Source organism: Glycine max, chromosome 18 (assembly GCF_000004515.6).
Source record: "Glycine max cultivar Williams 82 chromosome 18, Glycine_max_v4.0, whole genome shotgun sequence".
Classification (NCBI taxonomy): Eukaryota; Viridiplantae; Streptophyta; class Magnoliopsida; order Fabales; family Fabaceae; genus Glycine; species Glycine max.
Window position 1 is genome coordinate 20184187 of NC_038254.2, and position 144179 is coordinate 20328365.

General features: G+C 34.8%; 6 protein-coding genes across 7 annotated transcripts; 2 read left to right on the forward strand and 4 right to left on the reverse strand.

Annotated features, from left to right (window-relative positions):
• Positions 1 to 14360: 14360 nt before the first annotated feature.
• LOC100790181 (probable LRR receptor-like serine/threonine-protein kinase At2g28960) lies at positions 14361 to 18014 on the reverse strand. 2 transcript variants are annotated; one of them, XM_026126804.2, is made up of 8 exons: positions 17286 to 18014; positions 17004 to 17054; positions 16783 to 16887; positions 16600 to 16695; positions 15880 to 16098; positions 15670 to 15785; positions 15062 to 15322; positions 14361 to 14720 (listed from the first exon to the last, which is right to left on the reverse strand). In XM_026126804.2, exons 1-8 carry the CDS (start codon positions 17977 to 17979, stop codon positions 14532 to 14534), a joined length of 1731 nt encoding a protein of 576 aa, XP_025982589.2. In that variant the 5' UTR covers positions 17980 to 18014; the 3' UTR covers positions 14361 to 14531. The 2 variants fall into 2 exon arrangements, with proteins under 2 accessions (XP_025982589.2, XP_014626251.2); XM_014770765.2 differs by having other exon boundaries at positions 16783 to 16890.
• Positions 18015 to 39865: 21851 nt separating this feature from the next.
• LOC102664862 (uncharacterized) lies at positions 39866 to 40777 on the reverse strand. Its single transcript, XM_006603250.1, has one exon. It carries the CDS (start codon positions 40775 to 40777, stop codon positions 39866 to 39868), a length of 912 nt encoding a protein of 303 aa, XP_006603313.1.
• An 8940-nt stretch (positions 40778 to 49717) lies between these two features.
• LOC100790705 (ubiquitin-like-specific protease 1D) lies at positions 49718 to 61564 on the forward strand. Its single transcript, XM_003551150.4, has 14 exons — positions 49718 to 50230; positions 50385 to 50448; positions 51210 to 51304; positions 51398 to 51651; positions 52511 to 52559; positions 52753 to 52835; positions 52941 to 52973; positions 53069 to 53164; positions 55800 to 55902; positions 57342 to 57439; positions 59155 to 59277; positions 60205 to 60319; positions 60833 to 60940; positions 61021 to 61564. The coding sequence occupies exons 1-14, from the start codon at positions 49916 to 49918 to the stop codon at positions 61243 to 61245; spliced, it is 1761 nt and encodes a 586-aa protein (XP_003551198.1). The 5' UTR covers positions 49718 to 49915; the 3' UTR covers positions 61246 to 61564.
• A 14464-nt stretch (positions 61565 to 76028) lies between these two features.
• On the forward strand, positions 76029 to 81187 carry LOC100791235 (dual-specificity RNA methyltransferase RlmN 2). Its single transcript, XM_026126666.2, has 2 exons — positions 76029 to 76351; positions 80766 to 81187. Exons 1-2 carry the CDS (start codon positions 76347 to 76349, stop codon positions 81052 to 81054), a joined length of 294 nt encoding a protein of 97 aa, XP_025982451.1. The 5' UTR covers positions 76029 to 76346; the 3' UTR covers positions 81055 to 81187.
• A 740-nt stretch (positions 81188 to 81927) lies between these two features.
• Positions 81928 to 84340, reverse strand: LOC100779518 (polygalacturonase 1 beta-like protein 3). Its single transcript, XM_003551970.5, has 2 exons — positions 84109 to 84340; positions 81928 to 83984 (listed from the first exon to the last, which is right to left on the reverse strand). The coding sequence occupies exons 1-2, from the start codon at positions 84160 to 84162 to the stop codon at positions 82170 to 82172; spliced, it is 1869 nt and encodes a 622-aa protein (XP_003552018.1). The 5' UTR covers positions 84163 to 84340; the 3' UTR covers positions 81928 to 82169.
• A 33400-nt stretch (positions 84341 to 117740) lies between these two features.
• Positions 117741 to 118148, reverse strand: LOC113000175 (uncharacterized). The gene has a single exon (XM_026126851.1). The coding sequence runs from the start codon at positions 118146 to 118148 to the stop codon at positions 117741 to 117743; it is 408 nt and encodes a 135-aa protein (XP_025982636.1).
• Positions 118149 to 144179: the final 26031 nt, after the last annotated feature.

Below are 144179 nucleotides of genomic sequence, written 5' to 3' on the forward strand. Positions count from 1 at the left end.
TAGATGATTGCATCTAACATGGACCAGTTTTGGAAATGGTTTAGTGTGGACAAGTTTTTATAAGTTGTTGGATATAACCTTAAAATATTGGAAGGTTAAGATTATTTCATTAATATATTGTGGATTGATTTTAATAGGGTAAATACTCATTTCAATTCTTGAAAGTATCAAATGTTGACACTTTAGTCTCTCAAAGATGGAAAATTAATTTTTAGTCCCCCAATGTTGAAAAAGTGCAACAAGATAGTCTTACCATTAACTCTCACGGTTTGGTATGTGTTGCGCTTTTGAACCAAATTATCATGATGAATGTACATATGTGTTGCTTAGCTAGCAAAATGACTAAGATGGACTTATTTGTTAGCCAAAGGTTGATGGACTATTTTTTTCATCCTTGAAGGTTTCTTCTATTTTTTCCTTCTCCCATTTTTTTTAATGTTGCAATCATAGCTTCCCTCCCACCATCTTTTTTCTCTTCTTCCATATATCTTTTTCTCCCTCCCACAGGCTTATTGCAATTAAGTTTGTAACAGGTTAAAAATTGGATCCCAACAGCTTACTCCTAACATATAAGGTTAACAAAGATTTTTTTTTCCCCTTTTGCGTTTGATTTTCCTCCATTGAATTCTTTTTTGTGAAAATGATTGAGTCCTCTTGTAGATCAATCAATTTTGAGCAAAACTCATGCTTAAACTTGAGTAATTGCAGGAAAAAAAATCATTCGTGAAATTGTTACGCAAATCAAGCGTGTTCCTCTTTCGTTTTCTCCGGATTTCTTGCTCATTGCTCAACGATTTTTTAAATCAATTGAGGCATTTTGTAGATAAACCAATTTCAAGCAAGTCCTATGCTAGAACTTGATTTTTCGTTCAAAAATGAAAGAGAATTTGCCAAAAAAAAAAAGTGATCCAATGTACTATCATGCAAACATAGTTTGTTCTTTGTGTGTGTTTTTTTCTTTTTTTTATCAAACCTTTCACGAAATTGGTTAAGGGTTTTTCCCCCTTCATAGGATGATTAAACTGCATCCCTTCACACTCCATTTGGTCACCAAAAATGGTTGTAGGGTGCGGGTCAATTCATAGGTCAACTAGACCTATTTTCTAGCATCTGGGCAAAGAAGAACTATGTGGGAAGACAAATTGGGAGGGAAGCTGGGATTGTAACAGTAAAACAATCGGGGAAAGGAAAAAATAGAAATCTCCCAGGGAAACAAAATAGTTCATTGACTTTTGGCTGACAAATATGTCAATCTTACACATTTCATTGACTATGCAATGTACATTTCTTTATGACAATTTAGTCCAAAAGTGTCACGTAGGCAAAATCATGAGAGTTAACAGTGAGACCATTTTGTTGCATTTTTTAAACATTCAGGAATTAAAAATTAGGCTTAAATGTAATTATGGTTAAAAAAATTCATAATTTTTGGTCCTCCTATTTTAAAAAAGAGACATCTAATCCTCTTATTTTTAAAAAAAATATAATGTGGGTTAAATTATCTATTTTGCCAATTTTTTTTTATTTTGATCCAATTGATCCTAAACCAAACATATTCATTTAAGATATCATCAAGAAATGATTTGATTAATTAAAAATTAAGAAATAAAAAAATAAAACATAGGAAAAATTAAATATTAAACCAAAATTCTTGATTATTTAAAATATATGGACCAAAATTATGGATTTTTCAAAATATGGAACCAAATGTTTGTATTTTGAAATAAAAGATTAAAATTATAGATTTTTTTAAAATAAAAGGACCAATGTTTCAATTTTAAAATAAAATGATTAAAATTATAAATTGAGTAAAAATAAAAAGACAAAAATTACATGCAAGTCTAAAAATTAATGTTTCATTTTTAGGGATTGTTTACGTTATTCGAGGACTATTCAAGGACTGTAATGGTTGGGTTATTTACAATTCAGAGATGTTTACGTTATTGCCCCTTTTGTAAAACATTTAAATTTTTATTATCACGACATTTTGGCACTGACGTGAACCTCGACTCCTTGGACAACGACTCTTTCAACCAGAAGCTCATTGAAGAGACCAACTAAATCCACGCCAAAATCCGATCCGACCCCGACGAAATTTGGCTTCACCAAAATCCCCGAATACCCTAATTTCATCAGAGGCAAACCTCGCATCTTGCTCCTTGCCGGTTCCCCTCCCAAGTCATGTGATAACTGCATTTAGAAGTCAATGTGATGTGGAACTTGCTGGGTATTGGAGATCATTACCAAAATTGATTACTGCAGATTACACGGGATTGAAATTGAGTATAATTTGGCTATTTTGGATGTGATGTGGAACTTGCTAGGTATTGTGCAAGATTGCAATGATGAACAATGGTTGCTCTGAATGTTTTGTGCAAGATTTCAGTGATGAACAATGGCTGCTGTAAATGTGTATGGGTTTGTGCTATTTACACTTCCCCAATTTTTTAAATACATCCCCTTTACACACCACCTAATCCTCTGTTCTTACCCAAAGCATGAACTTCAAAATGCATAAAGTCGATAACCATACTACTATTGGGACATTCTTCATTGAACTGAAGTGGAGTGCGATAATAACAAGAATGAACATATTGAAAAGGTTTTGCCGTATGTTCCTCTCCGCACATGAACAAACAATGCAGGCTTTGGGTGTGGTAACGACGCGTAATCCGTATGAGTCATACAAATTAATTTATACTGATTACATATTATGTATGAGTCATACGGATTACATGATCTATAACTATTTTTTTTTAAATTTTTTTCAAAAATATATTTTTTTTAGTGTTATGTATTTTTTTAATTTATTAAAAAATATACGGATTAAATAACTTATATGAGTTATATCAAAATTAATTGTCACAAAATTTATTATTTAAATTTACATGCACATTACATATACATCATAAATTTTTGATGTTATGTATAATAACATTATTTATTTTAAAATATAATTGGCCTATTAGCTTAGTAGGTTAAAGTGTTGTGCTAATAGCCTAAAAGTTACAGGTTTGATCTTTGATTGAAGCATTCATAACACATATTTTTGAAAAAAATTAAAAAAAAATAATTTCGGATTGGGCCTCATACAGATAAGCTAATCCGTATGAGGCTTACGGATTAGTTTATCCATATCCTTTCATGGAAAGGCAAAATGGGAAAATTGTTGGGTGTACCAGCAATCGTTGGTGCACATGGCCCACTTGTGAAATGTTATTCGCAAATGGTATTACTATTTACATCCCCTTTTTCTAAGTACACTTTTGCTTTCTAAAAATGTATTTCCAGAATTACATACACGTATTCTGGAAATGTATCTCTAGAACTACGATTCATAGTTCCAGATATATACTTTCAAAATAGGTATATATTTTTCAATAAAATATTGCTTAAGAATTGAAATGGTTGATGAGAAATAAAAAAAGATGATAAACATTTATCTTATCTCATGTTTATTAGTCTTATTTTCATTTTATCATTAGTGTTCTTTAAATCTTATCTAGAATTTTATTTTCATCTTATCTTTATTATCCTTTAAACCCTAATTTTAAACTATTTTCATCATATATTCATAATATAATACTCCATTTTCATCATTATTATATAATATTTTGTTTTCCTTCATGTGACACTGCGTTTCAAGGAACGTTCATCAACAAGTTCATACATTATACACCTTAATTACAAAATAAAGTTTTTGACAATAATTTCTTTCTTTTAAGTCCATTCATTCATCTTCTAATCCAAGTCTACGCCAACAATTCAATGCCACCTGAAGTTAGTGATGAATATACCTTGAAACACATTGTCACATGAAGAAAAACGAAGTATTATATAATAAATATATGGTGAAGATAATTCAAAATTAGTGTTTAAAGAATAATAAAGATAAGATAAAAATAAAATTTTAGATAGGATTTAAATAACACTAATGATAGAATGAAAATAAGATTAACAACATGAGTATTAGATAAACATTTATCATTTTTTTTATTTCTCATCAACCATCTTAGTTTTTAAGTAATATTTTATTGAAAAATATATATTGATTCCATAAATATACCTCCAAAACTATGAATCATAGTTTTGGAGATACATTTCCACCAGAATATGTATATGTCATTCCAAAAATACATTTTTGGAAAGCAAAAGGGTATACTTCTTTAAGAAAAAAGGATACAATGGATAATTGAGAGGTAGAAAGGGGAATATGAGAGTGTGCTTAGAAAATAGGGTGTAAATAGCAAGAGCCATGGCCTATGTGCTGAGCTTTAAAGATGCCGTAAGTGTTAGTTGGTTAAATGGCCCAAAGACAGACCAATCAGTATTATTTAAAATTTTAAAATTAATAATACGATTTAAGAAAAGAAAACTATAATTTATAATGAATAAAAAGTTGTAATAGTAATGATATTATTATTAACTTTATTTTATTAAGTAATATACTATTATTTTGTAATAAGATATTTTTTTATTGTACATTTTTCATAAATAATTTTAGTTGTCATATTTTTCTAAATATAAGTATTTAAATTTATTTAAAACATAAATCATAAATATAACAACTACATTGTATGAAAGTGAACATAAATGATATTGACAATTTTTTTATCGGAAATGTTACTTATTAGTTTGTTATTTTTTTATTAGCGAGAGGAATTAGAACTCACGATATCTACTTCTCCGTTCTTCCTTTAACCATGAAAAGTTGATAGTCAATTAAGTGAAAAATGAATAAACATGTGTAGTTAGGGTTGAGAGCTACGGTAAAGAACATTTAGTCATTTAAAATTTTTAAATAGTAATAAATAGTTAAGCAATAACAATAATAATAATCATTGTATGTTGTTAACAGTAAACATGAGTTTAGGTTCATAATGATCAATATATAAGATTTAATAAGGTTGACTAATAAGGTCAGACAATTACCAGTGTCATGGGATAATTACCAATGTCATGATTAACAATAGAAGCTTTAAAGTTACCCAAAACAAACATCCTAACTCTTAAGGTCATTAGTATGAAGTGTGTCAGGGTTAGATAGGGTAGGGTTATGACACGAATGAGCTAAGGTTATGGCTACTATAAGCTATAAGATAGGTCAAGGTTCTTGTCTATGACTAGGGTTAGGGTTAGCATCAGGGTAAAGAACGTGTAGTGATTTCAAAATTTAAAATAAAAACAAATACTTAGCATAAATAATAATAGTAATAATAATAAACATCATTATATGTTCTTAACCGTATACATGAGTTTAATTATGATTTGAGGTTTGAGCAACATATAAGGTTTAACTAGGTTGAGTGATAAGGTCAGACAAGTACCGATGTCATGGTCGAACGCCAAAGTTTTGAAGCTACCTAAAACAAACATCCATTGATGGATTAGATCGATTTTTTTTATTAAATGGATCATATCCATTAAATATTTTTTAATGGATCAAAATGGATTAATGAATTATTTTGATCTGATTTATTATGATATGGATTAAAATTTATTTGATCCATCCATTTGCCACCCTTACTCTCAAGTATATCATTTTTTTTTCAACAAGTCCTTCCCAAAGGTCATAGCTAACCCTTCTAACACATATGAATAGTTACGAGGCAAGATTATCATCAACTTATCAATATCAACCCATTCACCATACTGAACAATATTCATATCATAGTCAAGAACTCAACCAAGATAACTTAAGACATTCATCAATTAACATAATTATCTCATCATCAATATAATAATAACACATCAACAATAATCATAGACCAATCAGCTACATTATAATTATGCATCACTCTATCATTATAACAACTTTCCAATCAACTCATTTCATTACTAATACATTCATCTCATCAAAACATAATTATTGTAACAACAATGTAACCACCTCAACATAATAAAAACACCTCAAGAATTACATAATCGCATAAATAAGAATACTACATTTGCATAAACATTTATAAGATGGTCATATCTTAAACAATCACATAACATCCATCACATCATTAATTCACTTACTCTTGCTCCTCAAATTCATGGACCTATCCTAGTCTCCTAAGCAAAATAAAGCCTTCCACACCTTGAACTCTTATAACCACCTCATCAAAACTGCATATTAATATGAGTTCCATGATCTCAACTTATAATCAACTTTAACATAACAAGAAAACTCATAAAATCATTTTATATGCACTTGGAATTGGTTTAGGAACACTCAAGAAAGTTTTAAGGATAAATGTGTAAATTTACCTTAAGCCTCAAAATTTAGCTCAACAACAAATTTAGCTTAGCCAAAAATTTCAACTTGAACTAAATTCGTGCAGATCCAATTCCATTGAGTTTTAGCTTCAACTAAAAGTCATAACTTCAGCTAAATTTGCGTAAACCTCATTCTATCGAATTTTAACTTAGCTAAAAGTCGTAGCTATGCTAAATTCTCGCATACCCAATTCTATCAAAATTTAGTTTCGACTACAAATTTTAGCTTGGCTGAATATGAAAATTTTGCAATGAAAGTTCTTCAAAATCCGAGCTTTTAACCCCATTAATGGCTACTCAAGCATCCAAACTCAAATAAACATATCAATAATTAACCCTTGAGCATCTATAAAAAAAGAACACAAGATTCAAACCAAACAACCCAAAACCGTCATAAACACAAGGAAAAAGGGCGAGCTTCCCTTGCCTGTGGGTCTTTAAGCTTAGGTTCTTAAGAAGGAAAGAAAGGGGAAAACCTCAAATTCAGCAATACTGCCTCACCATACCCATGAAAACATAGTCAAAACCAACACAAATGAGGATTTGCACATATATCCATTATGGGTCAACACAAGGAAAAGAAAAAAAGGAGAGATAGAGAGCTCACCATCTAACAATGGAGTCAAAAGCTCAAGGAAGAGGGAATAACACTTGTCTTGAAGGAAGGCTGTGACACCCTCTACCCCTCACATATATACTAACAAAGGAATAAAAATTCAAATATAAATTAAAAGTATATTTTAAAACATTTTTTTTCGAAACAAGTCTTCCAAAGGGGAAAAGGCTCACATTCACTTTCTTCTACATCATATTCAAACTTGTCCAAATAAATAATAAAGTCATCTGAACTCAAATAAGGTCGTCTAAGACTTCATACAATTAATATAAAACCCTATACCCCAATGCCACATCCTATCAGAGCGTTGTGTCTCGACGTCCTTCAGCACAAAGTTCCTTAAAGAAATTCACCTAGTCATCGGCTCCCCCGAACACAAAGTTCAAGATCATCACAGGATCCAAACACAAACAACACACGGGGAGTGAGTTATCACATGAGAAGCAAGACAACTAGATATACATATCATATAAACCAAATAAAACTTACTTACACGTAACTCACGTAATTCCGCCACTTTGTCATTCAAAGTTCACTTTTCATCCATCAACCACACTTTTCAATCATCAATCACATTACACAAGAATCACACGCTCTAATCAAGACATAATAACACATCAATTTCATAATAAATAATTAGCAAGCGCATGAGACAATTATGCTAAGACTCAAGCCTATATGCAATGTGGTACCATGTCAGTGAAAACCATCCTGGGGCACTTAGGAGTACATAACAAGACACACCACACAATGGGTTTGTCAGGTCACTCTCACTAAGTAAGATCATAGGGAGACCAGTCAGGGTCACGATGTTTTGCGAGAATGCTCCAACCATATGGGATCAGCATAGGTTTAAAGGAGCACTCAAACCCAGTGACCCCTAAGGCCTACACTCCGAAGAGTCTGTCAGGGCCTCTCCCTCCTGATTCAGGTCCAACCCCTAAAATCATTTTAGCACACAGACACTGCTCGTGAATCATACAATACCCACGATCTCACACTTGTGTTTTAAACACGTATAACATATTGCGCTACAATTTAACACTGGTTCCTAAATAGGAAACCTACACTTTCTCTTTAACACTGGTTCCTAAATAGGAACCCTACACTTCCTCTTTAACATTGTGCATCAACGCTTTTCTCAAGATAACACTGGTTGGGTTATTGTACAATTCACATCTTACAACACACATAATGTCACATCAAGTGTTAACTACACACTTATCCACAACCAAAACTCATTCACAATTTCACATCTCATAGTGTCACAATCCACCATCACATGTTTACACATATCTCACAAATTAACATATGTTCAACTTTACACTTATACTCAATCTCAATAACAATATTATAATCTCAAAGCAACATGTTATTTCACAATTCATCACATATTTCATTTATAAACACTGCTCGTGAATTACACAATACCACAACCTCACACTCATGTTTCAAACACGTTTAACACATTGCGCTACAATTTAACACTGGTTCCTAACTAGGAACCTACACTTTCTCTTTAACACTGCACATAAACACTGGTCGGGTTATTGTATAATTCACAGCTCACAATACCATTATTGTAACATCAAGTGTTAAACACATCCACTTATTCACAACCAAATATCACACCCACAATTTAACATCTCATAACATTCTTAATGATATTCATAAGGTACAACATACACATGTTCATCAAATCTAACCATAATATTCTCAAACTCCAACACTTACTAATTTTTGGAATCATACTATAACAACTCTACAATATTATTTACATAAAATATTAATATAAATAAATATATAACTAATTATATATATATAAACTAGCATGCATCATATTGGATCACGAATTTTAAAGTAAGCTTTCAATGCACAAATTCTAAATAATTATATGAACACTTTGGTCAATTTCAATTATGATATTAATTTTAAAATATATAAAAAAAACCCTAAAAAACATGAAAAAAGAGAAAATACAAAACCAATATCTCACTCTAAATTTCTCCTTACTTTATTTTATCAATTCATACTAATTAGAAAAATGCTCGATTTATAGGATTCACACTCAACACAATAGCATATCAATTTCACAACAATTGGTTTGTCAAACATATATAATTCGTAATTATAATTATAAAGATATAATAAAAAAAAATGACGAAAACACCCCAAAACTCATTCCAATTGATACTCTAAGGATCTCTGCACATGTTCTCACTAATCCCTAATTGTGAATAGCTCATCCCTTACCTCTAAGCAGACTCACGTGTCTTCCGAAAGCGATAGCGGCATATCTAGCAAGTTCCTAAGATTCCTTAATTTCTTCCTCTGGTTGCTCTGATAGGGTTCCCAAACGTTAGAGAGAATGAGAAGAGATTGAAGCCTCCATTTATATTGTCTTTGTGCGATTCCTTTTTCTCCCTCCACAAATATTATTTCACAAATCCCAACGGTGAAGGTGTGAGCAATTGGGTTTCTCAGAAAATATCAAAATTTCACGACAATCCAACGGTTAACGAAACTGGGATCATAGTTTTACCGAGATAGCTCTGGGTTTCTGCGGGAAAGGAAAAAGCTACAATGCGAGGGGTATTTCTCTCAGCTCAGACATAATATCGAAATTCCCAACGGTGAGAATGCTTGGAATTTGGTTTCTAATATTCTGTTTAAATTTCATGACGATCCAACGGTGAATGAGTCCAAGATCCTCATTTTTCTGAGACAGATTTGATGGTCTGCGGAAAAAAGAGAGGGTTTTGGGAGGAGGAGAGAGAAAAAACGAAATTAAGAGGTAGAAGAGGCTGACAGTCTCAAAACTGACCTAGCATGTTGCTATTTATAGCTAGGGGTATTCACAACCTATTATTTACTCTATTTATTTATTTTTTATTTTATAAAAAAAAGAAACTCTATTATATTCTCCATCAAATGAATAATAAAATATCCTTTTTATTTTTTCTCAGATCATTATTTTATTATATCTATTTTTATTTATTTATTTAATTATAAAACATCATTATTCTCTAAAATTTTATTTACAAAAAAAATGGGATGGGATGTTACAAAGGCGAAGTCGCATTCTTGAGAGAGTTCCTTGTAAGTGGAGGAGAACATGAGATAATTGAGGGTTTTGAAAGAAAAAGAGAAAGATGGTTCTAGGTTTCATGAGAGAAAAGATGAGAATGACTCTATTAGTATAGGGGATGCTCATAAAAGGGAAAGGAAAAGGAAAAGGAAATGGGCTCTCTTCACCAAAGCCCAACCCAAACCAAAGCCCCATGTAACTACACTCATCTCTCATAATAACATAAAACATCACCCACTTAATTTATATTTTCAACAACATAAAAAAAAACTTCGTACCCCATTTTCAACAACATAAAGTAACTTAATTATTCTTGCAATTTAATTAAAAACACTTAATCACATAATTAAAAAAATCACAGTCTTACAACACCCTATGCCGGAACAGGAATAAGTAATTTCGAAACCTATCCTGGAATACCTATTCCAAAATATAATTTTAATATTTTGAAATAGGTATTCCATAATAAGATATTCTTCTGGAGTGTCCATTCCAAAATAGGGCTAGAGGGTGTTCACAATGACTAGATGGGAGCACTTGGACTCAATGGAAGCTAAGTGATCTAACAACATAAAAAATAATTGTGATGAGGAGCATTTGTTGATGGCGTGGACAACAACAATGATGTCGGAGGGCAGGGGGTTAGTGGTTGTGTAGGGGTGTTGGTGAGGGATATTTGTGTCCATTTGAGCCTTTTGGAGAGGTGCAAGAAACAAAAAAGAGATGCAATAAGTAAAAACCTAAAATAAGCCTATTAGGCCTTATAAACAGGCTTGCTTGTATAATATTTTATTGGGTAAATATCCACTTTCGTGCTTCAATTTTTTAGGTGATGACAATTAGATCCCTAAAAGATGGAAATTTAAAATTGTTCCCAAATGTGAAAAAAGTACAACAAATTCTTCCTATCATTAAGTTTTAAAACTTAATAAATAAATTTATTTGTTAACTCAAACGGTTATGTCTACGTGGCATCTCTGGTAATGATGTGGCAACTAACATTTGCCATGTGTCATCTACATGGCTACCACGTGTCAAACATTGACTTTTCAATTTGGTCCATGGACTTAATAACTCGTTGATGTTTCGGCCCCTAAAATTAGTCACTTACTGACATTTTGATTCCTGAACTTAACACATACTGCCATTTTGGTCCCTAAAAGTACGTTTTCAAATTTTCAATTAAGCCCCATGTTGCATGAAATTATTAGCATAGACTTTATCATACTCTTTCACTTCTATTTATGCAATTCTTCCATTTAAGTTATACTAAATTTATGAAACTAATTTATGAGTGATTACATCGCAATAGTAAGTGCTAAATCTGGGATATTCCTAATAAGATTTATTAAGTTTCCAAACTAGATTTTCTGTCCAAATAAAGTTATTATCTTATATGTGATTAATTTATGTTGAATGTTAGATTAATTAATTAATCTATTTTATGGAGTAATGTTAATGACGAAAAAACAGTTTAAAAAAACTTGACAATCACAATAGGAAGAAAAATAAAACAATCAGAACCATTTTCTTACATACCTTTTCGATGGGACAAATGTAATACATCTCGTCCCTATTTTTTTTTTCAATCTTTGTAATTTTGACATCGTTGTTCAATACTTGAGTATTCGAGGACAAGACCCATTATAAGTTAAAAATGTAGTTTACCCATTATATTCTCAATGGAGAAGATAGTTGTTATCTGCCATGTTGAAGTATACAATATATATGACTTACAAAATTGAGTATAAAATATAGTTTACTCATTATATTAACCATGTTGGAGTATACAAAATAAAAGAAAATAAAATATAAGGTGAAAAACAAAAAATATCTAATTTTGTCTTAAATTTTGATTGAATAAAATTATCCATTTGTATCTCTTTGCTTTTAATTCCCTCTTTACAGTACTAGAAAATCGTGTTTCCATGATGGTTATTTAGTGCCTTCAACGATGGTTGGCAAACCATCTTCGAAGCTACCATCGTATAAAGTGTTCAATTTTCACGACAGTTCTTGAATCGTCTTAGTCTGTTTAGTATTCGATGATGACTTTCATCCAAAAACTGTCTTAGAATCATAATATTCTAAGACATTTTTTTATCCCAAAATCATCTTAGAATGTCACAATTCTAAGAAAATTTTAATTGATAATCGATGTTGATTTTTTAGGTTTTATTTGAATAACTTTTTCTATAAATACAATTTTTAAGGAAAAAAATCAGAGTCCAGTTTCAGCAAATTAAATCTTGAATTTCATTTGTATTAAAAATCCACAATTAACAAAAACAACATATACACAAGAAAATATCTCAAATACTAAGTGACCTTAGATTATAGAGGTGAAACTCCAATTTATATTAGAGAACTATACTAAAAGTATAGTAAGCAAAACTACATCTAAATTTTGTATATGTTAAAATGTTGAGTTGAACTTGAAGAAGTTAGGAAAAATAAGCCTTACCATGCAGAGAAAACAATAGACTTCCTCATCCCTACATCTCTTGAACATTCATTTCTCTAGTCCTTTTCTCCACCACTACAACTCCATTAGCCATCACGACCTTGTAAAAAGATCCAAAGCTTCCATTTCCAAGCACTTTCGTGGTCTCTCTCATCAAATCAGACAACCCAAACATGCCCTTCTCATCATTCACCATCACACCTCCTCCTTCTTTCTCCTTGATCTCACAATTAAAAACACAACTAGTGAGACAAGAAACACACTTGCTACTATATATGCAGAATATCAATTGCCAAATAAATTCAACTAGCAAATAACATTTGAAAACTCACAACTAAAGAGTTAAGGAAGCCCAAAATGATGGTGAGGAAACCTTGAACGTCGTACGAGTTCACCAGTTCATTTTCAACGGTGGCATCGACGTTGGTGAGAACAATGTCGTTAGGCTTGAGCTCGGTGGATGCGGCGACATGCTTCGGTGCCTTGAATGATGATATCCTTGTCGTCCACCTCGGGCTCCTTGAACGCCTCCTCCGACGAGTAGTCGAAGTTGTTGAAGTCATCGTTGAACTGATTGGGATTTGGAAAATGAGTGTGGTGAGAAGTGGCAGCGATGTCATCGAGTTCCTTGAGGAAGTTGAAATCTTCGACGTGGAGGGATGAGAAGAGAAGGAGAATGGCGAGAGGGAGAGAGAGAGAGAAATGAATAGCTTGGTCATGGAGGGGGCGAGGAAGGCAACAGTGCACGGGAAGGGGGAGAACCTTAATTCAAAGAAGGTGTGAGTGAGCGAGGTTAGATGACGTGACTGAAATATAAAAATTAAACCCTAATTCAATTTGAAATGTTGATAATAATTACAAAATTGCAACTGCATTCAAAATGACGATGGTTTTGGGACAAGTCATTGAAATGTTGGCAATAATTACAAAATTGCCCCCACATTCAAAATGATGACGATTTTGGGACAACTGTCATTGAGCGCTCGTCGTAAAAACATGTATCTTTAGTAGTGTTAATTAAATATACTGAGTTTTAAAAACAAATTATTTGTTAGTATCTATATATTTACATAATATAAACTTTTAATTTGATTCTTATGAAAAATAATTTAATTTTTATATGTTTATTTGTTTTCAATTCAGTTAAGTTGTTTGTCATTGTTATAATATCATCCGTTAGAATTTTTAACTTAATAAAATATAATAAATAAATTAATTGTGATTTCAAATATAAAATATAATATTTTTTATTTCTATACTTAACAATTATTTTTCTTTCAATTTTCATCACCATAAATAATTGTTATCTCTGTAAACAAATATAAGGACAAAAACGAGTATTTAACCTATTATATTTTATAAATTCATATTAATATATATATATATATAATTTATATTTAATTAATAATAAATAAATTACACCAACACTCCATGAATTTTTATCAAGTTACACAAAATACTCCTATTTTTTCTTTTTTACCCACACGCAAACCTCCCCTAATTAGTTGAAAAAATTACATTAACACTCATTTTACTATATACCGCCATCCCTTAAGATTTAAAGAACACTACACCGTGTGTCCTTTTAAGGGATTAGACGTTCCCAAATTAGAATGTGTATTATCAATATAGGAGATCTTTCAATTGAGAAGATCCATCAACCCGAAACGAAAAGAAAAAAACATCTATCTTTTTAGTTATTCGGTTAAACCAATAGTTCATTATTCAAGCAGATAGTGTCATTTTAAAGGTAAAAAAAAAAATAGGGATATTGTAATTCAACAAAATCTCAAGGGTATCAATATAATTTGCTCAAATGACAATAAGTTTTTAATAAAAATACTTTAATTTAAAATGTCTTGACGTAATATATATATATATATATATATATATATATATATATATATAAAATTTATATTTATTACATATAATTAATAATAATAAGTTTTTAATAAAAATGGAGTATTGTAATTCATCTATCTACATTCATCAAATAAGATTGCATCCGGTCTTGTACTACACAAAAATACTTGATCAGGTTACTCTTCTTTTTAACATTTTTTAACCCTTTTTTATACTCTTCAGGATCTAGAAGATTTTGCTTATAAAGAGATATCGAGTGCCTTTTCTAGGCTATACAACACTTGCTCTATAGATGGCCTTTGCTGCTTGAGCCCTATGCAAGACAAAGCTAGCTTTAATACGATGTCAAATGCTTCAACAGAGTACTCTCTTTTGAGTTTAGGATCAGCAAATTCTGACATATCACCGCCTCTAACAACATCTCTGGCCTAAAAAGCAAAGACATGGGAGGAATTGAGGAAGTGTTAGCTGGTAATCATGGACCAAGTCTATGAAGTATAAAGAAGACTTAAGGCTTCTCTTTTTTTATTTTTTTATTTTAGTGAAAATCAATTTTCATACTCAACGCGTGTTCTAATGTAAAATGTATTATTGAGATTAATTTGGATACATATCTAATTATGTTCAATAATTTAACATTGATTTTGATGATGCAAAATCTCTAATTGATTTTATTCAGTTTTAAAACAAGCATGCCTTTGGTATACGTTTGGATTTTCATTAAGTCACAAACCATGCACCCTTAGGCGCTTAGAATGTAATTTCTCACCATTTTACCCAGAGACATTGGTCTCTGGAAATCAATGTTAAGTACCCTTTGTCCTGATAGAAGTTGCAATAACACTATTCCAAAGCTGTAGACATCTCCTGAGGCTTTTACATGGTGATTTGTCCTATATTCAGGATCAATATAACCAAACGTTCCTCTTACTTCAGAGCTCACATAGGATTGACCAAGGTCCATAACCCTGGACAACCCAAAATCTGAAAGCTTTGCTTGGAAGTTGGCATCAATAAGAATGTTTGATGGCTGACAATACATGTATAACAAAAGATTAATGAATGGTACTGAATAGTAGAAAGATAGGGGTGGAAAAAGAAAGTTAATATAGGTTTGTTTGCTTAAACTTCTCCATAAGCACTTCAAGGAGAACAAAATTTTAAGGAAAAATGAAATAAACTTTTCCATAAGTTAAAATCAGTTTATCCATAAGCTATTTTGTACAAATTCTTTCATATTAGCTTCTTAAAAAGATGATTTTTAACTTATGCATAAGTTAATTTTAGTTTATAGAAAAACTTATTTCATTTTTCTTTTCTTCTTCTAGAAGTGCTTATAGATAAGTTTATCCAAAGAGATCATTTTGTCTACTATACCTTTATATCACGGTGAACAATGCAGCCATTTGGGTAGGTGTGGAGAAACTCAAGACCTCTTGCACTATCAATGACAATCTCTAGTCTTTGAATCCATGAAAGAACTTTACCATTGCCTGTTGTATTAATTTTGTGTTCAAGAACTATTACACTGAAGGAAGGTTTAGGAAATTTTGAATGAATTAATAAAGGAGAGGGGAAGAAAGATACCAAATAGCCACTCTGAAAGGTTTCCATTGTGGCATAGCTCATACACTAGGAAGCATTCAGCTTCACTTTCACAGTATCCCAGCAAAGCTACTAGGTTTTGATGTCTAACATGGGAAAGGCTTCTCACTTCTCTAACAAATGTCTCCATGTAACCTTCATTGGTGATATGCTTCACTGCAACAGACTGATTGTTGGAGAGCACACCTTTGTACACTTTTCCTGGAGTAACCAAAATAAATAATAAAAAGCAGAATAGAATTTCAGTTTATAGGGTTTTGTACTTCATGTTATCTCTCTAAATATTTTGATTCTGCAGATTCATTTGACTTCCATAACTACTAGTTTTCATGGTTATATAATTTTCCTTATTATTTATGTTGTCATTAGATGTGTGGTTTAGTGTATAATTTGTGTTTTCTCGCTGTCTAGGTGCTGAAATGAAACCATAAAGCCAATTTGTTTTGCTAACTTAATTTGATCATTGCAGTACAAAAAAATGAACATGACAACAACCTTATGAGAGAGGAAAACAACTCAGATGTACACATTTAGTTTCTAGCAGTTTTGTTATTGTATCAATTCAAATGTCACTGTCTACCTCTTTCCTACAAAGTCTTGTGTGATTTAGTTTGACCTTTCTTGGACACATTAGAGGTCACTCATCAATTGTAACTGTGAAGAATAAAAAGTACAATTGGTTAAGTTAAGGCGTATTCTTACCGGCTATGCCTTGGCCTATGAAATTTGAAGCGCTGAGATTGTTTGTTGCTACATAAACATCCTTCAATGTTATCTTCGGTGAAGTTGAATCAGACTCTGGATAATTAAATAGTGCCACTTAAGATAGAGAAATAAATGGTTCAGGACCATAAAAATGCTCAAAGGATTTTAGTATTTGAGTACCATCTTGTACGGTTGGAGCACTTTTAATTCTTGTGATAAATAATGCTAGTGCGGCAAGAAACACCACTGCTGTAACTCCTGTTATACCGAAGGCAATCCAGAGACCTGCTGCCATCATGTTTTTCAACAAAATTGTCACGACTCAGTAATTTCGTAAAGTTGTCATATTTTTTAACAAAATCATCATAAATCATATCTGGTAGTAACTAGAACATATGTACCTGAGTTGATATTAGCATTAGCACTAGCCTTAACCTTAACTTCTTGATTAACTGTAATAACAGAAATATAAATTAATAGATTAGATGAAGTTCATCAATATTCATTGAGGATGAAAATTGCAAAATCAATCAGATTACTTTCAAAAATTATTTTTCATGAATAAAAGTTGAAACCAACAAGCTCTAAGAAGTAAAATAGGTGAATTTTAAGATGAAAGGATTCCATCAACTTTTGTTGCTAATCAAAGTAAAAGTTAAATTAACTCTAGTTTTAGATCTCACCTGCAGAAAGGGTGTGTTCCCCAAGGTATTTATAGACTTCCTGAATTGATTCCCTATCATAAATTCTTGTGCTTGTTATTGAGACAAGCACAGCAAACCTACAAAGATAAACATTGATATTTGCTGATTCTGATCCCCTTGTAGAGTCTGATTTTGCACTGATATCCTCCCATGCTTTCAAACATTTGGTGCAAGTTTCATTTGGCCTGCCATTTCTTCTAAAAGGCATGCAATCTTCATTCAGTCTCCTAAAGTTGTCTCCATGATGATTAATAACATCTGTGATGGTGTAATCAGAGCAACCACCAACTCCACTTGTTAGCTTCTCTATCCCATAACAAGTGAAGTTTTTGTCAAAAGCTTGCATTGATGCTATGCAGTTTTCTTGCTCTGAGGAATTCAAGAATATTTTTCCAGTTTGGTTGGCCCTCAGCCCCAAGGCATATAGGTAATCATCAAAATATGGTCCACAACAGCCATGGGTAAACCCTCCCCAATTGTACAATTCACAATTTGAACTAATCAAGGATGGAGAAAATTGAATATCAAGGACACAATTATAAACAGAAGTTCGAGAAGATGCAAGATGAAGGGCTATGAGCACAAGGAGAAGCAATAACAAGGAGCTTTTCCCTTGAAATTTCATTACATTGGAACAAGTGAGATCCAACATGCTATTGGACATATTGCTCATAATGGTGGAGGTGGTTTTGACATAAACAATTAATATGAACATGTCATTGTATCGGCATTGTAGCACTTTTAGATTTCACTGTCATCAAGAGTAACATACAGAAAAAATAAATAAGTAAAGGATGGTGAATAATATAAGTATGACAAAAGATGCGGCAGATCCATATTTGAATATTATGCGTCATTTTAATATAAGAGGACACACATTATGAGTGTGTAAGCGTTTTTTAAACTTTCAGAGGCCAAGGATCCAACTCATCTAAACTTCACTCTACCAAAATAATCAGAGTAGGTATGAGTGCGACTCTTATGGAATTATTTTAACTTCATTGTATAAGCGTTAAGCAAATGGCTGAAAAGTATTCCTCAATTTATCTCAATTTTCTTTTCCTCTTTTAGAAAATAAATAAATAAAGTGCTTTCAATCCGGCCGCTTTCACTGAATGGCCATACCTTGGAATTGTATGCATGAAACATTTGACAATGGCCGGTTGATTCGTGCATCTGAATCCAAATAATAAAATAATAGTTATGAATATCCTTTGCATAAACCTTTGTAGAATGAGGCTTAATAGAAGACACTGGATACACACACCCACGTGGAAGCACTAGAAGAAACAGGGATGTCAAAATAGTCAACCCAGCCCAATTAACTTTTAAAAATCCCTTAAAAATTTGGTTGGATTAAATTGAACCTTCTACTTTAATTAATTATTTCAAATAAGTGGAATGCTTGACAAATGCTGAAATCAAATATATTAAGAATTATTTTTTTGACACAAAATATATTAAGAATTATGTTTCTTTGTATATTCATAGAAATTTCAAGACTTTAGCATATATTTAATTTGTCTATAAATTTATTATAAATTTATAATGATGAAATAAAGGTTTGAATTATCATTTTTTTAATGATATAATAGCGTATTTATTGTTTTGCATCTATAATGCTAAGATGCATCCTTTCGATTTAAATTTATGTTTTATTACCTTCTTTTAATTGGTTTCGTTGTACTTTTTTTTCTTCTAGATTTCATTTATGTTTTTCTACAATTTATGTTTTTCTACATTTCTTTATGACAATAGGTTAAACCCTAAGAGAATTAAAATAATTAACATAGAGAGTAAATAATTGAACATAGTTATCACAAGAGGGCTAATTTAATTATATACCTTAGGTTTAATTGCCTCAAATAGTAACTCACAAGAACACAAGGGTAACTGAATTAATTTGTTTATTACCAATGCATGAATCCAATCTTGGAAGTCTTTAAAATTGAATTTTAACCCTTTTTAATTACTTGCACAATTTCTAATTTAAATTCTAAATACTGAATTTCCTCAACTCAATTCTCATTTTAGTTTCATTTAACTAGCAAGAATTATGTAGTCAAATACACGGCCCCTGTAGAAAGAGATAGAACATAATAGTTTGCTCTTAGTTATTAAGTGTCCAAAGTGAAACACGGGACCTAATCATACATTTTCAAGAGAATAATTTAGCGTCCAATACTCTAAAAGGAACATGCATCCAAAAACATTTTAAAAACTAGAATCAATCATGTTTATCATTCAAATGGATTAATAAACTCACACTCTGATTTCTACTTACACTAAAGTTTCTTTAATTTCATTCAACAAAATGGATATATATATGTTATGGTTTAGCCGAATATGATTTTGCTTGAAAAATGTATGTTCTTTTTGTTCCCTTGCATTTTTGAATTATCTCATCATTTGGATTTCAAGTGTGTGTTTATAAGATTGGAATAAAAGCAAAGTCAACATATTCTTAACAAAATGATTTTCGTACAAGTAGTGGAGACAAGGTGAACGCTGCTTAGAAAAAAAACTATGCCTTATCTATTTCTCTCTCCACCACATGGCTGACACATAATATGGCTGATACATAATACAATAAAAGAAGCTTTGAGTAAATGAAAAAATTGGAAGGCTCCAATCCCCTCAATGGTGATATCTATTGAAGCCTGTAAAACAAAGACTGAAGCTTTGAAGAAGTTGATTTTTTTTTTTGCTACTAGCGAATACAAAGTGTTGAAAAACTATTCATTTAAAGCTCAAAATTTTTGGACAATCAATAGGTCAAAAAGTGTTATAGGTTGCTTAGCAAAGTTAAATCTAGTTTTTGCATTGTATTGCTTATTCTCTCTATGAAATTCAATTTCATTGTAAATCTGTCAAACCTATAGTTTGAGAAAGCCACGTGACTTAGTGATAAAAAATACTTAGAAGTTTATTAATGTCGGGATTGTAAGCCATGAGTGATAGTGGAAGAATACTTGTTGTAATCTGTTTGATTAGTGAAACCCTGATAATTATCATTTCTTCCTACATTTTGTTGTAGTTTAGGGACAATAATGTGATATCCCTTATCCTTTTGAGCTTATTTTGTGGGCATTTTTAGTTAAGTTTGAATAAAAGCTTGGTTTATTTAGGATTTTTAGTTTTTTCCTACTACGCTTGATCTTTAGGTTGTTTGCTTATGTATTTTAGGAACTTTGTTGAAACTTGGATCAAGCAAATGAGAGTCCACAAAAAGCTACATTAAGAGAATTTTGGAAGGCTTGAAGCTAAGAAGAAAAGAATTCATGATGGAGAAATAAAAAAATATCACAAGGAAGTGCGAACTTGATCATGCCTCTGATCAAAAGTTGAACAAATTAATTTCAACAATCAGAACAAATCACATGGGACGTGAACCTAGTCATGCCCATGACTATGACCTATGAGATTCTTTATTTCAATTTTTCATTATGTTGTCTTTTGAGTCCAAACTCTATTTGGCCCATATCTTTAAGTAATGATTTTTTTGTCCTAGTCTAGGGTTTCACACTATTGTGAGTTAAGAGAGAGAAACAAATTGGAGACGTTGTGACAACTTTAGATATGTTTGGATTCATCCTCCATTGTTCCTACATCAAAAACTTCTATCCCATGGCTATGAGTAGCTAACGGTTCTCTTTTGTTGGGATTTAATGTAATTGATTCAACTTTCGTGTAATTCCTACATTGTTTCTATTTAATAAAGCATCGTTATTGTTCTTCTTCCATTATTAATGCTTGTTTTTGGCCTGATCAACCTATTTACATGATTCTATGATTTCAATTGTAATTGAGAAAATCCTTTGGATTGCAAACTAAAGAAGACAACTAATTTTCTTTATGCCTAGGGAAAGGGTAAAGAGGATTAGTCATTAGTAAACCTTTTTTCTTAATGTAAATTGTTTGTTTATGTTAATTCAAGGGATTTAGGTCCTCTCGATTAATGAGTTAAGGTTGGAATAAAATTGTGGGTTGATGATAATATAAGCTTAATTGAATAAGAATATGTATTGATTGCATGTTAGGAAATTCAAATGAAGTTAAACTCCAAAGATTTCTCTCATTGAAATTACCCCAATTCACTATGCACGTCAAGTGTTTGATAAAATACTCAAATGCAAATTTCTTACTTATCTCATTTAATTTTTATGCAATTGCCTTTTATTTTGGTTACTTAAATTCTCTCAACATACGTAGTCTATAATTATACAATTAATACCTAATTGTTGCACAAGTTCATATGGAAACAACTTTACTTATCACTATTGTTACTTGAGCGACTTAGTACTCTTGCCAAAATCCCAACAAGTTTTTGGTGTCATTGTTGGGGACTTATGTCTTAGTGATAGAGCAAATTTTTAGTATTTTTGTTGAGTTTACACATTCTTTTATTCTTTTGTATTTTATTTTATTTTTTATTCCTTCACTCAATGCTAACTATCTTTTTAGGTGCCTAGTTGTTTGTGATTTTGTGCAAGCTAGGAACTAATCCTGAGGATCTCATATTCATTCTTGAAATTGAGAAGATCGCTCAACAAATTAGTTCCTAAACCAAGGAACTAGCTAAGCAATTGACACTAGAGGAAAACTCTTCCAACCCACCTAAGGAGTAATTTTCCAATCTACCTCTCGAACATTCGTCTAGTTCAGAGGAGGAAGAGATGGTAGAAGAAGAAACAACACCTGTCAAGAGGACTCTAGTAGACTATGTCACCAATAATGGTTTGCGAGTCTTTTCCAGCATTGACAGACCAAGGAACAACAATCGCACACTGGAGGCTTAGCCAACCTTAATTACTTTTCTTGGCCTACATGCATTTGCTAACTTAGAAAATGAAGACCCAAACAACCATCTGGCCATATTTTATGATTTATGTATTTTCCCCTTATAGGAAACGCCTTTAAGTGGCTTAATACTTGTCCCTCTCATATTCTTACTGCTTGGGGAGATGTTGAAAGCAAGTTCTTAGCTCAGTTCTTCTGAGAGGCAAAAAGGAGCCAAGCTAAAACTGATATATTGGACTTCTATAAAAAATCAATGAGCTACTATGTGAAACTTCGGAGAGATATAGGACATTTTTTATGAATTGCCTCATTCATGCACTACAAAGGGTATTTCTGATGGCTGAAATCCGTCGGTAATTCAAGATTTTCGATAGACCAAAATCTGATAGAAAAATGGTCGTAGAAAATTGTAACCGGCAAATTTTTGTTGTCCATTGAAAATTTCCAACGGAATTATTTGTTGGAAATTTTCGACGGAATCTTTCCTTGAGAAATTACCGATGGATATTTCCATTGGAAATTTCTGAGGTAATTCTATTTTATTTTTTTATTCATTTTTATTATTTAACATAGGAATTATTTTTTGCATTTATATTATTTAATGTCAAAATTTTCATTAACACATACACGTAATTGACGAAATACTCAAATTCATAAATCTAAAACAAATAGTAAAATAAATCATTCAGTTAAATTGAAAATAAATCTAAAAGAAAAAACACAATGTGTAATACGACAATAGTAATTTTTTGTTGCTAAGTCAATAATTAAAATATTCATTGAGAGAGTACCTCTATTGGTCATCGTCTTGTTGTTGGTTATCTAGTTGGTCATTGTCTTGTTGTTGCTGCTGCTGGTGAGATTGTTGATGTTGATGAATAATGTTTCGTGCTTCAGGAGGTAGAAACTTAAGGACAACTGACTAAAATACATGCATCTCTTTCTTTAATTGACGAAATTCCTCCCTTTGCACTAACCAGCTAGTGTGGGCACGATGGAGTGTGCGACAGCGGTGACTGCTCAATAGTGACATCGCGACGATGCGGGTGAGCGGTGTAACATCCCATTTTTCGTAAGTTAATTTTAAAAAAAAAAGAATTGTTATTTATAAACAAGTAGAGTTTTAGAAAAAATGATGAGGTTTTATAATTAAATAAATAAGGGAAATTAACTTTATTAATTAAACTAATGATTTGAGAGAAAATCAAAAGAGTATTTTATTATTCATTTGATGGAGAATAAAATAGAGTTTTTTTCATAAAATAATAAAAATAAGTAAATAGAGTAAATAATAGGTCGTGAATACCCCTAGCTATAAATAGAAAAATGTTAGGTCAGTTTTCAGACTGACTCCTCAGCCACCTCCTTCGCCTCTCAATTTCGTTTTCCCTTCTCAACCTCTCTTTTCCCGTAGACCACTAAACATGTCTCAGAAAAATGATGATCTCGGACTCATTCACCGTTGGATCGTCGTGAAATTTAAGCACCAGGTTCAAAACCCAATTCCGACCATTCTCACCGTTGGGAATTTCAAAATCATGTCTGAGCTTAGTATAAAACCCTTCGCATTGTAGCATTTTATTTTCTCGCAGAAACCCAAAACTGTCTTGGTAAAAATACGATCTTGGATTCGTTAACCATTGGATTGTAGTAAAATTTGGATATGTTGTTTGAAATTCAATTGAGCATCCCTTAACCGTTGGGATTTGTGAGATAATATTCGTGGAGGGAGAAAAAGGAATCGCATGAAGATAGTACAAATGGAAGCTTCAATCCCTTCTCATTTCTCTCAAACCATTAGTTTAATTAATAAAGTTAATTTCCCTTATTTATTTAATTATAAAACCTCATCATTTTTTCTAAAACTCTATTTGTTTATAAATAACAATTCTTAAGGTGCAAATGATCTTCCTCAACAACTTATCAAGGATTCTTCTCAATTGCACCACCATGTGTTGAGTTATGCTATATATGGGGGTGATCATACTATGGAGAAGTGTTTGTTATTTCTAGTTCACATGAGGAAGAGTTGAAGTACATAAGGAGTTAGGACAATTATCAACAAGTAGGAAAATTATTAACGGATAGACTAATAGGCCCCAACAAAAGCCTAACCTTTATGACCATATGACAAAGCTGGAAGAGACTCTTGAGAAGTTTATGGAAGTCTCTATTTCTAATCAAAATTGGACTAGTACTTCTTTAAAAAATTTAGAGACTCAAGTACAATAGTAGGATAACCAAGTTGTAACACACTAAGAGTGGTTTCTCAGTCAATACTCAAGTTAATCCTAAAGATAATTGTAGTGTAATCTTTACCTTAAGTGGTGAAGAGTATGATATGGTGAGTGGGGGTGAAGAAAAAGAAGCAATGGAGGAAGTCAAAGTAAAGAAGGTTAGAGTTCAAAGCACCAAAGAGGAAAAGTTTAGAGCCAAATCTTCTCTTGCTATAAAGCTTCATTATCTGAAGAATCCAACTAAGATTGACAAGAAGAGTAGTTTAAATGATTCTTGGATATTTTCAAACAACTTAATATCAACATTCATTCTCGGAAGCCTTGAAGCAAATACCAAGATATGCCATGTTTTTAAAGGAATGCTTGACAAAGGAAAAAAAAATTCATTGGGTTGGAAGCATGTTGTAGTGCAATAACCCAAAAGGAATTTCCTGTAAAGCATAAAGATCTTAGAAGCTTCATTATTCTTATTACTATTGAGATCCTTTGTGTTGACATGACATTGCTTGATTCAAGTGCATGCATCAACCTGATGCCTCTATCTACACTGATGAGAGTTGGAGATGTAGAGGTAAAGCCAACTCGCATGACATTACAATTGGTTGATCATTCCTTTAAATACCCTCATGGGCTGGTGGGAAACATTTTGATGAAGGTTGGGAAATTATCATTTCTCGTTGACTTTGTTGTCACGGACATGGCGGCGAATTCATGAATTCCCATAGTTTTGGGATGACCTTTCATGAAGACTGTTAACATTGTAATTGATGTTGGCAAGGGAGATTCAAACTCAAAGTGTAGGATGAGGATGTATCTTTCAATGAGTTTGACTCTATGAGCCCCCCAAGGGATTATGATTTATCACAACCATTCATCTGAGTGACCCTTGAGGTCACTCATTCCTCAAACTACTGATGCTAAGGAAACACTTACTGGGAGGCAACCCAAATCTTTATCCCTTTTCCCTCTAGAGTTCTTAAATATGGCTATAATTTCTTTATTTCTTATTCTATTTTATGTTTTTGATATTGGTCTTATGTTGTTTCAAGTTTCTATCAAAAGATGAAGATACTGCAGAAACATTTTTCTTAAAAATAAAAAGAATGAAAAGGTTTACATGGGTGGGGTGTGATTTTGCTCACAACCATGATGAATGTCTTTCCAAATTTCCTCTACACTTGCACAAATATCATAGGGGGTCATGATGTTCATCATTACATGACGAACATTGCTCCAAAATTTCTCTACATTTGCACAAAGATCATGTGGGTGAATGATTTTGCTCACAACCATGACTAACGTGGTTCTAGAAATGTTGATGCGTAAAATATGTAAGGTTGCACAAGGGCAAGTGTACCCTACCTAGTAGTAATAATGAACTCAAAAGTCTAGATATCGAACCTAAAGGACTAACTAAATTCCTAATTAGTCAAGTTTATTAAACTAACAATTGAGGTAATTAAAAAAATTGAAATATTTTTATGGTTTGGGTTTTTAGAAGAAAACAAATAAACTAATAGAAAGAGAGATTTGAGTGATGATAAGAGTGACCAAGGCTTATGATTCACTAGTACAATTTTCCCCCAATCCCAGTCCCAATGAAATTCCTTTCCCAGTTAATTACCGATTTCCAAAATCAACCAAAGCATATGATCAAGGTTAGAGGATGCTCTTTGCCTTAAATCAATACCCCAATGATCATGAGTCTATCAATTTAAGTCAAAGGATATAATCAATTCTAGGGTTGATCAATTAAAGATTAACTAATATATTGGAGATTACCCAAACAGTTTGATCGTACAATTTGGTGTAAAACATTATCTACATAGATCTACCAATTACATGTAGATAATCACTACTATGCAATTGATTAAGTATTAGAATGGTTGGTTCCAAATAAACAATAAAGATAAGGAAAAGAAATAATTAACATAAAACAATGAGGAATTCCATTAAGAATAGAGAGAATGGTACAATTGGATAGTTACATCATAACCCTTGGACAAGGGGGACTAGCCGCTCATGATCAAAGCAAAACTAGCAATTTAATACAAATTAGACAGACATACCAATAAGGTAGGAACAATGATCACAATCTGTCCTCACAATGTTGTCCACACTTTATAGCTCTCAAAAGTCCTCAAGGTTTTCTCAAATTTGTAAAAGATAAAAGTGAACAAAAGATTGATTTTACAAAGTCAAAAGACTTATATATAGCTTCGTAAAGGTATTAGTCCGAAAAGGTGCACTACGACTATGGTAAAATCTACCACAGTCATGGTCAAAAGTGAAGCTTAAGCTTTGGGGCGTTGTGGATTGACTACGACCCTCATGGTTGACCATGGCTATGGTGAATTTACCACGACTGTTATTGGATTGTTGATGCTATTTTGGAGGGTTGTTATCATTTTATTGTGGTCGTGCTACTTACCACAGCCGTGATTAAGTACAGAGCCTTGAAATCTTCATAAAATCATACAATTTTCAACACTTTCACACAATTGAGTGGTTCTACTTCTACAATACAAAACTAGTGTTCAAACGTGAGTTCTACTAAGAAAATGCATGCAAAATGACACAAAATATCACTAAAAAGGGTTTATCAAATGCCTTTTAAGTTCTAATAAAGATCATAGGGGGCGTGATTGAGCATCGATTCTAGCCCAATTCAAAGTTTTGAAAAAATAACCCCTTAGGTAATAGAGGAGTCATGACCATGAAAAAAGGCTAAAAGAGGGGAGTTGACAGTAAAAGTGGATACAAAAGGAACAAATAAAGAGGAAAATCAGAAACCCTTGATTTTTTTTCTCTTTCATCTTTTCTCCATCATCACAATCCCCTTCTCATCTTTTCCTTCTTGTTTCTTTTCAAACCCAACCCAACCACCATGAAAACACCACCACCTCCAGTCATGGACACCACTACACATCCCAACAACTCCACCATACCACCATAGCCTTTGCCCTTGTAAAGTCTGTGACCGACACTACCACACCACCTAAATCCATGCCACCCTTAACCACCACCACCTAACACCACAACCCAAAGCCACCATGCGCCACCACCATTGTTGATTATGGCTTATGTTGTTTGGCCAATAAGCAATGGGGACCAACACATTCTTGCCCAAGGGGATGACATAATGGGCATGTAGTGACAATTAGAAGAAGGAGGTTAGTCTTTCTTTACTTTCTTTTACTGCATTTTGTCGGTGTTTTTTATTCCTATAATGATTTTGAAATACTACCACTTTATTTTGTGCCTTGGTTTGTAATGGTTTCTTGATTGTTTTCATTAAAGCATGAATAAAAGTAGTTTGGTCTAATACAGAATTATGGTTGCAATTTTTTGTGCGTTTCTAATTGTGGTTAATGTGTGTGACGATCTTGCCTAGATGATGAAACCTAGCTTGGTGACAAATTATTGTTACCATTGATTCTGGCATATATGATTTTGCTTGATTTTCTTGAGTTTGGATTGCATGTATGCTTGCTTGCAAGTGATCAAGGCCTTGTTTCTTAATTTTAGCCAATGGCCAAAAAGCTTTTCCCTGAATAATAAAATCCTTTGCATCCTTCTTGAGCTAAACAACGAATTATTTTTTTGATGTATGTACCTTTACCTTGAATAGAATGACAATGTTTTCCCAATCCTAGGAATAGGAGATCAATTTAACAAGTAAGGGCTAACATTAAGTTTGGGGTGTCTTGTCAGACACCCAAAAGTGTTTCGAAGAAAGAAGGGTGTCCCAAGGAAATCATAATGTCACAATTGGTTACTAAAATATGATTAAAAAAAGTGTCTCACCTTTATCCCACAATGTGTAAAAAATTGAAAATGAAATAAATGAAAAAGTGGGACCTAGGTGGAAGTAAAAAAGTGATTTGAGTTAATGAGAAAATTTGGGATACAACTTGCTTTTACTTTTTGAGATTATATTGAGATTCCACTTTCTTTTTGCTCTCATATTCTTTAGGTACTTTGAATCCCAAGAAAAACCAATTTTATTTGTTAGCCTTGCCACATTACAAGTCAATAAAGCCCTAAGAATTCCTTGCATGTGTGTTGATTGTAAAATTTTAAGAAATGAAAAGCAAATCAATATGTGTGGTTTGAATGTGTTGCTTGACATATAGACTCACCTGTGTTGCCTAATTGAGTGATACACTTTTTGAGGAACAAGGAACAATGGTGGTTCTTTGCTTTCTCTATCATCTACATTAATCTCTTGTTGAATTGTCACTTGAATCTTTTGTGTGGGCACCACATTATATTTGGATTGGGTTGATCTAGAATTTGTTTTGATATCATTCTTGGTGATGATGAGTTGGGAATTTATTGCAAGTCGTATCTTTGTGTTTCTATTGTTTCTTAGGATTGCCATTGATTGTTGTTTGTTTTGTTGCTCGAGAACGAGCAAAGTTATAAGTTTGGGGTGTTGATAGTTGTCATTTCTTCCTACATTTTGTTTTAGTTTAGGGACAATTACGTGATATCTCTTATGCTTTTGAGCTTTGTTTTTGGACATTTTTATTTAAGTTTAAATAAAATCTTGGTTCATTTAGGATTTTTAGTTTATACCTTTTACGCTTGATCTTTGGGTTGTTTGCTTATGTTTTTTTAGGAATTTTGTTGAAGCTTTGGTCAAGCAAAGAAAGGTCCACAAGTAATTACGTTAGGAGAATTTTAGAAGCCTTGAAGCTAATAAGAAAAGAATGGTTCATGTTGGAGAAACAAAAAAAAAATATCACAAGGGGGTGTGAAGTTGGTCACGCCCATGATTAAAAGTTAAACAAATTAATTTTCAACAATTGAAACAAATCACAGGGTAGGGGAGGACTAAACCTGGTCATATCCATGACTACACCATGTAAGATTTTTTATTTCAATGTTTCATTATTTTGTGTTTTGGGCCTAAACTTTATTTAGCCCATTGCTTTAAGTAAGGATTTTTAGTCTTAGTTTAGGGTTCCATACTTTTGTGAGTTGATAGAGAAAAAGAAAACCAAAATGTGGTGACGACTTTGGATTCATCCTCCGTTGTTTCTACATCAAAAGCTTATCCCCGATGACTATGAGTAGTTAACTCTTATCTTTCGTTGGGGGTTTAATGTAATTAATCCAACTTTCATGTAATTCCTACATTGTTTCTATTTAATAAATCATCATTATTGTTCTTCTTTCATTCTTAATGCTTCTTTTTGGCCTGATCAACCTATTTACATGATTCTATGATTCCATTTGTAATTGGAAAATCCTTGCATTGCGAATGTAAGAATACAAATAATGTTCTTTATGCCTATGAATAGGGTAAAAATGATCAGTCATCAATAAACCCTTTTTATTAATGAAAATTGTTTGGCTATGCTAATTCAAGGAATTGATAGAATAATCAAGGGATTTAGGTTCCCTCACTTAAGGAATCAAGGTTGGGATAAAATTGTGGGTTAATGATAACAAAAACTTATTTAAATAGGAATACATAATGATTACATGTTAGGAAGTTTGTTGAAGATTGAAGTCTTTATCTCTTTTTAGTTTAGTTTTGATTTTGATAATTTTGCATGCCAAAACACATTTAATAGGTTTAGCATTCTATTGATTGTTTAACTTGGCATAAGTGTTGAGTTTATGTCAATCTTGCTTAGCTTTATCACCATTGTGCTTGGATTGGTTATCTTTGAAAGTTTAAAAGCTATTTGAATCAAAACCTTGGTAATGTGTATGTTATATCTTGTGAATATTTCTATGAAGATGACACACACACACATGTACATGAAGTGGATCATGCAATACCAAGGTAATATGTTGTGATGTCAAGTTTGTGGCCCAAGTCTATGTGGAACAGGTACCAACATGTTCTGATGAATGTGAAATGGTTGTCTTGTATGTCTCATGCATCATTTCATGTTGTGTTTTCAAGGCATGTTGTTGAGTTAACTGGGAAGGACATGAATGAATTGAAGTATGGCTCTATCCTTAGAGGTTATTCGGTTTGGAATCTTTGTGTGGCTCTTGTTCATCCCATGAGTTGAAGTATCATTGCAAAAGAGGGTAACCCTGATGTGCCACCATTAGTCTCATCTTGGTGAGAGTGTGTTGTCGGGTTTTTCATGGTGTGAAAATCTGACAATTGCATGTTCTCCGAGACTTCATTCAAAAGTGTTTTATTGGTACCACATGCATATATAGTCTTAAGTGGAATTTACATCATAATGCATATGTGTCTATGAGAATGTAAATGATTGTGTGACTATGGTACAAATGTTTGTCAGTATAATTATACGTTATTTTTAATTGTTTTAAATACTTACTTTGTTTTATGTGGTTAGATGTATCTCATTCCCCTATCTTTCTGAGTTGTTTGTGTTTGGGCTTATTGTCATTTGTAGGTTAGATTTAGTACTATGTTAAGGATAGTTCTTGAGGAAAGACTTAAACTTTAATTTAGAATCTATTTATTTCATGTTTTCTTGTGTATTGTAATACCTTGATAGGTTATGCATCAGGGCTAACTTATGTTTATTTTCTCTTTAGATTTATGTTTTTAATTATAATAATTTAGTTATGGATTTTAAATAACCTTTGGAGAGCTAATACGTTAAAAGTTTTAATATCTCTATATATGTGTTGACTTTGTAAAGATTAAAGTTTTGTGATACCTTTTATCATATAAGAAAGTTTTTTTAAATCTTAAATATTATACTCCAGTTGCATTATTTTTACAAATAGTTTATGTGGGGTAAAGGGTGTCACATTTTGGATGCATTTATCTTATAAAATTATTAAACGAAGGTCCAATTTAGCACTTTTGACACAAGCTCGTTTAAAATGATTTTAGAGTCTAAGGTAGGAACATATATACCTTTATAAGCTTTGGACACATGCATTTCCTACATAGCTCAACAGATCTCGTCAATTTATCAAATTTTAATATCCTTTGCTATCATCAAAGCTATGAGATTTTTAGGGGCTTAGACATTCTCTATGTCCTTGGTTCCGATGATCCTTAGAGAGAGAAAAATGTTCGATGAAGTATTCAATGTGACAATAAATGTCTTCAATAATTTGTCACTTTGATATGAAAAAACAAGCCACTAGTCTTGCTTTTCCTGTTTATAATCTTGTAGTAGGAGACAAATATGCTTTTCAATCAGAAAAATACTCTACTATGGTCAATGTGCACCTTTTGAAGAAGTACGCAACTTTGTACCATTGACTATTCCTTGAAGTTTTTCTAGTACGCTTTATGAACCATTAGGTGCATGTTTGGATTAAAGTTTGCAAACTTAAGTTTGGGTTAAACTTTGTAACATTCTAATTTTCGTACCATGGAAAATTTCTACTAAAAACAATTAATGTTTGAATGATAGTTAATGTTATAACATTTTAAAGAGTGAAATAAATATTTTGTATGTGATATCATTGAATGGATAAGTGCTCTAGAATCTTAACCCTAGGCTTGAAAAGATGTGTTTTAGACTTGGGAAGCCTTAGTCAACATCCGACCAATCATAGTCAACCAATCAAAGAAAAGTCAAAGTAAGAGAATCTCCTCATTAATAATATTTTTGTAATTATGCGATTTTTTAGAATAAAAATTATTTTGAACCTTGATAAAATTAGTTTAATTATAATTAATAATTTTCAAGTTTTTAATTCAAGGAAATATTTTATTATGCATTAATAATTAATTTATTATGCATAATTAGTATTTTAATCACAGAATATTCATTTTAAACTAGATTTGAGTGATTCCAAAGGCCTTGAACTCATAAAATTATTTTGTGAAAATATGGTTTATTTATTGGAGTCAAATTAATTAAAATAGAATGGTTAGAGATGTCCAAAAATGTTTTTTTAAATCATATTTTGGGAATGATTAAAGAGCCTCTAGACCTAATTTTGGAACCTCGATATTACTAAGAGAGACCCCTCACCCTAGGATTTGGTGGTTGGGTTTTAGGAGAGACAAAGGAGGCTTGGTGCTTGGTTTGTGAGAGGTAGGTCTCTCTCTCCCATTTCTCTTGAGATTTCCAACTTTTCACTTCTTCTTTCTCCTTATAATCTTCTCCTTTCCCTTGTATTTTTTTATATGTGGTAGAGTTTCTTAAGGGCTACAAGTGGGTGGTCCATTTTGAGCATGTAGAGGTTTGGAATCAAGGTAAGGGGGATTTTCCAAATCCTTTGGGTCTATTGGTAGTTGTGATGGGTAGAACTTTAATTTTTATGTTGTGTAATGTTGTACTATTTTTCGTATTTTCCTTTGTCCATGCGACTAGGACTTCTGTAATTTTTATTTGCTGTTTTGGATGCCAAAATTGAGTTCCTTGACCCACAAAACATAGGAAATCATATAAATTTTATTGAATTTGGATTTGTGTAGTGGAAGTTATGTCAAAATCAAGTTTTGAACCCCTTTAGGGTGATTTTTGCATTATTTCGGGAACAGTGAAATTGGGGCTGGAATTGGAACTTTTGGACTCCAAAAATAGTTTTAGCATGCTTGAAAACTTAGAGAAACATATAGAGTTTTTGAAAATTGGACTTCTATGTCAATGGAAAAAATTGCTTTTAAATTGTGCTTATGTTGTGAAATTGTGATTTTCTACACTAAGAATGCATGATAGAATTTTAATACTTCAATCATGAATGATATAAATAACAAGAAGAATTGTGGTTTATATGGAAGCATGACAAAGATACTAAAATATGATTTAGAGTCATTGAATATATATGATAATTGTTATTTTATTTGGTATTAAAATCGTGCACATATGTTGTTTGTGGAAATTCCTACTATGACATGTGTCATGAAATTGAATGTTGGGATTGATGAGACTTCGAATGCTAAAAGTAAAATTATATTATGGAAGTATACATTTGGGACATATGAATCCATATAAAATACATTTAATTTGAATGAGAAATGAATTTGCTATAACTTTTATAAAATGATCATTTTATAAAATGCTTCTTTTGTGAACTAGGAATGATATGGAAATGCTATGTGATTTTGATGAAAATATCTAAAAACTATACATAATAAGTTGTGAAAGTCACTCATATTTTAATTCACAGTTATGATTAGGAAGCTAATTATATTAGGAAGAAACATGTGCAAGGGATTCTTTTGTTGTTTAGTTTGAACCTATGTTAGTAAAATGATTAGTTCTATGTGTGTAGTGATCTTCTGATGATGAGTGATACCATTTTCATGTTGCCCTAGTACACACCTCATTGACTCATCTAACACTATCATGTATAGAATAAGAGGTCTTTCAGGCACTGGTGGTATGAGCACAGGAGGATTCATCAAACACTGTTTAATTCTCTCAAATGCTACCTAACAATCATCCTTCCACTTAACAGATTGATTCTTACGCAACAACTTAAAAAGAGGCTCACAAGTGGCAGTTAACTATGATATGAATCTAGAAATGTAATTCAACCTTCCCAAGAACCCACGAATTTGTTTCTATGTATGTGGCTTGGGTATCTCGAGGATTGCTTTCATCTTATCTGGATCCACCTATATTCCTCTCTGGCTAACAACAAAATCGAGCAACTTCCCAGATTTTACCCCAAACGTGCACTTCGCTGGATTCAATCTCAACTTGTACTTACGTAGTCGCTCGAACAACTTCTGCAAATTGACTAAGTGCTCCTCCTCCGTTCTTGATTTTGCAATCATGTCATCAACGTAGACCTTGATCTCCTTATGCATCATGTCATGGAACAATGCCACCATGGCCCGTTGATATGTTGTCCCAGCATTTTTCAGCCCAAACGACATCACCTAATAACAGAAGGTTCCCCACAGAGTAATGAAAGTCATCTTCTCCATGTCCTCGGGTGCCATCTTTATCTGATTATACCCTGAAAACCTGTCCATGAAAAAGAATAAGGCGAAACGTGCTATATTATCCATCGGAACGTCAATGTGCGGTAAAGGAAAATTATCCTTTGCATTGGCTCGATTTAGATCTCGATAGTCCATGCACATTCACATTTTTCCATCCTTTTTTCAGGATTGGCACGATGTTGGCAACCCACTCTAGATATCAGGCAACAACTAAAAAACCCACATCAAAGTGTTTCTTCACCTCTTCTTTTATCTTTAGGGACATCTCAAGCTTCATTCTCTTCAATTTTTGTTTCATCGGGGAGCATCCAGGATTCAACGGTAACCTATGTTGCACAATTTTTGAGTTCAAACCAGGCATATCCTATTAAGACCAAGCAAAAATGTCTTGGTAGTCTCACAACAAGGCCACCAACTCTTCTCGAACGTTAACTGACACACAAGTGCCAATCTTGACCTTTTTTTTCTCTTCACTAGTGCCCAAGTTAACAACCTCTGTTTCCTCTTGATGCAGTTTTATCTCCCTTTCTTCCCGCTCCACTATTCTCAACAAATCAGGAGGCAATCCCCAAACATCGTCTTCTTCCTCTTTGGTTTGATTAATTGGCTGCTCAAAATTGACATCCAGGGCCTCAGTATCACTTACTTCACAAGACTCATTATCAAATTTGCAGCAAATCATTTAATCGCAACGAAAATAAATATGCCGAGAGATGAAATAGACAAAGATGCAAAAGGGAATATATCTATACAAATGCAGTATATTAACGATCACTAGAATTTTAAAGAAAGGTACACCCGACAAAAAAAGGTAACTCCTAAAGCCTTAGGCACAACAATAGGATCTAAAACTATTCTATTACATCAAATCTAAAACAGAAATCCTCGATTGCTCAATGCGCTATCCATTTCCCAAGTTAAAGTCTGGAGGGCATGGCAGCACCCAGTTTGACAGATCATCATCGGCCTCCTCTTTCAGCATGGTAACCTGGCCAGCATACATCCATCCCGCACTCCTGAAGCTCTTGCTAATGTGACAGATAGGGACCCTCTCTACCCGCGATTCACACCTTTAAAGATGAGCCAAGCACTTTTCTTTTCTCTCTAGAGTAATTCTTCTCTTGTCAGTATTGGTGGGCTTGTAACCCAACTCAAACCTCCCATGATTTTTGGTAACTTCAAACAAAGTCATCATGCCATCACCATTTCGGCCCAAACCCATCATGGGCTCATATCCATCCCTCAACATAATCTGAGCCACCATCATGGAGGCCTTAGACACTCTTAGCTATATTGGGAAGGACTCCACATAGGAATTGTCCATGACCTCCAATGCTTGGAAAGCCATTTCAAGAGATTCCTCTACCGCCTCAACATAGGGAGTAGCAGACGGGAAGCTAACCAATATATCCTCTTCTCTCGAGACTATGATGAGCTGACCTCTTACCACAAACTTTAATTTTTGGTGTAGGGTCAATGGGACCACCCTAGCAGAATGGATCCAAGGTTGACTCAATAAGCAACTGTAGGCAGGGTTTATGTCCATGACTTGGGAAAGTTATCTGAAATGTGTATGGGTCAATCTGAACTGGGAGATCGATCTCCCCTCTCACCATGTCGGCTGCCATCGAAAGCTCTCACCACCATGGAGCTTGGCCTCATACATGATGCATTAAATGGCAACTTATCTAACGTTGTCGTGGGCATGACATTAAGAGAAGAGCCATTGTCAATGAGCACCTTGGCTACTATATGGTCCATGCACTTGACCGACACATGCAAAGCTTTGTTGTGTCCCCTACCCTCAACCGGCATCTCTTCGTCAGCAAAAGTCAAGTAATTGCTCGCAATGATGTTGTTGATTATTCCCCCAAACTTTTGCATCAAGATGTCATGTGCTACGTGTGCCTTATTTAGAATTTTCATCAACAGCTTCCTATGAGGCTCAAAATGCAGGAGCAGCCCCAATAACGAGATCCTGGCTAGCATTTTATTCAATTGTTCGATCACTTTGAATTCACTCTGCTTAATGATTTTTAGGAATTTTGTTGCTTCCTAAGCAGATGTTTCCTTCTTGCCAGAATTATCCTCTTTCTTTGTAGGCTTTTCAATAGGAGTCTTGTTCATTACAAGGCCCATTTTCTCCCTTTTAATCACATTCTCCTTCTTTTTTCCTTTGTCTTTCGACCTTGCTAGTGGCTCGAGAGGAGTAAAAACACATCCACTACAATTCATGCCACTCATTCCAGAAATATTTGTGACTTTAGCAGTCGGCATGCTAGACCCAACACGCATGACAGATACGTCCTGCCTTCCGTTGGATACCTGTATGTCATACCTCCATGGCATTGCCTTGTTACTCTCATAAGGGAATGGAGATGGTGTCTTCACCATAACAGGTTGGAAACCTTGAGGAATGTGAGTGGTAACATCTCTAGTAAAATGAATTACCAAAGGTCTAGGCTTATTTAGGTTGGTGTCACTCGATTGCAAAAACACCTCACCTTCCTCCCTCCTCATGTGGCCAATTTCAATTTGAACCTCATTTATCAACCCTTGCAACAACTCCTTGGACACTGGGCATATTTCTACATCATGAAACTCCCCTGGATGTACTGGGCATTGATCCTCCTTATTACCATCATATTCAACCATACCAGCCTTGCGTGATGCCCCAAAAATAAATCTCTTTGGGGTCGACACATCCTCTACTTTCTTCAACTCCCAAACCTCCCCTTCTTCAATAGTGTTCACAGAGGAGCTTCCATGATTCGTGAAGGGATTATTTCTCACGTTGGGACTATCATCTTGAAACATATGCCACCCCGTATTAATCAAGCTTTGTGCTTTATGCTCAAAGGCCACACATTGTTCAATGGAGTGCCCCAAGACACCACCATGATAGGCGCATGTAACATTGGGATTATACCATCGGGGAAAGAGAGGTTGGTAGATCTTCCCTGGGCTTACTACTGCCATTTAGTTATCGAGCAAGTATGGTAGTAGGTTAGTGTATGATATTGGAATCGGGGCGAATTGGACTGGTTTCTTTTCTTGGAAATCTCTTCTTGGGTTAGTGTTTAGGTTGGGATTAGTAGTAATGTTTGGTCTAGGTTGTATAGGGGGTGGATTGTGTGGGTGGTTTAGGGATGGTCTCTGTGGTTGGTTGGGTGCTCTTGGTCGAAGGGGTATTGGGTAAGGGGAGGGCTGATATTGGCCGAGCAGTGGTATTGGTGTGGGGGATACTGATACATAGGGTTATAAGGGGCTTGCGGGAAGTTCGACCACGTGGGATCCATAGCCATGGCATGGGCTTCTCCTTCTCTCTTCTTCACTCCATTCATCCCAGGTCTCCTACTACTAGAATTCGTTGAAGCACCATAATCAAACTTCCCCTTCTTCAAACCTACTTCAATCATTTCCCCTGCAAACACCAAATCCACAAAGCTCGCAGGCATATATCCCACCATCTTTTCATAATAGAACATTGGCAATGTGCCTACTATCATCATTATCATTTCTCTTTCTGCCATAGAGGGCCTACCAAAGCTGCCAGGTCTCGCCACCTTTGAGCATAATCTTTCAATGACTCATTGTCTCTTTTGGACAAGTTTTGCAGTTGTATTTTGTCTAGCACCATGTCAGAGTTGTATTGGTATTGCCTAATGAAAACATCCATCAGATCCCTCCAAGAGCGAATCCGAGAGGGTTCTAGGTCAGTGTAACAGATAATAGTCACCCCAACCAGGCATTCCTAAAAAAAATGCATTAGCAGCTTCTCGTCCTTCACATAAGCCCCCATCCTTTTGTAATACATCCTATGGTGGTTCTAAGGGCAAGTGGTCCCTTTGTATTTATCAAAATCTGGCACCTTGAACTTCAGGGGAATAGTCACATCGGGTACCAAACATAGGTCTGACATGTCGGCAAAACCATAACTTCCCTATCCTTCGATGGTGTGCAACCTCTCCTCTATATGCTCAATCTTTTCCTTCTCAAATACTAAGGGAGGTCCTTCCCCCCTTAGGAAATGCAAGGGTTGTGACAACGTGCAATATTGAGAGGCTCCAGGAGCGTTCAGCACAGGGATGCCAAAAAATGCCTTCCCTTTAGCGGTATATCCTGGATGGGGCCTAAAACTAGTTACAGTGTGGTCTATGGGAGCTTCTCGTGCCTCCTCCCTGGCATTAGAGTTATAGGCATGAGTATGATCGGGTTGAGTTTGATGATTCTCAGTACAAACAGGGATAGGATTAGTAACATTCTCGGCAGGCACCGGTACAACAAAGGGTGGTGTATAGTTGGGAGGCAAACCATATGGTGGAAAAATATATCTATTATGGCTCTAGGTGTATTGAGGCCCATATGCAGTTACCCCCGTCACACCTCCTTGACCTTTCACATCTAACACTAGGTGACTTTCTTGATTAACAATGGGCGAGTGAGTTGGGTCCCTCTCAGTAGCGGTATTGGCAGCAACAACTACAACAGCACTAACCTCCATTATCTTCCTCATATCCATCACCGCCTCCATCATTATTGTCATTTTCCCCTTCATGGTCTCCATGTCAGCCTTCATTTGTTCCTGCACTTGCTCTATTTCACTCATTATCTTGGTCTTGGCATGTGCCCGGTGAGGGTGTCGTAAAGCGCAATTTTTCTTGTTGGTTACAATGGTTACTTTTTTTATTTCAAGGAAAGAATGCAATGAGCAATGCATAAAGACGCAACAACCAATAAGCATGAATGCATGAAAATGATAGGTTTCTACAATATTGCAAATTTTACACAAGTTTCTCAAAAGAACATAGGGTCAAACCAAACCCACTTTTCATTAAAACAAAATTGGGTTCATTACATCGTGTTAGGGTACAACCAAAAATAAATAACAAGTTCATCGGCGGTTCTTAATTATGTGAGTCATCAGTTCGACCATGTGTTGGTAGTAATAAAAAAGACTATGAATTTCGTCAGGAGCAGAGTATATATCAGCCCTCGCCTTGGCTCTAGCAAGCAGTTTTGGGAGCTCTTGACTTTCATTTAGTGTGATCACAAACCTATTCATCCATTTCCTTCTTTCCTGATGTAGTAGCTCTATCACTTCCTCCCTTGCTTCTCTTTCACCCTATAAGGATAACACTTCCGCCTACTCGTTTCTCAAAGTTTGGCCATGTATAGTAGCCAGATCTTACCTCTCCCTCATCATATTTACCTCGTATTGATCAACAATTACTAGCATATTCTTTTCCATCATGCCTAGCCACTCCTTCAAGCTTTCCTTTGACTCCCAACAATCTTTCAACTTATCTCTCAGTGTCACTTTTTTTGTTATTGCTTGGTCCCTCTCTGCCCTTCTCAGTTTGAGTTCATTACTATTTCCTGACAAAGCTCCTTGGTACCTTTTTTTGTTCGTTTCTTCCCCTTTATCCCTTCTCATTTCTTGCTCCAATGCCTTGGTTGTTGACATCCTTTAGCCTATTGCATTCTTTCCTTACCTTGATAACTACTCCCTTCAACTTTTCTTTCGTCCCCGTGGATTTCTACAATTCTGCTTTCAATTCTCTAACCTCCTCCGTCTCAATAGGTACATCTATCTCGACCCTTTCATCATTTTTCTTCTTAGGCACCTTGACATCTCGCACCCTATTCTCCAACCACTATGGATAACTGCCTACAACACCTTCATCTTTCTTCCTTAACTCCTTGTCCCTCCTATTTGGTGAGTCCCACGCCTTCCTAATTTGTTGGTGCAGACCGAGATGTTCTTTGTTCAATCCTCGAGCAATGAATGGTTGGATAGCTCCATTCGAGGGTGGTCCGTTGATTGGGTATCCTAACTGCTTGATCCCTAGCATAGGGTTATAGTTGACACAACCCTTTGTTCCCATCAGAGGGATGTTAGGGAAAGCTCCACATCGACATAACACATTAGGCACCTCCTCCCACCTTAGGAACCAACAAATTGTTGAACCTATCATGCTAGCCAAAAGCTCCTCCCAATTAATCTTGCTCTTATCAGGTGCCATGCAAAAATCTTCTAATGGAGAAGTAGGCCTACCATTATGCATCACAAAATGAGATACCATCCATACATAGAGTGTGGGCAAACAACAGATGACTCTAGTGCTTTTCTTTTCCCAACTCAAGTCCAGAGTATAGTACACATCAGCAAGGATGGCAACCACAGGACTTTCACATCGATAATAATAGGCTAAGAATGTGTCAACTGTTGCCAGATCAATCCGGTCAATCATGCTAGGGAAAAGGACCACTCCATATATTAAGAGAGCTAGAATACTCATGAAATACCTCCACTCTCTTTTACTTGCACATTCTCGTGCCTTATGCTCCATGAATTTCTTTGGGAAGCTCCTAACTCCATTCCTATTCACCTCCTTCTCTCTGAGTTCAGTCACTGAAATTCCCATCACTTTGGATAATCTAGGCATGGACGGAGAGTGTCCCAAAGGGAAGAAAGGCTTAGTTCCTCTCAGAGGGCATTTAACAATCTTTTCAAACTCCTCAAGCATGAGTACTAGCTGGAAATCTCTAAAAGTGAAGCATCGCATCTGCTGATCATAATACTAGACCAAAGTGATAATGGCAGCTGTAGACACTTATATCATGGCTAAGTCCAGAATCTTCCCATAAGTATCGACAAAATCTCGATGTTGTTGCGGTGCCATCAACTGTTTTAGTGCTTTCAAACCAGATAAGTCAGGCATCAGAACCTTAACATGTGCGAACCTCTTGGTGAAAAAAGCTTGATTTGACCCTATACTTTAGAGCAGTGTTTCCAATTAGCAATTTTCAGTAACCTACTCAAACAAATCAGAATGCAATGAATGAGCCAGAGCTATGATTAATGAACATGAAGAGTGATGGGAACGAAGATCCCTCACTTGATCGTGCACATCATTTTTAATATCCAGAAAAAGCCTACCCCCCTTTTTTAAGAGCTGATGAGCTAACATTCGCTAACCCGATGTGCACCATCATGCAAAAGGATGCCTACGTTTCCGTCGCATGGATAAATGTTGCATGATCATGAGAATGCATAGACATACAAGGCATGAGCAATATGTGTGAGGAAGATGCATAAAATGCGTCAAATGATGCTATAAGATATGACATGAATGACTAATTAAGATATGCAAAATCTTAACTTATACGGCATGCACTCACTGTAAGCAGAGAAAGAAAACCTAATGTGCATGAGCAAGAAAAAATTAAGACAAAAGAACAAGAAAGCTCTGTGTCCCTAATTCGGCAGCCTAACGACATAGTTCTAAGGGTCCACTATTAATTACATTTTCTATGGGTAGTTCTAAACAAGTCTCACCGGCCTCTATAGCTAGCAACCCTTTTTCTAACAACATACGCGACAGTAGACGACCTTCCAGTGGCGATGCATCACTCGAGAGGGAAACTCTAAATAAGGGTTCACGATAGCCAAGCGAGTCCAAGACCCATCGTGACACTCGTTAGACCTCCACTCCTCATGGCTCACTCAGACCCGGGTATAGGGCCCATCATTTCAAAGTGTGTGATAAGGTGTAGGTGAAGTGTGTGAGTGAAGCAACCTAAATGACTACCCAACCCTACTTACAAAAGAACCAGAAAATTCCCAGACAGGTATAGCAGCTGTCGTCCACCCTAGGATTCAATAACAATTATTTCTACCCATAAAGCAATAATTAAACACAATCATACACACGGAGAAAACAACATAGCGACATATATGCACGCAATAGCATAACAACATATAAAAGAAGTGAGATCAAAACGAAATTGCGAAAAAGAACGAAATGAGAATAATAATGAACGGAAGCAAGGCGCATTTATAAATAAAAGAAAAAAGGAAAAAAATAAAATAGAAAAAATCACGATGAAATCGCACACTCGATTAAAATGACTTGACTCTCTACTGGGTCCCCAGTGAAGTCGCCATCTGTCGCAACAGATGTCACGATGGGACGGTGAAAGAAAATAAAAGAGAATTTTTTTTCTAAGAAGAAAAACAAGAGGGAATCACCACCAATGTTTATTTAAGGGGAAAAATTAAGAAAACCAAAAGGAAGGTTTGCGAATTTTGAAAAGAAGGGGTTCGGGAGTTGTTTACGCATAGGGAAGGTGCTAACACCCCACGAGCCCATCACAAAGGATGACAGCCTTTAATCGAGTGTGCAATAAAAATAACGTGACTTCAAAATTATTTATTTTCCCAAGAGTGGTGAATTTTTTTGTGATTTTGTTGTTTTCCAATCGACAAGGGTGTTGCCCTTGCTTCTACGTATCCCCAAGTGCAATGAGGAAATCAGACCTACGTAGTTCTTTAGGTAAAAATGTTTATGTCTTGAATTGATTTTATCTTTCTTGAAAGATTTATTCTAATTACAGAAAAAAGAGTCGTTAAGGCATTGGACCTTGAAATGATCTCAAGTGATATTTGATGAAAAGAAGTTGTGAATTGATTTTTGATTTGGTTTTGTTTATTGGTCGGATATCCTTCGTATCCACCTATTACGAACAGGAAGAATATCTTCGAGCGTGTAAGGTGAGTCCAAGACCTAGCGTCGCGTGCTATGAAAATAAAATGTTCTGGGAGAATTACTAGGCAAGTCCAAGACTTAGCATGGAAATTTAAAGTAAAACAAATAGTAAAAATAACAGAATCATGGGAACAATGGAAATAACGGAAAATACGAAAATAATGAAATTTAGTGCGTCGGAAATTGTAAATTACAGAAACGACTTAAGTTAATTCAAGAAACATAGGATTGGATTTCATTGTTCATACCCTTAGTATCCTAATAAGATTAACATATATAAATCATTTTGTAACATCACTGATGCATCCATATTTATCCCAAGCTGATTCCTCGCACTTGGAACCTAATAATATTTACTAAATATTGACCCCTCGCATATGCAGTAAATACCCCATCATTACAATTATATTCTCGTGCTTTTTTGTAATCAAAATGTCATGCTCTATTCCTAGCAACGTAACGTAAAGAGTAAAATCATTCGGTTCAAATTCTAAGATTACTTTCCAGTCTCACTTAAAATCCAATTTCATAACACTAGTTATCAACTAGAATCAAGCATTATGAGTAAAATGAAATTACCAATAATGAGTAGAAAAGATTAATACATATATAATATCAAAAGGGACATATAACGATATCAAGATTACATCCAATCCTTAAGAAAAACTAATCGATCATTGCGCAGAGCACAAGACTAATAAAAGAAATGACGAAGGAAGTGATTCACGATCACAACTCTACAGGACCTCGACTCCACTTTTCCTCTTCTCCTTCTTCTTCTATGTTTTCTTTGTTTTTTTTTTGTTGTTGAACCCCTTTTTCCATCATCCTTGCATGGCTATTTATAGAAAACAACCATTGAGTGTAAGGAAACTTGCCCAGGCGAGCTGCAGCTCGCCCATGTGAGTTGCTTACTTAGTGGTGAAGGTATCTACTCGCCCAGGAGAGCTGTAGCTAGCCCATGCGAGCTGTTGCTAGCCCAAGCGAGTTGCTTTCTTAGGGCTAAAGTTACATCTTAGCCCAAGTGAGCTGGATGCTAGCCTAGGTGAATTTAGGGTCAGAAATCTTCATGAAAAGACCATTTTTCCCCTTCCTTGTGGCTTTGTTTCTGGATCTAACAAACAACCATCAAAACCCTGACTGACCCCTTGGCCTTGCACTGTAACTGGTGTCAAACGCCGCAATTCGGTTGACAATGATAAAAGCATTATACTCGGACGATAAAAGATTACACCTGAACGAAATTAGGGTCTGATAATGGTGAAGGCATCCACTCGCCCAGGAAAGCTGTAGCTCGCCCAGACGAGTTGCTTGCTTAAGCCTGAAGTTACATCTTTAGCCCAGGCAAGATGGATGTTAGCCTGGGAGAATTTAGGATCAGAAACCTTCATGAATAGACCATTTTGCCCTTCCTTTAGGCTTTGTTTATGGATCTAACAAACAATCATCAAAACCTACAAAATCATGGATGAATCTTTCATATTTAAACAATATTAGTAAATGTACAATATATATAAACAACTAGATTTAATGGTAGTTTATAAGAAAACTATTACGATCAAAGGATAAGTGCCAACAATTTAATCCCAAAGATAACTGAAATTTGGCACTTATCAGGGTGGTTGCAAATTTTCAATTTTTTTTTGTTTTAAAATGCATTTTTGAAATGAAAATGTGTTCAATAAAAATTGGTTTAAGTTGGTTTTTTACACCATTTTGAAACAATTTTTACCCCTTTTGAGAAACAAAGAAAAGCATATATAGTTTATGGTTTACATTTTACCCTATAAAACCTTTCTTTCATGATTGAATCTCCCCTCTTGTGCCACTCTCCCTAACATATCCTCTCTTTCGTGATCTCACCTTGCCTCGCATCGATCTCCATCTCCCTTCTACCTCTGTCATTCCATCGCACTGTCGCTTTTCCTCTCCCTTTGGTGTGTCGATCTGCTTTTACTTCGTTGTGATGTCATACTCCTTCTCTCTTATACAATGCTCTCTATCTCTTATTTGAACCCCGTTCTCCCTTCACTATGTCGCTCGCCGCTCTTCATTGCTCTTTCTCCTTCTTGTATGTTGCTCTTTCTCCTTGCACACTATGATGCATTAATATAATAATCATGTCTTTATTCTATTGAAGTGTGGTTTTGATGTGGGTGTGCCAATATGTTTTTGTCAGGAGTATGGACCATCTTTGGTCTTGGGCTAGTGTGGGAAGAGCATAGCATGTTGGATAAACTGCATTTGTTGTTAGATATCTTGATTTTTGGTTTTTGGAAGGGTCCTCGGGTACAAATAAGTTTGGGTTATTAAGGAGTGTGTTTGTGCAGCAACAAGGTTCTTGTTTCATTTTTGTTTGGAGGAACTTCCTGCTTATGTATCTTGGCTTAGGGTGTTATGCAGAAAATGTATTTAGGCTGCTACATATATTTTTTGTTGTGTTTCCTTGGTTTGGAGTTATGCATGGAACATATTTAGTTTGTTTGTTGTTATTTTCTCATCTAGGACCAAAAGTGTATTTCATATTCTGTGTTTAATATTTTTGTGTTTACTATTTTTGTGATGTTTCCTTGGTTTACAATTATTCAGAGAATTTTGGGCATAATGTTATGAACTCTAAATGACCAAATAAACCTTGATTATGAAGCAATTTCAAACTATAAAGAAAAAATGAAAAAATAGAAGACATTTTTCAACTAATGTGGAATTTTAACCATTTCTTGGTATAATCCAAAAATAAGAATTGGATTCTATTTGAAGAAGAACCACCTTCCTTACATTCCACTGGTTGGTAGTAATGTCATTCCCTTATGGAAGCAACACTCTTTCATGAAACATCTTTCATTATTTTTTGTATGGTTCATGTAATTGGCAACAGAGGGATCAAGCAAGAGTGCATAGGTGCTAAGAATTGTTTAGCAATATATTTTCTAATAAATTTTGACGAGTCCTATAGTTATTTCTCTTTTGAACTATAGTATATTGTGTTTTGTTCATGTTCATGTTAGAGTGGTTGTTTTAAGTCAACTTTATTTTTAGCATGGTAAGTGAGAATGAAGTGGTTGGAAATGATGTGGTTGAGATCTAGCAACCAAAAAAGATATATGGCCACAAAATATTGAATCTCATTTCATAACTTTATTGGAGGAGGAAGTTAAGAAGGATAATAAACAGGCTACTACTCTTACAAGGTTGGCATGACAACAAATCAAGGAAGAGATGATAAATATTTGGCAAGTAATACACAAAAGATCAGTTTAAGGACAAGTTTAATCAGCTGAGGGAAAAATGGAAAGGTTTCACCAACTTTATTAAAATGGACATTGAATTAGGGTAAAATTCAACTACTGAATAAATTATGGCCATAGATGATGAATGGGAGAAGCTATGTGAGGTGTGTTTTAATTTTATTCTATGTCTTTATGGTATATTATTAATGATTATTGTTTTACAATACACTAACAATTGAAATTTTGATCTTGCAGAAATATAAATCAGCAAGGCATTTTAAGAAGAAAGGTTGTCTTCATTAAGATAAATTGTGTATCATTTTTAGGGACATAACTACCTCTGGTGCAAATCAGCATTGTTCTACAAAAAGTCCATCAATAAGTGATCCTGATGACTGTGAAGGAGATGATGTTGATAAGGAGAAACATATTTCTCAACCAAAAAAGAAAGCCCTTGTTAGTTCTAACACAAAGAAAATAAAATCAAGAGAAAAATGACATTTGTTAATGCTTTGATAGTTATGATTTAAAGTTCTAAAAGAAAAGTTGATATTCTGGAAAAGATTAGCACAAGTCAGGCTGTAGGGTCATCCTCTAATGTTACAATTGGGGATGTAGTTGGAAAAAACAATGAGGATAATAACAAATTGATGACTTATTTAAACATTCTTGAAAAACTTGAAGGAATTGATGCTACTCCTTTTTAAAAGTAGTCAAGGCATTGAAAGATGACCCTGGTTAGAGAGATGTGTTGCTGACATTGAAAGATCTAGTCCTTAATCTCTAAATATGTTTTATGCTTATGTTTGGATTAAAACACGTGTATGCTTGAATCTTTGAATTTTTATATTTATGTTTTCATTAAGACTTGTAATTTTCTATATTTCATTCTATGAACCTATGTTATGGATTGTTTGATTTATGAATGTTATTTAGTTGTCCTAATTTTTAGTGTGAAGTAGAAATATTTATATTGTTTATGTTATTGTTAATCTGTAGGTTAATTGTCATGGAAGACATTGTAGAAGCTAAGCAGATGATTTAGACGAAGAGATTGAAAATATTTTGCAGCTTTATATTATGTTTGAATATACTAATTTGTTGAAGCCAAACCCTCCACCATAGAGGACTTCAAAATTGAAGGAACATGAATGGGTGGTTGAAACATTGAATGGTCATCCAAGAAATTGTTATGAAACATTTTGAATGATGCCATTCCAATATATTAAGCTATGTGAGTTGTTAATAGAAAGGAAATTTTTTTTGAAGACATTACATTTTTAACTGTTCAAGAACATGTTGTCATATCTTTGGTCATTATTTGCCAAATGACAACTACTAGATTTATAGTGAGTTGTTTTCAACACTTGGTAGACACTATTCATAGGCATTTTAAAAGTGTTCTAAAAGATATGTTATCTTTTCAAGGAATTGATTGTTCCTTTTTCTTTTGATGGAGTTGCTCTAGAAATATAATTCAATCCAATATATAATCATTTTTTCAAAGTAGTCATTATTCTTTTTTTATATATATAATCATAATCTTTTTTGTTATATATATATATATATATGTGTGTGTGTGTGTGTGTGTGTGTGTGTGTGTGTGTGTGTGTGTGTGTGTGTGTGTGTGTGTGTGTGTGTGTGTGTGTGTGTGTGTGTGTGTGTGTGTGTGTGTGTGTGTGTGTGTGTGTGTGTGTGTGTGTGTGTGTGTGTGTGTGTGTGTGTGTGTGTATTATTTTGTTAAAGAATTGTTTAGGAGCTATTGATGGTATGTATATTTCAGCATGCATTCCAAAAGATCAACTATCAATGTGTCGTGTTGTTGCTCATTTGACATGAAGTTTACATTTGTAATGGTTGGTTGGGAAGGTACGACGAATGACTCAAGAGTCCTTTTAGAAATAATTTAGAACTCAGATAATCATTTTTCCATTTCCCCTGAAGGTAAATATTATCTAATGGATTCTAGATAGATCAACATGATTGTCTTTCTTTCACCATATTGTGGAGAACTCTATCACTCACACGATTATAGAGGCCAACGAACATCCCAAGGTCCAAAAGAGTTATTTAATTGTACACAATCTTCATTACGTAATGTAATTGAAATGTGTTTTGGGGTTTTAAAAGCACATCTTCATATTATAAAATCGATGTTGTCATATGCCTTGAAAAAACAAAAATATATATCACTTGCATGTTGTGTTTTTCATAATTTTATTAAAATGGAAATGCAAGATGGTCATCTGTTTAGACAAGAAGAAAATGTTGAAGTAGAAGTTGAAGAACTAGATGGGAACAATATGATACAACAACAAATTCATCCTTTGTCCTAATAAAGACCTTATTATTTGTTTACTAAATCAAAACTTTTGATGGCTATTAATTCATCCTTTGTCCTAACTATATCCTAATTTTTGAATTTGAGTTAGCCTACAAATTCAAATTCTAAGATTATATTACAGTTTCGTGAATATGTTATTGGATCACTCACATTTATTTATGCTTTACATATCTATTGCAACTATAAATTAGAGTTTTCAATCAAAGACAAACATATTATAAAATTACATTTTTCTTACTCATAAAATAAACCATTCTAATAATGTACTAGGCTGGAGATTTCTAAAGTCATATGTCGATTAAGACTTATATTGGCTTTTGAAATTTAAAATCACAATTCTTATGATATTTAAGGCTTTTAATTAGTATGAAAAGCTACATTCTTTTACAATTTTTTTAAAAATTATTCTTAGTAAAATATCAAATTCTTCTATAAATATAAAATGGAAATAATTTATTTTTTAGGTAATAAAAATTTATCACAAAGACAACATAAAAATATTACCATCCAAAAATAAACCCTAAATTGTGAAATTCACAAACACTACCTTATTTGTTATGGGTAGCAAAATGGGCCGAACTTGTTGAATCACCTCATTTAACTTGCTAATTTTGGTGGATTGGATTGTATATATAAGATATCAACTACTAACCCACTTAAATCCATGTGTTTTTTTGACCCGCAAAAAACGAGTTGATGATTAGATGTGATTCAATCACACATTTTTGTTAATCAAATTATACATGTTTACATAATTAATTTTTTTTTACATATTGTATAACATTTTTAATATATCACAAAAATTTTATTTATTTTATTTTATATTTAGCATACTAACTTGTTGGCTCCTAACTCACCCATAAAAAGGAAGTTGACTATATTCTTAAGTCATATTTCTTGAATGGGCTAGTCTATTTTGCCTTGCTTATGACAAACTATTTTATTTCTTTATATATATATATATATATATATATATCATAATAATAGCAACAATAATGATCAAACCTAATTTTTTTAGTCAATGAGATCCAATTCAGTTGAACAAGGTGTGCGAGTTACTATGAATCTCCTGTGCCGTCTTTAGCAAAATTAGTTAAAAGATGAAAAACTAGTTTATTAAATCATAAGTGTTCGATAAAACTGACTGTTGAAGTAATTGAAAAGTATAAAATGACAGAAAAATAATAAAAGCATAATTTATTTTAAAAATATAATAAAAAAATTGAATAAATATATTAAGAATAAAAATAAAATAAAATATAAAAAATAAAAATTAATAAAAAATTAATAATTAACCCAAAATGTGACCCTTAAAAGGTTTTGAGAAGCCACTTAATCACCCCTATTAATTATATTTTTATATTTATTGGAACATAAAAAGAAGGGGAAGAACGATTCCCAAAATAATTGGGCACAGCAGGAGGGGGGGCAGAACAGAGTAGACGAGGAGCAAAACACGCACAAGTGTGGTGGTGGCGCGCCACTCATTGCCCCCATCTTCCATCTTCCATTTCTGCACTCAACAATTCACAAGCAACGTAAAAACCAACACTTTCCACTCACTCTTCTCTCAAATGCACGATGGAGGAACAACAACAACAACGGCAACAAAAACCAAAGGGTCCTCTCCCCATTGACTGGAGCCGGCAGTTCCAGAGCGACTCGCCGCCGCGCGAGTACGACGTCGTGCCGGCCTCCGCCGTCATGTCGTCCGCCGATCAGGACGACCTCTCCGCTATTCCCGATCACAAGCTCAGGGAGTCGATTCAGAGCAAGAAGAGGACCCTCGACGTTACCGGCAAGAATTTGCCCGACAAGGGCGTCAAGCTCCGCGCCACCATCGACCGCTACCAGCAGGAACTTACTCGCCGGGAACAACAAAAGCGTCTCCGCCAGGTTCTGCTTTTCTTTTTTGTGACATTGCGTTTGATTGAGGCGTTCATTTTCTAGGGTTTTTCAATTTTTTGTTGTTGGTATAATTTGTTTCTTTGTTGCTTTTGGTTTAATTGCTTATGTTTTGTTTGATTTTTGGTTTTCCTTTGTAGAACAGGAAGATGACAAGGACCGGAAGCCGCAGCCCGGACAAGCTTCATGCACAGATGCTGTTACTGAGGGTAAGTTTTTTTTTGTTTTTTTTTTATATAATTATTATGCAGTGATTCCTGTTATGGGTCAACATTTGAGTATGTAGGCTTCTATTTGTTTGCATGGTAATGGTAGGATTAGATGGAAAACAAAGGTATGGATGGGTTGAAACTTGAAAGTTAAGCTTCTTGACAGTAGGGATTCCAGTGATATTTTGTGACTGCTCCAAGAAAGTGGCTATTGAAACTGATCTATAAGTGTATTTTAGTGCCAATGCTCTTGTGGCGTAATGGCAATGGTGTTGTATTTGAATCCTGTATATTAAAGATTTTCTGGTGAAAAGATGGGAGAATATCTTGGTTATAGTCTACTAAGTGCCATTTTTGGAAAAAGAAATTTTTTTTATGTCCTTAGGAGATTATAGATGTCAACATTTTATTCCTGATGTTTTGGAATGATATATATCCGTAAAGCATAGTTTTCAATTGTGTGGTATAGCAGGATTGCATCACCGAGTGGTTCTTTGGCACTATGGAATTCAAATGATGTACTTTGCATCTATCCCTGACCTCTGTGGTCATTTCTCACCTTCTAGCTTCTCTTGCTCTCTAACTTGTATCTAAAATTTCACAATGGCAGCCATCCCACCATTTGCTATCTGGCTATAGCAGTTTTGGGGTGATCTGCTGTGTGTTGCTATCCAGGATTGATAACTATGTTGTAAAGCAAGCCACAAGACATGATTAAAATACTTGTTTGTTGCATATTAAGAAACTGATTGTTTTTGTAGGTGTGTCTAATGACTTGAGAGAAGAGAATTTGTCGTCTCAAGCTCAATCACAATCCACTTTTGCATCTTGCTTTGTTAATAAAATGGAAGATAATGTAAGATCCTTTGCATCATTTGTAAATTACTCAATTTTTCCCTTTCTAACTTGCCTGATATATTACCTTATCTGACTTTAATTTGTTAAGCAGACTAATTGTACAGCTTCTGATGCATTTAGAAAAGAGATATCACTTTTCAAACATCGTGGCAACCAGAAAATACAAGACAATGGAGAGCCTAGGAGAAGAAAGAGACATCGATCATCATCAAGAAAATTGCAGTTTCAATGCCCTAGTAAACTTTCCAAACGTGATACTTTTAGTGATGGTAAAACTTGCAGAGCAACTTCCCCTTTCAGTCTGTGGAATAATGGGAGAAATCTGCCAAGATGCTACCCAAAAGTGTAAGAGAAAATCTTGTGGTTTTTCATTCAAATTCTTTTTAGTATGATAACATTATTGGGTGATTTTGATGTTGTTGTATTTAGTTACTTTATTTAGTTGTTTTGCCATCCTCAGTTTACTTGAAATGTGTATTTTGCCATTCATAAAACTGATTTAGTGCATTTTTTACTGTGCCAATTAGATATAGATATACAGGGTATTCATTGTTTCATGAGGTTGTGTATATTTGGTGTGGTGTCTATGGATATTTGAGGGTTCACAATAAAGGCTAGTCCATTTCCTCCAAAAGCACAAAGGGGTAGTTATCTCCTTACTTTATTTTTCACTTTCCCCAACTGATTCCAATGAAATTTCCATGGTACATTGATTGGGGATTTGAACTGTAATCTTTAATGTAAAATCTTAGGAGCTGAGAGGAATTGTCTCATGCTATTCCAAGTATTCCATAGAGTTCAAGTGCCATATTGGATGGCTAGAGGATGAATGGATGATTTATGAATATTCCAAGTATTTCTGATCTATTTTTCTGTCTTAGAAAGGGATTAATGTATGATGTTTAATGCTTAAATTAATACATCTATGATTTTCAAAATAAGATATGAATGTTAACTGTTCTATGTATTGCAATCATGTTCCACTCCTGTTTGTAATTAGTTTGTGTTGAAAGGTTATCACATCATCATCGTTTGCTACAGAAAATTATTCATATGATTTCCTCTTCTGCATGACCGCTCCCTTTTCTACTTATGCTGAAGGTGGTGGCAGATATAGCTTGTTAGTTTCGACTCTAGCTTTAGGTTTTCTGAATGAATAAATTCATATTGTTGGATTCTTATTTTCTCTTTACCCACATGGTAGGAAGGATGCTTTTCAGGCAATTCAATTAGATGGCTCAAGGCCCAGGAAGGTGTGTCTATTTTTTCTTATTTATCCATTCTTATTATGTTGTTTGCCCATGACATTTGGCTGTTGTAGTTGTTACTTATACAAGTCTCAAATCCCAATTTAATCAGTAATATGTTGATGATCTGACACATCTTTAGCTTCGCTGAGTACTTACTGGTGATTAGTTACATATTACATGTTTTAAACATGGTCAGCCCATTGTTCTTGATATTGATGATGATGACGACGATGATGAAGCTCATATTGTGGAGAAAACAGAAAACAAATTTCCTGAATAGTAAGTGAATTTGATTGCTTTTATTTGTTTATTTATTTATTTTATCTTTTGCAATATGCCTATAAAATCCTTTGTATTATTTGATTTGGGTCTGTTTCTTTTCAGCCTGAAAGAAGCTAAGATCTATTTTCCATCAAGGTAATTCTAAAGTATAATATAGTAACATGGTCATTCAACTAAAATTGTCTTTTTTACTTTGCATGACTTGTTGACTTTCCTTTGTGATGGCTCAGAGATGATCCAGAGTGTGTTGAAATTTGTTACACAGACACAAATTGCCTAGCCCCAGAAGGCTATTTAACATCAACTATTATGAACTTCTACATTCAGTAAGTCAATTTACCTTCTCTAGTTTCTCCTTTGCAGGTCCTTTTAAGAATTTTTCTTTTCGTGATGAAGACAAAAATGCACAAATATGTTATCTTCTTTCCTTTGTTACCCTCAACTCATTGTATTTAATTTGTAAGGAATATAGATGGAAAAAATGTAAATCAATGCATGCTTGATTGATAAGACATTGAAGAGGATTGAACTTTTTTGGTTCTTCAAAAATTATAGGGGATTGTCTAAGTTTATTTTATAATTTCTGCTTAAGTTATTTAGTCTCTTCATGTTTTAATTTTGGCAAACACCCATTTTTGACCTCTAATGAGATAAGCAACTTCACATTAGTCCTCCATTTATCGAGGACATCAAATTGGTCCTTTTGATGATTAATGCCAATAAGTTTGGTACTTCAAGGACCAAAGTGATGACATTTTAGGGCCCATTTGAATGGGAAAAATATCACATTATACATTTCACATTTTTCATATATTTGGTGGTCCAATGTGATCATGCATATTGTAGGAAGACCAACACAGGCGTTTACTCTAAAATTTCAATTGTTGTGTAAATATAAAATATTTTAATAGGATATTAAATAATTTAAATTTTATCAATAAGATCATATATTCTCTTTCTTTTATAACTTTTTGATCTAATGGCACTGACCCTTCTAAGTGGTTGAAACGGGTTGATGGACTATTCATAATTGAATATTTGTAATAATAATAACTGGGAATTTGATATTGTTGTCGTGGCTTTTGACTAACCAAATTGGAGTAATGTATACTGTTAAGGGTGTTGTCAAATTATCGAGTCAAGCCAAGAATTTAAAGTTGATGCTTGGTTTGCAAGAGTAGAAGATGCTAAGTTTTGGTCATTTATTTAAATGAACTAAATTTAAAACTTGTACTTAGCTTGTTAAAAATATGAAGCTTGAGTTTGACTTGTTTGGTTCATTTATACATTCATTATTTTCTTTCCCTTTATCAAATCTCTTATTGAAGAATTTCTAAGTGTATATATTTAGTATTTTTAGACATTTTTATGCTAGAAGATGAAGTTTAAATAGAAATGTATTTAGCAAAAGAATCTTTGGACATGAAAGTTAGGTAATTAAGATTCTTGATAGAATTACAATTTTTGGTTTCCTAGTGTGTCCTTCCACCTAGTAGGCACTAAAGGACCTCTCTTAATAGTGTTTTTTCTGCACAACCACACATATATCTTGGAATCAAACCCAAGATCACATGCTTAAGGGGTTTGGGCCCCTTCCACTTGGACCAACTCATGTTGGGAGAACTGCAATTTATTAAGTAATGAAGAAATAATGATAATAATAATAATAATAATAATAATTATTATTATTATTATTATTATTATTATTATTATTTATCTATATCCCTTTTATTATAAAAATGGTCATTCTCTCTCTCATCCAGGTTTAGAGGGAGAAAGTATTTTCTCTTATTAATTTTTGTGCCATACATAGTTGGAGAGATAACTAATATGCGACCGATTAGGAGTAAATAAAGGAGCAAAAGTGCAAAACAAGGGATAAAATATACAGCCTACCTAATAATAGCAACTGAGTCAATTGATTCAATTTTTTATTTTACCTATCAAATCTTCCTAAAACTCCTTACAACTAATTCTAAACTAACTTCAACACCATCTTCATTCTTCAAGTTGGTGTGTAGATGTTTATCTTGCCCAAATTGCTTACAAGAAGTTCAAATTTATGTTGGAATAATACTTTGGTGAGGATATCTATCACTTGTTGCATAGTTGGAACATTTGGCATACAAATGGCTTCATCATCCATCTTCTCTTTTATGTAGTTTTTGTGAAGTTATTGTGCTGTGCTAGATTCTGATAGGTGGTCATTTGCAACCTTGTTAGTCAAAACATAACTTCATTGGTAGGTTGATAAACATACCCAATTCTTCAAGAAGCCTTTTCTAGTGATAACATTTCACAAACTCCCTGAGTCATAGCTCTATATTCCGCTTCAGCACTGCTTCTTACTAGCACATTTTTTTTTTCTTCACCAAGACCAAGTAACCCTATACAAAATGCAATAACCTTGATGTAGACCTCCTGTCAGTGTAGATTTTCCCAGTCAGGGTCTGGGTCTGTGTAGTCATCGATAGTTTATTTTGAAGTAAATTATAAATACCTTTTACCTGGTGCATTCTTCAAGTATCTCATGATCCCTTATAATCCCTTCTGGTGTTTTTCGCAGAGTGTATGCATGAATGAACTTTCTAAACTTACTGATAGGGATGTCAAAGGGGGTTGAACCCAGCGGATCAACCCACTTAACCCACCAAACCGTGTTGGGTTGGGTTGGGTGATTCAACCCTTTCAACCCACATAACCCAACCCACCAACCTAATGGGTCAAGGGGTGGGTTGGGTTCAATGCAATCTTAAAACAGGTTTAATCAAATCCAACCCGTTTTTTTGGCAGATTGGGTTGACCCATTTGACATCCCTACTTACTGCAAACCTAGTGAACTTTTGTTTAGGCCTTGATGGTTTCTTGTCTACTTGGATAAAATGTTTAGTAATAGTCCTTGGATATATTTTCCATGTTTAGTTTCTGAATTCTCTACTTATGGCATTTTCAATTGGCTAGATATTTGCAGCAACAAGCATTGTTGACAAATAGATCATTATCTGACTACCATTTTTTCAATACATATTTCTACAAGAAGCTCAAAGAAGCTGTTTCCTACAAGGTGCTTAATTATCTTCCTGCTAATTCATTGCTGTATTTATTTGCATGCACAGGCCACAGATTATTTTCCTCAGTAAGCATACTGTTAATCATTATGATATAATGCATCATTGATTGTTCCATTTAAAATATTGTCTCTTGACTGGTTTAAGTACTGGTTAATCAGTTATTAGTACTTTTTTTGAGTTATTAAATGTGTTTTTCTTGATAATTTTGAAGGTATATTTTTGAGATTTAGGTAACTGATCAGCAATGAGGGTGAGCCCTGGTGCAGCGGTAAAGTTGTGCCTTGGTGACTTGTTGGTCATGGGTTCGAATCCGGAAACAGCCTCTTTGCATATGCAAGGGTAAGGCTGTGTACAACATCCCTCCCCCATACCTTCGCATAGCGAAGAGCCTCTGGGCAATGGGGTACGAAGTTTTAGGTAACTGATCAGCAATGCATAAAATGTGAATTGCTGACCCAATAACGCTCCTTTGGTAACAAAAATTAGTAACTTTACAAATGTGCAATCATTTTGTAGTTCTCTAGAAACTGTCCTCATGTTGCTTTTTTGTGCTGTAGGCAAGGTTATTAAACTCATGGGTTCCATGCAAAGTTGTGGAGTGTAGACTTGACTCGTAGACTCGTTAGAGTTTACCTAATACAAATAATATTAGAAACCTAATCATGGTATCAAAACATGAATGTAGTGCCATAAAATAATGAATATTCAACATTGTTAAAGTCAAATTGGTTCATTTTTCACACATAATATGGAATATTCCGTTAGAGATTGGTCCCGTGTTTACACACTACTCTGCAGATTGTCAGAGGCAGATCATGCACACCACTGTGCAGACAAGTCATTGCAAACTTGTTGGAGGTTTGTCACACATTAGTCAGGCTGGTCAGAGTCTCATCACAGTTCACAGCCTTGTTCATTTGGGCTCAGACTGGTAATTTTGTTCAAGTCTGACCCAGTTTACCCGAGTTTACCCTAGTGTATGCAAAATTGGTTCAGTGGCTACTGGCAAATAACAGTTTTTACCCTGAGAATCATATAAATTTACGAGTCAACTTGTGAATTTGATAACCATGGCTGTAGGTAGGTACATAGGACAACTGCCCTTATAGATTGAGGCGCATGTGAAATTGATAAGTAACCAAGTACTCAGGGAACCCTCCCTTAAAAGCTAGTTGTTAAGAGGGGAGAGCCAAGCCACTTAAGTACTTCACTGAGCATCCCATACTACCTGATGTGGAACTTAGGCACCCCATAATACCCAAGTCCTTATTATAGCAGAAAATAATATGAGGATCTGTTAGGGTGATTTTCTATTTGTTTTAAAGATGCTTTTGTTTTTAATGTTAATTTCTATCCTTGCCTTCCTCACTTTCCTTTCACTTTGTACTTTTTTCTGTGTATGCTCTAATTTATTATTTATTGTAATATCTAGCAAAGTGATAGAGAGATGATCTTTGCAAAGTTCAGAAGATGGTGGAAAGGTGTAAATATTTTTCAGAAGGCTTATGTTTTGATTCCAATACATGAGGAGTAAGTTTTCTTGTTAGCGTTGAACTTTTGTTTGTAAATGATAATTCTTGTAAATGGTGAGAAGTTCTTTTTGTGCTTTCCTTTGAATTAGGTCATTATCTGAAGAAACTACTATTCACATGACAAAAAGGACTGTTGTGAAGAATCATTTATCAATCTTTAGATACTTGAGCTAAAATGTTACCTCCTTATTTTATGTGAACTAATGAGCACCCTTGATTATAAGTAGTGGGACTATTATTCAAGAAAGGACAATTATTCTTGGATGTATACACAATCAATTGTAGACAGAAGGTCCACCTTAGGATATTGTATGCTTTTTGGGAGGGAAATTTCAGCGACATAGAGGAATAAGATGTAAATTGTAGTTGCAAGGTCAAGTGCCAAGTAGAGTTTTGAGCTATGGCTCATGGAGTTTGAGGTGTTATTCTTGTAATTACACCTTGATTTAATATCTCTATTTCTGTAATTATTCACCACTTTAAACATTCAGAAGAAGGTAAACTTACTGTCCTATTTGTGTATGTGGATGATATCGTTATATCAGGTGATGAGTTGATTGAGAAACTACTCTTGAATTCGAAATGAAAGATCTTGCAAAGTTAAAGTACTTGGGATTGAAGTTTGCCTACTTCAAGAAAGTTATCCTTATTTCTCTAAGGAAATTCTCTTTGATAGTTGTGTAAGGCTACTGGTGTACTCGTTGAGTAAAACCACTGAATGAGAAGTGATGAAGAGAGTGCGAAGGTTGATAGAACTCATCATTAGTGGTTAGTAGTGAAATCGGTTGTCCGGGACATACCAGACCAGATCTAGCAAATGATATCAGTATTGTTAGCCAATGTTATAAAGCCACACCTGAAAGAGGATTGCTATTTAGGAAGGTGGAAAACTAGAAATTTCTCCATGGAAGTGACACAAGTGCAAATTATGCATGTTCAATTATTAATAGGTCAGCATTTGATTATTGTATGTTTCTGAGTAGAAACTTAGTAACATGGAGGAGTAAGAAACATAATGTGGTTGCTGGGTCAAGTCCAAAGGCTGAGCCATGGCACAATGAGTTTGAGTTGTCACGGATGATCATTTTAGATATCCTTAATGTAAAATGTGAGGCACATATGAAACTATTTTGCAACAACAAATTGGTCATTAGCATTTGTGCATAACCTAATTTAGCATGCCAAGACAAAACACATTGAGATAGACTGACACTTTATCAGGGAGAAAATGGACAGAGACATTTATTTCATTTTCCTTTTTAACAAATTTGTCTCTTTTTTTCTGAGACATTTATTTTCTGTATTTTAGCTCTATCCCAGGCAAAGCATAAGTTTAGATAATGCAAGTTCATTTGTATGATTTTTCTTCAGAAAATTGATACTGAAAACCTTTCTTTCATTCAAATGTTTGATTTTAATTTATCTTTTTGGCAATTCTTTTTCTTGTTTGTTGGTTTACTTTTGTGGATGCTCCTAGGGATTTTCATGCTCTATTGGTTTTCTTTGGTATATATATTCTAAGCATCTCTTCTTAAGCCTTAATATTATTTTATAAGAAATATTGCTACTGTTATATTCTTTTGTCTATATGCTTTATTCGAGCATGCACTTCCTGCCCAAATTTTGCATTTGACAGGAGCGTATTGTTAGATATTTATCTTACCTGCCCCTCTGCTCAGTTCTGGGTTTATTACTCATGTTTCATGTATCCAGCCTTCATTGGAGCTTGATCATTATTTGTATCCCAGACAAAGAATATGAATCAGGGCCAATCATACTTCATTTGGATTCTTTGGGTCTTCACTCTAGTAAATCAGTTTTTGATAATATTAAAAGGTGAGATTAAAGAAGTGCTTGTATCTCATGTTACATTTCCATTTCATCCATGCAACGATAATTTGTTCAAACACATCTTGCCACTTCACTGCTATTCTGCTATAATTTTATGTTGGTTGTGAGGGTTGGCAAGATTTATGTCTTTTTTTTTTATGCTAAAATTCTGATGAGGTCTTTTATGATTATATAATCAAGTGATTTTGTAAGCTGCAAAGATGATGAAATTGTCTTATTTGGAAAAATTTTGATTCATTTTCATGGGAAGTATTGGAATCTATATATATATATATATATATATATATATATATATATATGCTAATGGAAATAAAAAAAGTTTTCACAACAATCTAAATTCTATTTCTAAATCATGTTTATATATTTGTAAACTAACTTTTAGAGTTGGTAATCCTATTTTGTAGCTTATCAACACAAATTTTAAGCATCTAAATATCTTCAGACTCCAGAATTTTAATTGGGATTCTTTTGATGATTTTTCTACTTATATATTTTATATGCATTCCCTGCAGGAGCAAAATGAGGTTTTTTTTTTCTTTGGGGGGCGGGGGGATTTTGGGAAACATGTTGTAACATTCTGGTTGATATAGTTGCTCTAGTTATGTGGATCTTTGTTACATAGTTGTAAGAACTATTCTGAAAAACCACTGACCTAGTGACTTAGCTATCACATTCGAAGTGCATGATAAATTTTCACTCAAACCAGTTGACCTGAGTAAAATGGATGGTTTGATCAGTAAAAGCCTATTTTGTATATTTTAGTTGTTTTGTCTAGTCTCTGGCCATCTGGCTAGATTGAACACAACTATGCCTTGTCTGTTCATCTATAATGCTATGCACTGATTGTATGTTTCTAGGCATTTATTATAAATTTAAACATCAAACTTATTGATGTGAAATTACGCTGTGTAGCTATTTGATTGAAGAAAAGAACTATATGGATCGAGAAGATGTGTCTTTAGATGTTTCAATTGCGGATAGAATATGGAAGTGCCTTCCTCGTAGAATTGAATCTCAAATCATCCAGGTAAATTTGCATGTTGTAAATCTAGAATAATGTGTTAACATAGTATGATACTATCTATGAAAGTTTGAAGACGAAATATCTTTCACCATTTGTTCTTAAAGAAATGAATATTTGACCTCTGATATGACATCATATGCCTGTTCTTTTTCTAGATTGTTGCTATCCATAATGAAATAGATTAGGTGTTGAAGTTGTTGAGTCTTTTTGCTGAGTGATTACATTTGAAGGAACGAGGTTCTTCTTCAGAACATTTGAAAACTGAGACTCTTGACAGATGATAGAAAAAACACTTTTAGCCTTTAAGTAAAATGACAATGAAGTTTGTTTCAAAATTTCATGTCGTGGGTTCAGCTTATTGAAGTTAGATTCTTAAAATTGATGCTAGAAAAGAAAGCTGCAAAATTATTGTGCAGTTTTTCGATAATTTTAGTGATGCCTCTTTTTTAATAATAAATCTAAAATTGTGAGATGTCCACTAATATTTCATCCTGTTGCATTTGCCCATTGCACCAGGTTCCCCAACAGAAGAATGAATATGACTGTGGTCTTTTTGTATTGTACTTCATTGAACGTTTCATGGAGGAGGCACCTGAAAGACTGAAAAGGAAAGATTTAGATATGGTAATAGCTGTCTGCTTCTTTGTTAAGATGATTTGATTTCAAATAATGCGTTTTGTTGACTGATACTTGTCAACTTACAGTTTGGAAGGCGATGGTTCAAACCTCAAGAGGCGTCCAATTTGAGAGTGAAAATCCTTAAATTGCTTTTAGAAAAATTACAGAATTCAATAACGGATAATTGTAACTCGGAATCTTCTCCTTCGTCATCTGCTGGCCCTGCAACTGATTGTGTTGAGACTGCCAGGGATTCTGTTACTGGCCCTGTGACTGATTGTGTAGAGACCGCCCAGGATTCTGTGACGTAACATGGCAGCATGAATTGCAATTCTCATTTCCTTGAACAAACAATCTGTTGATATTCATATGGTTGGTGCCAGTGGTTTTGTTTCCTTGTACAGAAGTCAGCTATTCAGCTGGTAATTTTTGGATAGAGTTTTCCTTTGACCTGGTAAATAGTCCAACAATCAACTTGTCTAGTTTCTAACCATTTCTTGTGGGTTAGAGTCCTTTCCAAATGTATAGTAGGAAACAGTACAAAACTGACTACTAGAGGTAATAGTTCAAATCTACCCGGTATTTTAAACTTGATTTTGTTAACTTCAATGGAAGTTGTTTTCATGCCAACTTTACGTTCTAGTTTTTATGATATATAGGAATAAAACGATTCATAGCATTCATTTTACCCAATTTACGAATTGCAGGATGGTTTTGTTTACAGCTTATGCGCTTAATTTCTTGGTATTTTAAGTAAAAAGATGACTTGAAAAATAACATTGTTTTTTTATTTTATATTATTTTCGAAGGTGTCTTGGTGCGTTGGTAATAAGTTTTGCTTCTTGGTCCATTGTGGGGATCAAGCCGAAGATGGCATCCGATATGATCACAAGCAAATTCAATAAAGATGTATTCAGGCTTCTAGAGATAGGAAAAAGAATAAATCATTAATTTAGTTTCTCAAATTTTTCCCTCTAAGTAGTCTAAAGTACTAAATTATACAATTAATTCTCTTGGATATCTATCACTTTAGTTTCTAAGTTGATTTATTTATTTGAGAAATGATATCCTTTGAAGAGAAGCCAAAACATCTTTGACCAGTTCCTTCTCATAATGCGTCCAGTGGGTTCTCTAATTTTAACTTGAGCTTCTTGTTGAGTAGATGCAGGTATCTCTGATTCTTGTTTGGACGAGCTGGTAACTGTTGTAGATTTTTTTTCTATATATACAACAAAAAAAAAAACCAAAACATACAACTCTCATTATTTACACAAATATACATGTTTACTATTCACAGTGTAAATTCAGGTGATTTTGAAAAAAAAAAGGTTTTTTATGTTGAGAATTCAAGTCCCTCGAACCCGAATTCTTAATGTGCTTTTTTTTAAAATTTTTTTAAAAAATAATTTTTAGAAATATAAATAAAGAAAATTAATAAAATTAGAGAAGATTATGAAGTTAAACAAAATTAGTTAAAATATTACAATGTAAATTAGTTTTGAAGATCTACATAAGTTAAAAATTGTACACTTGAAGAATGTTTTATTAATTTATGAATGATGTGAAATGAAATACATTGATAGTTAAAAAAAAATTAATTTGCTTGACTTGAGCTTCCGGGACGGGGGAGGCACCTACTTTTTGAATGACCAACTAGCCCGAAGATTGAACACCGTTTTGGTTGACCTCTTTCTCTCATTCATAATAGTTCGTATACTTGTAGATTTTGATCGACCTTTTTTGTTTCTCCTCATGGCTGGATTGACACATAATTGTGGTCCTTTGTATGGTGGCCAATAATCATGATGACGCATGCTTGCTAACGAGACTTTGTAGACACTTGACACGTAATCCAATGTGTACACTGAATTAACATATTGCAAATAATCTATATTGATTTCCCACAATCACACGTTCTTTGATCCAGCTTGACAATGAATTTCCTCATTCGATGCCTCTCTCTCATATTCACTCTTTCCTCAACTTGAAATTGAAATCTTTGGCGGTCAAACTATTGAATGAAGTGAGTGTTGGACTTAGTTTCTTCTTTGGTGATGAACTTGGCTGCAATAAGTGTGTAAACTTGTTTGGAAACGATCATTGCATCAACCTGAGTCCCACGGTCAACAAAATAGTGATTATTTCTCACATGTGGCTCTGACCAAGGCTATGATTGGAAATTTTCAAATTTTTTCGAGCACCGAGTTTAGTGACTGCCAAATTAGTGGTCATGTGTGCCCATCGTTTTCCCTCATCCCATGCCAAGGTCCATTGCTCCCTTGGTATTTGAAAAAGCCATGCAGTGCCATGTGGGTTGTCTTCTTGTAACTCCTGGTAGTGGCAAAAAAACTCTAGTTGAGTCATGGCATACCCTATAGTTTGTAAAAAAATGTAAATCTGAATGTTAGTTTAATGTTAAATAATTAAATATTGTGCATTAGAATATAAACAAAATATTTTGCCCTTACTCAAGACGTTTTTCCTTTCGTCCTTATTTTTGAATTGTTTTTTGTAATTTTGGCTAATGTGCAGAATACAGAACACATGTGACGAGTTGTCTATTGTCCACCCACTATCAGGTCGTCTGTATGCACTTTTGATTGACTCGTGCCTGTTAGTAATTAAGCATATACCATGTTGTGGTGTCACATGTGTTCTCAAGTTTTGCAGAAAAAAGTGCCAGCCATCTATTGTCTCACCCTCGACAATGGCAAATGCCAATGGAAATATGTTGTTAGTGCCATCTTGTGCAACTGCAATTAATAACGTCCCTTTGTATCTTCCATATAGCCATGTTCCATCGATTTGCACAGTGGGTTTACAAAATGCAAACGCATCAATGCATGCCTTAAATGACCAAAAAAGTCAATGGAATATGACCTTGTTTGAAATTGGTTGGTTGGACTCGTCCAATGCATGAATAGTTTGAATCCTGACAATTGTGTCAGAGACGAAAAGTTGCAAAACTTGTAGGAATTTGGGAAGTATGTTGTATTACTCTTCCCAATTACCATATACCTGCTCGAGGGCCCATTGTTTTGCTAGCCATGCTTTACGATATGTGATGGTGTATCCGAACTCTTGTCTTACGAATGCGATGAATGTAGGAATGGTTAGTTGTTCGTTTTCTTCAACCATCGCAAGGATATTTTTGCCTACAAGTTTCAAATCCTTCTTATTGTGATCTTGTGAAATGGTTGGCATGATGCATGTGTGAAGCCCTTCTATCATTCTAATTTCCCAAACTTTTAGATTTTTTCTTTCAGACGCTCTTAAGTTTCCATTGACACCCCTCAGATGGGAAACATAAGATCCATGTATCCTTCGCACACCTCTTGGCTTTGAAAGTTACATGGTTCTTAATGTGTCATGTTTTTACTATGTGTTTCAGGTCCTCCAATTGATGGAATAGCTGACCAACATATAGCTCACCATCGGGTAAGTCATATTGTTGTTGTTGGTCCAAAAATGCCTATAGTCGGGGTTGTCAACCACTTGGTTGTCACTAACATCAACGCTATTAGGATATGGACGATAGACATTTTCAGTTGATGCTGGTTGGAAAATGAATTGTATGTCATTATCGTCGTTGTCGTTGATGTTGTTGTCCGCCAAAATTTCGTCTTCGTCATCACTGAAGTTACCATCTACTTCATCCGGCAACCCATTTTGAGCATGATAGTCATGTGACATTTCGTTGCTTTTAGACTGAGCAACATGGATATCAGTAATTGGGTCGACATTTAGGTGGGAGGGCTTATTTAGTTGGGGAGTCGTCTCACAGTAGTTTGACGATCCACTAAGAAGTTGTGTGTATAAGCTAATGTGGGTACCAAATTTGGTGGGTTCAAAATGAGGGACGTAATAATCATTTGTGGGCATGTATGGGATTGGTGTGTAAGAAGATAAGCCTTCATGGTAGGTTTGAGTATGGTAGTTAGTGTATGGTGTTTCGTGAATTTGTGGTGATTGAACAGTTGTTTCGACATTGGTGGTAGAAGAAGGTTGTTGTTCGTATTATACGAGAAACTAAAAGATACTTAAGCATTGTTGTTGGTTATAGACATCGAACATGCCATCAATATCCTCATCGTCACTAATGGTAACAGCCTGGTAATTGAACATGCCAGACCCAACAGAAATGGGGTATCGATAGATGATTGCAGTTATGGTTTGACCTCGATTCCTCCCTTAAACTCTACGTCATTGTCATGGTCGGCTACATAGGCATTGTAGTAGACTACGACAGGGACATTTTCGTTTCTGCTTGCCAGGGTGACTAAGAGTGATTTGGTTTGAAGACTAAGAGTGATTTGAAACTTCTGTTGTGAAGTGTTTTATGTGTGTAGAAGAATACGTTTAGAGACTAATTTATAGTGTCGTGGCTACAGATAGATCCAATGGTCTTCATCACACTGACAATTTTAACAGTCAAGATTGCCTCCACAGTGTCATGAATAGTGCATTGAAAATTTTTGCAGTCAAAATTGCGTGAACAGTGCCACGAATAGTGCACCGACAGTTTTTGCGGTCAAAAATTGGTCTACAGTAACGTGAACAGTATTCTGACGCGCACAGTGACGTGAACAATATTACTGACGCGCACAGTGATGTTGTAGAATTCCCGACATGAATAGTGACGTGAACAATATTGTGAACAGTGACACACACAAATTTTTCCCCGCCTATAAAACCCATCTCAGACAGCTTATTCCATACAGCTTATTACACTCACTTGTTCTTTTTGAATATCAGCAACTAAATTTTCAATCGTTTGATTGTGCAAAGGGAGAATGGAGGCAACAACATTGTTATGGAAACAAGATTGTCACCGAGCTTTAAAGATACAAAACATGGTAAGTACTAATTAGATGATATTATAACCTTTTTATTGTCGTGATAATTATAAAAACACAACTTTTGTTTTATAGGGACAACCACCAATAATCATTTCCTATTGTCATTCGATGCCCGCTCATCATCCTTTAATTGAGTCGTTGCTTGCTTATACTGGGTTTGCTGATGTGGCAAAATTACGCCACTTCAAAATTGATCATAATCTAGTGACTGCACTTGTTGAGCGATGGAGACCAGAAATGCACAATTTTCATCTTCCTGTTGGAGAATGCACAATTACATTGGAGGATGTAGCACTACAGCTTGACATAAGGGTGGACAGTAGGCCAATAAATGGTGCAACCTACTATGATTGGGAGGAAATTTGTGAACAATATTTGGGTGTTGTTCCACCAACACAACAACAATAGTAGGTTCCGCCATTAAGCATAAATGGTTGCAAGATAATATGCCGCCACTTCCTGCGAAACCAACACAACAACAATTAGAAGCACATTATAGAGCTTACATTTTGTGGCTAATTGGTGGGGTTTTAATGCCAGACAAGATGGGAAATCAGGTTCATTTGGTGTACCTCACTGTGCTGGCTGGTCTTGAACGAGTCAGGCGGTATAGTTGGGGCTCTACTTGTCTAGCAACGGTGTACAGGGAAATGTGTAGGACCACTGACCCTGATGCCAAAACCATGGGCAGTTGTACGTCATTGTTGCAATCTTGGGCATGGTATCACATGCCCTTCATTGCAACAAGAGTTAATCGGAGACCATCGTAACTGTTGGTTACGAGGTAATGTGAATCTCAAATTCACTGTTATATGATTAGCATAGTATGTATTAAATTAATAATTTTTCATTTATTAGATGGAGTGGCGGTGGATTAAGCTTTACTGGTACACCACATGGAGATGTCATCGGTTATAAAATAAGATTAGACCACATGACAGCTGAACAGGTAATAAATAAACTATGGGTTACATAAAAATAATGTTAAGTTTTGTGTTTTTAATAATTAATTAATTATTCCTTTTGTATCATTTCAGTTTTTGTGGAATCCATATCTCCACTTTTTGGATGCTTTGGAGTTGACAACTTTCGTAGACTCCTCAATATGGACAGCCTGCACCCCTGTAATTTGTTTCTCGATAGTAGAATGACACCAAGCAGATAGAGTTAAACTTCAATTCCACCTTCGCCAAGACATATCAGATCCCCCAAGAAACATGGACAAACTTCACAAAATCGACATGCGAGGTTAAATTGACACAAATTGGGATGAAAAACATGCAAAGTGGATAAGGTATTGGTAACAACGTCAATCATTGGTTTTACAGGGACAATCGATTATAGGGCATGCAAAGAATTCTCAGGAATACATGGCGTGGTATCAAAGTAATACTATTATTTTTTTAAATATGCAACCGTCAAGTGGATCGTCAATGAATTTCAAAACTGATCAATCATCAAGGGCAACAAACATGGTGCAACCAGAATGTAATCCTACATACACACCATTTCCCTCCATGACAGATTACGTTCCACCCACATACACACCAATCCCCCCATGACGGATTACATTTTTTCGAGTCCTTCAAACATGGAATACACTCCACTAATTGTCCAACTAGATGATTTCCTGAGCAATGTTTTTGGAATTGATTGTGGCACACCAACATCAACTCGTGAATACATGCATAGCCTACAGAACAAAGTGGAACCAAGTTTCAATTTGATGTTTAGCCAAGATGTTGAAGAGAATAATCCATCATTGCATGATATACCAGATCAACGCCCATGTTGAAATCCAGGACGTAATAGGAGATGCCCTCCATGTGGAACAAGACACCAATACGGGGAAAAGTAGTCAAATTTGTTGTATGATGAAAATATCATTCTCCAATTAACTTATGTTGAACTTTTCGACTTACATTATCTTCATGCTCCTTTAATTGTACAATTTATTTAAGTACCCTTATGACAAACGAAAATGACAATTGAACAACATCGCACAAACACATCAAACAAACGCCAAATACATAATAAAAACTAACAAGTAATTAAAAGAAATACAACAACATATGTTAAATAGTTTATTCTAATTTCATGGAACTATTCAACTTCTACTCCATCTCCATCCAAATTAGGTCATTAGCGTGACACAATGATGGTGAAATATAAACTTCAACTCTAAGTTCTGTACATATTACACTTGGCATGTTTGCGAATATATTAAACATGCACCAAACATCTTCATCGGTAATTGGACATGCTATATACTCAACATGTCCATTCATTTTGTGTATAGGACAACGATACCAAATTGAAGTAATTACAGACAAAACATTAGAATCTATAATTGATGATTGTGTTACACTGGTTATGTCAACAAGCGTTATCATTAGATACAACAACATCGATCTTGTGTTGTCACTAGTGAAAATTGTGTTTCTAGTTGAATTGCGGGTGATCTCACCATTGACATAAACAAACACACAAATTGGGACTGAACTCATTTTTTTTTGCACTATTCTTTTTTGGCTCACTAACACTTTGATGTAACTATGCAAAGTATATGGTGATATCATGCAATTAAATATAGAGATAGGTGTGCTTTGGAAGCTAGAGGCATGAAGGGTTTTGGAATCTCGAGGCATTATAGTAAGGCTGCCATTTTAATAGCAATTGGAATCACGAGGCATGATAGTAATATGGTTTTTTTTAATGGCCTTTGGAATATCGAGGCCTCTCATTCAGACAAAAGCCATGTACAAGACAACCTCGTATGCCAAGTATCATTGCATGTGACCACATAGTGAACAACTGCACACAACCGACGAACCCTATGTGATTGATTAACGATGTTTTTTATTAATGCGGGTCTCCGCACATTATCAGTGCATGTGATTGAACAATGAATGCCTACACGCAACAGACAAAATCCCAATTAATTATGATTTGCACCCTTGAAACAGTGCTTAAGTGCCATGTTATGCATTTTTTTAAAATTATATCCAATACATTACTCATATTCGTGACATATTTTTTCCATAGTTTAAACATCAAAGAATTCAAAAAAATATATATCGTGCTCCAGTTCCATGGACAATGACCACAAATTAGGAAGACAAAATAAAAAAAAAAACTATGATTTGGACCCTTCAAACAATGCTTAAGTGGTCATGTTATGCATTTTTTTTTGAATTATGTCCAATACATTATTAATATCCATGACACATTTTCCTTAGTTTAAAAGTCAAAGAATCCAATATATATATCGTGCATCAGTTCCATGGACAATGATCTCAAATTAGGAGAAGAAAATAAATAAAAAACTATGATTTGAACCCTTGAAACAATGCTTAAGTAGCCATGTTATGCTTTTTTTTTTAAAATTATGTCAAATACATTACTAATATTCGTGACACATTTTTTCCGTAGTTTAAACGTCAAAGAATCAAAAAAATATTGTGCACCAATTCCATGGACAACGACCTCAGATTAGGGTAACAAAATAAAAAAAACTATGATTTTGGACCCTTGAAACAATGCTTAAGTGGCTATGTTATGCATTTTTTAAAATTATGTTCAACACATTACTAATATCCATGACACACTTTTTCTGTAGTTTAAACGCCAAAGAAAAAAAAATATATCGTGCACCAGTTCTGTAACATCCCATTTTTCATAAATAAATTAAAAAGGATTTTTTATTTAAGAATAAATACATTATCAGAAAAATGATGAGGTTTTTTATAACTAAATAAAAAAGGAGAAATAACTTTATTAATTAAAATAATGGTTTGAAGGAAAATAAAAAGGATATTTTATTTATTCATTTGATAGGAAATAAAATAGAATTCTTTTTTATAAAATAAATAAGTAAAGAAAAATAGAGTAAATAAAAGGCAAGGAGTATCCTAGTTATAAATAGAGATGTAATAGGTCACTCTTTACATTTACAACACGTCTCTCCTCTCTCTTCCTTTAAATCCGTTTTCCCTTCTTCCTTTCCTAAAACCCTTTCTTTTTCTCGCATACACTCAAACCTATCTCAGTAAAATGATGATCCCGAATTCATCAACCGTTGGATCCTCGTAAAATTTGAACAAGTCGTTTGGATCTTATCTTCTCACACATAAACCGTTGGGATTTACGAGATAACATCTGCAGTAGAAAAAATGTCCCTCACATTGAGCTTTTTCTTTTCCTGCATATACCCAAAACCTGTCTAAGCAAAATTATGATCCCGAACTCATCAACAGTTAGGTCGTCATGAAATTTGGACACCACCTTCGGAACCAATTTTCATACATTCTCACCGTCAAGAGTTACAAAATAATGTTTTTGAAGAGAGAAATTAGTCTCACACATTGACAGTAAAATAGATGCTACAATCTCTTCCCCTTCTCTCTAACGGGTTGAAACCTTAATAGAGCAAACAGAGGGAAAACTTAAGAAATTTTAAGGAACTGCTAGAGACGCCACTATCACTGTCGGACTACCCACATGAGTCTGCTTAGAGGTACGGGATGAGTTTATCGCAATTGGGTTTGATTAAACTGGGTTTATATTGGGATGTTTATTAAATTGTAATTTTTCCTTTATGATTATAAATACGATATTGTTGTTTTTGATGAACCAATTGATGTCCTGATGCGAATTGGTTGATCAAATTGAGTGCTCTTGGTATTTTCGTGTTTTTGACCTATGATTTTGATTCATTGATTTTGATATGATTGTGTGAAATTGTTTGAGGGGTTTTACTTCCCATGTGAGAAGCATTTTTGTATAAGACAAGATTTGCTAGATTGACATGATAAATTGTTATATTGAGATTATGAAGTTGTGATTCAAATTCTGAGTAAGTGACAGATTGAACCTATGATGAATGGTGAAATACATATGTATTGAGATGCTGTGTGTATTGAGTTGTGAGCTATGAATTGTGCAATCACACAATTGTAAGACCCTTAAGGGTGACGAGTATTGTGATGAGATCCACGGTGGGAACCCGACAAGTTGAATCACTTTGAGGCGCGACAAGTTAAAATGATTTTGAAAACAATTGAGTAGTTGTGTGTATTGCATAGTTCATAGGTAAAGTGTATATGATCCATGAGGTGTAATAACATGTTACTTTGGGATTATACTATTGTGATTGAGACCGAGTGTATGTGATAAATTGAGTATGTATTAACTTGTAATGTATATGTGCATTGAGATATTGTGTGCATTGAGTTGAGAGCTATGAATTGTACAATCACACGACTATAAGACCCTTTAAGGGTGACGAGTTAATGCACGATGAGTATTTTGATGGGAACCACTGTGGGGACCCGACAAGTTTAATCACAAGTGCGATGAGATAAAATTATTTTGAGAACAATTGAAGAGTCGTGTGTTTTGTATAGTTCATAAATAGAGTTTGTGTGCTAAAATATTTTATGGGTTGGACCTGAATCAAGAGGGAGAGGCCCTGACGGACTCTTCAGAGTCTAGGCCTTGGGGGTAAATACACCAAGTTTGAGTGCTCCTTTAAGCCTGTGCCTATCCCACATGGTTGGAACATTCTCGCAAAATAGCATGACCCTCACTGGTCTCCCTATGATTTTACCTAGTGAGAGTGACCTGATTTACAAGTGTGTGGTCTGTCTTGTCATGTACTCCTAGGCGCCCGATGAGGTTTTTCATTGACATGGTACCACATTGCATATAGGATTGATTCTTAGTACATTTGTTGCATAATGCCTGTGTATTGATCGATATTGATTGGTTGAGTGATATTGTGTTTTGATTCTTGACTACGTGAATGATGTGAAAATGGGTGAAACAAGTAGTGTTGAGATGTGATGCCACGCGATAAGTGGTGGAATGACATGAGTTGTGTTTAGGTAAGTTGCATTTCATTTATGTGATATGTATATCTATGTTGTTATGTTTCTCTCTATTAGTTAGGAATGTGATAACTCACTCCCTGTGTGATGTTTGTGTTTGAATCTTCTGATAATATCGAACCTTGTGTTTGTGGGAGCAGGTGGTTAGGTGCATAGCTATGGAGAACCTCATGCTAGAGGATGATGGAACACAATGCTCTACTAGGATGCGATATTGGGGCATGAGCTTTTGTTTTAAATGCATGATGTTTTGAGCCAAAAATATTTCTAACAAGTTTTATTTGTAACAGTGAAGTGAATGTGAATCTTTTAGCCACGTGAACTCTATTATGTTCATTGAATAAAATCTCATTTTATGTAGTTCTGTATTTTCATGTATGTTATTATGTACATATGTATATCTGGGTAGAGGGTGTCACATTTAGTGGTATCAGAGGAGGTCAAACCATTTGGCCGGTGTGTTATGTGCTTACCATATTCTGGTGTGCACTTTGTGTGGTTACTTATGAGTACTTTTTTTGAGCATGCTTGAATTATTATTTGTATTTTATTCTACATGGTTAAATGAGACTTAATAATGCTTGTGACGTGCCTTGCATCCTTAATGTTTGCTATACCATAATTCTATTGTTGAGTCGTGAGTTATGAGACTAGCCATCTCTGTAATTCGTGAAGTGCGGTAGGATATCATGGCAAGCGGTTAGGTGATACAAATGGTCTTGAAAACTTGATGTGTGTATTAATACCGTCAAGAACCTTGAACTTGCAGGTGTTTTGTGAATGAGTGTGTGTAATCAATGTGTTAACATGTGCTGGCTAATCCCTTCTTTTCTTTATGTGTGATCATAAACATGATTGTTGAAACTTGTGATTTCTTAATACATCCTTAGTGACCGTTTAGTTCTTACTTCTTATATGTACGCTATATACTTGTTATAGGAACCTTATAATTCTATGTATGCTTGTAGTATGGTGTTCTGCCTTAATTGCATAGATAGTATGGTTGTTTGCGATTCCTTGTTTGTAGTGATGCTAATGCCTTATAGTTTGATGACCTATATCAAGATATATTTCATAAGGAATACTCCTTTGACAGTACCTTCCAGTTCTAGTACAACCCATTTTCTTGTGTTACATGCTGAAGTCAAGTAACTCGATTATACTTGCAAGCCCTAGTATAATTCATTCTTTGTGTTGTGAGCCTATGTCAAATAGTTTTTTATTACTGATGTTTCTATCATAATCAAGCAATTGTTAACGTCTCCATATGGGTGTACATTGTGGTCATGTTTTCGTTTCTAGAATTCATTTGGAATATCTGTTGTTGATTCTGAATGAGTGATTCTTCTTGATTTAAATTTATTGTCTCCTAATCAATCGAGTGTTCATCTTGTTATGAGTTGCTCATCTTCCAATCATGTCTTGTTAAATTGCTTGATAACCTGTCATGTTGTTACTTCTGTTACGAATAGAGAGAGACTTTGCCCTTGCCAATCATGTTAAGGTGTTTTGAGAGGAAATACTTGAGTAGGCATGATCCTTATTACCTGTAGATGAAAGTCAAACTTAGTAAGTCATGTACCTGTGTTCCTTGAGGATGTGCTCAGTTACCACCTAAGTGCGAGATTGAGAATCTTATAGGTGGAGTACCGATAGAAACTTGTAACCGTAGTTCTTAGGAGATGTTTGATATAGAGTTGTTTAAGAATATAGAGTAGTTGGAAAAGTTGTAAAGAATAGTTAAGAGGTTTAGTGTGAAACCTTAAGAAGAGTGTAAGGTAGTTAGTAGGGTGTTAATTGCTAAGCATGGAAGGGTTCAAGAGTGAGTGTTCTTGTTTAAGGTAGGTGACTTAAAGGATTAGCGATGATAGTTATATGATTAGCGAGATAAATATTATGATGCAATCCTACCCCCCAAGGGTATTGGATAGAATACTCCAAGAGGATTGGGCTATAGCTACTAAAGAAGGCCCTGGGGTTTTCATGAACCTCGAGGTAGATTTCTGAGCCTATGGACCAAGGTTAGGTCTATTCTTCTCTGTAAATATTAGAATAGGTTTTTCCTTCTTTTGGGCCTTGTATTTTGATCATTCTAGTAGTATAGGGTTTTAGCCTTGTATTTCAAGGCATTTTGAGTAGTCTTTGTAGTAGAGACTTTTTTTGTATTTTCATGTATTTTGGCATAGGGGTGAGCTTAGCTATTATAGAGGGTGTGTGTAGCTAAGCTCTAACTTCTCATCTCAAGGAGGTGAGCTTAGCTATTAGAGGGGTGTGTGTAGCTAAGCTCTAGCTTCTCTAGGAATCTTCTCAAGAAAGCTTCTCAATAAAGTTTCTAAAGGAAGCTTCTCAAGGAGGTGAACTTAGTTATTATAGGGGTGTGTAACTAAGCTCTAGCTTCTCAAGGAAACTTCTCAAAGAAGTTTCTCAATGAAATTTTGTGATATTGTGTTTTGATTATTGAGTACGTGAATGATGTGAAAATGGTTATTTCTTCTTCATTTCAACATTGCATGTATTTGAGAGGGGGGCAAAAACAATTGTTTTATAATGTTGGTACTTAGTTCTTCAAGCAATCGTGTTAGTGAACATATTTCTTTCAATCCTCCCGGTGAAATAATGAAGATTTGCTTATGATCTTTGAGCTAAACAATTTGAATTGACTAGTAATTTTTATGTCAATCTTATGATTTAGGTTTGAATAAAGATTTCAAGAAAATGTTGAATGAAAATGCTGAGTTCAAAGCGCTTGCTCTAAAAGAAATTCGCACAGCATCTGATGGAATAAGAAAGGTTAAATTGATCTTTCTCTTCACATTTTTCATCATTTAATTCATCTAGCAAGACGTAACCTGGAGATTACTTATATTTAGGTTTATAGCTTCATAATTACTTGCATGGCTTGCTTATATTTAGTTGTGTTTCTAGAGTGGAGAGTATTCTTGTTGACTTTTAAACTCACAGGATATTGCAGATTTTATTCACATTGGATGATGGGCTGGTCATAGAAACAGTTGTCATACTTTGTGACAGAGGTAGGACTACTGTGTGTGTTTCAAGTCAAGTTGGATGTGCCATGAATTGTAAATTTTGCTACACTGGAAGGCAAGCCTTATTTTTTTTCCTGTTGATATCTATTTGGTGGTTACACTATGTTCTACATTTCCTGCAAGTTTATTATGTATGATTATTTTGCAGAATGGGTCTTCGGAGACATCTTACTGCTGCAGAAATAGTAGAGTAGGCTGTTTTTGCCAGACGGCTGTTCACAGATGAAGTTGGTTCCTTTACAAGTGTTGTCTTTATGGTAGGTCTACAATTGCATTGATAATTCTAATGCTTACTGTTTATCAACAATCTGTGTAGATCAAACTTCCTACTTTATTCCACTTCTGTCTGTCAGATCTTTGATTGAGTTTAATGTGCATTTTGTTCATTGACATGCTGACATGCCAATATAATGATAGATATATCTTGTATCCTGGAAACTAAAGGATGTTTTTATTTCAATGCTCTAGTGGACTTTTCATACTTATTCATTTTTTTGTGCATGCCAATGTGCTCCTTTCTTCTTCTTTTTTTTCCATGATGATGTTAAGAGTAATGCCTCCACTTTTCCAAATAAGTATTTCTGTGTATGGTTTCTTATGTGTCTGAAATTGAGAGTATGTTTGTGATCCTGTTTGCGTCACTGCAAATGAATGTTCACACATGACACATCCCAAAGCATGAAATGGAGAACAGTTTGTTTCATTGGGGTTTGACCTGATAACCAGACTTATGAACCCCGCACTGGGATCCCGTAGTTTCAATCAGAGACTGAGACCCAAGTCCCATATGTTGCAATTGGATCTTAAGATCCCAGTGTACTAGTCCTTTGACCAGTCTCAAGTGAACACTGCAATGCTCATCACTACCTGATGCTGCTTGTTTACAGCTGAGAGACATTGATGGAAAGCTCTAATACAAATTAATGCAATTGGTACCCAGAAAAGAAACAGAATTTGTGCACACAGTGCACAGAGAGGTGGAGAGAGAGAAAGAAACTACTATTCTGTATTGACTTATTGAGATTTTAAAAGTTTCAGCATTCTCCACTACAATGAGCTTCCAGAAGCAGACTCTGCAGTATCTACTCTATTATTTATAGCAAACTAACTCCTAACTACCTTACTGACCGATGTAACTGTCTAATATTTCTTCTAGAATAACTTAACAATTATCCCTCAGTCTTGCTATTTCAGATAAATGTGAAGGCAAAGCTCTCTGCTTCTCGTATCTATTTAGCATTACGATAAAAACACCTTTTTTTTTTCAATGATGTCTCATTATGGATATCTGCTTCTTCTAGTACCTCCTATCAATTCTGTTAATGCTTCAAATATTTCGTGTGCTAGAAATATTCAGGGGAAGACAATGATAAATAGAACTACTGATTTGTTGTCTTCTTATTGGTTGGATGCTAATAACTGCTATTCATTTATTTTAGGGCATGGGGGAACCACTTCATAACACTGATAATGTCATTAAAGCTGCATATATAATGGTGGATGAGCAAGGGCTTTAGTTCAACCCCTGCAAGGTCACCATTTCAACTAGTGGGCTTATTCCACAGCTCAAACGTTTCCTCCATGAATCGAACTGTGCATTAGCTGTTAGTTTGAATTGATGAGGTAAATTTCTTATTACTTTACTGTTATTGGCTGGTATATCACCCTTAAAATTAGACATGGACATGCAAGGATGGGAAGAGAGGGAGGATTGCTCATATTTGAATCTAATGTCAGGTAAGAAACTGGATCATGCCTACAAATCGAAGTACAAGCTGGACTTGCTTCTTCAGACACTTCGAGAGGAGCTTTGCTTCAAAAAGAACTACAAAGTTCTATTTGAGCATGTGATGCTTGAAGGAATTAATGATAGGATGGCTAAACTTTACTTTGTATATTGCTTGTGTTATATATATAGATTTTTTTTTATCTTTTCCTTGTGTCTATTTTCATTTCGACTTTTGTGGTGAGCTGGATCATATGCATACGTGTAACTGACTAACTGTGCATAAATGACCAATGTTGTTAATGGCGGATGGCATAGCGGCAAATGGCGGACCATATATATATTAACAAAACAATGGATTGCATTCAAATAAACTCATTCAAGAGTTCAAAATAACAAAAGGATAAAAGCATAATGCAAAGTGCAAAGTAAAGGTTGAGGCTCTAATCGTCTTCTCCAATCCCAACATAATCATCTTCGTTGTTATCATAAGGTAGTGGAGTATCTCCCTTTCCCTTTTCTCCATCAAACGCCTCAAAATTAACCATGATCTCTTCTTCTTCAAATTCAAGTTTAATATCCTCCTCAAACTCTAGATCCTCATCATTTTCTTGGACTGCCTTTTGCTTCCTTGATGAAGATCCAACAACCATTGCCTGTTTTTTAGAAGTGTGGGCAGCAGCAGTAGGACTAATAGCAGCACTTGTTGGTTGCTTTCTTTCCCTTTTATTCCGCCTAGTATACATCTTACACTCTCCAACCCCCGAAGCCTCATACACAGTTGCCCAATTTAGTGCATCATCATCTTCAAATACCAAATCATTTTTGGTATCATTATCATCATCTTCATCCATCTCTCCCACGAGCCATTCATTGCACACATCATTATCATTAAAGAGAAATTGGATCAATTTCATCTTTTGCATTATATCTTTGCTTCAATTGTTGGTTGTATTTGACAAACACCAAATCATGCAACCTCTTGTGCTCAAGCCTATTTCTTTTTTTGGAATGAATCTACAACATAACAAATAAATGTTGATCTCAATCTCAAATACACTCCAAATAAAACTTGACCATCAAAATTAAATAAAAATTAAAAAGCATAGTTAGAGTTTTGTCACAATTACTTGCTCAAATACACTCCAATTTCTTTCACATCCTGAAGCACCGCAAGTCAAACTCAAAATTTTAATAGCTAGCTTCTGCAAATTTGGAGTTTGTGACCCAAACATTTGCCACCAATATGTTGCAATATCAACCAAGAGCATAACTTAGAATTCTGAATTATAACATTAATACATAAAAAAAAATAGTATAGTATTTGTATTTGTCATTTGGTAAAAGTTTCTTACTAGGAGAATGGGTTTTTCTTTGAGCCATTGCAAAGTAAGAACCAAAGTGTTTAGGACCAATCTTGTAAAGATGCAACTCAGTTAAAATTTTCTGTTGCACATCAAATTGTGGAACCAACTTCTTAATGCAATCAAACAATCCATTGGTGACCTCAAAATCAAACTCCAAATCAGTGTTGTCATAAAAGAACTCTGGATTTAAGAAGTGGGCAGCTGCATGCAATGGCCTATGAAGCTGACAATTCCATCTTTTATCAATAATTGCAAACACATCTTTGTACTTGTTTTCATTGTTGTTGAAAGACTTGATAATTGTTTCTTTTGCCTTGTCCATTGCTTCATAAATATAGCCCATGGCTGGTTTCCTTTCACCATCCACAAGACGAAGCACTTTGACAAGTGGAGCCATGACTTTAAGAGTGTAAACCACACTATTCCAAAAAGAAGACATGAGCTCTACCTTTGTAGCTTCTTTTCCCATAGGCTCCTTAGATAACTTGTTTAAGATCCATTCATTAGAAATAAACATCTTTCTAATATTGGCTTTCTCTTTGTGGAGCCTTTCCAAGGTTAGATAAGAAGTGGCAAATCTAGTAATAGCACGTCTCACCAATTCCCTCTTGTTTGTACAATTTCTCAACAAGCTTAAGGTACTAGAATGGGCATAGATAAACCCAACTAGATTAATTGCCCTTCTAATTGTCTTCCTTATCAATGGAAGCTTCCCAATGTCTTCAAGCATCAAATCAATACAATGAGCTGCACAAGGAGTCCAATAAATATGTTTTCTTTTATCCTCCAACAACTTACCCGCTAAAACATAGTTGCTCCCATTATCAGTTACAACTTGAACAACATTCTCTTCTCCAACTTCCTCCACAATAACATCAAGCAACTCAAAAAACTTTTCAGCTGTCTTTACAAAATCAGAACCATCAACAGACTTCAAAAACATGGTACCAGCTTGAGAGTTAATAAAAAAAATTAATGATGCATCTTTTTTTCCGATCAGTCCATGCATCGAACATAATAGTACAACCATACTTGACCCATTGCTCCCCGTGGCCTTTCATCAAATTTTCAGTGTATTCAACTTCCTTCTTCAGGAGTGGAACTCTAATGTCATGATAGCTTGGAAAGGGCAAATGTGGCCCATATTGACCAATGGTTGCAACCATATTCTCAAAGCTTTTCAATTTAATGAGGTTGAACGACACCCCTGCTTGGTATCAAAAGCGAGCAATATATTGATGCACCTTCAATACTTCATTCTTATCCATTGACTCTTTTATGTTCATTTGCCTCAACATCTCCATTTTTCTCTAATTGATTGCATTTTCTGGATTCTTACAAAATTTGTCCATTGGTCCTTTTTTAGTCCCACACTTTGTCTTTGCGGCTAAAGCAGTAGCATTACAAGAGTCCGCAAACTCTTCATCACTTCCATCACATCCAATTGGTTCACCAAATTCATAATCTCTTATATTTGTCACATTACCACTGCCAAAACTATTGTAAGTGGTCCTACTTTTTTTGTTAGCCATATATTCCTTCAGCTCTTCGACTATATTTGGTGGAGTTTTCTTGTAAGATGCAACGTTACCCGACTTCCCAATCAAGTGTTCTTTGGCTCTGGTTATTCCTCCCTTTGTGATTTTTCCACAGTAATTACAAACAATGGTGTTTGTATCTCCTTCCACAAGTGGATGACAATACTTCCAACTAGAGTTTGTCTTATTTTTCCTTGTTACAGTTGCAGCATTAGATGATGGTTCAACCATTTAAAAGAGGGCTGAACAGAAAGAAAAAAAAGTAGAACCAAAAATAAAATGGGTGTCAAACAGAAAAAAAAAACAAAAATAACAACAAAAAAAAATAGAACCACGTTACCGTCGAAAACTGTAGCCGTTGCCGTCCATTCGTCGTGTGCGTGGTGCGTGGTGTGTGGTGCTCGCATGCATGGTGTGCTGGTGCGAGGTGCCACGTCACTGGTGCGTGGTGTTGGTGTTTTCGTCGCATTGGAGTTCGTCGTCATCGTCGTCGCGCTGGAGTTCTTGTGGTGCCGCTGGTCGCACTGGAGTTTGCGTGTTGTTGTTCATGCTTGCGCTGCTAATCCCCTTTTGTATGCGAAAATCGGGTTTGGGTCGGGTCGGGTCAGCCCAACACGACCTAATCTGTGTTACGAAAATTTCAACAAAAAAAAAAAGTTATCTTCCGCCATTATCGCCATTCCGCCACGATCATTAAGGCTATGGCGGCCGCAATGGCGCCGCCATATGAAACCCGCAATGCCATCGCTATTTGGTGGCATTTTTCCAAAAACCCGCAATGTCATACCGTCATGGCACCGCCATAACCACAATTTAACAACTTTATAAATGACTTAGTATATTAGCAATTTATCTTGTCACATGCACATATTTTATAACTATAATAGGAGTTTGAGTTTAAATGATGTAATGAATTTTGGATTGCATGTTGTTTTGTACTATATTGGTAGCTTTTTCCAATGAAGTGTTAAATTTGTATTTTTCATATTCAGGGTCACGTTTGACCTTCTCTAGTCACTGCCCTAATCAAGCCCTTTCTCTTGTCACTCTTGATGCTTACTTAACCTGGGCATCAGGCATATGTAATGTTATCAATCAAACTATCACGTTTCATGCATTTATTAATCTTCATTGATGCCCTTGTCTCCCTCTTGCCCCTTTTTCCAATTTATGCTTCAAATCTTTGACATGTTCCATGTCCTTATTCCTTTTCTCTGTAACTGTTCATTTTCGTTATGAACCATGAAGATAAACTACTATTGTTAAAGTCTCGGTTCAAATTTAACTTTTCTGCTTTTCCCCATATAATTGAATAAGACTTGGTCGTGGTTGTTCTCATTGCATATACCTTTATTATATGCATAGAAGTGATTTTTTTGCCTAACTTGTACATTTTTTTATGGCAGTGATGAGGATGTAGAGAGGCTTATCGAGCTTGTGAAGGGAATTTCTTGCAAGATTAATCTAATCTCATTCAATCCGCACAGTGGATCATTCTTCAAACCAACCAAATATGAAAGGATGATTGAATTCCGAAATACATTGGCTGGGGCAGGATTGATAGTATTTTTAAGACTTAGTAGAGGTGATGATCAATTGGCTTCCTGTGGTCAATTGGGTAAGCCTGGCACCATTCAAGCTCCATTGCTTCGTGTACCAGAGCAATTCCAAATGGCAATTGGAAGTTCAACTTGATTCTTTGTGGAGGTTCGGTTGCAAATTGATCTTACAGTTATTAACGAAGAATTATATAGGACACTTGTGGTGGGGGTAGCTAGGGATGACTTCATACTGACAATGCAAGACCAAGAGCTAAATTAGGGGGATGTCTGTCTGTTTTCATATTGTACTTTTCCATTTTACAGTTAATTGATATATTTTTTTTTATTAATGTGACGGATCCAGATTACTTACTGGCTAAGAAATAAGAAATAAAAATGATTTAAATATATTTTTAGTCGAAGTCTGTATTTTTTAGTTTCCCAAATTAAAATTTGCATTTTTTAATCTCTCATTTATAAAATGCCTTTTTAAGTTCTTCTTAGCTGATTTTTGGCAACTTGGATGCACAATGTGCAACTATCGTAACAATATTTTTATTGAAATTTAAAGAGACTAAAATATATGTTTTACCATAACACTCATGTTAGTAAAACCATTATTTGTTTTATATTTTATTCAATTTACGTTTAATCTTAAGTCTATGTATGTAAATGTGGGTTTTCACAGATAGTTAAGAAACGAAAAACTATTTTTTCCATGAATACAAATTCAAATTTTACTTGATTGACACAAAGGGCATGTGTCAAATTTAGTTGAATAGTAATAAGCGAGTATAACTATTTTTAAATAATTTAATTTATACAATGTTTTCTTTTAAGTTAAACTAATGCTGATCTTTTCCATGTGTAATTTTTAACAAGACTGAAGATGTCATTCTTTTTTCCTTTATTTTAATACATATCAAGATTATTATAAATAATAAAACTTCCTTTCTTAATATTGAACACTTTACATATGACTACACCAAAAAAGCATATGACTACCAAAGAGAAGAACACTAACATATGGCAAGATGCATTCATTCATTCGCTTCCACTAAATGGGAAAGCCATATAAATACATAATTCACACTTTCAAACACAGGCTCATTATCAGTAATTATTAAATAAAGACTTCCAAAAGTCGAAAACATTTATTTCTAAAAAAAAAAAAAAGTGACTTAAATGAAAAACCCATTGACACTGGGTTGAGCCTGCTTTCAATTTCCATTAGCCACCGGAGTCGCAAACCAACTCCAATTTCCTAAATCAGTCAGCAATAGTCCATGTCAAGTCATTCTCGAAGATCCAGTGACACACTTCAATCCTACCCGGACCCGACCCGAGTGCCAAGAATGCACCGTGGGTGGGGCTCCACGCAGTTGTGTCCAAGTGGCAGATAGCAACACCGTGGTTAATCTTGGCCTTAGATTCGGGGTCCAAAAGATCCGCTTCGTAGACCCGAACCTTAGGAACGGAGTGGCAGTAGTAAAGCAAATAAGGGAACAAGCTCTGGTGGCACGACACCGATTTTGTCACCTTCCCACCATTCATCCCTTTAACCCGACCCACCATCACATTCTTATTGGACCCTTTTACATTCTCTGTGGTCCAAACTGCCACATTCCGGCCCAAAACGGAGGTTGAAAAGTCAATCATGTCCTCCACGGAAGCCACACAGCGTTTGGTCTCACCCACGCTGGGTGCCCTCTCGCACTCTCCCAACGAGTCCATGATCATTTTGTCCATTGATGAGTTCTCAGACACCTTAAACACACGCTTCAACTCGTCAACCTTCGCAGACGAGAAGGGCAATTTGGTTAAAATAGCGCGGGGCAAAAACGACCTTTTCGGCATCTTATCCCTTATATCGGGCATGGGCATAACAGTGCCTTCCTTAAGCATGGTCTCGCGAAAAAACTTACCCGGTTCAACCCACCTTTTTACCACACTGCTACTGACTGTTTTAGATTCCGAAGAGACGTTGTAACTAGCAAAGGAAACGCCGTGTTTGGCGTAATCTTTAAAGGTAGCGTTTGTGTTAGCGCTGTAGGTTGTGAAGCCAACCTTGTTATCTTCTGCGCCTTTAGCGTAGCCTTTGAAAGTGTCCGAACCAGGGTTGAACGAATTCCCGTAGTTTTTAAAATCCGCTTCGGACCCTAACGTGTTCTTAGCGTAGGATTGGAACGAGTCAGCACCTACGTTAGCTTGGTCTCTGTAGTTGGAAAAACTCTGCGTTCCACCAACGGTTCCGTCTGCGTAGCTCTGAAACGTCTCCGTAGGGTTGTTCATGTTAACGCCGTAATTCGTGAACGTGTCGTTGGGGCCCGCACCTCCCTTTCCGTAGTTCGTGAAATCTGAAGAGGCGACGTTGGAGTCTGTGCCGTAGGCGGCGAAGTCGTTCGCCGCGCCGGCGGAGTTCTTTCCGTAGGATTGGAAGGTCTGGCCGCCGGCGTTGCCGTCTTCGCTGTAGCTGGAGAACGATTGCGTTCTCCCGCCGGTGCTGTCGGAGTAGGTGGTGAAGCGTAGGTCGGGGACGTTGGAGTTGCGGGAGTAGTTTTTGAACTCGCCGGAGCCGCCGCCGGCGTTGGTGCCGTAGGTGCTGAAGCTCTGGTCGGCGACGTTGGTGTCGCCGGCGTAGGCGGAAAATCTTTCCTCGTGGCCGGCGGCGCCGCGGCTGTAGCGGCGGAAGTCGTTCACCGGAGTGCTGAAGAGGTCGTTGGAGTAGTTCTTGAAGGTGTCGAGGCCGCCGGCGAAGTCGGTGCCGTAGTTGGTGAAGTTCTGGCCGTCGTTGTAGGTCTGGAAATCGGAGTCTCCGGTGTGTTTCTCGAGGCTGGGCCGGACCTCCGGGAAGCAGAGGAGGTGCGCCGCGGAGCAGAACTCCGGCAGCCGCGTGGAGAGGGAGTTGGTGGCGGCGAGGTTCGCGAACGACGCCGTGTCGGAAGCGCTCATTGGAGAGGCTTTGGAGAGAAGAAACGATGGCTTTGGCAAGTTGTTGCCAACATGTTTGTCCCAGTAGCGTGCCACGTAAGCCTGCTCGGTGAACGGGTTTTTATCTACTAAGTCGCGACCACCGTAACAAACCTGCATTGATAAAACACACATACGCATATAGTTATCATGATATGTTAGTCTTAGACGTGAACATGATGAAATGAGAAAAGGGAGCGTTGAAGCAGTGACAGTGAAGAAGGGTAACTGTGCTTACACTTAGTAGCGTTGAAAGAAGGATAAAGAAAACGAGAGTGCTCATGTTGTGCATGTTATATTAATCTTTACTTTCTTTTCTCTATTTGAAGTGAACTAACTATGATCTCTCTGGTTCTTGAGAGATCGAGAGGAGAGAAAGAAGAACGGGAGGGTTGAGAATGTTGGTGGGTTCTTGCTGAAATTTATTGTAGTTCGGAGCTACTAACATTAGAGTAGTGAGCAATCAATATTATATTTATGTTCAGCGTGCAAAATATGAACAATAAATAGATAATCAATATATAATAACACTAAATTGTGAAATAATAGAAAAATAACATTAAATTAGGAGAATGTTGGATATATAGTCCAAATCTTGTTTGCTGCTATATATAAAGAAATAATCTTATTTAATTTGCATGAAGCACATACATATTGGCGTGACACTTTATTATTACTTATTCTAATGTATATATGATTCTTCTAATTTCTTAAATTACATTCCGTAATTAGTTAATTAGTTGGAATTTGTAAGAGTTTTTGAATATATATATATATATATATATATATATATATATCACGTTATTTGTAATTAGTAATGTATTTTTATATACTATATAATATATAAATCATATATCTGCTGACACATATTTTTTGTTAAATTATAATATAATACATAAGTATATTAAAAAGTTATAATAATATAAAGCTTAAATATGTTTTTAGTTTTTTAAATTTGGGTAATTATTTTTTAAGTCTTTAAAAAAGAATTTATTTATTAATTCCTCAAATTTTTGAAAAATTACTTTTAGTCCCTCTCATTTTCTGCATGAATGATGTTGTAATTTGTCACGATTTGTTACCTCTAAAAATATTTTTAATTCAATTTAATTTCTTTAAAAATGATTCATGGTGATTTAAAACAACCAAAATATGCCAAAACATTCCCATAATTCTAAATCTATTTATTTTTCTTCTTTAAAATCATTAGAGTATTTAAAAAAAAAAGGGTTACCAAACCATGAGTCAAATATCTGACACTTTAAGATAGTCAAAAATTATTTTCCAAAAAGTAAATTTGATGGTTAAAAATCATTATAAATTTTAAATTATGAAACTATAAACACATTGAATAAAGAAGGATTAAAAATAATTTTTCAAAAATTTGAGATACTAATCAAAGTAAGTTATTTTTTTAAGGAATAAAAATTAATCATTCAAATTTAAAAGACTAAAACATATTTAAGTCTAATATAAAATAATAAAATATTATGAATCGCAAAACTTAATAACAAGACACGAGTTATTTAGCTAGTTTTCATTTATAATATGTTGACGAGAAAAGTATTTGAGAAAAATAAATATAATAAATTAAAAATAATAATAGATGATATCATGTGATATAAAAAAAATAAAAGATATCATCTAAGAAATAATTAGAATTCGACTATTTATATGTGCAAAACAATTAACCCGTCCAGCGTAAATTCATAATAAACAAGCTAACCCGTTTAAACTTTCTTTTTTAGACAGACCTATGAGGGAAAAACTCAAAAAGTCTTCAAACGTTCAAAATTAATAGATACGAGAAAGACGGAGAGATAATAATAATATAATAAATGATGAAATATGATAGAAATTAAAATAATAAATGATGAAATATTGTGATAGAAATAGAGATAGATAAAGAGAAATTAAGGATGATAATAAGGTGTTTGTTATTTAAGGTGTTGAAATATAAGTACTCTATATTATTTTCAAGTCCGTATAACGGTATAAGTATGCTTTTGCGAACCAACTTCCATAAAAGGTTCATTTTTTTCTATTTTCGTCAATGTTTAGATGAATCTTTGATAAATTAAACAAATTATAAAAAAAAGTAAATATATAAATTTCTAAAACGAGAAACTTGGTGATGGTTTTTTTACATGTCAAAAGTGAATTTATTTTTCAACTTTTATATATGATCATGAATTTCACACGAGAGTAAGCATTGATTCAATGTAACAATTAAGTGGCTGATACGTGTAGTTAAAATATAAATTAAATAATGATTATAACCATCAAAATCAATGTTTAAAAGTTAAAACTAAACTCAACATTGACTTTTCACACAAAATTCATCTTTCCCTATGTCACAATACATGAAATAAGAGTTCAACACTTTTTTTTTTTTACTAAGCAAAATAAATGTATTATTAATTGTGGACCAAACTTAGCACAAGGTGCCGTGCCGTATGTAGTTTAGTTACAAGAGTGCATAAATATCATAATATATATGGAACTTACAAAATTAACACCCACCAACAGCACCTAAACTTGCTGACAGGCCAATAACTCTTACACCCAAACAAGGCCTTGTAACCAACCAAACATGGCCAAGTACAATTCAGCATTTGAGGTGAGACAGCTCGAGTTAAAAACAAAATGGAAGACACTAAATAAAAATGGCATGTAGTTATTGTCTTGGATTCAACCTATATTTCAAGCTCCATGGAAGGTCATCACTTCAACATGAATGCACCCTCCAACAAATCTTACAATTGAATGACACAAATTGAATTCAATTGAATTAATGGAATTTGATCCCTTTTGTAATTCGCCAGGCTAGTTGGTATCCTAGAAGCAATGGAATTGAATGACACAATTGAAGGAACCCTTTTGTAATAAACCGTCCTAGCTAGAGTTCAATATCATTTGATTCATATCATATCTAAGCTAGTCACTTAATTATAACGTAGAATGAATGTTTACATGCATTAATTTGTAAAATTCACGATCTTAAAATAAAAAGAAGTGCAGTCCAAAAAATTAAAAATAAAAAGAAGGACCACACTTTACTGATAAAGAGACAATTTACTTTACATCTGGGGTTAGTTTTAGTTATCATAACTTGTTTTACATAGTACTATATTATAAATTAAAATATTCCTCTCACATCTTTAATTAGACAATCTCAATATTATCTCTCGTATCTTCTTTGAAGATGCATTTCACATATTAATTAACCAGGCAACTTTTTAATTTTTTTATTTTATCTCAACCATGCCAAACTATCTCAAAATTGAATTTCAATAATATCTTTCAAATAGTCTTTCAATAAATAAAAATTGCCTTATATAACAGTTTAAAATATTCACTAAAAAACATAATTTATTTACTTAAAATATTTATTATAAATTTTAATTACAGAAAAAATATTTATCATATATATACAAACTAAAATACTAGTGTAAAGAGGAATGGATCTCAATAACTTAATTAAGATTCAAACTCATGAGATCGAAATGCAGGCTTTTTGCGTGTCGGCCACCAACCTACAAAAACTGTAATAGTCTTGCAAATAATTAAGTATGAAATTATTTCTAGTATTTAATAAAATGCGGCTATTATAGGAACCAAGGAAGGGATAGATCTCTTTGGGGGAAGGGAACATCATCTTTGTTTCTATTACGAGAAAGGCTACGTACAGCTTTGGTGAAGATGACACGAAGTAAAAAAAATTACACATATTTGATTAGGACAGCTTTTAATTTTTGTTGGTTGAGTTCAATTAATTGATTATTCACGAGTGGCCACTAGCAATATATTGAGTACACAAGATCCTAAAGACCAGGCATGAACAAATCTACTGTGCTCCTCTATAAGAAAAAGGTTGGCTTGGAGAATCTGTGCTTTCCTTATCTTTCTTTTATGACTCTATCTGCTTTACCATAACAAATAATTCCCGCTTTAGTCATGCTCAATTCTTTTATGCAATGGAAACAAGGAGAATAATTCCTTTTCATAAAATATTCACTTTTTTATTGTAAGAAGTTTGTCGGCTAATCTTAATTTTTTTATTATTTATGGCCAGGTTATAAATTTAGTTCTGCAACCAAATAAAAGCAGGTCCCTCCTGGGATTCCAAGTAGAGACGATGACTAGCTAATGTAACCAGCAATTCATTGCAATGCTTAATTCAATAAGGAGAACTGAACACTCCGTTAACGTTGTAGTTAGTTAATCTTGAGAATCCAATAACTACCACAAGACAGCAATAGCTGAGCACAATTAATAAGTATTAAGAAGTCTCCAAAAATTTATAATTAAAGCCATGGTTATGATTGAGCCTTTAATGGAGATAATTTACTTTGCATCACTTATTAATGGAGATAATTTACTTTGCATCACTTATTATTATTATTATTATTATTATTATTATTATTATTATTATTATTATTATTATTAAGAAGGATGTGAATCATACAGTAATTAAAAAGAATCATAAAATAGACATTTGTTTGAAGAACATTTAGCAAGACATTACTTATTAGTTAGCCTCATGCCATAATCAAAGACCAAAAATTGAATTCATCAATCCGTGAATATATCAACAGTTAAGTTTAATAGACGTTACTTGTCCACAAGATATAACAAATCATAATTCAAATTCTCACCCACACAAATGTCCACATATAGTATCATCTAGTATTCTCTTGAGAGATTATGAAGGAATAAAAGAGAATTGAGTATTAGTGACGAAAACCGTTATCTTAGTAGTAATTAAGCCTGGTTTCCATCAAATATCTAACAAATATATATATATATATATATATATATATATATATATATATATATATATATATATATATATATATCAGTTTATAATATAGAAATATTTTATTATGTACATTTTAATTAAATTCTATTGCTAACCATTTAAACAAAGCCACGCTGATACTTTTCGTTCTAGAAATTCTTCCTAGGCGATGAAGCAAATTAATAATATCGAAGGATATTCAACAGTGAAACACAATAAATAGCCGTATCATAATAATTAAAGTTCATTGAAAGCAAGTCATGATAATGCAAGGTCCCCAGTTAGCTTATAACAGAAAACAACAATCTATGTACCAAATAAAATAAAATACAATATTCCTAATAATAAACAAAATGAATATCCGGATCATCTTAATGATTGAAATTCATTAAATAAATGCAAGGTCCCAGTTATCTTAAAGCAACCTTAGTTAATGTGAGTAGGTGATTGGAATTGAGGCTACGCTTGATAATGTTCTACCTAATAATCATCTGATAATGATATTAACTATATTTTATATATAGCTTAGCATTTCCTGCTCCTGCAGTCCTGCTCTCTCTTCAATCATGCACATTTTCATTATATGGCAATGCATTCAGAATAATAATTTGCTTTAATCAAACAATAAGGAACAGATCAATCTTCCATGTTTTGCTTTCTAAAGGGATAATTAAGTTGGATAAGTTCTTTGCAGCTTTTATATGCACGTCATTAACGTGGATTTGCTCCTCCATAAACGATGCATTGTTCTCGAGTGCACAAATTAAATTAGGTAACCTTGTGTGGAGGGTGGACCTGGTTAATGGTTATCATATCGATGCATGTTTCTGTGGCCACAATAATGCACGATCTTCATTTCGTATTATTGATTCCACGATTTTCATATATCTTTGTGTCTTTACAATATATGGAACACCCTTTTATCATTTTCCCACTTAAAACAATAGGCCAACGTTTATACAACTTACCTGATCCATGTCTAAATTGAAAACATCCATAATATGTCTCTTTCTCCCCCCGCTCCATTCGACATGATAGAAAACCCCACGTCGAAAGAGAACTTTTGTTTGATCATAACATTGCGCATTATTTTAGGGCTTTTAGTGATTTTAGAGAATCACGATACCAAATGGCTTTTGGCTGCACCATTTGTGGCCGCGACCGATAACTTTATAAGTTCCATAAAGTATGACTTATCAGGGGAAACAAAAATGGATACTCTTTAAAGAGTGTTTGCTATTTGCTAACAAATGAAGATTTTAGTAAAACAAATTTTACCAAGTGATCCAAGGTTTGAATATTAACCTATGGTTGGAAGGAGAATCTTCTTGTGTGTACTCACAGTCTCTCACGAAAATTAGTCGTTATTTTTGGTGGAAGTTATTTCATACTAATATCCTGATAAAAATCTTTAATCAATGTATTATGAGTTTAATGCTTATGCAATGATAATGTAAAATAATTTTACATGATCATCTAATCACAAATCACCATTTATATGACTTTTAAGATAATTATTGTAAAAGTTAATAAACTTATCATTCATAATAGATTGTGATTGTATGATTGCATAAAATAATTTTACATTGCTAGTGTAAAATTCTTTATCTCATGTATTATTCTGTTGTAGGTATCACTTTGTTAAATACAAGTGTCGATGGCATATGGGGTTTTGACAAGACGACGGAAAAAATATAGAGTTATATTAAAGTTTATTTGAGAAAAATATTGGATTTTGTTTTGTTGAAAAAAAGTCTTCTAAATTATATTTAATTACATGTTATAATAAAGATGATTATCTCTTATTAAATATATAAACTTTTTTAGGTTAAACAAATTTAGGAGTAGATGATGATGCCCTCTTTTAAGGCAGATAATATATATCTTTAGATTAAAAAACACTTACAAAAATATTTATATTAACTAATAACATGCTAGATGGGAAATTCTAACTTGCTTCACTCGATCAACTCATTGGAATTTATGTGTAAAATTAGTGTACATTTAAATTATTTATTTTCTTATTCTAAAAATAAAAATAAATTAATTTAAATGAATTAATAAATATATTTAGAAGAGAAAATTAAATTATAAAAATTAATTTTGACTTGATCATTTAATTCTCACTCTTACTAATCTTCTGGTGTAATAAAAAACTCAAGGTTACATGATTCTTTAAAATCGAATACTTGTGTAAAGTCACAACTATTATTATAATTAATTATAAGAATTAATTTCACTTTTGGGCTAGAAGTATCATAATTGAGCAATTATGGTCTCCTAATTTTTCAATTTTGCAAATTGGATCCTCAAGACACCGTAATTGTGCAATTTTGATATCTTCAATAACCTTACATTATATATTTAACTTTTTTTTTTTTTTTTGCATTACACTAGATGATGATGTGGTAGTCACTACTGCTTTTAAGACTATCACATATGCTTGACATATATAAAATTGCACCTCAAGGACTAAAAGTTTAATTAAGTTATGACAATATATGTGTCAGGTAACACATTAATTGTCATGTGTTACCAACAAATAACTCATAACACATATGAAGACACTAATAACCCAAAACACATACTAATCCTGTAATTAGTACTTTAATAGTTTAGCTGGTATGTTTTCTCTTAATTATTTTACATTATTATTATTATTATTTTCTTCATTATCTATATATACTTAATCCTCGTAATTGTTTATGTCTTTTAGTCTATCATTTTTTATCTTTAATTTTAAATTAAACTTTAAATCAGTCTCCTTCAGAATGAAAGTTCATTCTAAGTAGAGATATCATTTTTTATGAACTCTTTATATTGCACTTAATCTGTAAAAGATTCAACTAAGACAAAGGATGTCACTAAGCAGGTGGAGTTTGAAAGCTCCACAATGCAAAATTTTAGTGATTAGTAAATGTTTGAAGCTTTTAATGAGACTGATCAGAATCTTTAGATGCAACCCTAACAACATCACTCACAAATCGTTGAGGAGTTTGACCAAATGAGTCAAAAACTTCTGAGGCAGGCTAAAACTATCTTACCTAGAAAGTCTCAAAGACAAATCAAAACACCTAAAAGATATGGTTTTGATGATATATGTTATGTGCTCTCCAGGTAGTAGAAGAAGTTGACTTATTCAAACCAACCACTTATCATGAAGTAATCACTTGTGTTGAATCTTATCAATGGACTGTGGCTATGAATGAAGATATATAATCCTATAAGAAAAATCAGACTTGGGGTTTGGTTGAGTAACCTAAAGGAAAAAGAGTTGTTGGGTGAAAATGGATATTTAAGAAGAAATTTGGACTGTCAAGTATTGATGTCATCAGGTACAAAGTACGACTTGTAGCTAAAGGCTATAGTAAAAAAGGTGTGGACTACAACAATATCTTCTCTCCAATTGTAAGACACACTTCAATACGTGTTTTACTTGCTCTTGTAGCAACTTTTGGGAGCTAGAACAACTTGATGTGAAAATAACCTTTCTCCATGGAAAGTTGGAGGAAGACATTATGATGAAACAACCAGAAGGTTTTGAGATGCAAGGAAATCAAAATTTTGTTTGTAGGTTGAAAAGATCTCTCTATGGGCTAAAATAATCTCCAAGGCAGTGGTACAATAGATTCATCCAATTCATTGTTTCTCGTGGGTACAACAGAAGTCCTTATGATTCATATATCTATCATAGTAAGGTGGAGGATGGTTCATACATCTATTTGTTCCTCTATGTGGATGATATGCTCATAGCATCTCGAGACAAATCTGAAATTCAGAAACCGAAGTCACTACTTAGTAGTGAATCTAAGATGAAAGATATGTGAGCAGCTAAAAAGTGTTTGGGCATGGAAATTAGAATGGATCCTGCTCAGAATAAGCTTTTCTTATGTCCGAAGAAATACATTTAGAAAGTGTTGAATTGTTTTAGGATGACAACAACAAAACCAATGTGTACTCCTTTTACAACAACCATTTGTCTCTTTGAACTCAATGTTACTCAATCAAATTCAGAAAAAAAAAATATGTCTCTTGTTTCTTGTGCTTGTGCAATTAGAAGTCTTATGTATGTCATGGTATGCACAAGGAAAAATCTAGCACAAGCTGTTAGTGTGGTGAGTAGGTATATGGGTAAACCGGGGAAGGAACATTGACAAGTTGTTAAATGAATATTTAGGTAACTTAAGGATACAATTGATATTGGACTTATCTACCAAGGTGACACAACTTGTGCTCTTGTTGGATATTCAGACTCTAACTATGTTCACAAAGTCTGTTCCTAGAAGTAAATTTATGCACTGTCTGAATCTACTCAATGTAGATGCTAGCAATAACTCTTAACATTTGATTTGGAATTGTTACTAAACCAAAGTGGAGATTGTTGGACAAAAGAGGTGGCTGGACGACACTGTTAGGATTGTCCAATCTGGTTGTTGTATTATCATCCAGTCAATATGTTGGTGGAGCATCCAATCGCATCTAAGGGTGGTTTTTCCAATCCATTTATTTAGTTAGTTGATTTAGCCAACAAGTTCTGTTGTAACTATTTTTTGTTTTTTTAGTTAGTTTCCTACTCCTATAAGAGGGATTTAGTTAGAAGGGTTGTACAAGGGTTTGAAACCCATTCATCGTATATTAGATACTTCATTCGTCTATAACAGTGAAAAACAATTTGTATGCTATCTTTTCCTTCTTTTTGATCATCTTCTACCCGTTATGAACTTGTAATTTCTCAGTCTTAACACAATGAGATCCTTTATATAAAGTGTGTGCTTCCTTGATGAAACCAAGGCTAGTCAAGATCTCATCTTTATGAAATCATCATCAACTAAATAATGAAAAGACCCATTGGTCTAGTACAGTTGGTAGATGACTGAGTTCCTCAAACATGCTGATAGGGGTCGGGTTTGATTCCCTAATCGTGTGTATGGAAAAGACTTTGGCTATTTTTGAAATGCTAGTTGAAGTAGCATTATTTAAAACTCTAGCTTCTAACTTTTTAAATTTCCTTCTATTTTTATCTTTAATATATTTATCAAATTTGTTATCCAAGTGACATCAATGAACTCAAGAGGGGGGGGGGGGTCAATTGAGTTTATAAACTTTTTCTTTGTTAGTACACTCTAATTTCTTTTTATATGATAAATATGATAATGTATCAAAATCCTGATTAAAAGGAGAAAAAACAAGTAATTAATATCTCTACCAATATAAATGAATACAATAAATTTACAATAAAATTAAATAGATAAGGGAAAAGAGAATTGTAAACTCGGTTTATATTGGTTTAGTGAATTCTTGTACCTATATCTAGTCCCCAAACAATTCACTTGAGAGTTTTCACTATCTTTCAAATCCTTTACAACAACATAGCTCTCTTACACCTTGGGATTCCCCATCCTTTGTGTTTGAGTCTTTCAAGAATCAAGAGATACCACACTCTTGTTCTTATAAGGGATGTCCCACCCTTTTCAAAAGTTTAGACAAAGAATATAAGAATTCACTCTCTGATTTAGAGGAAATGTTACAAATTGAAGCCCTAGAAGGTTTCTCAAAAATAAGTGTATTTGGCCAAGTTTTTGATCAAGAACTTGATGATTGAGAATGATTGTTAGCAAGATATTTTCAAAAGTTTTTCATGTATATAAATGTATTAAAATGATAAATATTTATCAGGCAAAATTCGTGTAAACTGTAGGGGTCATTTCCCAAAAGATGTAACTTTTCAAAACACACTTTTTGGTGCAATTTCAAATTTCAAAAAAAACTTTTATATCGTTGCTTCAGGTAATTGATTACATGATGTGGTAATCGATTACATTGATTCCAGAACTTGAAAAACAATTTTAACACTTTTAAAAGAAACTTGAAGACCTGATTTAAATTAATCAAATGCCCAAATATGCTTATTGGAAAAATCTTTTAACAATTTAATCTAAGTCTTGAATCTCCTAATTGCTTGACTTGTTCGTGTTCAAGATTCTTTATGTTATTTTGCATTCTCCTTTTCGTCGTTTGCTTTTTGACATTATCAAAACCTACAGCATTACATAACCACACTATTTTCTAGTTGTCATTTTTAAATAAATCATAATTTTATTATTTTCCAGTCATTTTACACTTTTCAGTTACTTCAACAGCTAGTTTTACTGAACACTTATAATTTAATAAGTTAGTTTTTCAGCTACCAACTAGCTTTTCAACTTCTACCTAGCTTTTCAGCTAGTTATACCAAACATAGCTTATGTTAATCGGAAGCTGGAAAGTTAGCTTGTAGCTGAAGACTGGAAGTTAAAAATTAGCTTATTAAATTATAAGTGTTCGTAAAACTAGTTGTTGAAGTGACTGAAAAATGTAAAATAACAGAAAAATAATAAAATCATGATTTATTTAAAAAGGGTAACTAAGAAATTGGATAAATATATTGATGATAAAAATGGAAGAAAATATAAAAAGTTAGAAGCTAACATTTTAAAAAATGCTAGAAGTTACTAAAAAACTTATTTACCGAACAATTAAACAAGCTTTTCAGCTTGTAAAAAAGCTAGAAACTAGCTGAAATGTCTTACCGAACATAACCATAACATTTGTTAGGAGAAACATAACTCACTTTAGGAATCTCTATGCCTCGAGGGTTGTCTCATGACTTTCAACTATAGAAATACCTTGCTTAAAGGAAAAAAAAAAGACCCATTCTTAAATATGATATTATTTCTCACTATTCACATTGACATACCACCACATACTAAAGAGTTATCTACTTTTTTTTCTCATTCTTTGCAGTAATCAATTCTTTGAATGTCTTTGGTTGAATGAACACACATTTTCATGCACATTTTGTGAAAAGTAAAAATTTCTTAGGGTGTCCTAATGATAAATCAAATATGCACTATATTGTAAATAATGGAGTTCTCCGTAGTAATATTAAATATTTAATAACTTGAATAAGTTTTCTGTAAAATTTTGCATGATACTTAAGTTATATATTATGTTAATAAAATTTTAGTTATATATATATATATATATATATATATAAAATTTTGCATGATATTTAAGTTATATATTATGTTAATAAAATTTTAGTTATATATATATATATATATATATATATATATATATATATATATATATATATATATATATATATATATATATATATATATATATATAAAGGGTGTAGAGAGAATGAGTGGGAAAGATTATAAAGGAAAAATCTCTCACACCTAAGACTAATATACATCTTGGAAGAGAGACAAAAGAAAAAAATATTGATATGATAGATGATAAGATGTAATAGGAAGAAAGAAATAAAGAAAAATTAGGAGTGTTGAATGAAGGTTTGATATTTAAGGGTGTTGAAATATAAGGGCTTGATCAAAGTTTTAAAAATATAAATATTAAATTAATTACCCTACTATTTCTAAATAAATTTATTGTCACAAAAGAAGTTGGAATTTTGATCTATTTGATGTAGATTGCTAAAATATGCTAACTGAATAAAAGGGGAAATAAATGAGTTATCATGTACAAAAATTTATACTAACAGAATATAAGAAAAAAGAACCCTGATATTCATATTTTCTATAACAGCAATTAATGCAGCATAGTTCCCCAAGTTAATGACAGAAAGTGAGAAGAATTAGCACGCTGTGCATATGCTAAAAGCAATGCAAAAATTTCATGCTGGTGCTCCTCAATCCAAACTTTTTCATCTAACAAATTTTTTAAAAAAAGAAGCTATCTGTGCAAGTGTGCGAGCTACAGTATTTGCACTACGAAGAGCCAAAAGAAGGTTCTGACAATGTATAGCTGTTGTTGTGATTCTGCAATCATGAATTAAATTAGCTAAATAATTAATTAAGCTCCTTTGTGTTTGTTAAGAAGGGAAAAAAGTGTTTAGCTTAGCAAAAAATAAAAAGGTTTCAGATGATCTTCACATTTTTTTTTTAAATTTCTTTTCACCTACCATTTCTTCTATACTAAATATACCATATTTTCAATTTTTGTCCGAATTCTTCTACCTCCTCCCTATTTTCCACCATTTCACGACAACCAAACAAAGGGAAGATCATTTTTACTTTTATTTTGACAAGATATATTTATAAACTTAATAAATGTTTGAAGTTATCAGCCACGTAATTTGAAACTTTACTGTCTGCTGTCTTTTTATCCGCAGATCATGGCAGTCCAACATTTACAACGATATATAATGATGAAAACAAAAGAAAATTTCATCCACCACACACATAAAGTACGTGCACTATGATCTCGCGGGTACTAATTCGGGCACGAGAAACATAATTGATGAGTGACCGTTTCAAAAAGAAAAAAGGTAAAGAAAAAGAAAAAAGAAGAAAAAAAGTACATTGAAGCGAGAGGGGTTCTTTGCTCCTTGCTAACTATATCCCGACACCAGGAGATAATATATAATGAGTTTAACTCTGTAAAAAAAAAAAACTAAATTGTGTTAATATTGTAAAAGTTTTTTATATTGATATTTATTTAGATGGTCGTGTATCATAATATTGGTAATTATTATAATTATTTACTTTATGGAATGACTTTTAATTAATTGATAATATATTTTTTTATACAGACATTAAATAAAAATTAATTTCATATATAATTTAGTTGTAAAACGCATGTGCATTTTAATATTTACAAGTATGTAATGAAAATATTAAGCATTATGTGCATTTTATTTGGTTATGTTCGGTAAGATATTAACTTATTTTTAAAATAGTTATGTTGGAAAGCTAGAAAATTAGCTTTGTTGAAGTGGTTGAAAAATATAAAATAACAAAAAATAATAAAATTATGATTTATTTAAAAAAAGTAATTAAGAAATTAGATAAATATATTGATAATAAAAATGGAAGAAAATATAAAAAGTTAGAAATTAATATTTTAAAAAATATTAGAAATTATTAAAAAACTTATTTATCGAATAATTAAATAAAATTTTCAACTGGTAAAAAAATTAAAAAAATTAAAAACTGGCTGAAATGTTTTACCTAAAATAACCATAACATTTGTTAGAAGAAACATCAAATTAGAACATTAGAACGACTCATATATCAAGAATGATGTGATATAAAATAATGTTTACGTTATTTGAATAAAGATATTGCACAAGTTCAGTGTAAGCAGTATATATCAATTCGATAACTAGTTCAATGAATTTTTTTGTTAACTATTTATGCAATTAAATAGTTAATTTACTTTGATATATAACTGAGGCTTAAAAATGTATTTTACGAAGTCCTATTTTGTTTCGCAAAACTTTTACATTACGAGGGCGTTTAACACACTGCAATATACTTTTTAAATATATTTTTTGCTATAAGATAAATTTTGTTGAAACTTATAAATAAAACTTATTAAGTAAGAAGAAACTTCATAAGATATTATAATTTTTAATAAAATTCTAATTAATAACAAAAAAATTATTTAAAATAAAGAATATTTTGTTAATAATTCTCTTTATATATAGTGTTGTTATCATTATCATAAACAAGATAAAAAATAATAATTACCTTAAATTATATTCAAATTCATGTCTTGAGTTTGAACCTTAGACTAAAAATATTATTTAGATGAGAGATTTTATTAATAAGATTTTCTGACCAATATGATTGACAGATAATCTTATACTTTAAATATGTACTTTGAGATAATAAAATATATGTTGAAAGAAATAAACTCTTTAAATAAATTTTGGTATCTTGATGAATCAATTCTTCATTCTCAACCAAGAGATATCCAAAATTCATCCAAAAATCAGATTTTTTGATAATAATTAATAATTAACAAAATTAATAGACATTTTACTGTAACAACGAAAGAAATTCAAAATCAAGATGAAGAATAAAAAAAATCCATTTGCAAGTTTTTTTAGTATTAAAGTCTTTTCATGAAAAAAATGTCATTTAAAAGTTTTTTCATTATTTTTCAATGCTAAAATCTCCCTAAATCTCATGCCAGCCATAAATAATCAACCCTATTAGATAATATTGTTTTATCCTGCTCTCTGATTTGTCAACAATCAAAATTATACGAACGTGCATATTTTAAACAATTTGGCTTCTAATTTCTCACCGAATTTAATTTCTATTTTTAGTATATGCCTTATATATATATATATATATATATATAATAGTTTTTAATTTTAGTTTCTGTAATTTGTTTTTAGAATTTTGACCTCTACAACTTGTTATATGTTTCTGTTTTCGATCACTTTAAACTTATTGTTAGCAACACTTGCTACATTGTAAAATATATAATATTTTTTTAGTTTAAATATGTTTTTAATACTGTAAATTAATGTTTTTTCATTTTTTATCTCTTTAAGTTAATTTTTTTAAATTTCTGTTTTTTTAATTTTGATTTCTGTAAAATATTTTACTTATTTTTAGTTCTGGTAAGTATAAGTTTTTTCAATTTTGATTCCTATAAACATGAACTTACGAGGACTATAAATAAAAAAAATTAAAATTTTATAGGAACCAAAATTTAAAAAAATGTAAACTTATATGAATTAAAAATGAATGAAATATTTTACAGAAATTATACATGAAAAAATATCAACTTATAAGAACTAACATTAAGAAAATGAGTTTATAATGATGAAAAATATATTTAAGTTTATTTTTTTTATAACTTTACAAACTATAGCAATATGAAATTACTTTTAATTAGGCCTTATAATTATAATATTTTTATTTTTATTCCTAGTTATTATCCCTATAAAATACAATAATTTCTATTTAGTATCTATTCGTGGTGACAATCAAAATAAGTAATGATTAATATTACAATTAATAAAGAAAAGAAACTACATTTTTTACAAGATCAAAACAAAACTTACATACTTTAAAGAACAAAAATATATTTACAGCTTTTAACATTATATATAACTCTCAAGAGTCATGACGTTGATCAATCGTAATCTTTGGACCTTGTGGCTTCCTATTCTCTTTTTTTCATCCATTGCTATTAGTGCTCTTAGTCAAAAGTTTATTTTTTATTTCTTCCCGTTTTTTTTTTCTTTTACTAATTTTCTTCACAAGTCATGTGGGTGACCTCCTTATCATGTCCCTCAAGCATGTGGTAAATTGGTATTGGATTTGATATTTAGTTTGTGCATATGGAAAAACATATGTAAAGAGAGATCAAACTTTTACACGAATCTTAATATCTTAGAAGATTAGTCATTGATTTTCTACCGAGGATACCTCTTGGTTCACACCTAAAAAGGGACATGATTATGGAGCTTCACATCTTACTGAAAACAAAGACATTAGATGGTGGTATGCATGGTCCATCCTTATAGCCGCCCTATATGCACACCATATTCCAGTGATTTGAGATTGTTTGTTGTCATGTACAAATACTACTAAGCCACTCATGGTAGAAAGTATGGTGCAATTGAGTTATGATTTCTACATGGACTTGTGATATTAATTAATATCTTTTCTTTTCTTTGGTCCTTAAGAGTGAAGTATATGTGTACGTGAAGGTCGATTAATCTTGACCTGTGAAAGCAGTGCCAGATTAATTCAACGACAAGTTGAGTCGTGCTCAAGTTTTGATGGAGAGATCTAAAGATGTGTCTGATGGGGATGCTTTTGTTTTCTTTTGCTTTTCCTTTTCTGGGCAACATCTGGAGATGGGTTGAGGTGTTGGTAGATGAGGTTTGCAATTTTTCTACATTGATTAAATGTAGAAATTTTTACATTGATTATACGTAATCGACGTAGAAAGCGTCCTACTCACGTTAGTGAATTTACATTGATTTTACAGTCAATCTAGAATTATAGATACAATTTACGTAGAATACCTCTTTTGCAGTAGAAAGAAGATATGATATTCTACCATGAACTAACAATTTTGAAAAAAACATTAAGTTTTTAATTCATGAATTATTTTACGTAATATCTCTAACAAATTCCATCTATAATAGCCCTTGAGTGTAATTAAGTGCTTGTTGCAATTGTTTACTATGTTTTATCTGTGCAAAATAATGTACGTAAAAGAGGGGTGTGATTTTGCATTCAAAGAGTTGAAAGCAAGTTATAATGGAGACCGACAGCCTCCACCATCGCTAACATAAATAAAGCCATAAATATGAAGAAGGCATGTGCTATGTATTTCGTTTGCGTTGTGGACCTCACATTTTTATTGTCGTGCGCTGGTTTTGGTTGTTGAAAACTTGAATTCCACTAGGAATGTATCATAATGAATTATGGGTTGTGACAATATCAACAGACTACCTACAAAAGGTACGTAACATTAATATATGGAAGTCTACCTTCATTCAAACCAAGCAATTGATGACATTCTAGTATGTCTAGTGCCTTTAGTTTTCATTCAAATTTACACTCACATAATTTTCGTAACAAATATTTTCTCTTTTTACCTTCTTTAACTAATACTCTAAAGACACTAATTAAGAAGACCCTAAAAAAGTATCATATTACTCAATAATAAAGTAGTATTCAAATCATTCTATACAAACTTCATTCGGTTACTCTCTCTATTTTTTTAAAAGTGTTGAATTTTTGAAAAAAAATGATTTTATTTATCTATCAGTAGCAAAGTTTAAGATCTCATTAATTATTCTTTTATTAATTATATTTTTATTTGTTTTCTAATATTCAATAATTTTGTATGTACATTTATTGTGGAGTGAGAAGAGAAAGGAGTAAAAAGGAAACTCCAACTTGATTTCTTGACTATTTGAAAAAAAAAAAATCCCATAACAACGCACATAAAAAGGATGTCAAAAGAATCCCATAACAAAGCACATACAAAGGAACGGTGGGAGTATAAATATAAGAAAATGCCTCTGGTTACCAAACATTTACGCAGTTAAGTAAACTTTTAATAAGCATTAAAAAAGTTATGGGTGTTTTCTAATGCTTTAACAGCAAATTCTGCTTGTATCTCTTTTCCGAGAGGCTTTTAAGTCTCCTTTTGTAAGAAAAGAAAAAGAAAAATAAAGTTGATTTAAACAATAGCTAAAAACTGTTCATGTTCAGCTAAATATGCTCATCCTAATGAATGAAAAATGCTGTTCATTTTTCAGAGAATGATATACAGTTTTATTAGTTTAATATTAAAAATAAAAAAACAAAATCATGGTTTTGTCATTATTTCCTATAATTGGCCAACGAATATTAATTCTTCATTAATTTCTTGCACGATTTGCATGCTTCTTATTGTTAATATAAATCATGATTTTTTTTATATAAGTATAAATTAAATTAATAAAAAGTGTCAATTTATAGGGTGTGAGGATTAAAGTCAGGAAACTTTCTTACTGGACTAATCTTTTAAGTAAGGATTGTGTTCATGTAGTTAATGTTAAAATATTTATTATGAATTACCATCAATCAATAATTATTATATTATCTTTTAATATCATCTATCAATAATTAAAGATATGATAAATATTATATATAGATGATGAATTGTTGTGGATGAGATTACAAATAAGATTAATACTATAATGGGTCAGGTTAATCATTTAATAAATAGTCGATTGAGAGATCTATACTTATTACTAGGGGATAACAAATTTTCTATGTCATTGAGCAAATTAATCTTGGCTGTCTCTCTCACTCACATTTATCTTAAACAATCCCCTAAAAAGTGGGTAGAGACTCTCAAGAACAATTAAGATTTCTATGGTCAAGGCTCATGAATATTAATGCGAATTCAAGTTAGTCTGCAGTAATTTTTTATGTTTTTTTTGTTATACTCACATGCTATTAATTTTGTATCTATAGATTGTTTCATAATTTTTCATCAATTAGTATCAAAGTCAATTTAGATACATTTTATAGTCATGAATTGTGTGAATCCTATAATTTTAATTTCTTCGTTCTTATTCACAAAATTAAAATAAGTGGTTCTATTAATTTAATTATTAATATTTAGTATGGGATAAAACATTTTCAGCCCATTTTCCCTTCAAATTTCTTTATTAGAAAACACTTATCTTTTATGCATGAAATTTGAAATTGTTTGAGGGTTTTTGTTCCTAGTTGCATCTAGAATAACATATCAAAATTTCACATAAATTTTGTGAACAAATTCTAGAGAATTGAAGGTTTTTATGTTCTTGCGAAATTTATAGAGCCCTAAACTTTCAAATCCAATTACTCTTATATGGATAATCTTTTTTCAACATTGATTGAGGGTTTTGTAGAACCATGGATTTTGAAAAAAAGCTCATTGAAGAAAACAAATTTTCGTTCACTGATTTAAGAAAATTTTGTGAAAAACAGTTCTAGGGTTGTTCGCAAAACACATTTCTTTTCTTTCTCAATTTCTCCTCCATTTGTAAACGATTTGTAAAATTGATTGTAGGGTTTTGTATATAGAAGGTTTTCAAATAAAACTCATTCTTAAACTTGGATTTTAGTGTAAGCATAATTTTACTCTCATGTGTAATTTCCTAGGGTTCATCATACAAGAAATTACACTACAAGATCTTTGATAACATAATTCTCACATCTATTATACTCTATAATTTCTATGAGAAAGTTTACTATAATGTTGTTAAGAAATTATTACTAGTGTTTCTCCCTTCTCTAACTTCCTTTACTTGGTCTCTCTAATGGTATAGAAACCGTTTGAACACGTCTCTGGCCTTTTTTGTGTTCTTCACTTTTCTTTATGTGAGAAAATAAATGTTTAAGAATGAGTTAAGAGAGAAAGAAGTTATCTTTTATTTCTTTTTTGATAACTTCCATAACCTTCTTTTTAAAATTCCTTTTTCTTTAATGCCAAAATTAACCTTAATGAAGTGAGAAGAAATGGAGTTATTTTAATAACTTAAAAATAACCCCCAATGACTTTAATATAATTCCAAGTTTAACAACCATCACATTAGACATCTTTTTATTATAGTCATTCCATAATTACATAAGGCAATATTAGATTAAATAATCTAACATTCTCCCACTTAGCTCATGTGATGACTTGAAGATTCAACATTAAACTTTAAGTGTGCAACATACGTTGAAATTAGAAGTCATCATCCATAATTGAATTAAAATGATTGAATCATGGCAGTTGCAAGTTATCCAAACAACTTGGTCTCTTCCATGTATCACAAACCATTCAATTCAACTCAACCTTAATTAATATTGTAATGTGTCTTTAATATCCTTTCTAAGACATATTTTGTCATCTCACAAAAACTATAATGTATACCATAATGTGAATGACATAACAAATAGAAACACAACTATAATTGAATTCATAAGTGTCAACAATACGAGCATTACAACTATAATGTATATATACACCACATTACATTGTTAACAAGGACTTATCCATAATACCCATCCTTTGAACATGGCCAATTGGGTGGTAAACCTTTAGTCGGATTTGCTATCATTAAATTTGTACCAATATGCTCAACTGACACTTTATGTTTTTGAACTTCTTATTTAACTGACAAATACTTCAAATCCATGTGTTTTGCTTTTTTTGAGTATTTATCATTATTAGAGAAGAAGACAGTTGCGAAGTTATCACAATAAATCCTCAATAGTTTGGTTGTGTTGTCAACAATCCCAAACCCTAAAGTAAAGTTTTGCAAACACAATGCTTGAACTGTGGCCTCAAAGCATGCTACAAACTCATCCTCCATGGTAGAAGTGGCCATCACAAATTGTTTTGCACTTTTCAATGATACTCCTCCTCCAGCCAACAGAAAGATGTACCCAAATGTAGACTTCCTCGAGTCCTTGCATCCATCATAGGTTGAATATGAGTAGCCAATCACTTCAAGGTGATTTGAAATTGTATGTGTGAGTATGTAATCCTTGGTGCCTTGTAAATACTTAAGAACTTTCATTGCAGCTTTCCAGTATTCTATTTCAGTATTTCTTTGATACTAGCCCAACATTCCTACAGCAAAACTAATATTTAGTCGTGTACATGTCTGGGCATACATCAAGCTCCCAACCATTGATGCATAGGGGATAGACTCTATTTCCTTTCATGCCAAATCATTTATAGGAAATTGCATTTGACTAAACTTGTCTCCTTTCTGAATTGGAACAATCCTTGTAAAACACTTTTTCCATTCTAAATCTCTTTAATACTTTATTGATTTATCCTTTCTGAGACAATCCCAACAATCCTTGTGACTTTTCACAAAATATTTCTATTCCTATCACATAGGATGCCTTGCCCATATCTTTCATTTCAAAGTTATTAGAGAGATACTTCTTTACATTATGTAACATAGCAACATCATTAGCAACAAGAAAAATGTCACCAACATACAAGATTAAAATCACAAATATTCTCCCACTGACCTTCATGTAGATAAACCGATCAATGGTGTTTTCTACAAAACCATACGGCGTGATGGTGAATTTAAGATACCATTGTCTAGAACCTTGTTTTAGTCCATATATTGACTTCTTTAATTTACACACTAAATGTTCCTTTCTTGTAGAAACAAACCATTCAGGTTTATTCATATAAACTTCTTCCTCTAAGTCACCATTTAGAAAGGCGATCTTTACATTCATTTGGTGAAGATCTAAATCATAACGAGCCACCAAAACTAATACAATCCTCAAAGAGTCATTCTTAGAAACAAGAGAGAAGATCTCTTTGTAGTCATTGCCATTCTTTAGGGTGAAAACTTTGGCAACAAGTCTAGCTTTGTACCTTTCAATATTTCCCTTCGAGCCACATTTGGTTCTATAGACCCATTTACAACCAACTCGTTTTGAACCTTTAGGAAACTCAACTAGATGCCAAATTTTATTCACATCCATCGATTTCAATTCTTTTTTCATAACATTGAGTAACTTTTCAGAATTTCACTTTCCATGGCTTGTCTAAAAGAGACTGGATCTTCATCAATGCTCAAGTCACATTCATGTTCAAGTGAATACACAACATAATCGCTTGAAATAGCTGGCCTTCTATGCCTTTCAGACCTTCTTGGTGCTATTTCTTGCACCACTTCTATCACTTCTTCATTTATGACTTGCACATTGTCTGCTGGTTCATCATCCCGTGTGATTTGAATATTATGTTGTCTCTGGGTGTTGATTGACTGTAATAAAACTAGAGGAACAAAATCTTAATGAGGGAATTTAGGTGAAGAAGATTCACCATGAGTCTCTACAATATCCACCTTTTGTGATTTCCCACTCCCACTAATTGACCATTTTCAATGAACTGAGCATTACCAGACTCAACTATTCCCGTACTATGGTTAGGACAATAGAATCTACAGCCTTTGGACTTTTTAGGATAGCATATGAAGAAACCACTAATGGTTCTTGCATCAACATTCTTTTCATGTGGATTATACACCTTTACTTCTACCGGACAACCCTGAATTGGGTTTTGTTCCCATCCACAATTCATAAGGAGTCTTAGGAATTGTCTTATTTGGAACCCTATTAAGTAGATATGCAATGGTCTTTAATGCGTGCATCCACAAAGATAAAGGTAAAATACTATAATTCAACATAGACCTAACTGTAACGACCCGCTTCGTCGCTACGGTATCACAACTCTAAATCGCAAAAATTTCAATTTTTAAATGAACTCTGTTAATTTGCTTATGAAAAATAAAAGTAAATTTTTCATGATATACATTCACCAAACAACGCACAATTACTTAAATGAATATATATATATATATATATATATATATATATATATATATATATATATATACATATATATATATATAGTAACATAGTAACTCAAGTAAATTAGTTCATACATATAATTAAATATGTGATTTACATCCTTAATTCAAAAAAAGAATTATAGAACCAACTATAGAGGAATTGATTAACAAAACACAACTCTCTCCCAAAATAATCCCAATGTCATTACGTCGGCTTGGCGACTCCACAAAAGAATCTCACTTCATGTACTTTACTGTTGTCCTTCTGCTCCCATGAACAAAGGTTCGCGATCATCATAGGTACCAACCACACAGTACAAAAATTGCAAGGGTGGGTTTATTATAAAAGAAATTAACACAAAAATCAAATAGCCATAATTACTAAGCAAACATTAACAAATACCATAATCATACACAAACATCCATTAGTCCAACATACACTCAACAAGTGGTCACCATCCGTCCATAATTCCAATCAATCATGCTCAGTATGATGCATGCACCTGACCTCAACTCCTAAATGCAATGTGATACCATTCATCAAGGAAATAGCATAAGCGTGTCCACACGACACTTTCACTTAGGAAAACTAGGCAACAAGTGTCGAGGTCACCCTTTCGTGCACAGGCAACTCCCCCCATGGTGATTAGCCTGAGTCTCAAGGGAGTTCCAAATCGAGTGACATGCCCCAAGTACAAGTATTCCCCTCATGAGAAACTTCAAGTACTTACTGACAAAGTTTATACTATTTCCATGCAATATGAAGTATAAAACATGGGTACCATGAACGCACTGACCGTGGATAATTAAAGATTCTAAGTCATCCCCCTCCAGAGATGCTCAAAACTCTTTAACCACTCTATTCCCCCCACCAGGGATATCCAACATGATCACTGCATCCCCCATGTACATACACATCACACATCATCAGAATGAAATTTTCAACATTAACAACATCTCATCTCAATGTCATTATCAACATCAACCTCATCTCATCTCATTGTCATTCTCAACATCAACATCAACATCATCTCATCTCAATGACATTATCAACAACAACAACATAATCTCATATCAACATAATCATCAATAACAACATAATCTCATATCAACATAATCATCAATAACAACATCTTCTCATATCAACATAATCATTGATAACAACATCATCTCATATCAACACAATCATCAATAACAACATCATCTCATATCAATATTATCATAAACACCAACATCGTCTCGTATTCAATTATTATCAAAGTCATCTTCAATAACAACATCATTCTCTATCAACATTATCATAAACATCAATGTCACCTCATATAAATTAATATCATCAATAACAATATCATCAATAAATCACATTTTGCATATACACACATATATAGTTCATGCCTGAGATTCACACTCCCAGGTTTTCAAACAATACAAGTTTAATAAAAACAATAATGTCATTTATCAATAACAAACGTATCGCATCCCATTAGTCAAAAACATTGTTTTTCTTGAAAACCATCATGCAACAGGGACAGGCATACATCCCCATAGTTAGGTTCCCTAACCCCAACTATGGTATCAAAAGCAATAAATTATAATAAACTCCCCTCACCTATTGTGAGCTCTCTGTCAGTTCCTTTTTGCGTCACTCAGAGACCTCTCTCGTTCACGTTCGTTAGTCCAAACGCATGGTTCTATATACCAAATTGAAGGAAATTTAGTATAGATTTGAAAAACAATATTAATAACAACTTTCGGGGTCAATTACCCCTATCAAAACATAAAAGGCTAAGGGGTGTTTAGGATTCTACTAAGATGAGACGTTATTTTGAAATTCTGATCACGCTCATGTGACTGGGGTTCAATGAAAGTCATGTAAATAACATCAATTTTATAAAAATATAATTTTTACAATGTCTCGTTTTCAAGGGTTTTTCAAAGGAAGTGTAAAAACACCCTGTTACAATACCCAAAACATAAGAGACACTAAGAGAAGTCAAGATTACCTAAGAGAAGCTATGAAAGAAAGGATTTGAGGGATTGTTCTCCACCAAATCCTTGAGGTGGATTTTGAGGATTCTGCTTTGGTTAAAACATTCCTCTCGGTGTGGTGGTTTGGCGGCAAGCAACGGTGGCTCGTGGTGGCCACCAGTGGTCGTGGGTGATGGAAGAGGAGGTATTAGGGATTGGGGGGCGTTTGGAGAGAAAAAGAGTGAAAAATCATGTTTTTCACGCTGAAGAACGTATTTATAATTTGTACATCTCACTTAGCGAGCTTGTCTCGCTAAGCGGGAGTCCACTTTTGGCGCTAAGCGTAACTTTTCACGCTTAGCACAATTCCTCTCAGGTTGGGATTTGCGCTGAGCATGACAATTCGCGCTGAGCCCAATTCCTCTTGCGCTAAGCGTGACAATTCATGCTCATTGCAATTCCCTCTCAGGTTGGAATTGCGCTTAGCATGCTTCTTGCGCTAAGCGAGAGGTCCAAAATTGTTATTTTGAAATCTCAATGGTCAAACTGTGGGGATATATGTTAGGAGCCGACAATCAAAACTTAAAGATGATCCAACGATTAGCGAATCCAAGATTACAGTTTTACCGGAATAGGTTTAGGTAATATTTGAAATTTCATAATTTCAACTTAGGTTAATAATACTCCACACAACTCAACCTGCACATCAAGCAAATCACACATGACTAATTCACACCATTCCTCAAGTCATTCAAGTCAATCATATAATCAAATAACATGATAAATACATTTAAACATCAATTTATAGTTAGCAAAATTTCAGGGCGTTACAACTCTCTCACCCTTTTAGAAATTTTGTCCCCAAAATTTACCTAACTCAAGCAAGCCTGGATAGGCTTCTCGCATCTGACTCTCTAGTTCCCACATGACATCTTCTCCTGTTGCACCTCCCAAAATCACCTTGACCAATGGAATTTCGTTCCCTCTTAGGTGTTTTGTTCGCCTATCCTCGATCCTCAAAGGCAATGTTTCATATGTCAAGTTCTCCTTCACTTGTACGTCATCCAATTCAATCACATGAGATGGATCACGGATATACTTACGAAGTTGAGACACATGAAAGACATTGTGAAGATTAGAAAGAAATGAGGGTAATGAAATTTGGTATGCCACAGGACTGACTCTTTTGAGAATTTGGAAAGGACCAATAAAACAAGGTGTGAGTTTTCGGGATTTCAATGCTCGACCAACCTCAGTCCACATAGTGACTCTCAAGAATACATGATCACCCACCTCAAACTCCAGGTATTTCCTCCTCTTGTCCTGATAGCTTTTCTACCTACTCTGAGCAGTCCTCATCCTCTCTTGGATCAACTTGACCTTCGCAGTGGTTTGTTGTGCCACTTCAGGTCCTAAGGTTGTAGAAGCAAGCTTCATGATGAATCAAGATTGATTCAAGGAGTTTTGATGATAGAAAAGATGATGACAAAAAGCTCAAAAGTCAAGATCACTTCATGATAACAAAGATGATGACATTCAAGAATAAATTCAAGATTGAGTCAAGAACACTTCAAAGATCAAGAGGAAATTTGATTTCAAGAATCAAGAATCAAGATTCAAGATTCAAGAATAATCAAGATCAAGAATCAAGACTCAAAGATTCAAGAATCAAGAGAAGACTTAATCAAGATAAGTATTAAAAAGTTTTTCAAAACATTGAGTAGCACAAGAAGTTTTCACAAAATCATTACCAAAGAGTTTTACTCTCTGGTAATCGATTACCAGATTATAGTAATCGATTACCAGTGGTTTTAAAACGTTAAGATTTTCAAAATTCAAAATGAAGAGTCACATCTATTGATGTGTAATCGATTACACCTTTATGGTAATCAATTACTAGTGACTGTTTTTCGTAAAATTCATTTCCAAAAGTCACATCTCTTCAAGTGACTTGTTTATGAAGATTCTTTCAAAAGTCATATCTTTTTAAGTGATTAGTTTTTAAAGGAATTGCCAAGAGTTACAAGTTTTGACTTGAGTCATCAAGAAACTATAAATATGTGACCTTGGCATGAAACATTGTAATTATTTTCATTGATCTGAATCATCTCTTTCAATCATCTTTCAATATTTTCTTTCATCTCTTTCAACAGTTTTTCTGTTTCATCTTCTCTTCATCTTTCTAAAAGTTTTTGTTCAAAACTTTCTCTTCCAAGAAAAGTTCTTTGTTCAAAAACTTGTGTTATTCATCTTTTTCATTCCCTTCTCCCTTTGCCAAAAAGAATTCGCCAAGGACTAACCGCCTGAATTCTTTTTGTGTTTCTTTTCTCCCTTTTCCAAAAGAACGAAGGACTAACCACTTGAACTTCCTCTATTTCTATCTGAGGAACAGCGGATACGGTACACAAATCTCTTTTCATCTCGTTCCATCATCGATCCAAAATTCATTGATATGGATTTCTTTTCAAATGAGAGTTTTGAATGCATTCAAGCATTTGAAAACTCCAATCTTATTCCTTTCATGTCTTTAAAATTGTCTATTTATTCTGATTTAGTCAAAGCCTTCTATTCAAACCTAGAAATCCAAGAAGGCACTTTAATTTCTAAAGTTTATGGGATTAAGATGGTCATTGACCAATCCCTATTCTATGATTTAACCCAATTGCCAAGTGAAGGTGTACCATTTGAAGGTACACTAATTGATGATTGGAAGTTTAATTTTTCTGTGCATGATGCCTGCCGGTTGGTTTGCACCAACCAAGTGGATATGACCGGAAGGCTTCTTGCCGGTTCATTGGCTTTTGAAAGCCGCATCCTTCATTATCTTATTGCTCGCATCTTGCTCCCAAGATCTTCAAACCTTGCACAGGTTTCTGAAGAAGATCTTATTGTTATGTGGGTTTTTCATAAAGGCCTACAAATTGATTGGGCACATCTTGTTAGATATCGCATGCATAAGGCATTGCGATTGAATTCTACATTGCCATATCCACATCTAGTCACCCTCTTCCTTCAACACTTTAACATCCCTTTTGATTCTGAACCCTATGTTCCAATCAAGAGATCCTTTCTAATAGGCGCTTCAGTCATTGCATCCTTTGGTTATCAAAAAGAGCATGATGGCTCTTGGGTGAAAAAGGGTGCTCGACATGTTGGTGAGGAAGGACGTGATGGAGAAGATTCATCTCTTCTTTCAAAGATTTTGGACAGGTTCGATGGTCTTCAAACCTTTGTTGGTGAAAGGTTTGATACTTTAGAGTTACAAGTGGACATGCGCTTCAATGAGATGGAGTCAAGAATCACCAAGGTCGAAGAAGATGTCTCTTATATTCGTTCAAGCTTTGATCTACCACCACCGCCGCCACCATCATTTTAGTTTTTCTCTTATTTTAATATTACTAGTACTTTGATTTCCAGCCGTGTATTTGGCTATATTATTATGACATTTGAACAATTTAGTTTTTCTTTCTTTGCATGGTGTGTTTGAACAATTATGAATTATGTTATATGACTATGTGATTTTTCTATATATTTGATCTAGTCATGTTTCTTGCTTCATGATTAGTTTATATTTTTCCATGATTGTTGTATGAATAATTAGTTGTATTTGTATGGTTCATACTTGTTACACACTTTGTCTTTTTGTTGATGCCAAAGGGGGAGAGAAATAGGGATTAAATCAAGAACTCACATGAGTAATAAAATTAATTTTAAGTGTTAGTGCTTAGCTCTACTGAGAGTTTAAAAGATTGGCTAAGATTTTGTTAAAACATAAGCACTTAGACAATGAAGGAAAGCTGGAGTTGCTGCACATGATGTCCAACGTTATGTCAAGGAATCAGATCGGGCTGCACAATGCACAAGGCAAGATAAAATGTCAAATGAAGAATTGAAGCTGCAGGATCCACGATGTCGGATACGATGTCCTGACATCCGGCTCGAAAATACTGGACACATAAATCTGTTATATCTTTAACAGAGTGTGCAGGATCCACGATGTCGGACACGATGTCCTGACATCCGGCCCGAAAATACTGGACACATAAATCTGTTATATCTTTAACAGATTAATGTGCAGTTAGCAACAGATTTGGCGATCTATCTTTAGGAACAAATTAAAAGATAATTAAAGTTCGAATTACAAACTTGAATAGTTCGTTCAGAGATTAAAGATTAAAGATAAAAACTAAAAGATCAAACTGTATCTTTTAGATCTTTAAGTGCAGATTTTCAGGAAAATGATAGATCTCATCCAGCACAAGTAGTTGCAGCCCAGAAACGCACACTGCTATATAAACAGGGAGGCTGCACGAGTTCTGTACCAAGTCCGGGATTGAAGAGTTATTTTGTTAGTTTTGGGACTTGAGTGTTTTGTGAGCCACCTTGATGTTACCCTAGCATCAAGTGTTGGACCTGAGTGTGTAGAGTTGATCTCTATAGTGTGTGGAGTTGATCTCTATTGTTCAGAGAGCAATCTCTGGTGTGTATTCGATTTAATTGTAAACACGGGAGAGTGATTGAGAGGGAGTGAGAGGGGTTTCTCATATCTAAGAGTGGCTCTTAGGTAGAGATTGCACGGGTAGTGGTTAGGTGAGAAGGTTGTAAACAGTGGCTGTTAGATCTTCGAACTAACACTATTTTAGTGGATTTCCTCCCTGGCTTGGTAGCCCCCAGATGTAGGTGATGTTGCACCGAACTGGGTTAACAATTCTCTTGTGTTATTCTCCTGTTTAATCTGTTCATACGGTCATATACAAGCTGCATGTTCTGAAGCGCGATGTCGTGACATCCTGTACGACATCTGTCCCCAGTATCAGAATTTCATTAAGTGAAGCATAAATTTAAAAACAAAGGGGGAGAATATAAATTTATGTGAGTGATCGACTAGGAAAAGATGCGTGTGTATGTTTCTTGATTTCATAAGTTGTCATCATCAAAAAGGGGGAGATTGTAGAAGCAAGCTTCATGATGAATCAAGATTGATTCAAGGAGTTTTGATGATAGCAAAGATGATGACAAAAAGCTCAAAAGTCAAGATCACTTCATGATAACAAAGATGATGACATTCAAGAATAAATTCAAGAATGAGTTCAAGATTGAGTCAAGAACACTTCAAAGATCAAGAGGAAATTTGATTTCAAGAATCAAGATTCAAGATTCAAGAATAATCAAGATCAAGAATCAAGACTAAAAAATTCAAGAATCAAGAGAAGACTTAATCAAGATAAGTATTAAAAAGTTTTTCAAAACATTGAGTAGCACAAGAAGTTTTCACAAAATCATTACCAAAGAGTTTTACTCTCTGGTAATCGATTACCAGATTATAGTAATCGATTACTAGTGGTTTTAAAACATTAATATTTTCAAAATTCAAATTGAAGAGTCACATCTGTTGTTCAAAAACTTGTGCTATTCATCCTTTTCATTCCCTTCTCCCTTTGCCAAAAAGAATTCGCCAAGGACTAACTGCCTGAATTCTTTTTGTGTCTCTCTTCTCCATTTTCCAAAAGAACGAAGGACTAACTGCCTGAATTCTTTTGTGTCTCCCTTCTCCCTTGTCAAAGAATTCAAAACGACACAGTCTGAGAATTCTTTCGATTCTTCCCTTTCCCATATACAAAAGATTTCAAAGGACTAACCGCCTGAGAATTCTTTTCTATCCCCATTCACAAAGTTTCAAAGGTTTAACCGCCTGAGAACTTTGTCTTAACACATTGGAGGGTACATCCTTTGTGGTACAAGTAGAGGGTTCATCTACTTGGGTTGTTGACTGAGAACAAGAGAGGGTACATCTCTTGTGGATCAGTTCTAGTGGAGGGTGCATCCACTAAGTTGTTCAAAGAGAATAAGGGAGGGTACATCCCTTGTGGATCTTTGCTTGTAAAAGGATTTTTACAAGGTTGAAAAGAAATCTCAAGGACCCCATGTGGCTTGGGGACTGGATGTAGGCATGGGTTGTTGCCGAACCGGTATAAAAACTCTTGTGTGTTTGTCTCCTTCTTCCCTACTCTTTTAATTTCCGATGTGCACTTTAATTCCCGCTTTTACTTTTGGTTAAGTTTCTTTTCTATCCTTCATTTACTTAACAACATAGTAAAAGCCTTAGAAGAGTACATTTTTAATTAGTAAAGGTTTAGGAATAATTAATTCAACCCCCCTTCTTAATTATTCTGAGGCCACTTGATCCAACAAGTGGTATCAGAGCAGGTATCTTGTAGAAAGTTTAACCACTTCAAGATTCATGGCCTCTTCAAATCCTTTATTTCCAGAAGGAAATTCCATTCATAGACCACCAATTTTCAATGGTGAGGGTTACCATTATTGGAAAACCCGTATGCAGATCTTCATTGAAGCCATAGATTTAAACATTTGGGAAGCAATAGAAATAGGACCATACATACCCATTGTAGTAGATGTAAACACAAGCACCACAACACAAAAACCTAGAGATAAGTGGACAGAAGAAGATAGAAGAAGAATCCAGTATGATCTTAAAGCCAAAAATATTATTACTTCAGCCCTAGGGATAGATGAGTATTTTAGAGTGTCAAATTGTACAAATGCCAAGGAGATGTGGGACGCTCTCCAACTTACACATGAAGGAACCTCTGATGTAAAAAGATCTAGAGTCAATACCCTTACACATGAGTATGAATTGTTTAGGATGAACCCTAATGAAAACATCCATAGCATGCAGAAAAGATTTACACATATAGTTAACCATCTTGCCTCTTTAGGAAAAATCTTTCCTAATGAAGATTTGATTAATAAAGTTTTAAGATGCTTAAGTAGGGAATGGCAGCCCAAGGTAACTGCTATTTCTAAAAGTAAAGATCTCTCTTCTATGTCTCTTGCTACTTTATTTGGAAAATTGTAGGAACATGAGATGGAACTCCAACGTCTTAATCAAAATGAAGAAACCGACAAAAAGAAGAGAAGTATAGCCCTTAAAGCCTCATCATCAATGCAAGAAGCAAATGAAGAAGATTCAGATGATGAAGAAGACTTCTCACTCTTTGTGAAGAAGTTTCAGAAATTTGTCAAGAGAAGAAAAATAGAAAGGCGTAAGAACTTTAACAATGGAAGAAGATCACAAGAAGACTCTCAAGTTCTTAGATGTTACAAATGCAATCAACTTGGTCACATCAAAGCTAATTGTCCTTCAAATGAAGAATGACCTGAGAAAAGTGATAAGAAAAGATATGATGAAAGAAGAACCAAGAAGGCCTACATTGCATGGGATGACAATGATTCATCCGATGGTTCAGAAAAGGAGATCAATCTTCTAACCAAGGATTATGAGAGTGATGAAAACATATCTCAAGAAGGTTAAACAAAGAGCAAAAGTATGACTTTCATCTTTGAAGATCTAGACATCTTAATCATGAAAAAGGTAATATCAAAACCATTCTATTGTTAAAATATTTCTAGTTGAAATTTTCCTTCAATTTAGTTGATTATGATGACTAACAATTTTTCATTATTTGGTTGTTTTGATTGTTTGAAATTATGAGTATGTGTTCTTGATTGAGTTTATCTTCTTTGCATGAAATCTTCATTCAAATATTTTGATAATATCTATAATCATTATTCTTCAATACTTGTGTTTGATTGCTTTGATATAATTGAATATCTACATGTTTTAATGTTTTTGCATGATATAATATGTGAATTACTTGATTAAGATTCATTCATAAAGTATTTTTAATATATTTTTTTATTATAAAGTATTTTGAAACTCATTCAAATTCCTTCTCCTCTAAAAAGTCAATCAGCTTTTATTTTCTGGCTAAAATAACCTCTGGTAATCGATTACCATATTAGTGTAATCGATTACATGCAGTTATTTCTGGCTATGTTGCTCTCTAGTAATCGATTACCACACGTCCCTGCACCTATATATTCAAATTTCAAATTCTGAAATCTGCAATTCTCCTCTCTCTCGAAAACCCTCGTCCCCAAATCTTGCTTCAGCCATATCTCACTCATTTCTTGTCCAAATCACTCCCCACAAAGCCCAAACTTCATCTTTTTTTCATTCTCTTTCATTTGAACCGATTAAAATTTTGAATAATCTCTTCAAATGGCGAAACCATCAAAGAAGTGAAAGGGAAATTCGAGTCGGAGTCAACGACATTCCGAGTCACAGGAAACGCCGATTCCTTCCTCTATTTCCTCTGGATCCAAAATTAGTAAAGGTTTAAGAATAATTAATTCAACTCCCCCTTCTTAATTATTATGAGGCCACTTGATCCAACAAATGTGAGGTTCTCTCCAGGCTCTAGCCAACATAGGGGTGTCCTACACCATTTTAGTGAAATTTCAGGGCGTTACACTAACCATATTCATTAGAGTACGATTCCACCTTTCAGCCACACCATTTTGTTGCAGTTTGTTAGGCATAGTATATTGTGCATATATGCCTCTACTTTCAAGGAACTTTGTAAATTGACCTGGACATTGTTCACTTTCATTGTATTTTCCATAAAATTCACCACCTATATCAAACCTTACAACTGTCACTTTTTTGTCCATCTGCCTTTCTACCTCATCAATGAACACTTTTAAGGCATCCACTAATTGAGATTTTTCATGCAGAAGATACAGATAACAATAATGAGAAAATTCATCAATAAAGGTATTAAAATACTTTTCACTGTCCCAAGATGGAATGTCAAAAGATCCACAAATATCAATGTGTATCAATCTTAGAAGTTCATTACTTCTTGTAGCAAAATTCTTTGATATTTGTTTGGTTTTCTTTCCTTTAATGCTATCCAAACATATATCCCAGTCACTGAAATCCAATTGAGGCAAAATTTCATTGTCACTAATCTCATTATCCTTTCTTTTGATATATGACCTAATCTTTGATGCCATAAATATGAAGAATTATCATCATGCACATTTTGCTTACTACCATCATCACATTCAACATTAAATAAGGATTCCATAAACTTTACATCAAGATTGAAACAATACAAACCATCTTTTAAAGTACCAAATCCATAATAATACATATCCTTAAACAAAGAGAATACATTGTTTCCAATCTTAAAACTAAAACCTAATTCATCCATCTTTGCAACAGAAACTAAATTCCTGGCATATCCAAGTACATAGAGGCATCCTTCCAAAACTACATGACACCTAGTGTCCACGATTAATCTGTAAGTCCCAATGCCCTTTATTCTTGCCTTCATTTTGTTTCCAATGCAGCGAAACTTTTTAGTTCCTCTTATGGTTTGGATCAAAATGAATCCCTGCATAATATGTGACACATGAGTAGTTGCTCCAAAATCAAGCCACCATGTATTATTAGGTATCTCGATTCGAAATTTACAGATATATAAAATATACCTTTCTTTTCAAACCATCTCTTTCTTTTCGGACAATCCTTCTTGAATTGGTCACTCTACTTTTAGAAGTAGCACTTCTTCTCTTTATGGACTCCTCCCTCTTTGACCTTTATTTCCTTGTCCTTTTTACCCGATTTACTCTTACTGGTACTGGCTCCATCATGAGTCATGAGATGAATTGAGTTCTCCTTCATTTTCTTTAATCTCCATTTCTCTTGATTTAACATGGCCTTAATTTCTTGAAAATTCCATTTTTCCTTAAGAGCGTTATAGTTCACTTGAAACTGGCCAAATTCAGTAGGAAGAGAGTTCAAAATAAATTGTACTAGAAAGGACTCACTCATTTGCATTCCCATGGAATTCAACTTTGCTACCAGATTAGCCATTTCTGTCACATGATCACGAATTGGTCGAGACCAATCAAATTTCTTATTGGTTAACTCACTTGACAGGTTCCCGATAAGTGCCATATTTTAGTTATTTTTGGGATTAGAATGTTAACACTTATCTTTTGATTTTAATAGTTTTCTTATAAACTTCCCTTAATTCTAGTTTTTTTATATATTGTACATTTATAAATGTTTTTGTTTAAATATGAAAGATTCATCCTTGCATTTCTTATGTTTTGATGGTTGTTTGTTGGATCTAGAAACCAAGCCAGGATGAAGAGCGAAAGGGTCATTTTTGAAGAATTTCAGAGTGCCACTCGCCCAAGCTAGTAATTAACTCGCCTAGGTTAGTGAGATTACTTCAGCTTGAAGGAACCAACTTGTTTGGGCGAGTTGGTCTGGCACCTCCTGGACCATTTCATTTGAAAGCCATGCAAAATCACAAACCAGAGGGGCAGTGCAAAAACTAGAGAAAGAAACACAAAGTTAGGAGATAGAAGAGAGAAAAGTGAAGCTGGAGTTGTAGAGAAGTGACAGTGGATTGAATCCTTCATCATTTCTTATGTTGATCTTATGCTCTATGTGATGATCAACTAGTTTCTCCGAAGGATTGGATGTAATCTTCGTGTCCTTATGTATCTCTTTTGATATATATATATATATATATATATATATATATATATATATATATATATATATAAATCTTTTCTACTTATTACTGGTGATTTCATTTTATTCATAATGCTTGATTCTATTTGATCACTAGTTTCATGAAATTGGATTTAAAGTTTGACTGAAAAGTACTCTTAGAATTTGAACTGAATGAATTTACTCTTTACGTTACGTTGCTAGGAATAGAGCATAATGTTTTGATTGCAAATAGCACAAGATCATGATTGTAATGCTGGGATATTTATTTCATACGCATGGAATCAATATTTGGTAAATATTCTTAGGATTCTTGAATGTGAGGGATCAATTCGGGGTGATTTAATATGTGCATCAGTGATGTTAGAAAATGATTCATATGTATTAATCTTATTTGGATACTGAGGGTATGAACGATGAAATCCAATCTTACGTTTCTTTTGAATTAATTAAATCCATTTTCTTGTTTTCGTAATTTTACGTATTTCTAATGCACTAATTCCATTATTTATGTTATTTTCGCTACTTTTGTTGTTTCCATTATTTCTATTAAACTCATGAGATTTCGATTAAATTTGTTGTACCTAACTATTGAACTATTTACTTTTATATGGAGAAACTGACTAACTCAAGTCCCTGTGAAGACAATCTCTTTTATAAAATTTGTAACCTGCGATGACATTGGTACACTTGCCAATAGTCTAACAAGTTTCTGGCGTCATAGTTGGGGACTTGAGTCGCACAGTCAATTCTTTTGGATTTAATTTTTCAGTTTAATAGGCCATTTTCCTTACTTTAGTTATTTATTTTATGTTGATTTTGTATAAATTCTCTCTTGTTATATTTTATTCTTGCTAACCTTGGTGCTTACGGTTTATTGTAGTTTGTTCTTTTTCCTTTATGCAAGGTAAAGTTTTTGTAGATAAATTGCTATTTGATCCGGAAATTGCCAAACTAAGAGGAAGAACAAGAAGAAAAAAAACAAGCAACCACTAAGCCACCGGGTGAATCTTTTTCTATTGATTATCCTTCACTAGAAAAGCCACTTGTAAATTGATATTATGGCTGATAGAGGAGGAGAAGGAAATAGACCACCAAGAAGTACTCTTGGTGACTATGCTTATCAACAAGGACCAAAGCATTACAACAGGATAGCCATTTCTCCTTTAACCAACAAGGTTGTGGTGTTGAAGCCAGTATTGCTCAGTCTGATTGGTTCACACCCTTTTCCTGGAATGGATCATGAGGATCCATACACACATTTTCTACCTTCATGGAGCTATGCAGTACCATGGGAGCTTCTGACGAAGATGCTGAAGCTGTCTACCCTAGAGCTTTCCTATTCTCTTGGACAAGTAAAGCAAAGACATGTCTCCAATCACATCCAAACAAAAGTCTCAACACTTGGGAAGAAGTGGAAGAAAAGTTCATTGCAAGATTTTTTTCCTCCATCCAGATTCATTAGTGCAAAATCAGTCATTGCTAGTTTTTCCTAAGGGTCTGATGAACCTCTCTGTGAGGCATGAGAGATACTCAAATCTTTACTGCAGAGGTGCCCAAACCATAGTTTGTGCAACTACATATTTTCTATAGTGGTTTGAGACCATAAACAAAGATGATTCTTGATGCCTCAACTGGAGGTACTATGCTGTCAAAGAGCCCTAAGGAAGCAGTTGTAATCATTGACTCCATAGCAACCAGTGATTATCAGAGTCACCATGATAGGGCTCCAGTTCAAAGGAAAGGTATAGTGGAGCTGGATACTCAAAATGCAATTCTAGCTCAGAATAAACTCTTGACTGTAGAAGCAAGCTTCATGATGATGAATCAAGTTGATTCAAGTAGTTTTGATGATGACAAAGATGATGAAAAAAAACCCAAAGAATGATTTCAAGATTGAGTCAACAAGTTCAAGATCAAGATTAATTTCAAGTTTCATGAGAAGAAATCAAGAAGATTCAAGAATCAAGAGAAGTTTGATTTCAAGATTCAAGAGAAGATGAATTCAAGATTCAAGAGAAGAAATCAAGAAGACTTCACAAGGGAAGAATTGAAAAGATTTTTCAAAAAACAAACATAGCACAATTTTGTTTTTCAAAAGAGTTTTTCTCAAAAGCTACCAGAGTTTTTACCTCAAGGGAAGTTACCAGAGTTTTTACTCTCTGATAATCGATTACCAGTTTCATGTAATCGATTACCAGTGACAAAGTTTGATTTAAAAAGCATTTAACTGAATTTGCAACGTTCCAATTGTTTTTGAAATGGTGTAATCGATTACAATATATTGGTAATCGATTACCAGTGTATCTGAACGTTGAAATTCAAATTCAATTGTGAAGAGTCACATCTTTTCATAAAATGTTTTGTGTAATCGATTACATGGTTTTGGTAATCGATTAGCAGTGACAAGTTTTGAATAAAAATCAAGAGATGTAACTCTTCCAATGGTTTTCTCAAGATTTTCTCAAGGTTATAACTCTTCCAATGGTTTTCTTGACCAGACATGAAGAGTCTATAAAAGCAAGACCTTGACTTGCATTTTAAAAGCTTGATATATCTTTTTACATAACTTTTTGAGCATCTTCTTGAGCTTCTTCTTCTTCTTCTTTTGCCAAAAGCTTTCTAAGTTTTTTGGTTTCTAAACCTTGTTCTTTCACAGAAAACAAAAGTGTGCAATTCATCTTTTTCATTCTCTTCTCCCTTGGCCAAAAAGAATTCAACAAGGACTAACCGCCTGAATTCTTTTTGTGTGTCTCTTCTCCCTTTTCCAAAAGAAAAAAGGACAAACCGCCTAAATTCTTTTGTGTCTCCCTTCTCCCTTTTCAAAGAATTCAAAACGACACAGTCTGAGAATTCTTTTGATTCTTCCCTTTCCCTTAAACAAAAGATTTCAAAGGACTAACCACCTGAGATATCTTTTGTTTCCCTTTCACAAAGTTTCAAAGGACTAACCGCCTGAGAACTTTGTCTTAAAACATTGGAGGGTACATCCTTTATGGTACAAGTAGAGGGTACATCTACTTGGGTTGTTGTAACTGAGAACAAGGGAGGGTACATCCCTTGTGGATCTTTGCTTGCAAAAGCTTTTATAAGGTTGAAAAGAAATATCAAGGACCGCGGGTCGCTTGGGGACTGGATGTAGGCACGGGTTGTTGCCGAACCAGTATAAATTCTTGCGTTTGTCTTCTTCTTCCCTACACTCCTTAATTTCTGCTATGCACTTTAATTATCGCTTTTACTTTTGGTTAAGTTTCTATTTCTGTCCTTTACTTTCTTAACTTTGTAGTAAAAGCCTAATTGAATCTAGTAACATTAAGAAGGATAAGTTTTTTTTAATTAGTAAAGGTTCACTAATAATTAATTCAACCCCCCCCCCCCTTCTTAATTATTCCGAGGCCACTTGATCCAACATTGACTCAACAAATAGAGGCCTTAATAGAATAAATAGGCCAACTTCATCAACAATTTTAACAAGGTGGATTATAAAAAATGAACCAAGCTCATCAAGTTCAACAAGTTCTGAGATGTGATTTCTTTGGAAGTGACCATTAGAGTGGCCACTATTCAACACCTGATGATTGCCAACAAGAAGAGGAGGCCCATTATTTGCAGACTCAAACCTGTCGCAACGTGCCCTTCGCGGGCGAGCGAGGGCGAGGCTCACAGGTGCGCTTTCCAAAGGAGGAAAGGTGCGCGGAGTCGCCACCAACGTTTATTTGTGGAAAACGTCGGAAAAACCGAAGGAAACTGGTCAAAATAAAAATTCTAAGTTCGGGAGTTGTATTTACGCTTGAGGAAGGTATCAACACCTCTTACGTTTGTCTCGAAAGACAACAACCTATTTTTTAGAATTGTGGAATTGTGTTATCCTAACTTTTATTTCTTTTTATTTTTTGAGGTCGACAAAAGCGAGGCTTTTGCTCCTACGTACCCTCCTTTGGAGAGGAAATCAGACCTACGTAGTTCTTTCTTATGCGTGAATCAAGTGATTCTTTTTACTTGAGGGGTGATCATTTTAAGGCGTTGGACCTTAAAAATGATCCTTTTTTACTTAGTAAGAAACTGACATGATAAACTTTCAAAAAACCTATTTTTGTGGACGAGCTTGACTAGGCGAGTTTGGTTTTAGCTTTAGTTTCACTTTAGTTATTGGTCAATTCAATTAAGAATGAGAAATCCCAAAGAGAAAACGTCCGATTGATCTTACGCTTTTATTTTACTAAAAGGTATTTTTTTGATTATTATATTATTATTTTTACCTCTTTTTTTGATTTCCAACGTGGTTACGGCACGACCGAACGGTCGGAATTCATTTTAACCGAAATTAACGGATGATACAATTCAAACGATCGGTGGAAATTTATTTTTATTTTTAGATTAGGCGAGAAATGACTTAAATAAATGACTTAAGCACGTCAAAAGGGGGTACGGAAAGTGAATGAAAACGAGAATAAAAATACATGAAACAAAATGTGGACCACCACGGGTACATAGAATGAATTGAAAAGCTCGGTTTGAAAACTTACCCGTTGAAGAACGAAGAACGGATGAAGAACGATGAATAACGGAGGAAAACCTTCACGGATTTGCTTACGGAAACCTCTCGGAAGCGTTACGGAAGCACCTCGGCATGGATTTTCTTTACGAAAACAATTTTTTTTCACCCAAAACAGCTGAAATACCTCACCAGGGGCATCCGGGATCCTTAGAACAGCCCCCTTCAGCCTATTTATAGGAAAAAGGGGGAGGAGGTTGCCGCCCAGCTCGCCCAGGCGAGCTGGGTTGCTTCCTCCAGAAGCAATCCAGCTCCAAAAAATATTCTGGAAGGCCCAAATCAAATTTTCGAAATTGCTATTTGCACCCCCCCAATTTTGATAAGTTCACCCCCTTCTTTCGTAATTTACGGAAAAGTTACGGAAGCATATAGGACTTGATTTTCTTCTTTTTTACTCTTTCATCTCACCCGTATTAAGTTAATTATGCTTATTTAGGGTTATGGGAATTTTACGGAAGCATTACGGGAAACGGGGGGTGTGGTGGCCACCTAGCTCGCCCAGGTGAGCTCAGCTCGCCCAAGCAAGCTAGGTTGCTTCAACCTTAAGCAAGAAATTGCCCAGAAACCTCTAGAAGGGCCAGATTCGAAAATTACTATTTGCACTCCCCATTTTACTAAATACACCCCCTTTGCTGTTTTTTTGGAGATTCTTTTTCCGTAACGTTACGAATTTTTACGAATTTCGTAACGATACTTACTTTCCTTCCGCAAGGTTACGAATCCTTACGGATTATGTATTTACTCTTTTTTAGCTTTCGAAGAAGTTACGGAAACCCACGGATTGCGCAAAAACACCTCTTTTCGACTTCCGCCACATTACGGAATTTCACGGATCGTGCAAGCCTGCTTCCTTTTGACTTCCGAGACGTCTCGGGACTTCATTTATTGTGCAACAAAGGACGCCAAGTATCTCAAAGCGGCTAACCAAAGGTTGCATGTCATCAAGTAATAATCCCCGGACGAAATTAGGGTATGACAGTTGCCCCTCTTTACTTACCTCTCATCGGAGATAAGAGGAAAGCAAAGATAGGACACTGATTTCGTCCGTCCTGCCCTTTCCGTGATGACGACTCTCATCTCTACTTCTTCTTTTTTCTTCTGCACAAAACAAAATACAAACAACAACCAGAACAACGAATATAATACACATATACACATACTTGGCGAAGGAACCGATTTGAAAAACAACAGAATAACGTGCTTCCCAGTCACCAGAAGCTTCACACTTGATAATGGAGAACACATGAACAGCGCTAGGCAATGACATTCATGGTGCTCCGAACAAAGGTGGAGTATGGAGGATTGCCTTGAGGGTCCGCACTTAGGCAATCATGAAACTCAGCTCCAAACTCGAAAGTGAAGGACACATGAACAACCCTAAGCAATAACATTCATGTGGCTCCAGAAAAGGGTGAGAATGGAGGATTGCCTTGAGGGTCCTCTCTTAGGCAATCATGAAACACAACTCAAAACTCAAAAGTGGAGGACACATGAACAGCCCTAAGCAATAACATTCATGTGGCTCCGGAAAAGGATGAGAATGGAGGATTGCCTTGAGGGTCCTCTCTTAGGCAATCATGGAACACAGCTCCAAACTCGAAAATAGAGGACACATGAATGACAACGCAATTCATTCACGTGGCTCCGGAACAGGATGAGAATGGAGGATTGCCTTGAGGGTCCTCTCTTAGGCAATCATGGAACACAGCTCCAAACTCGAAAATGGAGGACACATGAATGACAACGCAATTCATTCACGTGGCTCCGGAACAGGATGAGAATGGAGGATTGCCTTGAGGGTCCTCTCTTAGGCAATCATGGAACACAACTCCAAACTCGAAAATGGAGGACACATGAATGACAACGCAATTCATTCACGTGGCTCCGGAACAGGATGAGAATGGAGGATTGCCTTGAGGGTCCTCTCTTAGGCAATCATGGAACACAGCTCCAAACTCGAAAATGGAGGACACATGAATGACAACGCAATTCATTCATGGGGCTCTGGAAAAGGATGAGAATGGAGGATTTCCTTGAGGGTCCTCTCTTAGGCAATCATGGAACACAGCTCCAAACTCAAAAGTGGAGGACACATGAACAGCCCTAAGCAATAACATTCATGTGGCTCCGGAAAAGGACGAGAATGGAGGATTGCCTTGAGGGTCCTCTCTTAGGCAATCATGGAACACAGCTCCAAACTCAAAAGTGGAGGACACATGAACAGCCCTAAGCAATAACATTCATGTGGCTCCGGAAAAGGACGAGAATGGAGGATTGCCTTGAGGGTCCTCTCTTAGGCAATCATGGAACATAGCTCCAAACTCGAAAGTGGAGGACACATGAACAGCCCTAAGCAACAACATTCATGTGGCTCCGGAAAAGGACGAGAATGGAGGATTGCTTTGAGGGTCCTCTCTTAGGCAATCATGGAACACAACTCCAAACTCGAAAATGGAGGACACATGAATGACAACACAATTCATTCATGTGGCTCCGGAAAAGGATGAGAATGGAGGATTGCCTTGAGGGTCCTCTCTTAGGCAATCATGGGACCCAGCTCCAAACTCGAAAATGGAGGGCACATGAATGACAACGCAATTCATTCATGTGGCTCCGGAAAAGGATGAGAATGGAGGATTGCCTTGAGGGTCCTCTCTTAGGCCATCATGGAACACAACTCCAAACTCAAAAGTGGTGGACACATGAACAACCCTAAGCAACAACATTCATGTGGCTCCGGAAAAGGACGAGAATGGAGGATTGCCTTGAGGGTCCTCTCTTAGGCAATCATGGAACACAACTCCAAACTCGAAAATGTAGGACACATGGATGACAATGCAATTCATTCATGTGGCTCCGGAAAAGGATGAGAATGGAGGATTGCCTTGAGGGTCCTCTCTTAGGCAATCATGGGACCCAGCTCCAAACTCGAAAATGGAGGACACATGATTGACAACGCAATTCATTCATGTGGCTCCGGAAAAGGATGAGAATGGAGGATTGCCTTGAGGGTCCTCTCTTAGGCAATCATGGAACACAGCTCCAAACTCGAAAGTGGAGGACACATGAACAGCCCTAAGCAATAACATTCATGTGGCTCCGGAAAAGGACGAGAATGGAGGATTGCCTTGAGGGTCCTCTCTTAGGCAATCGTGGAACACAGCTCCAAACTCGAAAATGGAGGACACATGAATGACAACGCAATTCATTCATGTGGCTCCGGAAAAGGATGAGAGTGGAGGATTGCCTTGAGGGTCCTCTCTTAGGCAATCGTGGAACACAACTCCAAACTCGAAAATGGAGGACACATGAATGACAACGCAATTCATTCATGTGGCTCCAGAAAAGGATGAGAATGGAGGATTGCCTTGAGGGTGCTCTCTTAGGAAATCATGGAACACAACTCCAAACTCGAAAATGGAGGACACATGATTGACAACGCAATTCATTCATGTGGCTCCGGAAAAGGATGAGAATGGAGGATTGCCTTGAGGGTCCTCTCTTAGGTAATCATGGAACACAGCTCCAAACTCGAAAATGGAGGACACATGAGCAGCCCTAAGCAATAACATTCATGTGGCTCCGAAAAAGGGTGTTTGGCGGGACCGGACGATCCACCGGGTTTTTCCACCTAAAAGGATAACATGCTTTTTGCAAAGAAAAATAAATCATTCGCGAGAGCACCACATCTTAGAGAAACAATATACTTGTGCCAAGGTTAATCTTCCTTGTAACCGAGAATGAAGGGTAGGGTGTCAACTTCTAGCTTTCAAATGAACACGCAGGGAAAACATCGGGCTAAGCTGAAAATAAATCACTCATAGTGTATAAAACTCACAAGGCAAGTGTCTCATCCTATTCCCAAACCAATAACTGCACCATGACTCTATTTTGCATGCGACTTCCTATCGAATCATAGATCAAACATACGATCACAGACCAATAGGATTTTCTCGAGGTCAGCGTTTTTGGAGAGGAAGCTGGGTGTTTTGGTCTTTTCCTCTTTGTTCATGTGGGGTGGGATATTGCCAGTCAAGAATGATTCTGAGTGGCAATCTGGCTTTGGAGACTTTCTATCCTCTTTCTTTCATTGATCGAGAATTGCTTCTTTTCCCTTTTCACTTCCTTTCGATCTTTGATCGAGAATCCTTCTTTCCTTTCTTTTGTTCCTTTCTCTATTTTTATTTTTCTCTTTTTCTTTCTTTCTATTTCTTCCTTCAATTTTCCTTCCCCATCCTTTTCTTTGGGAAATCGGGTTTTAACATCCTATTCGCTCTCCCTTGAGGAGATTTCACTGTCCTTTGCTTCGGGGGAAAGGAGGAGGATTCTTTTGATAGGCCAAGGTTCAAAAAGTCCAAGGTTGTGTTTCAATGGGGTCTTTTATCGTGGGAACCCCAATCTTGGTATCTGGGGCGAGACAAATTTGGGTGTCAAGGGGTCGCTTGTGGCCCGAACTTCCATAAGGCACGCGTGACAATGATGATTTGAAAATAACGTGCAAAATTAGTCATGGCTACAGCCAGGTGGGCACTCAAGCATCCTGTTTATGGCATTGTGATACTATGGTTGGGAATTTACACAGACAGACCCAACGTTTCCAAGTTATGTTCTTTCATCAGTTCAATGAATTCATCCATCCTTATCTCAGTTCATTCCGGAAAATAAACTCTTAGCATCAGTCCCTTGTTTCCAGAAGATACGTTTGCTCTTTACGAATGATTTATACTTCTTAACTATAACATGTCGACCTTCGCGGTCTTTCTTTCTCTTTACTTTTTGTTTTATTTTTATATATTCACTAAAACTATACACCTGCGGTCCTTTATGAGGAAAACCTTTCTTTGTACATTTATATTTTTATACATGACAAACTTTTTCTGTACACGCATTAGAACTCTTCTCCTTACGTCACACGGTCTATACACAAACCCTATTTACATTCAAAGATCTTTTTCGTTTTTCTCCAACGCACACTTATAGTTCACGCAAAAGTTTCTTCATATACACTTGTTACTCACACACATAAGAATTCCTTTCCACGCATCATTTACACAAAAACCTTCTATACACATTTTCCTTTTACACACATGTATAGATAAAAACCTTTTTCTTTTCTTTATGAACATGACTTTTATTCACAACGCTTCTTTCTTTTTATTAGGATTTTTGGTTCATTTTACTTTTAGGACAACGTTCCTAAATGAAAAATTCTACGCGATTTCGGAATTTCAACAGACACTATTGACAACAACGAAACAAGTACCGACGTAACAACTCAAACAAAAGTCAAAACATGAAACAAACGTTAGTCCCTTAGTCAAACAAATAAAAACATAGAAATGATAAATGATGGAACATACGAATTTGGGGATCCCACGGTCATGTGGCTCCGCATGCCACCGGGCTCTTGGGTCACGGTAACAAAAAGTGGGGTGGTCGACAAAAGCAGAGCTTTTGCTCCTACGTATCCTCAATTTGTGATGAGGAACTCAGACCTACGTAGTTCTTGATAACTGTGAGACTAAAAATAGTCTCGGTGTTTCCTTTACCAAAATGCGAACACGCTTTAGTAAAGAGACAAAACTTCCAACTGATCAGAGCAACATATGCTTTTTGGATGAAAAACAATGTGTCTATCGGGGAAGGAGAGTATGCTGATGAAATTTTCTCATAACCGTAAATGAGATTTTGGATGTTAGCATTTCATTTCTAAATGACCATTTAGAGGAAACACTGGGTCCAACAAAGATAGGAGAAAATCACTCAAAGTGTATCAATCTCACACAAGTAAGTGTTTTATCCTAATTCCGAACCATAGATATGTCATGACTTGATTTTGCAAATCATTTCCTATCAAATCAAAGATTACATGCATGATCATGGATCAATACGACTTGCCTTGGGAATGGGTTCTTTTGGTGGGAAATTTGGCTTTGAGTGTTTTTGCCTTTTCCTTTTCTGTTTTTGTTTAGTGCGGGGCGAGAAAGTCGCTAGCGCACAGGATTTTGATTGGCAATCAAAGGGAGAGGACCACTTTAGGTCGTGGTTTTCTTTCTTTTTTGTTTACTTGGTGACAATTCTGTACTGTTCAGATATTGTCTGGTCCAAAGACCTTTCTGGATGTTTCTTCTGTTTTCTTCCGATCCTTGATCGGGAATTTCTTTCCTTTTTTGCTTTCTCCCACTCTTTCATTGGGAATTTTCTTTCTGTTTTGTGTCTCCTCCCTTTCTTGGATTGGGAATTCTCTCTTCTTTTTTTTCTTTTTGTGTCTTCTCCCTTTCTTGGATTGGGAATTTTCCTTCTCTTTGTGTTTTCTTTCGAGGGCAAGGATTGACATTCTCACCCTGGGTCAAGGTTTATGGTAAGTTGGGATTCTGGCTCAAGGCTTGTAGAATGGCTGGTCATGATATATGTCAGGGTTTGGCCAGCGGTTCAGGGATAAAGGGGATGTCCTACATTATTTCCATGATACACATGCAACAATGATGATTAGGAAATTTTATGCAAAACTGGTCATGCATGCACCCATGTGGACACTCAAGCATCAAGTTTTTATGGTCATGTGACACTAGGGCTCAGGATTCATTTTCCCTATTTTAAGTCAACCCAGTGTTTCCAACATATGTTCTTTTATCAAATCATGCATTCATCCGAGTCCTTTTGGGCGTTCGGAAAACTTTTCACAGCATTTACCCTTCAAATGTGTACACACATTTTTTCAAAAACTGGTTAAGATCAGTAAAATCTTTCAAAGAAAAGTTGGAAATTATTTCTTTTCACAAGCATGTTGTTTTTTAGCTAGACAACTTTTTATTATTATTTTTTATTTTCTATATTTTTTTCTTTTTATTCTTTTCTTGCTCGCTTTCTTTTTGCTCTCTCTTTTTTCATGAGGTATTTTGCTACCTAAACATACGTATAATATTTTTGCTATATACATGCACATCCAAGGTATCTTGCTACCTAAACATACATATATATACTTTGTGAGATATCTTTTTGCTACATACATGCATATCTAAACATACATATATATATTTTGTGAAGTATTTTGTTTACATACATGCATATCTTAGGTATTTTCACTACCTAATCATACATATATATATTTTGTGAGGTATGACTACCTTCCGAGCTTGTGCTTGTTTTATTTAAATTCCTAGGATCATGAGCAACTAGGTGTGTCCTGCTATGACTTGAGAAACAAAAAGTGATCAAATAACAAGCAGAAATTTAAAAGGTACTAGGTTGCCTCCTAGTAGCGCTTCTTTAACGTCTTGAGCTGGACGCTTGATGGCTTGTTGGTCACGAACCTAGTACTTTGCTTACCTTTGGCTCTGGACTTGGTTGCCTATTGGTCGGCCATGGGTCATAAGCAACGCTCTAACCTTTTTGTGGATGAGCTGAGGTGAACTCTAGAGGTGATGGCAGCGCGTCTGTTGCCCGCTGCCGGCCATCCCCAGGCTGCTGTGGTGTTTCGCCCTGCGCCTGCCTGGAGACGCAGTACTTCTTGATGAAAGCTCGATTAGTAGGGGGCCTGATGCCCTTGCTGGAGGTGACAAGTACTCCGTAGAACTGATAGAGACCCGTAATTAGAGTTTGACAACTCCAAGACCTTGTTGGACTTCTTCGGGTCCACTGGGTGTCTTGCAGGCGCGATCCCTACAAACAATAGATGAAATCAAAAATCAGTTGAGCGATGTGCATACTTACCTATGATGACGTGACCTTGTCGGGGGGAACGGGCACCCTGTAGTACTACAGAGGCCCGTAACCAGAGCTGAAAACCCCAGGGCCCTGTTGGACTTCTCTGGGTCCATGGGCGTCTTGTGGGCGCGATCCCTGCAAACAATAGAGGGAATCAGAAATCAATTGAACCATGTGCATACTTACCTATGTCATGACGGCACAGACCAACCGATACATCTGCAGGGGGGAGATTGGCATTGTGCTCGCCGGGCAGAATGTTACTAAATAGCAACGTCATCCATATCCATGTAAAAGTGGTCATGTTGGTGCGCATGATCCACACTTGTCTTTTTGCAGCGGCACGGGTGAAATCTTGCCCCGGTATGCATAGTTGATGCGTGATAGCCTTCCTCTCTGGATGTGCTCGCACAGTTGGTCGCCCTCCAATATCAGGGGGTAGCCCAGGAACCGTTGAAAGGAAACCGTGGCCCCCGTAATCGGGAGCGCAAGTATCGGTTAAGCATCTAAGGGCAAAGGACCTTATATTCTTCTAAGGTGTGGGTATGGAGCACACTGAAAATGAGGACGCGTAGCCCTCTAAAGGCGAGGGCGTGTAGCTCTCTGCAGGCGAGGATGTGCAGTCCTCTGATGGCGAGGACATATGGTCCTCTAAAGGTGATAGGTACTAGTACCCAAGGGTCCACCTGATGCAATCCTACTCCGCAAGGGCATTGGATAGAAAAACTCCAAGTAGATTGGGCCAGAGATGCAAGAGAAGGCCCTAGGGTTCTTATGAGCCTTAGGGTAGATTTCGGGCCCATGGGCTAAGTACGAGCCCACTTATCTTTGTAAATATTAGATTAAGGTTTCATTATTTTTGGGCCTTGTATTTAGGGCTCCATAATGTAGGTAGGGTACCCTAGAAATATAGGATTTTTCAGCCCTTGTATTTTAGGGCACCTAGACTAGTTTTTGTATTAGGGGTAGTTTTGTAATTTCACATGCACTAAGTGGATATTTGATGTGTGTGGTTGGAAATAAATTTAATTGAATTGGTAGAAGCCCAATCCAATTAAATTTTAGAGGGGGAGGTGAGCATTTGCTTACTACACCCCATTGCCACATCATATAGTCACACTTTGTGCATGTCCTTCATGCTTTTCATGCCTCATGACACCTAAGCACACTTAGTGGAGAATCTTGGAATTGATCTTGGATTAGTGGGCTGAACCATAACTAAAATTCACTAATCATAATTAGTGAAATTTTGGCTCCAAAGTTTGGCTCCACAAATTCAATTTCAAATTCAAGTGAAATTTGAATTTCCCTCCAATTTTGTGTGACACTTAGGCTATAAATAGAGGTCATGTGTGTGCATTTTTTTTAACTTTGATCATTTGAATATTAACTTCAGATTTCAGAGCTCCTTTTGAGCACAAAATTTCGTGCTCTTCTCTCCCTCTCCCTTCATTCATCTCCTTCTTCCTCCAAGCTCTTATCCATGGCCTCCTATGGTGGTGAGCTTCTTCTAGACTCATCTTCTCCTTGAAGTGGCGTCTCCTCTCTCTCTTCCTTCTCCATTCCGCTGCCATTTATCTTCCAAGAAGCAAAGGAATCCATTGATGAAGAAGATCCTAGGCCTACAAGCTCCAATGGAGCTTGCATCATGTGGTATCAAGAGCATCTTCATCTAGGTGATGTTCTTTTGCTTCCTCTATCTTTTTGTTCGGTGAATTCTCTTTAATTCCTTGTTCTTCATCTTATTCTCCATGTATATCCTCCATTGTCTTGTGGTTTGGTGCTGTTTAGAGTAGATTCAAAAAAAATAAACCGATTAAATCTTAGATCTACACTTGTTCTTGCTTTTCTATGGTTCAAATTTTGTAGATCTACTCTTGAATCTTGTTTTTGTGTTGATTTTAGGTTCTATCATTTTTCATTCATAATATTCTTGTGCTGAACCTTTAGATCTAAATTTTGTTCCAAAATATTGATTAGAAAAAAAAAACACAAAAATCTAAGTGTAAATCACTTAATCCATGTTGTCTTAGAGTCATGTTTAGTCATAGTAATTGTCACATTATGCTCTAAGTTTGTGTTGAATTTTTATTTTGTTTTTTGAATTCTAGATACATTTTTTCATGTATTCTTGTCATTCTTAGCCTATCTTTTGAATTTTGAGTCTAATTCATGCATGTTATTTAGTTCATAACATGTTCTAAATCAATTCCTAGAAGTAGTCTTGTTCTTGAACTTTTTTTTTTTGCTTTCTAAGTTTCCTACATGATGCCTATGATGAAGTTGAGTTGTGGTGCTGAGTTGTGGCTGGATTTGTGAATCAAAATAAGTCTTAAGCTCTCTTTAATTGTGTTATTCAAGATAATTGAGCATAAGCAAACACAAATTGTAACTATCCAAGCCTTAAGCAACATAAACACTACTCTTGATTTCTAGGCTGAAATCGCTGGCAGCTTGAACATACGAACTTGTATAAATTACTGGGAATTGGTAACTACGTTTTTTGAGCTGAAACTTTTACTGAATTTTCTAGACATCTGGACCAAAATTATAAAAAAAGAATCAAGCGATTTGGATTAAAGAAAAAAATAATAAAAATCTCACAAGTTGGCAGAAAAATCAGTGTCCAGGAAAAAAAAAGAAAAGTGAAAGGAAAGTGTGCTTGTTGTTTTGGCTCAAAATTTGTTCTATAATTGGTGCATATTTTATACCAATCCTAGTTCTGAAATTTCAATTGAACATTATTGTGAAAACAAGTGCCAAAACTAGAGGTTTCTTGAGTCTTTTTTTTTTTTAGAGTTTTTCTACTCTACTCTAGAGCCATTCTAGGTTTCTCTTTGAGTCCTAGCTTGCTTTTTGTGCTTTTCATTGCTTTAATTGTTGAATAATCCTTGGAAATTTGTCTTGTTAAAACTCTATTGGTTTAGCTTTCATTTCATTTTTTTTTTGTCTTTGGTTATTGCTTGTCTCTTTGTTTCCTTGCTTGTGAGTTGCCATATAGGGAATTGGAAAGGAGGATTGGTGCCATATCTTGAAGAATTTGAGTCAAGAAGCAAGGGGCCAACCACCTTAAGAGCTATTGGACTAAGAAGCACTCCAAATTGAGTGAAACACTAAAGAGAGAATAGCCACCACAATTGAGGACTTTTTTCTTTGTAATTTTGTAATTGGCAATTTGCTTTGCTTTCAAATTTTGTAACAAAAAGGCCTTTCATTGGAAGTAAGTTGGGAGCCTCCGCTAGGTCACCCTACTTCCATTTGTGTGTAATAATTTTAGGCAATTTCCCCTTAGGATAGTGAGTGTTTTGTTGGGAACCTTAAATGAGGTCATCCAAACACTCTTAGGATCCGCCTAGTTTGCATTTCTTGCACTTTAATTTCTTGCTTATTTTCATAGCTTATTTCCTTTACCCTCCATTGTCAAACTGCCTAGATAGCTTGCCTTTTACTAATTAGGTTTTACCTTATCTTTCACACCTCTTTTAGTGTTTATTTTGGCTAGTTTCAACCATAGTTTATTTTACCTTTTGTTTTCAAACCCCCAACAAGAAAGAACCATAACTTAGGAACCAACATGAGTCTTCATTCTTCATCTAGTGTTAATGGTGAGGGTTCTACTCCTAAGGACCCCTTGTATAAGATATTAGATGAGTTGAGATCCCTTAAGTTGTGGAAAGAAAAACAAGAGAGAAAAGAAAAAGGTAAAAAAAGAGTGGAAGAAATAAGTCAAGATGAAAGAAAGAAAATAAGAGAGGAAGAAAGAAGAAAAATAATGAAAGAAATGAAAAGAGAAAAACATGTCTCCTATAGTAGTCATAACTCTTGCAAGAGCCTAAGTGAAGAACTTCGTGACTATTATGAAGGAAGGCATAGGTCACATCTTAGACCTCACTCCCATAGGAGAGAAAATGAAAGAAAGCCTCAAGAGGTTAACATTAAACTCCCATACTTCCATGGGAAGGACAATGTAGAGGCCAATTTAGATTGGGAAATAAGGGTAGAGCAACAACTTAAAAGGAAGTCTACTTCAAAATCTTATGGCTCTCACTCTTATCCAAAGAAAGACCAAGGTCAAGGAATCTTAGGGGTGAGACCTTCTAAGCCCAAAGATGATAAGGGGAAGACAATAGAAAAGCAACCCCTTAAGGCTAGTATGCAAGAGAAGACTAGCTCCATGAAGTGCTTTAAATGTCTTGGAAGAGGACACATTACTTCTCAATGCCCCACCAAGAAAACCATGATTATTAGGGGCCAAGACATTTATAGTAGCCAAGATGAGGCTACTACTTCACCTTCCTCTAGTAAAAGTGAAGAAGCAAAAGGGGAAGAATCTAGTGAAGAGATCTACCCCCAAGAAGAAGGACAACCTTTAATGGTTAAGGAGGAGTGTAAGGAGGTAAGTGTCTCCTCCAAGAGGTTAGCTAAGAAGGAAAGACATTGTGAAATAAAGACAAATATTAAAGAAATTTCCCTTCTTAGACAACCTCCACATTTTCTCCTTTGTAAAAAGACACTTGTTAGCATTGCCACATCTCTTAGGCTTGAGTTTATTCCTCAAGTAAAGGAGTTGTTGGATGAGGGTTTGGTTCGCAAGAGATTAAATCCTTGTGCTTTGTTGGTGCCCAAAATAGGTATTATTAGGCACCAAATCCCTAAAATAGGTGGTGTGATGAATGCTTTGGGTGGTGCAACACTCTTTTGTAAAATTACTCATGCACCCAACATCTTCATGATTTGTGTACATAGGGACTCATTAGGTAGGTTTGTTCTTATTTTTAGTTTCAATACAAACTTAGGCACTCATGTGGGACACCTTAGGTTTGTCATACTTTTTGGTAGGAATAATCAACATGAAAATACAGAAAAAGGTATGTTCTATTGCTTTACTTTTCTTAATTTTTTAAATTGTGATCAAAGGGTTCCCATGAACCCTAAGAGAATAAAGGTCATTCCTGAGTGGCCCGCTCCACCAAGTGTAAGAAAAATTTGGGGCTTCCAAGACTTAACAAACTTTTACAAAAGGTTTGCCCCATATTTTTCTATACTTGTAGCACCACTCATTGAGTTGGTAAGGAACCATGTTCCTTCATGGGAAGATGCCCAGGAAATGAGTTTTCAAACCTTACCTTACTTCAACATACTAAACACCACTAATACATATGTTTTTGTTCTTTTTACAGGTGTTAAGGGAAGGAGCCCAGAGTATCAAGAACCTCAGGATTTGAGGTCAAATCCTTTTCAAGGGGGAGGGAATGATGCAATCCTACTCCGCAAGGGCATTGGATAGAAAAACTCCAAGTAGATTGGACCAGAGATGCAAGAGAAGGCCCTAGGGTTCTTATGAGCCTTAGGGTAGATTTCGGGCCCATGGGCTAAGTACGAGCCCACTTATCTTTGTAAATATTAGATTAAGGTTTCATTATTTTTGGGCCTTGTATTTAGGGCTCCATAATGTAGGTAGGGTACCCTAGAAATATAGGATTTTTCAGCCCTTGTATTTTAGGGCACCTAGACTAGTTTTTGTATTAGGGGTAGTTTTGTAATTTCACATGCACTAAGTGGATATTTGATGTGTGTGGTTGGAAATAAATTTAATTGAATTGGTAGAAGCCCAATCCAATTAAATTTTAGAGGGGGAGGTGAGCATTTGCTTACTACACCCCATTGCCACATCATATAGTCACACTTTGTGCATGTCCTTCATGCTTTTCATGCCTCATGACACCTAAGCACACTTAGTGGAGAATCTTGGAATTGATCTTGGATTAGTGGGCTGAACCATAACTAAAATTCACTAATCATAATTAGTGAAATTTTGGCTCCAAAGTTTGGCTCCACAAATTCAATTTCAAATTCAAGTGAAATTTGAATTTCCCTCCAATTTTGTGTGACACTTAGGCTATAAATAGAGGTCATGTGTGTGCATTTTTTTTAACTTTGATCATTTGAATATTAACTTCAGATTTCAGAGCTCCTTTTGAGCACAAAATTTCGTGCTCTTCTCTCCCTCTCCCTTCATTCATCTCCTTCTTCCTCCAAGCTCTTATCCATGGCCTCCTATGGTGGTGAGCTTCTTCTAGACTCATCTTCTCCTTGAAGTGGCGTCTCCTCTCTCTCTTCCTTCTCCATTCCGCTGCCATTTATCTTCCAAGAAGCAAAGGAATCCATTGATGAAGAAGATCCTAGGCCTACAAGCTCCAATGGAGCTTGCATCATGAGAAAACAAGCGATCGGCCCATCGAGGGGGCCGGTCATCCAACAAGATTGGACACGAGATGTAGGAAATCTATGCAGTTAACATGATATTTAGGGATGCAGACGCATGCAACCTTTGTCGTGAAATTTGGTAATGCTGACCTCATATGAAACAATGCAATGCAATGGAAAGTTGTACAATGTTCAGGACATTCTTTCCCTATTTTGTGATTTTGATTTTGATTTAATTTTTTTTGGAAAACACAGATTGACTGTCATTTTGAAAAAGGTGATAATTCATGCAACCTTATCCTATCTTTTGCAAATCTTTCCGGGAACTCCCTCAGAGTGTATGTTCTGTTTGATTTAGTCACTTGACCATTTTGGAGTGACGACAATGGAGCCATTTGACGTTTAATCAATCTATTGAAACTCCAGGGTTTGTCTCCCTTTTTTTTTCTTGTTTAAAAACATTGACGGGTGAGAACTTTTGATTTGCCCCTATGTTCACTTGAGGCTCATGCACGATGCCACTTATTGCCCCAGTGTAAGGCTTTGAGGTACCAATTGTTATCTTTCATCATGACCTTGTAACTGGGAACCTATTGGGTAAAAACTTCTAATCTGCCCCTAGGTTCGCTTGAGGTTTTTGCATGGTACCTTTCATTGCCCCAGTGTAAGGCTTTGAGGTACAATCGTTGTCTTTCGTCATGACCTCGTAGTAAGGAACCTATTGGGTGAGAACTTCTAATCTGCCCCTAGGTTCGTTTGAGGTTTATGCATGGGGCCTTTCATTGCCCCAGTGTAGGGCTTAGAGGTACCATCGTTGTCTTTCGTCATGACCTTGTAGCAAGGAACCTATTGGGTGAGAACTTCTAATCTGCCCCTAGGTTCGTTTGAGGTTTATGCATGGGGCCTTTCATTGCCCCAGTGTAGGGCTTAGAGGTACCAATTGTTGTCTTGTTTTCACAACCTCGCAATGAGGAAGAACGAAAGATGTAGTTGATTCTTGCAAAAATAATTTTTCCAAGGACAATAAATAGTTGAAGGATCTTTCAGTTGATGGATTAAGTCAAATGACTCCTATGTAGAAGCAAGATGTTTTGATGTCTTGATGATGCTAAAGGATCAAGTGCTTCTAAGTTTTACTCAAGACAAGAATCCAAGAAAATCAAGATATATGATCAAGTTGATCTCTAGAATCTTTAGGAAGAAGTTTCCAAATTGAAAATACAAAAGGTTTGACCAAAGAATTCTATCATTTCAAATTGAGATTTTCTCTATGGTAATAAATTACCGGCAGTTGAAAATGTTTATCACAACCACTAGAAATTTGAATTCAAAATTTATGATGTGTAATTGATTACCAGAGGGGATTTTCAGAAAATAATTGCCAAGAGTCACACCTATTCAATTTTTTTATGAATGACCATCAAAGGTGACTTGGAAACACGAACTTAAAGGGAGTTTTCATTGCCCAAAAAGTTTTATCCTCTCAAAAGATTAAGAGTTTTTCTAAACTGAACTGTCTTATCCTCTCTAAAGGATTCATTGGTCAACCACTTGCATATTTAATAAGGAATTTTGATTGATCTTCATTTTACAATCTATCTCTTTTAAGAGAGATTTCTTTTTCTCTTCTTCTTATTTCTAAAAAGGGATTAAGAGACCATGGGTCTCTTGTTGTAGGGGATTCTTGAACACAAGGGAAGGGTTGTCCCTGTGTGCATCGTTAATCCGAAAAGAGAGAGTGAAAGTTTAATTGGGGCATAGTCTTTGTATCTTAATTCAATCCCCTCTTTTTCTTAAGGTAACTGAGGCCATTTATCCAACATCCTATTCTTGATAACTTACTTCTCTATAAAAAGACAAACTTTCCGGAATGAGGTCATATGAACGTTTGGAAAACACAGTCAATCAAATGTTTTCTTTTTCTTTTTCTTTTTGAACCCCTTTTTTTATTTTGAAACTTATTTGTTTTGAACTTTACTCGTTGTTTTACGACACCCGCACCAACGTACAAGACGAGTAATCTCTGATTGAACGGTCTTGGAAGTCCAAACTCAAGAGCACAGGTCGCTTGAGCAAACAGACCAATGGCTTGCACTTGAAAATTATGATGAGTCATTAGAGACATCTAACAACAGCTTTTAAAATTTCCCCATGTGTGACATCTCTTGTCAATGTCGGTATTTACACGCGATTCTCCTCAAATTTCAGCCAGCCCGCATCAATTAGACCTTGCACCTTACGCTTCAGAGCCCTACAATGCTCAATGGAACGCCCCGGGGCTTCTCCGTGACAAGCACACGTTGCGTTCGAGTCGTATTCTCGAAGAAATGGAGGTTGATGAACCTTGGCTAGGGTTATGGCTACCATTGAATTATCAAGTAGATATGGGAGCAAGTCAGCATAGGACACTGGAATTGGGGTGAATTCTAAGGCTTTCTCGCTGCAAAATTAATTTCTTGGTTGGTGTTTTGGTTTATGCTAAATGTGGTGTTTGTCATTGGAAGTGCGGTAGGTAGGCTTTGTGGTTGATTTTAGGGATGGCCTTTGTGGATAACTGGGCGGTGGGTAAGGAGAAGGTTTGTTATTGGCTGAGTAATGACATTGTTGGGTTGGTGGGAAACTTGGCTGTATTGGAATGGCAGTCACAGCACGGGTTTCTCCTTCATCCTCACCCTCTTCATTTGCCCCAGTTTTCTCATTCGTCTAAGCATGATGACTAAATTTGCCTTTTTTCAGACCCACACCGATCCTTTCACTGGCAAAGACCAAATCCGCAAAGCTTTAAAGGTGCGTAGCCCACCATTTTCCATAGTAGAATACTGGTAATGTGTCTACTATCATTGTCATCGTTTTTTCGTCATTGAGGTGCCACTTGAGCTGCCAGGTTCTCCACCTTTGGGCGTATTCTTTGAAAGATCCATGCCCCCTTTTTTGCACATATTTTTTAGTTGCATCCTATCCGAAACCATATCAAAATTGTACTGATACTGCCTAATGAAGGCAACCATTAGGTCCTTCCAAGAGTGGACTCGAGAAGGTTCCAGGTTAGTGTACCAGGTAACAGCTACCCCCAATAAGACTTCCTTGGAAGGAATGTATCAGCAATTTCTCATCTTTTGCGTATGCCCCTGTCTTCCGACAATACATCTTTAGATGGTTCTCAGGGCAAGTAGTCCCCTTGTACTTGTCAAAGTCCAGCACCTTGAACTTGGGAGGGGTGATGATATTGGGTACTAGGAACAACTCTCCTAGGTTAGCAAAGGAATAATCTTCACCTCCTTCAATGGCCCTGAGCCTTTCCTCTAGATGATCCAGCTTTCCCATTTCTGCCATAGCATGATGGTTTTTACTTGTTGTGGAATGCAAGAGGTGTAGCTAGGGGTGATACTGAGGGCCTTCCGAAGTGTTTTCAAGGGGTGTACCACCAACTGCTTGCCCTTCAGTGGCATATCCAAGCCAAGGCTCGAAGTCGGCTAGATTGTGATGGAGAATTTCATGTGTCTCCCCCACGGTTTAAGAGACATGTGCATGATCAGTTTGGGGTTGTTGGCTCTCAATGGGTATAGGAGTGGAGTTATTGACATTCTTATTGGGAGTGTACGCCACATTGGGTGGCGTATAGTTGAGAGGCAAGCCATATGGCGGGAAGGCGTGCTCGTTTTGAATTTGCACATCATGGGGGCCGCCCATACTTCCCAAATCTTTGCCTACCATATCTGAGCTTGGATGATTCATTGATGCCGAATGGGGACGCCGGGTTCACCTTAGCAACAACGCTGGTAGCGGCAATTGCAACCGCATTGGCTTCCATTATCTTCTTCACGCTCATCATGGCCTCCATCATTGCGGCCATTTGCTCTTTCATGGCCTCCATGTCGGCCTCCATCTACTCTTGTACCTCCTTCGCTTTACCCATTACTCTAGCTCTAGCACAGGTTCGGTGAGGGCACCGTAAAGCATGTTTTTTTTTCTTTTTTATAACAACGATTAGGTTCTCTTTTTCTATTTTTCAAGGAAAGAATGCAATGAGCAATGCAACTAATGAACAACATGGATGTATGCGAATGATGCACAATTGAAGTATTGCGAATTTTTACACTGGATATGGGGTTGAATCAATTTAGATTTTCAACATGGTCCATGACATCTCCGTCAAGGTGAAACTGGAAGTAACAGGGACATCAGCAGCCCTAAATGTGTTTGGCAGTAGACGAAGTAGCGATGTAACACGATCTTTTGCCCCAATTTTTTTCAAGATGGTTACTTCCATACTTCAACTTGACTCGATGAACCTTTTTGTAAAAGCACGAGCTTGGTTCAACCCCATAACCCAGGAAATGGCAATTTTGATCGCCAATACTTCATCAACAATTCATAGGGATGAAAGACTCGAGAATACGCATGCTATGCATGGAAAATGTAATTATGAGATTGAGATGCCCGAAGAGACATCCTTAACCATGCATTAGGTACCATGCTCAATCATTTGGTTTTGTTGTTTGTGTTTTTTTTTTTTTTTTAATTTTAGAAATGGGTTTATGATCCCAACATGGTTGGCTCATGGTACCTAACACATGCAACTAAGAATGCATCATGAATTTTCATGCTTCCCTTTTTTTTGTTTTTGTTTTGTAGAGGAAAATACAAGGATCATGTATGAGCAAACATGTAGAACAAAAAGTATGTTGAACGCATATGCATGATGATGCAATGACTCATGCAAAATGAGAATGTGATAACGGACAAATGCAGGAACGATATGTTCATTATGATGCTGAAGAGATGTTTATGCGGTGCATGATATGAATGCATTTACGGACAGGAGAGCCCAGAAAATTATCTCTCCTTATTGCGCATTTGGGGGGCGCAGTGCCCCATGTGTGCAGTTAAGAAGACGATATGGATCTTCCGGCTTCCCATGACAAAAGACAAGACCCACATACAACGCATGTGTGACGGTATGATGCATATGCGCATGCATGAAACGAAAAGAAAACAACACAAAGGGGTAATTCACACATATGAGACTGCAGAGATCCAACTTTAATGCTACGTTTTGGGCATGATGGCGCCTCAACGTAGTATTAAAAAGGTTACGTATTACTCTAAAGAAACCAAACATCACTAGCAAAACTATAAACTAGTGCTATTTACCAAAAAATGCATGAGAATGAATGGCACGGAGCGTGTTTGCTCTTTGCCCCTATTTGGGAACCTATAGGACAATATCTAGGGGTCTCTAATAACTACTCCCCAACAATTCATAACTCACACGGCTGTTTTCTAGAGGTATCATCACTCAAGATAATAATATTGTGGTGGTATGGAATACCAGCGACAACACCTTATAAAGAGAGAAAGCTCTAGACGAGGTTTCACTATTATCAAGCAAGTCGGGGACCTAGCATGATGATAGATTCACCTCCACTCCTTAAATTCCCATGAACCCGGGTATAGGGCCCTTTTTTTACTCAAACCCGTGGGTGCTTAGAATGCAGTGTAAAGAATGCGAAATAGACAACAATTATTTACATTTTACACAGTTCAACAAATGCACACACGAAGTTTCACAAATCCACAATTCCTTAAAATAGGCCTAACTCACAAAAATAGTCCTCAGTGGAGTCGCCAATTGTCGCAACGTGCCCTTCGCGGGCGAGCGAGGGCGAGGCTCACGGGTGCGCTTTCCAAAGGAGGAAAGGTGCGCGGAGTCGCCACCAACGTTTATTTGTGGAAAACGTCGGAAAAACCGAAGGAAACTGGTCAAAATAAAAATTCTAAGTTCGGGAGTTGTATTTACGCTTGAGGAAGGTATCAGCACCTGTTACGTTTGTCTCGAAAGACAACAACCTATTTTTTAGAATTGTGGAATTGTGTTATCCTAACTTTTATTTCTTTTTGTTTTTTGAGGTCGACAAAAGCGAGGCTTTTGCTCCTACGTACCCTCCTTTGGAGAGGAAATCAGACCTACGTAGTTCTTTCTTATGCGTGAATCAAGTGATTCTTTTTACTTGAGGGGTGATCATTTTAAGGCGTTGGACCTTAAAAATGATCCTTTTTTACTTAGTAAAAAACTGACATGATAAACTTTCAAAAAACCTATTTTTGTGGACGAGCTTGACTAGGCAAGTTTGGTTTTAGCTTTAGTTTCACTTTAGTTATTGGTCAATTCAATTAAGAATGAGAAATCCCAAAGAGAAAACGTCCGATTGATCTTACGCTTTTATTTTACTAAAAGGTATTTTTTTGATTATTATATTATTATTTTTACCTCTTTTTTTGATTTCCAACGTGGTTACGGCACGACCGAACGGTCGGAATTCATTTTAACCGAAATTAACGGATGATACAATTCAAACGATCGGTGGAAATTTATTTTTATTTTTAGATTAGGCGAGAAATGACTTAAATAAATGACTTAAGCACGTCAAAAGAGGGTACGGAAAGTGAATGAAAACGAAAATAAAAATACATGAAACAAAATGTGGACCACCACGGGTACATAGAATGAATTGAAAAGCTCGGTTTGGAAACTTACTCGTTGAAGAACGAAGAACGGATGAAGAACGATGAATAACGGAGGAAAACCTTCACGGATTTGCTTACGGAAACCTCTCGGAAGCGTTACGGAAGCACCTCGGCTTGGATTTTCTTTATGGAAACAATTTTTTTTCACCCAAAACAGCTGAAATACCTCACCAGGGGCATCCGGGATCCTTAGAACAGCCCCTTTCAGCCTATTTATAGGAAAAAGGGGGAGGAGGTTGCCGCCCAGCTCGCCCAGGCAAGCTGGGTTGCTTCCTCCAGAAGCAATCCAGCTTCAAAAAATATTCTGGAAGGCCCAAATCAAATTTTCGAAATTGCTATTTGCATCCCCCCAATTTTGATAAGTTCACCCCCCTTCTTTCGTAATTTACGGAAAAGTTACGGAAGCCTTACGGAAGCATATAAGACTTGATTTTCTTCTTTTTTTCCTCTTCCATCTCACCCGTATT

What these genes read in the sequence shown, in the direction of transcription:
- LOC100790181 (XM_014770765.2), bottom strand. Translation starts at nt 17,979, where the DNA reads ATGAGCAATATGTCCAATAGCATGTTGGATCTCACTTGTTCCAATGTA. An exon ending in TAATGCTAATATCAACTCAG is followed by an intron (nt 16,891 to 17,003) that starts GTACATATGTTC and finishes ACATGATGGCAG; the next exon opens with CAGGTCTCTGGATTGCCTTC. An exon ending in CCTTTCAGAGTGGCTATTTG is followed by an intron (nt 15,786 to 15,879) that starts GTATCTTTCTTC and finishes TTAATACAACAG; the next exon opens with GCAATGGTAAAGTTCTTTCA.
- LOC102664862 (XM_006603250.1), bottom strand. Translation starts at nt 40,777, where the DNA reads ATGCGATGCTTCACTTTTAGAGATTTCCAGCTAGTACTCATGCTTGAG.
- LOC100790705 (XM_003551150.4), top strand. Translation starts at nt 49,916, where the DNA reads ATGGAGGAACAACAACAACAACGGCAACAAAAACCAAAGGGTCCTCTC. An exon ending in AAGATCTATTTTCCATCAAG is followed by an intron (nt 52,974 to 53,068) that starts GTAATTCTAAAG and finishes GTGATGGCTCAG; the next exon opens with AGATGATCCAGAGTGTGTTG. An exon ending in ATTATGAACTTCTACATTCA is followed by an intron (nt 53,165 to 55,799) that starts GTAAGTCAATTT and finishes TCAATTGGCTAG; the next exon opens with ATATTTGCAGCAACAAGCAT.
- LOC100779518 (XM_003551970.5), bottom strand. Translation starts at nt 84,162, where the DNA reads ATGCACAACATGAGCACTCTCGTTTTCTTTATCCTTCTTTCAACGCTA. An exon ending in TTCTTTCAACGCTACTAAGT is followed by an intron (nt 83,985 to 84,108) that starts GTAAGCACAGTT and finishes TTATCAATGCAG; the next exon opens with GTTTGTTACGGTGGTCGCGA.
- LOC113000175 (XM_026126851.1), bottom strand. Translation starts at nt 118,148, where the DNA reads ATGGCACTTATCGGGAACCTGTCAAGTGAGTTAACCAATAAGAAATTT.